The 144,179-nt window shown below is 45.1% G+C and overlaps 2 protein-coding genes and 2 non-coding genes across 5 annotated transcripts; all 4 read left to right on the top strand.

Annotated features, from left to right (window-relative positions):
- Nucleotides 1-52,319: 52,319 nt before the first annotated feature.
- Nucleotides 52,320-52,438, top strand: LOC119487736. Its single transcript, XR_005206788.1, has one exon. It is a non-coding gene; the product is annotated as a 5S ribosomal RNA (ribosomal RNA).
- A 6,904-nt stretch (nucleotides 52,439-59,342) lies between these two features.
- On the top strand, nucleotides 59,343-59,461 carry LOC119487725. Its single transcript, XR_005206777.1, has one exon. It is a non-coding gene; the product is annotated as a 5S ribosomal RNA (ribosomal RNA).
- A 26,137-nt stretch (nucleotides 59,462-85,598) lies between these two features.
- On the top strand, nucleotides 85,599-97,960 carry olfml1 (olfactomedin-like 1). 2 transcript variants are annotated; one of them, XM_037766184.1, is made up of 8 exons: nucleotides 85,599-86,053; nucleotides 89,397-89,500; nucleotides 89,607-89,797; nucleotides 91,867-91,970; nucleotides 92,312-92,503; nucleotides 95,831-96,011; nucleotides 96,108-96,267; nucleotides 97,519-97,960. In XM_037766184.1, the coding sequence occupies exons 1-8, from the start codon at nucleotides 85,925-85,927 to the stop codon at nucleotides 97,673-97,675; spliced, it is 1,218 nt and encodes a 405-aa protein (XP_037622112.1). In that variant the 5' UTR covers nucleotides 85,599-85,924; the 3' UTR covers nucleotides 97,676-97,960. The 2 variants fall into 2 exon arrangements, with proteins under 2 accessions (XP_037622112.1, XP_037622113.1); XM_037766185.1 differs by lacking the exon at nucleotides 85,599-86,053 and adding an exon at nucleotides 88,140-88,182.
- Nucleotides 97,961-99,691: 1,731 nt separating this feature from the next.
- si:ch211-266k8.4 (USP6 N-terminal-like protein) lies at nucleotides 99,692-143,204 on the top strand. The gene is made up of 12 exons (XM_037767049.1): nucleotides 99,692-99,917; nucleotides 101,217-101,304; nucleotides 102,578-102,685; nucleotides 105,316-105,508; nucleotides 105,903-106,028; nucleotides 109,140-109,263; nucleotides 109,663-109,732; nucleotides 118,094-118,208; nucleotides 118,586-118,703; nucleotides 140,391-140,503; nucleotides 141,301-141,372; nucleotides 143,191-143,204. The coding sequence occupies exons 1-12, from the start codon at nucleotides 99,775-99,777 to the stop codon at nucleotides 143,202-143,204; spliced, it is 1,284 nt and encodes a 427-aa protein (XP_037622977.1). The 5' UTR covers nucleotides 99,692-99,774.
- The last annotated feature ends 975 nt before the right edge of the window (nucleotides 143,205-144,179 follow it).

Genomic DNA, 144,179 nt, shown 5'->3' with positions numbered 1-144,179 from the left:
CATGTCTCTCCTCCATGTCACTCCTCCATCTCTACCATGTCACTCCTCTATGTCACTCCTCCATGTCGATCCACCTTGTCAATACTCCATGTCGATCCTCCATGTCACTGCTCCATGTCGATCCTCCATGTCGATCCTCCATGTTGCTCCTCCATTTCACTGTTCCATGTCTTCCATGTCACTCCCCTATGTACCTCCTCCATGTCTCTCCTCTGTGTCACTCCTCCATGTCACTCCTACTTATTGATCCTCCATATCGCTCCTCCATGTCGATCCTACAGGTGACTCCTCCATTTAGATCCTACATGTTACTCCTCCATGTCGTTCTTCCATGTCACTCCACCATGTCACTCCTCCATGTCACTCCTCCATGTCGCTCCAATTTGTCACTCCTCCATGTCACTGCTCAATGTCGATCCTCCATGAAACTCCTACATGTCTTCCATGTTGACACATGTCGATCCTCAATGTCGCTCCTCCTTAATCATCCATATCACTCCACCATGTCGCTCCTCCATCACTCCAGAATGTCGCTCCTCCATGTCAATCCAGATTTAACTCCAGAATGTCAGTCCTCCATGTCGATCCTCCATGTCAATCTTCCATGTCTATCCTCCATGTCACTCCTCCATCTCTACCATGTCACTCCTCCTTGTCACTCCTCCATGTCGATCAACCTTGACGCTCCACCATGTCGGTATTCTATGTCGCTCTTCCATGTCGATCCTCCATTTCACTCCTGAATGTAGATCCTACATATCACTCCAGAATTTCAATCCAGAATTTAAGGAGGACTGACAACTCCTCCATGTCAGTCCTCCTTGTCAATACTCCATGTCGATCTTCCATGTCTCTCCTCCACGTCACTCCTCCATGTCACTCCCCCTTGTTGATCCTCCATGTTGCTCCTCGATGTTGCTCCTCCTTGTTTATACTCGATTTCGCTCCTCCATCTCGATCCTCCATGTCACTCCTCCATGTCGATCCTCCATGTCTCTCCCACATATCTCTCCTCCATGTCACTCCTCCATGTCCCTCCAGAATGTCACTCCTCCATTTCACTCATCAATGTCACTCCTCCTTGTCACTCTTCCATGTCACTACTCAATGTCGATCCTCCATGTCACTAATCCATGTCTTTAATGTCACTCCTCCATGTCTCTCCTCCGTGTCACTCCTCCATATCACTCCTCCATGTCGATCCTCCATGTCGATCTTCCATGTCTCTCCTCCATGTCACTCCTCCATCTCTACCAAGTCACTCCTCCATGTTGATCCTCCATGTCTATCTTCCATGTCTCTCCTCCATGTCACTCCTTCATCTCTACCATGTCACTCCTCCATGTTGATCCTCCATGTCAATCTTCCATGTCGATCCTCTTTGTCACTCCTCCATGTCACTACTCAATGTCAAATCCTCCATGTCACTCATCCATTTCTTACATGTCACTCCTCTGTGTCGATCTTCAATGTCACTCCTCAATGTCACTCCTCCATGTCTCTCCTCTGTGTCACTCCTCCATATCACTCCTCCATGTCCCTCCAGAATGTCATTCCTCCATGTCAGTCCTCCAAGTCGCTCCGTGATGTTGCTCCTCATGTAGCTCCTCCATGTAACTCTTCTATGATTCTCCTCCTAGTCACTCCTCCATGTTTATCCTCCATGTCGCTCCTCCTTGCTCCTCTATTTCACTTCTCCATGTCGTTCTTCCATGTCACTCTAGAATGTTTCTCCTCCATGACACTCCAGAATGTCACTCCAGAATTTAACTCCAGAATGTTACTCCTCCATGTCCCTCCTCAATGTCGCTCCTCCATGGCACTCCAGAATGTCCCTCCAAATTGTCACTCAAGAATGTCACTCCTCCATGTCCCTCCTCCATGTCAGTCCTCCATGTCGATCCTCCATGTCGATCCTCTATTTCACTCCTCCATGTCACTCCTCCTTGTCACTCCTCCCTTTCTTCTACGTCACTCCTCTATGTAACTCCTCCATTTCAATACTACATGTCACTCCTCCTTGTCACTCCTCCATGTTGCTCCTCCATGTCACTCCTCCATGTTGATCCTCTATGTCAATCCTCCATATCTCTCATCAATGTCACTCCAAAATGTTACTCCAGAATGTCGCTCCTCCATGTTACTCCAGAATGTCCCTCCAAGATGGCCCTCCAAAATGTAACTCCTCCATGTCACTCCTAAATGTCTTCCATGTCGACACATCTCGATCCTCCATGTCGCTCCTCCTTGCTCATCCATATCAATCTACCATGTCACTCCTACATGTCACTCCAAAATGTCAATCCAGATTAAACTCCAGAATGTCACTCCTCCATGTCAATCCTCAATGTCGAACTTCCATGTCTCTCCTTCATGTCACTCCTCCATCTCTACCATGTCACTCCTCCATGTCGATCGTCCATGTCGATCTTCCATGTCTCTCCTCCATGTCGATCCATGTCGATCTTCCATGTCGGTCTTCCATGTCTCTCCTCCATGTCACCATGTCACTCCTCCATGTCGATCCACCTTGTCAATACTCCATGTCGATCCTCCATGTTGCTCCTCCATGTCACTCCTCCATGTCACTGCTCCATGTCGATCCTCCCTGTCTCTCCTCTGTGTCACTCCTCCATGTCACTCCCCCTTGTTGATCCTCCATGTCAGTCCTCCATATTGCTCCTCGATGTCGCTCCTCCTTATCGATCCTCCATATCGCTCCTCCATGTCGATCCTCCAGGTTACTCCTCCATTTAGATCCTACATGTTACTCCTCCATGTCGATCTTCCATGTCACTCCTCCATGTCGCTCCAATTTGTCGCTCCTCCAGGTCACTGCTCAATGTCGATCCTCCATGAAACTCCTCCATGTCTTCCATGTTGACACATGTCGATCCTCTATTTCGCTCCTCACACTGTTACACTTCCATGTCACTGCTCGATGTCGCTCTTCCATATCGATCCTCCATGTCGCTCTTCCATGTTACTCCTCCTTGTCGCTCCTCCTTGTCACTCCTCCATGATGGAGGATCGACATGGAGCAGTGGCTCCATGTCGATCCTCCATTTTTATCCTCCATGTTGCTCCACCATGTAACTCCTCCATGTCTTCCAATATCACTCCCCAATGTACCTCATCCGTGTCGGTCCTCCATGTGACTATTCCATGTCGATCCTCCATGTTGCTCGTCCCTGCTCATCCATATCACTCCTCCATGTCACTCCTCCATGTCAGCCCAGAATGTTGCTCCTCCATGTCACTCCAGAATGTCACTCCAGAATTTGACTCCAATATGTCACTCCTCCATGTCCCTCCTCCATGTCAATCCTCTATGTAGATCCTCCATATCACTCCTCCTTGTCACTCCTCCATGTCGATACCTCCATGTCACTCCAGAATGTCCCTCCAGAAAGTCACTCCAGAATGTCACTCCTACATAAACCTCTTCCATGTCACTCCTCCATGTCAATCCTCTATTTCACACCTCCATATCTCCCCTCCATGTCACTCCTTACTGTCTTCCATGTCACTCCTCCATATCAACCCTCCGTGTTGATCCTCCATTTCGCTCCTCCATGTTAACCCTCCTTGTCACTACTCCAAGTCACTACTCAATGTCGATCCTCCATGTCACACCTCCATGTCACACCTCCATGTCAATCCTCTATGTCGTTCATACATGTCGCTCCTCCATGTCACTCATCCATGTCTTCTTTGTCACCCCTCCATGTCAATCTTCCATGTCACTCCTCCATGTCACTCCGACATGTAACTGCTCAATGTCACTCCTCCATGTCGCTCCTCTATGTCACTCCAGAATGTCGCTCCTACATGTCACTTCAGAATGTCAACCCAGAATGTCGCTCCTCCATGTCCCTCCTTCCTGTGACTCCTCAATGTAACTCCTCCATGTCACTACTCCATGTCTTCCATGACACTCCTCCTTGTCACTCCTGTATGTCGATCCAACATGTCACTGCTCCATGTCGCTCCTCCATGTCAATCCTCCATGTCGATCCTGCATATCACTCCTCAACGTCACTACTCCATGTCGATGCTCCATGTCACTCCTCCATGTTGCTCCTCCATGTAGATCCTAGATGTTGCTCCTCCATGTCGCTTCTCCATGTCGATCCTCCATGTCACTCCTCCAAGTTGCTCCTCAATGTCGCTCCTCCATGTCCCTCCTTCCTGTGACTCCTCCATGTAACTCCTCCATGTAACTACTCCATGTCACTCCTCCATGTCTTCCATGACAATCCTCCATGTCACTCATCCATGTCACTCCTGCATGTCGATCCCACATGTCACTCCTCCATGTCGCTCGTCCATGTCAATCCTCCATGTCTATCCTCCATGTCGTTCCTCTATGTTACTCCTCCATGACACTCCTTCATATCACTGCTCTATTTCGATCCTCCATGTCACTCCTTCATGAAAGTCCTCAATGTCTTTCTTCCATGTCGCTCCGTTTTGCTCCTCGATGGCACTCCTCCATGTTGCTTCTCAATGTCACTCCAGAGTGATGCTCCTCCATGTCATTCCAGAATGTCATTCAGGAATGTCTCTCCCCCCTCTAACTCCACCATGTCGCTCCTCCATGTCACTCCACCATGTCACTCCTTCATGTCGCTCCTCCTTGTCACTCCAAAATGTCCCTCCTCCATGTCCCTCCTCCAAGTCACTCCTCCATGTCACTGCTTCATGTCACTCCTCCAAGTTTCTTCTGCATTTCGCTCCTCCAGGTCACTCGTCCATGTCGATCCCCCATGTCACTCATCCCTCTCACTACACCATGTTTCTCCTCCATGTCACTCCTCCATTTCTCTCCTCCATATTGCTCCTCCATGTAGGTCCTAAATGTCACTCCTCCATGTCGCTTCTCCATGTTGCCTCTTCATGTTACCTTTTCCATGTCACTCCTCCATATCAATCCTCCATGTCACTCCTCCATATCGATCCACCATGTCGCTCATCCTTGCTCCTCCATGTCACTCCTCCATGTCAATCAAGAATGTCAACCCAGAATGTCGCTCCTCCATGTCCCTCCTTCCTGTGACTCCTCCAAGTAATTCCTCCATGTCGCTTCTCCATGTCGCTCCTCCATTTCACTCCTCCATTTTACTCTTCCATGTAGAACATACATGTCGCTCCTCCATGTCGATCCTCCATGTTGCTCATCCTTTCTCCTCCATGTCACTCCTCCATGTCGCTACTCCATGTCAATCCAGAATATCCCTCCTCCATGTCCCTTCTCCATGTCAATACTTAATGTCACTCCTCCATGTCAATTCTCCATGTCGCTCCTCTATGTCGCTTCTCCATGTAGCTTTTCCATTTCAACCCTTCATGTCGATCAACAATGTCACTCCTCCATGTCACTCCTCCATGTCACTACTCCATGTCAATCCTCCATATCTATGCTCCATGTCGCTCCTCCATGTCACTTCTACTTGTCACTCCTCAATCTCACTCCACCATGTCACTCCTCCATGTCGATCCTCCATGTCAACCCTCCATGTCTATCCTCCATGTCGCTTCTCCATGTCACTCCTCCATGACACTCCTTCATATCACTGCTCCATGTCGCTCGTCCATGTCACTCCAGAATGTCGCTCCTCCATGTCACTTCAGAATGTCAACCCAGAATGTCGCTGCTCCATGTCCCTCCTTCCTGTGACTCCTCAATGTCACTCCTCCATGTCACTACTCCATGTCAATCCTCCATATCTATGCTCCATGTCGCTCCTCCGTGTAACTCCTCCATGTCACTCCTTCATATCACTGCTCCATGTCGATCCTCCATGTCACTTCTCCATGTCAGTCCTCAATGTCACTCCTCCATGTCACTCCTCCATGTCGATCGTCTTTGTCGCTCATCCTTACTCCTCCATGTTACTCTTCCATATCGCTCCTCCATGTCACACCATGATGTCACACCAGAATGTCATTCCTTCATGTCGCTTCTCCATGTCGCTCCTCCATGTCAGTACTCCATGTCGATCCTCCATGTCACTCCACCATTTCAGTCCTCAATATTGCTCTTCCATGTAGAACCTACTAGAAAACTAGATTTCCTGTGTTGTTTCTTTGATCAAAGAAATTCCTCCATGTCGATCCTCCATGTCACTCATCCTTGCTACTCCATGTCACTCCTCCATGTCACTCCAGAATGTCGCTCCTCCATGTCCCTCCTTCCTGTGACTCCTCAATGTAACTCCTCCATGTCACTCCTGCATGTCGATCCTACATGTCACTCCTCCATGTCGCTCCTCCATGTCAATCCTCCATGTCTATCCTCCATGTCGCTAATCCTTGCTCCTCCATTTCAATCATCCATGTCACTCCTCCATGTCACTTCTTCTTGTTATTCCTCAATGTCACTCCTCCAAGTCACTCCTCCATGTCACTTATTCTTGTCACTCCTCAATGTCACTCCTCCATGTGGATCCTCCATGTCGCTAATCCTTGCTCCTCCATTTCAATCATCCATGTCGCTCCTCCATGTCGATCATCCATGTCACTCCTCCTTGTCGCTCCCCCATGTCACTCATCCATGTCTTCCTTGTCACAAAAAAATATTCTGTTTTGGATTCCTTGGAAGCTGCTTTAAAACTAGATTTCCTGTGTTGTTTCTTTGATCAAAGAAAGTGCTCCATGTCGATCTTCCATGTCACTCCTCCATGTCACGCTGACATGTCACTGATCAAGGTCACTCCTCCATGTTGCTCCTCTATGTCACTCCAGAATGTCGCTCCTCCATGTCACTCCAGAATGTCACTCCAGAATGTCAACCCAGAATGTCGCTCCTCCATGTCCCTCCTTCCTGTGACTACTCAATGTAACTCCTCCACATCACTGATCCATGTATTCCATGACACTCCTCCATGTCACTCCTCCATGTCACTCCTGCATGTCGATCCTATATGTCACTCCTCCATGTCGCTCCTCCATGTCAATCCTCCATGTCTATGCTCCATGTCGCTTATCCTTGCTCCTCCATGTCAATCATCCAAGTTTCTCCTCCATGTCACTCCTCCATGTCACTCCGGAATGTCACTCCAGAATGTCAACCCAGAATAACGCTCCTCCATGTCCCTCCTTCCTGTGACTGCTCTATGTAACTCCTCCATGTAACTCCTCCATGTCACTCCTCCATGTCTTCCATGACAATTCTCCATGTCACTCATCCATGTCACTCCTGCATGTCGATCCCACATTTCACTCCTCCATGACGCTCGTCCATGTCAATCCTCCATGTCTATCCTCCATGTTGTTCCTCTATGTTACTCCTCCATGTCACTCCTTCATATCACTGCTCGATTTCGATCCTCCATGTCACTCCTTCATGACAGTCCTCAATGTCGATCTTCCATGTCGCTCCGCTTTGCTCCTCCATGGCACTCCTCCATGTTGCTTCTCAATGTCAGTCCAGAGTGATGCTCCTCCATGTCATTCCAGAATGTCACTCAGGAATGTCACTCCTCCATGTTGCTCCTCCATGTAGATCCTAGATGTCGCTCCTCCATGTAGCTTCTCCATGTCGATCCTCCATGTCACTCCTCCAAGTTGCTCCTCCATGTCACTCCTCCATGTCACTCCAGAATGTCAACCCAGAATGTAGCTCCTCCATGTCCCTCCTTCATGTCACTCCTCCAAGTTGCTCCTCCATATCTCTCCTCCATGTCGATCCACCATGTCGCTCATCCTTGCTCATCCTTGCTCCTCCATGTCACTCCTCCATGTCACTCCTTCATGTCACTCCAGAATGTCAACCCAGAATGTCACTCCTCCATGTCCCTCCTTCCTGTGACTCCTCCATTTAACTCCTCCATGTAACTCCTCCATGTCACTCCTCCATGTCTTCCATGACAATCCTCCATGTCACTCATCCATGTCACTCCTGCATGTCGATCCCACATGTCACTCCTCCATGTCGCTCGTCCATGTCAATCCTCCATGTCTATCCTCCATGTCATTCCTCTATGTTACTCCTCCATGTCACTCCTTCATATCACTGCTCTATTTCGATCCTCCATGTTACTCCTTCATGACAGTCCTCAATGTCGATCTTCCATGTCGCTCCGTTTTGCTCCTCCATGGCACTCCTCCATGTTGCTTCTCAATGTCAGTCCAGAGTGATGCTCCTCCATGTCATTCCAGAATGTCACTCAGGAATGTCACTCCCCCATCTAACTCCACCATGTCGCTCCTCCATGTCACTCCACCATGTCACTCCTTCATGTCGCTCCTCCTTGTCACTCCAAAATGTCCCTCCTCCATGTCCCTCCTCCATGTCACTGCTTCATGTCACTCCTCCAAGTTTCTTCTGCAGTTCGCTCCTCCAGGTCACTCGTCCATGTCAATCCCCCATGTCACTCATCCCTCTCACTACGCCATGTTTTTCCTCCATGTCACTCCTCCATTTCTCTCCTCCATATTGCTCCTCCATGTAGGTCCTAAATGTCACTCCTCCATGTCGCTCCTCCATGTTACCTCTTCATGTTACCTTTTCCATGTCACTCCTCCATATCAATCCTCCATGTCACACCTCCATATCGATCCACCATGTCGCTCATCCTTGCTCCTCCATGTCACTCCATGTCAATCCAGAATGTCAACCCAGAATGTCGCTCCTCCATGTCCCTCCTTCCTGTGACTCCTCCAAGTAATTCCTCCATGTCGCTTCTCCATGTCGCTCCTCCATGTCAGTCCTCCATGTCGATACTCCATGTCACTCCTCCATTTCACTACTCCATTTTACTCTTCCATGTAGAACATACATGTCGCTCCTCCATGTCGATCCTCCATGTTGCTCATCCTTGCTCCTCCATGTCACTCCTCCATGTCGCTACTCCATGTCAATCCAGAATCTCCCTCCTCCATGTCCCTTCTCCATGTCACTACTTAATGTCACTCCTCAATGTCACTCCTCCATGTCGATTCTCCATGTCGCTCCTCTATGTCGCTTCTCCATGTAGCTTTTCCATTTCAACCCTTCATGTCGATTAACAACGTCACTCCTCCATGTCACTCCTCCATGTCAGTCCTGCATGTCGATCCTACATGTCACTCCTCCATGTCGCTCTTCCATGTCAATCCTCCATGTCACTCCTCCATGTCACTTCTACTTGTCACTCCTCAATCTCACTCCACCATGTCACTCCTCCATGTCGATCCTCCATGTCAATCCTCCATGTCTATCCTCCATGTTGCTCCTCCATGTCACTCCTCCATGACACTCCTTCATATCACTGCTCCATGTCGCTCGTCCATGTCACTCCAGAATGTCGCTCCTCCATGTCACTTCAGAATGTCAACCCAGAATGTCGCTCCTCCATGTCCCTCCTTCCTGTGACTCCTCAATGTCACTCCTCCATGTCACTATTCCATGTCAATCCTCCATATCTATGCTCAATGTCGCTCCTCCGTGTAACTCCTCCATGTCACTCCTTCATATCAATGCTCCATGTCGATCCTCCATATCGATCCTCCATGTCACTCCTCCAACTTGCTACTCCATGTCACTCCTCCATATCAATCCTCCATGTCACTCCTCCATGTCGATCCACCATGTTGCACATCCTTGTGCCTCAATGTCACTCCTCCATGTCACTCAAGAATTTCGATCCTCCATGTCACTCCAGAATGTCAACCCAGAATGTCGCTCCTCCATGTCCCTCCTTCCTGTGACTTCTCCAAGTAATTCCTCCATGTCACTCCTCCATGTCATCATGACACCCCTCCATGTCACTCCTCCATGTCAATCCTGCATGTCGATCCAACATGTTACTCCTCCATGTCACTCTTCCATGTCACTCCTCCATGTCCCTCCTCCATGTCACTGCTCAATGTCGATCATCAATTGCGCTCCTCCATGTCATTCCTCCCTGTCTTCCACGTCACTCCTCCATGTAACTCCTCTATTTCAATCCTACATTTCACTCCTCCATGTCACTCCACCATGTCGCTCCTCCATGTCACTCCTCCATGTCGATCCTCCATGTCACTCCTCCATGTCACACTTCCATGTCACTCCTCAATGTCACTGCTCCATGTCAATCCTCCATTTTGATCCTCCATGTTGCTCCACCATGTCACTACTCCATGTCTTCCATGTCACTCCACCATGTCACTCCTCCATGTAGCTCCTCCATGCAGATCCTTCATGTTACACCTCTATGTCAAACCTCTATGTTGCTCCTCCATGTCACTCCTCCATGTTGCTCTTCCATGTCGCTCCTCCATGTCACTCCTCCATGTCACTCCTCCTTGTCGCTCCTCCATTTCACTCCTCCATGTCACTCCAGAATGTCGCTCCTCCATGTCACTCCTCCATGTAACTCCTCCATGTCAATCCTACATGTCACTCCTCCATGTCACTCCACCATGTCGCTCCTCCATGTCAATCATCCATGTCGATCCTCCATGTCACTCCTCCATGTCTTCCATGTCACTCCACCATGTCACTCCTCCATGTAGCTCCTCCATGCAGATACTTCATGTTACACCTCTCTGTCAATCCTCCATGTTGCTCCTCCATGTCACTCTTCTGTGTCGCTCCTTCTTGTCACTCCTCCATGTCATTACTCAATGTCGATACCTCCATGTCACTCCAGAATGTCCCTCCTGAAAGTCACTCGAGAATGTCAATCCTCCATATTCCTCCTCCATGTAATTCCTCCATGTCAACCCTCCATGTCACTCCTCCCTATCTTCAATATCACTCCTCCACATCACTCCTCCATGTCAGTCCTCCATGTCGCTCCGCGATGTCGCTCCTCCATGTAGCTCCTCCTAGTCGCTCTACCATGTTGCTCCTCCATGTCGATCCTCCATGTCGATCCTCGATGTTGCTCCTCCATTTCACTGCTCCATGTCTTCCATGTCACTCTACCGTGTCGCTCCTCCATGTCACTTATTCATATCGATCCTCCATGTTGCTCCTCCTTGCTCCTCCATATCACTCCTCCAAGTAACTCCTCCATGTCACTCCAGAATGTCGCTCCTCCTTTTCACTCCAGAATGTCATTCCAGAATTTAACTCCAGATTGTTAAACCTCCATGTCGCTCCTCCATGTCACTGCTCCATGTCGATCCTCTATTGCACTCCTCCATGTAATTCCTCCCTGTCTTCCACGTCATTCCTCCATTTAACTCCTCCATGTCAATCCTACATGTCACTCCTCCATGTCACTCCACCATGTCGCTCCTCCATGTCACTCCTCCATGTCGATCTTCCATGTCACTCCCCCATGTCACACTTCCATGTCAATCCTCCATGTCACTGCTCCATGTCGATCCTCCATTTCGATCCTCCATGTTGCTCCACCATGTCACTACTCCATGTCTTCCATGTCACTCCACCATGTCACTCCTCCATGTCTTCCATTTCATTCCCACATGTACCTCCTCCATGTAGCTCCTCCATGCAGATCCTTCATGTTACACCTCCGTATCGCTCCTTCTTGTCACTCCTCCATGTCACTACTCAATGTCGATACCTCATTGTCACTCCAGAATGTTCCTCCTGAAAATCACTCCTCCATGTCGATCCTCCATGTCACTCCTCCATGTAACACTTCCATGTCAATCCTCCATGTCAGTGCTCCATGTCGATCCTTCATTTCGATCGTCCATGTTGCTCCACCATGTCACTACTCCATGTCTTCCATTTCACTCCCCCATGTACCTCCTCCATGTAGCTCCTCCATGCAGATCCTTCATATTACACCTCTTTGTCAATCCTCCATGTTGCTCCTCCATGTCACTCCTCCGTGTCGCTCCTTCTTGTTACTCCTCCATGTCACTACTCAATGTCGATACCTCCATGTCACTCCAGAATGTCCCTCCTGAAAGTCACTACAGAATGTCACTCCTCCATATTCCTCCTCAATGTCACTCCTCCATGTCGACCCTCCATGTCACTCCTCCCTGTCTTCCATATCACTCCTCCATGTCGATCTTCCATGTCAATCCAGAATGTCGCTCCTCCATGTCACTCCAGAATGTCGTACCACCCTGTCTTTCCAGAATGTACCTCCTCGTTGTCAGACCTCCATGTCACTCCTCCACGTAGCTCCTCCATGTAGCTCCTCAATGTCGATCCTCATTGTCGATCCTCAATGTCGCTCCTCCATGTCGATCCTCCATGTCATTCCTCCATGTGGATCCAACATGTTACTCCTCCATTTCGATCTTTAATGTCACCCCTTTATGTCACTCCAGAATGTTGCTCCTCCATGTCACTCCAGAATGTCACTCCAGAATTTAACTCCAGAATGTTACTCCTCCATGTCCCTCCTCCATGTCGCTCCTCCATGTTGATCCTCCATGTCAGTCCTCCTCCCTGTCTTCCACGTCAATCCTCCATGTTCCATGTTACTCCTCCATGTCACTCCGCCATGTCGCTCCTCCATGTCACTGTGCCATGTCGCTCCTCCATGTAACTCCTCCATGTCGATCATCCATGTCACTCCTCCATGACACACTTCCATGTCACTCCTCCATGTCACTGTTTCATGTCGATCCTCCATTTCGATCCTCAATGTCGATCCTCAATGTCACTCCACCATGTGTTCCATGTCACTCCTCGTGTTGCTCCTCCATGTGACTATTCCATGTCCATCCTCTATGTCTCTCATCCGTGCTCCTCCATATCACTCCTCCATGTATCTCCTCCATGTCATCCCAGAATGCCGCTCCTCCATGTCACTCCAGAATGTCACTCCAGAATTTAACTCCAGAAAGTCACTCCTCCATGTCCCTCCTCCATGTCAATCCATGTCAGTCCTCCATGTAAATCCTCCATGTCGATCCTCCATGTCGATCCTCCATGTCAATCCTCCATGTCACTCCTCCATGTCTTCCATGTCGACACATGTCGATCCTCCCTGTGGCTCCTCCTTGCTCCTCCATATCACTCCACCATGTCGCTCCTCCATGTCACTCCAGAATGTCGCTCCTCCATGTCAATCCAAATTTAACTCCAGAATGTCACTCCTCCATGTCGATCCTCCATGTCGATCTTCCATATCTCTCCTCCATGTCACTCCTCCATGTCACTCCTCCATGTCGATCAAACTTGACACTCCTCCATGTCGATCCTCTATGTCGCTCCTCCATGTCACTCCTCCATGTAGATCCTACATGTCACTCCAGAATTTCACACCAGAATTTAACTGTAGAATGTCACTCCTCCATGTCAGTCCTCCTTGTCAATACTCCATGTCGACTCCTCCTTGTTGATCCTCCATATCGCTCCTCCATGTCGATCTTCATGTCACTCCTCCATTTAGATCGTACATGTTACTCCTCCATGTCGATCTTCGATGTCGCTCCTCCATGTCACTCCAGAATGGCGCTCCTCCATGTCACTCCAGAAAGTCGCTCCACCATGTCGATCCTCCATGTCGATCTTCCATGTCTCTCCTTCATCTCTACCAATTCAATTTTCCATGTCACTCCTCCATGTTGATCAACCTTGACACTCCTCCATGTCGATCCTCTATGTCGCTCCTACATGTCGATCCTCAATGTCACTCCTCCATGTAGATCCTACATGTCACTCCAGAATTTCACTCCAGAATTTAACTGGAGAATGTGACTCCTCCATGTCAGTTTTCCTTGTCAATACTCCATGTCGACTCCTCCTTGTTGATCCTCCATATCGCTCCTCCATGTCGATCCTTCATGTCACTCCTCCATTTAGATCCTACATGTAACTCCTCCATGTCGATCTTCCATGTCGCTCCTCCATGTCTCTCCAGAATGTCGCTCCACCATGTCCCTCCAGAATGTACCTCCTCGTTGTCAGTCTTCCATGTCGCTCCGCGATGTAGCTCCTCCATGTAGCTCCTCCATGTCGCTCTTCCATGTCGCTCGTCCATGTCACTCCTCCATGTCGATCCTTCATGTCGCTCCTCCATTTCACTCCTCCATGTCACTCTTCCAAGTCACTCCTCCATGTTTATCCTCCAGGTCGATACTCCATGTTGCTCCTCCATGTCATGTTGCTCCTCCATGTCACTCCTCTCAATCCTCCATGTCGCTCCTCCATGTAGATCCTTCATGTTATTCCTCCGTGTCGCTCCTCCTTGTCACTCCTCCATGTCACTACTCAATGTCAATCCTCCATGTCAATCCTCCATATCTTCCTTGTCACTCCACCGTGTCGCTCCTCCATGTCACTTATTCATGTCGATCCTCCATGTCGCACCTCCTTGTTCCTCCATATCACTCCTCCATGTCATTCCTCCATGTAACTCCAGTATGTCGCTCCTCCATGTCACTCCAGAATGTCACTCCAGATTTAACTCCAGAATGTCACTCCAGAATTTAACTCCAGATTGTAACTCCTCCATGTCCCTCCTCCATGTCGCTCCTCCATGTCACTCCTCCATGTCACTCCAGAATGTCAATCCAGATTTAACTCCAGAATGTCACTCCTCCATGTCGATCCTCCATGTTGATCTTCCATGTCTCTCCTCCATGTCACTCCTCCATCTTCACCATGTCTTTCCTCCATGTCACTCCTCCAGGTCGATCCACCTTGTTGCTCCTCCATGTCAATCCTCCATGTTGCTCCTCCATGTCACTCCTCCATGTCACTGCTTCATGTCGATCCTCCATGTCGATCCTCGATGTTGCTCCTCCATTTCACTTCTCCATGTCTTCCATGTCACTACCCTATGTCCCTCCTCCATGTAGATTCTTCATGTTACTCCTCTATGTCAATCCTCCATATCTGTCATCAATGTCACTCCAGAATGTCCCTCCAGAATGTCCCCCCAAAATGTCACTCCTCCATATGACTCCTCCATGTCGCTCCTCTTTGTCTCTCCTCCATGTCACTGCTCAATGTCGATCCTCCATGTCACTCCTCCATTTTTTCAATGTCGACACATGTCGATCCTCCATGTCGCTCCTTGTTGCTAATCCATATCACTCCACCATGTCGCTCAACCATGTCACTCCAAAATGTCTCCTCCTCCATATCAATCCAGATTTAACTCCAGAATGTCTTCAATGTTACTCCAGAATGTCACTCCTCCATGTCACTCCAGAATGTCACTCCACCATGTCCCTCCAGCATGTACTTCCTTGTTGTCAGTCCTCCATGTCGCTCCGCAATGTTGCTCCTCCATGTAGCTCCACCATGTCGATCCTCCATGTCACTCCTCCATGTCGATCCTCCATGTCGGTCCTCCATGTCACTCCTCCATTTCACTCTTCCATGTCACTCCAGAATGTCACTCCTCAAAGTCACTCCTTCATGTTGATCCTCCATGTCGATACTCCATGTTGCTCCTCCATGTCACTCCTCTGTCTTCCATGTCACTCCCCCATCTCACTCCTCCATGTCGCTCCTCCATGTAGATCCTTCATGTTACTCCTCCATGTCGCTCCTCCTTGTCACTCCTCCATGTCACTAATCAATTTCGATCCTCCATGTCTTCCATATCACTCCACCGTGTCGATCCTCCATGTCGATGCTCCATGTTGGTCCTCCATTTCACTCCTCCATGTCTTCCATGTCACTCCCCCATTTACCTCCTCCATGTCGTTCCTCCATTTAGGTCCTTCATGTTGCTCCTCGTTGTCACTCCAGAATTTACCTCCAGAATGTCTCTCCAGAATGTCACTCATCCCTGTCACTACTCCATGTCGCATTGACTAGTTACATGGAGGACTGACTAGTGTCAGTCCTCCATGTAGTCAATGTCAATCATCCTTGTCACTCCTCCGTGTCGCTCCTCCATGTCAGTCCTCAATGTCGATCCTCCGTGTTGCTCCTCTGTGCTCCTCAATATCACTCATCCATGTCGCTCCTCCATGTCACTCCAGAATGTCACTACTCCATGTCTCTACTCAATGTATCTCCTCCATGTCAATGCTCCATGTCGATCCTGCATGTCACTCCACCCATGTCGCTCCTCAAGGTCGCTCCTCAATGTTGAGCCTCCATGTTGTTCCTCTATGTCACTCCTCCATTTAGATCCTCCAAGTTACTCCTCCATGTCCCTCCTCCATATCGCTTCTCCATGTCACTCCAGAATTTCACTCCTCCATGTCCCTCCTCTATGTCACACCTCCATGTCGATCCTCTATTTCGCTCCTCCATGTCGCTCCTCCATGTCACTCCTCCCTTTCTTCCACGTCACACTTCCATGTCACTCCTCCATGTAACTCCATGTCTGTCCACAATGGCAATCTTCCATGTCTCTCTTCCATGTCACTCCTCCGAATCTACAATGTCACTCCTCCAGGTCACTCCTCCATGTTGATCTTTCATGTCAGTCCTCCATGTCTCTTCTCAATGTCGCTCCTCCATGTTGCTCCTACATGTCACTCCTCCCTGTCTTCAATGTCACTCCTTACTGTCACTCCTCTATTTCGATCCTCTGTGTCATTCCTCCATGTCAATCCTCCATGTCACTCCTCCATTTAGATCCTCCAAGTTACTCCTCCATGTCACTCCAGAATTTCACTCCTCCATGTCCCTCCTCTATGTCACTCCTCCATGTCAATCCTCTATTTCGCTCCTCCATGTCGCTCCTCCATGTCACTCCTCCCTTTCTTCCACGTCACACCTCTATGTAACTCCTCCATGTCAATCCTCCATGTCACTCCTCCATGTCATTCCACCATGTCGCTCCTACATGTCACTCCTCTATGTTGATCCTTAATGTCTCTCCTCCATGTCACACTTCCATGTCACTGCTCGATGTCGCACCTCCATGTCGATCCTCCTTTTCGATCCTCCATGCTGATGCACCATGTCACTGCTCCATGTCTTCCATGTCACTCCAGAATGTCGCTCCTCCATGTCACTCCAAAATGTCGCTCCTCCATGTCCCTCCAGAATGTCATTCCTCCATGTCTGTCCTCCAAATCGCTACGTGATGTTGCTCCTCATGTAGCTCCTCCATGTAACTCTACTATGTTTCTCCTCCATGTCACTCCTCCATCTCGATCCTCCATTTCACTCCTCCATGTCACTCCAGAATGTCGCTCCTCCTAGTCAGTCCCCCATGTTTATACTCCATGTCGCTCCTCCTTGCTCCTCCATATCACTCCTCTATGTAACTCCTCCATGTCAACGTTACATGTCACTCCTCCATGTCACTCCGCCATGTCACTCCAGAATGTCACTCCGAAATTTAACTCCAGAATGTCACTCCTCCATGTCCCTCCTCCATTCTATTCCAGAATGTCACTCCAGAATTTACCTCCAGAATGTCACTCCCCCATATCTTTTCTCCATGTCAATCCTCCACGTTGCTCCTCCATGTCGGTACTCCATGTTGCTCCTCCATGACACTCCTCTTGTTACTCCATGTTACTCCTCCATGACGATCCTCCATGTCGATCTTCCATGTCTCTCCACCATTTCACTCCTCCATGTCTCACTTCCATGTCATTCCTCCATGTCGCTCCTCCTTGCTCCTCAATGTCACTCCAGAATGACACTCCAGAATTTAACTTCAGAATAACACTCCTCCAAATCCTTCCTCAGTGTCAATCCTCCATGTCGATCCTCCTTGTCACGTCTCTATGTCGATCCTGCATGTCAGTCCTCAATGTCACTCCTCAATGTTACCCCACCATTACACTCCTCATTGTCACTCCTCCATGAAACTGATCCATGTCAATCTTCCATGTCGATACTCCATGTTGTTCCTCCATATCACTCCTCCATGTCTTCCATGTCACTCCCCCATGTACCTCCTCAATGTCGCTCCTCTGTGTCACTCCAGATTGTCCCTCCAGAATGTCACTCCTCCGTGTCGCTCCTTCATGTCACTACTCTATGTTGATCCTCCATGTTGCTCCTCCTTGCTCCTCCATATCACTCCTCCATCTCACTCCAGAATGTCCATCCAAAATTTAACTCCAGAATGTCACTCCTCCATGACCCTCATCCATGTCACTCCAGAATGTCACTCCAGAATTTAACTCCAGAATGTAACTCCTCCATGTCCTTTCTCCATGTCGATCATCAATGTCAGTCATCCATGTCTAATCTCCATGTCAGTCCTTCATGTTTGCTCCTCAATGTTGCTCCTCCATGACGCTCCTCTTGTCATTCCTCCATATTGCTACTCCATGTCACTCATCCATGTCTTCCATGTCACTCCCTCATACACCTCCTCCATGTCGCTCCTCCATGTAGATCCTTTATGTTTATCCTCCATGTCGATCTTCCATGTCGCTCCTCCATGTCACTCCAGAACATCCCTCCAGAATGTCACACTAGAATGTCACTCCTCCATGTCAGTCCCCCATGTCACTCCGCGATGTCGCTCCTCCATGTAGCTCTTCCATGTCGCTCTCCCATGTCACTCCCCCTTGTTACTCCTCCTTGTCACTCCATGTTATTCCTCCATGTCGATCCTCCACGTCTATCTTCCACGTCTGTCCTCCATGTCACTCCTCCATGTCACTCCTCCATGTTGATCCTACATGACACTCCACCATGTTGCTCCTACTTGTTACTCCTTCATGTCGCTCCTCCTTGTCACTCCTCCACATCACTCCCTCATGTACCTCCTCCATGTCGCTCCTCCATGTAGATCCTTCATGTTAATCCTCCATGTCGATCTTCCATGTCGCTCCAGAATGTCCCTCCAGAATGTCACTCCAGATTGTCACTCCTCCCGGTTACTCCTCCATGTCGCTCCTCAATGTCACTCCTCCATGTCCATCCTACATGTCAAACCTCTATTTCGATCCTCCATGTCACTACTCCATGTCTTCCATGTCACTCCTCCATGTTGCTCCTCCATGTCACTCCAGAATGTCACGCCAGAATTTAACTCCAGAAAGTCACTCCTCCATGTCCATCCTCCATGTCGATCCTCCATGACGATTCTCCATGTTGTTCCTCCATGTCACTCCTCCATGTCTTCCATGTCACTCCTCATTGTCGCTCCTCCATGTCACTACTCCATGTTGATCCTCCATGTCGCTCCTCCTTGCTCCTCCATATCACTCCAGAATGTCGCTCCTACATGTCAGTCCTTAATGTCACTCCAAAATTTAACTCCAGAATGTCACTCCTCCATGTCCCTCCTCCATGTCATTCAATAATGTCACTCCTCCATGTCCTTTCTCCATGTTAATACTCAATGTCAGCCATCCATGTCGATCCTCCATGTCAGTCCTCCATGTCGCTCCTCAATGTTGCTCCTCCATGTCGCTCCTTCATGTCGATCCTCCATGTTGCTCCTCCATGATGCTTCTCTTGTCACTCATCCATGTTACTTTTCCATGATGATCCTCCATGTCGATCTTCCATGTCTCTCCTCCATGTCACTCCTCCATCTCTACCATGTCACTCCTCTATGTCACTCCTCCATGTCGATCCACCTTGTCAATACTCCATGTCAATCCTCCATGTCGCTCCTCCATGTCACTTCTCCATGTCACTGCTCCATTTCGATCCTCCATGTCGATCCTCGATGTTGCTACTCCATTTCACTGCTCCATGTCTTCCATGTCACTCCCCTATGTACCTCCTCCCTGTCTCTCCTCTGTGTCACTCCTCCATGTCACTCCCCCTTGTTGATCCTCCATGTCAGTCCTTCATGTTTCTCCTCGATGTCGCTCCTCCTTATTGATCCTCCATATCGCTCCTCCATGTCGATCCTCCATGTCACTCCACCATGTTGATCCTCTATGTATCTCCTAATGTCACTCCTCCATGTCTCTCCTCTGTGTCACTCCTCCATATCACTCCTCCATGTCCCTCCAGAATGTCATTCCTCCATGTCAGTACTCCAAGTCGCTCCGTGATGTTGCTCCTCATGTAGCTCCTCCATGTAACTCTTCTATGATTCTCCTCCTAGTCACTCCTCCATGTTTATCCTCCATGTCACTCCTCCTTGCTCCTCTATTTCACTCTTCCATGTCGTTCTTCCATGTCACTCCAGAATGTTTCTCCTCCATGACACTCCAGAATGTCACTCCAGAATTTGACTCCAGAATGTGACTCCTCCATGTCCCTCCTCCTTGTCGCTCCTCCATGGAACTCCAGAATGTCCCTCCAGAATGTCACTCAAGAATGTCACTCCTCCATGTCCTTCTTCCATGTCAGTCCTCCATGTCGATCCTCCATGTCGATCCTCTATTTCGCTCCTCCATGTCACTCCTCCCTTTCTTCTACGTCACTCCTCTATGTAACTCCTCCATGTCAATACTACATGTCACTCCTCCTTGTCACTCCTCCATGTTGCTCCTCCATGTCACTCCTCCATGTTGATCCTCTATGTCAATCTTCCATATCTCTCATCAATGTCACTCCAAAATGTCACTCCAGAATGTAGCTCCTCCATGTTACTCCAGAATGTCCCTCCAAGATGGCCCTCCAAAATGTAACTCCTCCATGTCACTCCTAAATGTCTTCCATGTCAACACATCTCGATCTTCCATGTCGCTCCTCCTTGCTCATCCATATCAATCCACCATGTCACTCCTCCATGTCACTCCAAAATGTCAATTCAGATTGAACTCGAGAATGTCACTCCTCCATGTCAATCCTCAATGTTGAACTTCCATGTCTCTCCTCCATGTCACTCCTCCATCTCTACCATGTCACTCCTCCATGTCGATCTTCCATGTCTCTCCTCCATGTCGATCTTCCATGTCGATCTTCCATGTCTCTCCTCCATGTCACTCCTCCATCTCTACCATGTCACTCCTCCATGTCACTCCTCCATGTCGATCCACCTTGTCAATACTCCATGTCGATCCTCCATGTCGCTCCTCCATGTCACTCCTCCATGTCACTGCTCCATGTCGATCCTCCATGTCGATCCTCGATGTTGCTCCTCCATTTCACTGCTCCATGTCATACATGTCACTCCCTTAAGTACCTCCTCCATGTCTCTCCTCTGTGTCACTCCTCCATGTCACTCCCCCTTGTTGATCCTCCATGTCAGTCCTCCATGTTGCTCCTCGATGTCGCTCCTCCTTATCGATCCTCCATATCGCTCCTCCATGTCGATCCTCCAGGTCACTCCTCCATTTAGATCCTACATGTTACTCCTCCATGTCGATCTTCCATGTCACTCCTCCATGTCGCTCCAATTTGTCACTCCTCCATGTCACTGCTCAATGTCGATCCTCCATGAAACTCCTCCATGTCTTCCATGTTGAAACATGTCGATCCTCAATGTCGCTCCTCCTTAATCATCCATATCACTCCACCATGTCACTCCTCCATGTCACTCCAGAATGTCGCTCCTCCATGTCAATCCAGATTTAACTCAATAATGTCAGTCCTCCATGTCGATCCTCCATGTCAATCTTCCATGTCTATCCTCCATGTCACTCCTCCATCTCTACCATGTCACTCCTCCTTTGTCACTCCTCCATGTCACTCCTACATGTCGATCTTCCATGTCACTCCTCCATGTCACTCCAGAATGTTGCTCCTCCATGTCACTCCAGAATATCGCTCCTCCATGTCCCTCCAGAATGTCACTCCACCATGTCCCTCCAGCATGTACCTCCTTGTTTTCAGTTGTCATATCGCTTCGCAGTGTTGCCCAACCATGTAACTCCTCCATGTCGCTCTTCCATGTTGCTCCTCCATGTCACTCCTCCATGTCAATCCTCCATGTCACTCCTCCATGTCGATCCTCCATGTCGCTCCTCCATGTCGCTCCTCCATTTCACTCCTCCTTGTCACTCCAGAATGTCGCTCCTCCAAGTCACTCCTTCATGTTGATCCTCCATGTCGATACTCCATGTTGCTCGTCCATGTCACTCCTCTGTCTTCCATGTCACTCCCCCATCTCACTCCTCCATGTCGATCCTCAATGTCGATCTTCCATGTCTCTCCTCCATGTCACTCCTCCATCTCTACCATGTCACTCCTCCATGTCGATCCGCCATGTCGATCTTCCATGTCTCTCCTCCATGTCACTCCTCCATGTCACTGCTCAATGTCAACCGTCAATGTCGATCCTCGATGTTGCTTCTCCATTTCACTGCTCCATATCTTCCATGTCACTTCCCTATGTACCTCCTCCATGTCTCTCCTCCATGTCACTCATCCATGTCACTCCTCCTTGTTGATCCTTCATGTCGCTTATCCTTGCTCCTCCATGTCAATCATCCAAGTCGCTCCTCGATGTCGCTCCACCATGTCGATCCTCAATGTCGCTCCTCCATGTCGATCCTCCATGTCATTCCTCCATGTAGATCCTACATGTTACTCCTCCATGTCGATCTTCCATGTCGCTTCTCCATGTCACTCCAGACTTTCGCTCCTCAATGTCACTCCAGAATGTCGCTCAACCAAGTACCTCCAGAATGTAACCCCTTATTGTCAGTCCATCTTGTCGCTCCGCGATGTCGATCCTACATGTAGCCCCTCCATGTCAGTCCTCAATGTTGCTCCTCAATGTCGCTCCTCCTTGTTGATCCTCCATATAGCTCCTCCATATCGATCCTCCATGTCAGTCCTCCATTTAGATCCTACATGTTACTCCTCCATGTCGATGTTCCATGTCGCTCCTCCATGTCACTCCAAATTGTCTCTCCTCCGTGTCACTCCAGAATGTCGCTCCACCATGTCCCTCCAGAATGTACATCCTCGTTGTCAGACCACCATGACGATCCTCCATGTCATTCCTCCATGTAGATCCTTCATGTTACTCCTCCATGTCGATCTTCCATGTAGCTCCTCCATGTCGCTCTTCCATGTCGCTCCTCCATGTCACTCCTCCATGTCACTCCAGAATGTTCCTCCAGAATGTCCCTCCAAAATTTCACTCCTCCATGTAACTCCTCCATTACGCTCCTCTTTGTCACTCCTCCAAGTCACTACTCTATGTCGGTCTTCCATGTCGATCCTCCATGTCATTCTTCCATGTAGATCCTACATGTTACTCCTCCATGTTGCTCCTCCATGTCACTCCTCCATGTCACTCCAGAATGTCCATCCAGAATGTCCCTCCAAAATTTCACTCCTCCATGTAACTCCTCCATGTCGCTCCTCTTTGTCACTCCTCCAAGTCACTACTCTATGTCAGACCTCCATGTTGATCCTCCATGTCATTCCTCCATGTAGATCCTTCATGTTACTCCTCCATGTCGATCTTCCATGTAGCTCCTCCATGTCGCTCTTCCATGTCGCTCCTCCATGTCACTCCTCCATGTCACTCCAGAATGTCCCTCCAGAATGTCCCTCCAAAATTTCACTCCTCCATGTAACTCATCCATGTCGCTCCTCTTTGTCACTCCAAGTCACTACTCTATGTCAGTCCTCCATGATGCTCCTCAATGTCGCTCCTCCATGTCGATCCTCAATGTCGCTCCTCCATGTCGATCCTCCATGTCATTCCTCCATGTCACTCCAGAATGTCCCTCCAGAATGTCCCTCCAAAATTTCTCTCCTCCATGTAACTCCTTCATGTCGATCCTCCATGTCAATCCTCCTTGCTCCTCCATATCACTCCACCATGTCCCTCCAGAATGTCACTCCAGAATGTCACTTCTCCATGTCCCTCCTCCATGTCACTCCTCCATATCGATTCTCTATTTCGCTCCTCCATGTCACTCCTCCCTTTCTTCCACGTCAAACATCCATGTAACTCCTCCATGTCAATCCTACATGTCACTCCTCATGTCACGTCGCCATGTCACTCCTCCATGTTGATCGTCAATGTAACTCCTCCATGTCACACTTCCATGTCACTGCTCAATGTCGATCCTCCATTTTGATCCTCCATGTTGCTCCACCATGTCACTCCTCCATGTCTTCCATGTCACTCCCCCTTGCACCTCATCCGTGTCGGTCCTCCATGTGACTATTCCATGTCGATCCTCAATGTTGCTCGTCCCTGCTCGTCCATATAACTCCTCCATGTCACTCCTCCATGTCACCCCAGAATGTTGCTCCTCCATGTCACTCCAGAATGTCACTCCAGAATTTGTCTGCAGAATGTCACTCCTCCATATCCCTCCTCCATGTCAATCCTCTATGTAGATCCTCCATATCACTCCTCCTTGTCACTCCTCCATGTCGATACCTCCATGTCACTCCAGAATCTCCCTCCAGAAAGTCACTGCAGAATGTCACTCCTCCATAAACCTCCTCCATGTCACTCCTCCATGTCAATCCTCTATTTCACATCTCCATATCTCCCCTCCATGTCACTCCTCCCTGTCTTCCATGTCACTCCTCTACGTCAACCCTCCATGTCACTCCTCCATGTCAACCCTCTATGTAACTGCTCCATGATGATCCTCCATGTCGATCATCCAAGTTGCACATCCATTTCACTCCTCCATGTCTTCCATGTAACTCCCCTATGTACCTCCTACATGTAGCTCCTCCTTGTTACTCCTTCATATCGCTCCTCCATGTCGATCCTCCATGTCGCTCCTCCTTGTTAGTCCTCCACGTCGATCCTCCATTTCGATCCTCTATGTTGGTCCACCATGTCACTCATCCATGTCTTCCATGTCACTCCCCCATGTACCTACTCCATGTAGCTCCTCCATGTAGATCCTTCATGTTACTCCTCTATGTCAATCCTCCATATGTCTCATCAATGTCACTCCAGAATGTTACTCCAGAATGTCGCTCCTCCATGTCACTCCAGTGTCACTCCAGAATTTTACTCCAGAATGTCATTCCTCCATGTCCCTCCTCCATGTCAATCCTCTATGTAGATCCTCCATATCACTCCTCCTTGTCACTCCTCCAGGTCGATAACTCCATGTCACTCCAGAATGTCCCTCCAGAAAGTCACTCCAGAATGTCACTCCTACATAAACCTCCTCCATGTCACTCCTCCATGTCAATCCTCTATTTCATACCTCCATATCTCCCCTCCATGTCACTCCTTCCTGTCTTCCATGTCACTCCTCCATGTCAACCCTCCGTGTCAACCCTCCTCGTCACTACTCCAAGTCACTACTCAATGTCGATCCTCCATGTCACACCTCCATGTCTTCCATGTCACTCCTCCGGTTCGATCCTCCATGTCACTCCAGAATGTCACTCCTACATGACACTCCAGAATGTCACTCCAGAATTTCAACCCAGAATGTCGCTCCTCCATGTCCCTCCTTCCTGTCACTCCTCCATGTCGATAATCCATGTCGCTCCTCCATGTTGATCCTCCATGTCACTCCTCCATGTTGCTCATCCTTGCTCCTCCATGTCACTTCTCGATGCCGCTACTCCATGTCAATCCAGAATCTCCCTCCTCCATGTCGATCCTCCATGTAACTCCTCCATGTCGATCCTCCATGTCGCTCTTCCTTGTCATTCCAAAATGTCCCTCCTCCTTGCCTCCTTGTCACTCCTCCATATCACTTCTCCAAGTCACTCCTTAATGTCACTCCTCAATGTAACTCCTCTATGTCACTACTCCATGTCTTCCATGACACTCCTCCATGTCACTACTCCATGTCACTCCTGCATGTTGATCCTACATGTCACTCCTCCATGTCGCTCCTCCATGTCAATCCTCCATGTCACTCCTCCATGTCACTTCTTCTTATCACTCCTCATTGTCACTCCTCCATATCACTCCTCCATGTCGATCCTCCATGTAGCTTATCCTTGCTCCTCATCAATCATCCAAGTCGCACCTCCATGTCACTCCTCCATGTCGCTCCTCCATGTCGCTCCTCCATATCAATCCTCCCTGTCGCTCCTCCATATCGATCATCCATGTCACTCCTCAATGTCGCTCCTCCATGTTGATCCTCCATGTCGATCCTCCATGTCGCTTATCCTTTCTCCTCGTCAATCATCCAAGTCGCTCCTCCATGTCGATCCTACATGTCACTCCTCCATTTCACTCCTCCATGTTGCTCCTCTCTGTAGATCCCAGATGTCGCTCCTCCATGTTGCTTCTCCATGTCAATCCTCCATGTCGACCCACCATGTCACTCATCCTTGCTCCTCCATGTCACTCTTCCATGTCACTCCAGAATGTCACTCCTACATGTCACTCCAGAATGTCACCCAGTATGTAGCTCCTCCTTGTCCCTCCCTCATGTCACTACTCCAAGTTGCTTCTCCATGTCTCTCCTCCATGTCGATCCTCTATGTCACTCCTCCATCTCGATCCTGATGTTGATCCTTCATTTCACTCCTCCATGTCGTTCATACATGTCGATCCTCTATGTCGATCCTACATGTCGCTCCTCCATGTCGATCCACCATGTCGCTCTTCCTTGCTCATTCTTGCTCCTCCATGTCAATCCTCCATGTCACTCCAGAATGTCACTCCTGAATGTCAACCCAGAATGTCGCTCCTCCAATTCCCTACTTCCTGTCACTCCTCCATGTCGATCATCCATGTCACTCCTCCTTGTCGCTCCTCCATGTTGCTCCTCCTTCCTCCTCCATGTCACTCCTCCATGTCGATCCTCCATGTCACTAATCCAAGTTAATACTCCATGTCACTCCTCCATGTCGATCCACCATGTCCCTAATCCTTTCTCCTCAATGTCACTCCTCCATGTCACTCCAGAATGTCGCTCCTCTATGTCCCTCCTTCCTGTGACTCCTCAATGTAACTCCTCCATCTCAATACTCCATGTCTTCCATGACACTCCTCCATGTCACTCCTCCATGTCACTCCTGCATGTCGATCATACATGTCACTCCTCCATGTCGCTCCTCCATGTCAATCCTCCATGTCACTCCTCCATGTCACTTCTTCTTGTAACTCCTCAATGTCACTCCTCCATGTCACTCCTCCATGTCGATCCTCCATGTCGCTTATCCTTGCTCCTCCATGTCAATCATGCAAGTCACTCCTCCTTGTCGCTCCTCCATGTCACTCCTCCATGTCGATCATCCATGTCACTCCTCCTTGTCGCTCCTTCATGTCACTCCTCCATGTCGCTCCTCCATGTCGCTCATCCATCACAATCCTCCATGTCGCTCCTCCGTGTCGATCATCCATGTCACTTCTCCATGTCTATCATCCATTTCACTCCTCCTTGGCGCTCCTCCATGTCACTCCTCCATTTCGCTCCTCCAAGTCACTCTTCCATGTTGATCCTCCATGTCACTCCTCCATTTTGCTCCTCCTTCCTCCTCCATGTCACTCCTCCATGTCGATCCTCCATGTTGCTCCTCCATGTAGATCCTAGATGTCGCTCCTCCATATCGCTTCTCGATGTCGATCCTCCATGTCACTCCTCCAACTTGATACTCCATGTCACTCCTCCATGTCGATCACCATGTCCCTCATCCTTGCTCCTCCATGTCACTCCTCCATGTCACTACAGAATGTTGCTCCTCTATGTCCCTCCTTCCTGTGACTCCTCAATGTAACTCCTCCATGTCACTCCATGTCACTCCAGAATGTCAACCCAGGATGTCGCTTCTCTTTGTCCCTCCTTCCTGTAACTCCTCGATATAACTTCTCCATTTAACTCCTCCATGTCACTCCTCCATGTCTTCCATGACAATCCTCCATGTCACTCATCCATGCCACTCCTGCATGTCGATCATACATGTCACTCCTCCATGTCGCTCCTCCATGTCAGTCCTCCATGTCTATCCTCCATGTCGCTCCTCCATGTCACTCATCCATGTCACTCCTCCATGTGGATCCTCAATGTCGCTAATACTTGCTCCTCCATGTCAATCATCCCTGTCGCTCCTCCAAGTTTCTCCTCCATGTCACTCCTCCATGACACTTCTCAATGTCGCATCCATGTCACTCCTCCATGACAGTCCTCAATGTCGATCTTCCATGTTGCTCCGCCTTGCTCCTCCATGGCTCTCCTCCATGGTGATCCTCTATGTCACTCTTCCATGTCGATCCACCATGTCGCTCATCCTTGCTCCTCCATGTCACTCCTCCATGTCACTCCAGAATTTCGCTCCTCCATGTCCCTCTTTCCTGTGACTCCTCCATGTAATTCCTCAATGTCACACCTCCATGTCTTCCATAACACTCCTCCTTGTCACACCTCCATGTCACTCCTGCATGTCGATCCTACTTGTCACTCCTCCATGTCGCTCCTCCATGTCACTCCTCCATGTCACCCCTTCATATCACTGCTCCATATCGATCCTCCTTGCTCCTCCATGTCACTCCTCCATCTCGATCCTGATGTTGATCTTTCATTTCACTCCTCCATGTCGATCCTACATGTCGATCCTCTATGTCGATCCTACATGTCGCTCCTACATGTCGCTCATCCATGTCTTCCTTGTCACTCCTCCATGTCGATCTTCCATGTCACTCCTCCATGTCACGCCAACATGTCACTGCTCAATGACACTCCTCCATGTCACTACTCCTTGTCTTCCATGACACTCCTCCATGTCACTCCTCCATCTCGATACTGATGTTGATCTTTCATTTCACTCCTCCAAGTCGATCCTACATGTCGATCCTCTATGTCGATCCTACATGTCGCTCCTCCATGTCGCTCCTCCATGTCAATCCTCCATGTCTATCCTCCATGTCGCTCCTCCATGTAACTCCTCCATGTCAATCCTTCAATTAACTGCTCCATGACGATCCTCCATGTCACTTATCCATGTCTTTCATCAATGTCACTTCTCCATGTCACTCCTCCATGTCGATCGTCCTTGTCGCTCATCCTTACCCCTCTATTTTACTCATCCATATCGCTACTCCATGTCACACCAGAATGTCACTCTTAAATGTAACTGCTCCATTTCTATCCTACATGTAGAACCTACATGTCGCTCCTCCATGTCTTTCAACCTTGCTCCTGCATGTCACTCATCGATGTCGCTACTCCATGTCAATCCAGAATGTCCCACCTCCATGTCCCTCCTCCATGTCACTTCTCCATGTCACTCCTTAATGTCACTCCTCAATGTCACTCCTCCAAGTCGATTCTCAATGTCGCTCCTCCATGTCACTCCTCCAAGTCTCTCATCCATGTCGCTCCTCCATGTCACTCCTACATGTCACTCCTCTATGTCACTCCTCCATGTTGAGCCTCCATGTCGCCCTTCAATGTCACTCCTCAATATAACTCCTATATGTTGAGCCTCCGTGTTGCTTCTCCATGTCACTCCTCCATGACGATCCTTAAATTCACTCCTCCATGTCCGTCTTCCATGTCAATATTCCTTGTCACTCCTCCATGTCACTCCTACATGTCACTAATCCATAAAGCTCCTACATGTCACTCCTCCATATCACTCTTCCTTACTCCTCAATGTCACTCTTCCATGTCACTCCTCTATGTAACTTCTCCATGTCACTCCTCCATGTCACTCCTCCTTCTCACTCCTCCATATCACTACTCCATGTTGATCCCCCATGTCACTCCTAAATGTCACTCCTCCATTTCACTCCTCCATATCACTCCATATCTATCCTCTATGTCGATCCTCCATGTCACTTCTACATGTCACTCCTCCATGTCACTCCTCAATGAAGCTCCTACATGTCACTCCTCAATGTCACTCTTCCTTGCTCCTCAATGTCACTCCTCCATGTCACTCCTCTATGTCACTCCTCCATGTCACTCCTCCATGTCACTCCTCCTTCTCACTCCTCAATGTCGCTCATCAACATCAAACCTCTATATCACTCCTCAATGTTACTCCTCCATATCACTCCTCCATGTCACTTCTTCATGTCTTCCATGTCACTCCTCCATGTCTCTCATCCATGTCGCTCCTCCATGTCACTCCTACATGTCACTCCTCCATGTCACTCCATGTGGCTCCTCTATGTCACTCTTCCATATCACTCCATCTTGCTTTTCCGCGTCGCTCCTCCATGTAACTCCTCTATGTCACTCCTCCATGTTGAGCCTCCATGTCGCCCTTCAATGTTACTCCTCCATGTCACTCCTGCATGTCACTCCTCTATGTCACTCCTCCATGCTGAGCCTCCATGTCGCCCTTCAATGTCACTCCTCAATATCACTCCTACATGTTGAGCCTCCGTGTTGCTCCTCAATATCACTTCTCCATGTAATTTCTCCATGTCGCTCCTCCACGTCAATCCTCTATGTCACTACTCCATGTCACTCCTCTAGGTCACTCCTCTATGTCGATCCCCCATGTCACTCCTCCATGTCATTCCTACATGGCATTCCTCCATGTCACTCCTCCATGAAGCTCCTCCATGTCACTCCTCCATGTCACTCTTCCTTGCTCCTCAATATCACTCCTCCATGTCACTCCTCTATGTCACTCCTCCATGTCACATCTCCATATCACTCCAACTTCTCACTCCTCCATGTCACCCCTCCATGTCACTCCTCCATGTCGCTCCTCCTCGTCACTCCTCCATATCACTCCTCCATGTCTATCCTCTATGTCGATCCTCCATGTCACTTCTACATGTCACTCCTCCATGTCACTCCTCAATGAAGCTCCTACATGTCACTCCTCCATGTCACTCTTCCTTGCTCCTCAATGTCACTCCTCCATGTCACTCCTCTATGTCACTTCTCCATGTCACTCCTCCATGTAAATCCTCCTTCTCACTCCTCAATGTCGCTCATCAACATCACTCCTCTATATCAATCCTCAATGTTACTCATCCATATCACTCCTCCATGTCACTTTTTCATGTCTTCCATGTCACTCCTCCATGTCTCTCATTCATGTCGCTCCTCCATGTCACTCCTACATGTCACTCCTCCATGTCACTCCATGTCGCTCCTCTATGTTACTCCTACATGTCACTCCTCCATGTCACTCCTCCATGAAGCTCCAACATGTCACTCCTCCATGTCACTCTTCCTTGCTCCTCAATGTCACTCCTCTATGTCACTCCTCCATGTCACTCCTCCATGTCACTCCTCCATGTCACTCCTCCATGTCGCCCCTCCACATAACTCCTCTATGTCACTCCTCCATGTTGAGCCTCCATGTCGCCCTTCAATGTCACTCCTCAATATCACTCCTATATGTTGAGCCTCCGTGTTGTTTCTCCATGTCACTCCTTCATGACGATCCTTAAATTCACTCCTCCATGTCTGTCTTCCATGTCGCTACTCCTTGTCACTCCTCCATGTCACTCCTACATGTCACTCCTCCATGTCGATCCTCTATGTCACTCCTACAAGTCACTCCTCCATGTCACTACTCCATGTCACTCTTCCTTGCTCCTCAATGTCTCTCCTCCATGTCACTCCTCCATGTCACTCTTCCTTGCTCCTGAATGTCACTCCTCCATGTCTATACTCCATGTCGATCCTCCATGTCACTCCTACATGTCACTCCTCCATGTCACTCCTCCATGAAGCTCCTACATGTCACTCCTCCATGTCACTCTTCCTTGCTCCTCAATGTCTCTCCTCCATGTCACTCCTCCATGTCACTCCTCCATGTTGAGCCTCCATGTCGCCCTTCAATGATACTCCTCCATGTCGCCCTTCAATGTCACTCCTCAATATAACTCCTATATGTTGAGCCTCCGTGTTGCTTCTCCATGTCACTCCTCCATGACGATCCATAAATTCACTCCTCCATGTCCGTCTTCCATGTCGCTACTCCTTGTCACTCCTCCATGTCACTCCTCCATGTCACATCCTCCATGTCGATCCTCCATGTCACTCCTACATGGAACTCCTCCATGTCACTCCTCCATGAAGCTCCTCCTTCATGTCACTCCTCCATATCACTCCTCCATTTTGCTCCTCCATATCGCTCCTCCATGTTGCTCCTCTATGTCACTCCTCCATATCGCTCCTCCATGTTGCTCATCAACATCACTCCTCCATATCAATCCTCAATGTTACTCCTCCATATCACTCCTCCATGTCACTTCTTCATGTCTTCCATGTCACTCCTCCATATCTCTCATCCATGTCGCTCCTCCATGTCACTGCTACATGTCACTCCTCCATGTCACTCCATGTCGATCCTCTATGTCACTCCTCCATGTCACTCCATCTTGCTTTTCCACATCGCTCCTCCATGTCACTCCTCTATGTGACTCTTCCATGTTGAGCCTCCATGTCGCCCTTCAATATCACTCCTACATGTTGAGCCTCCGTGTTGCTCCTCAATATCATTTCTCCATGTAATTTCTCCATGTCGCTCTTCCACATCAATCCTCTATGTCACTCCTCCATGTCACTCCTCTAGATCACTCCTCTATGTCGATCCCCCATGTCACTCCTCCATGTCATTCCTACATGGCATTCCTCCATGTCAGTCCTCCATGAAGCTCCTCTATGTCACTCCTCCATGTCACATCTCCATATCACTCCAACGTCTCACTCCTCCATGTCACCCCTCCATGTCACTCGTCAATGAAACTCCTCCATGTCACTCCTCGATGTTGCTCCTCCTCGTCACTCCTTCATGTCGCTCCTCCATGTCATTCATCTATGTCACTCCTCCATATCACTCCTCCATGTCTATCCTCCATGTTGATCCTCCATGTCACTCCTCCATGTCACTCCTTCATGAAGCTCCTACATGTCACTCCTCCATGTCACTCTTCCTTGCTCCTCAATGTCACTCCTCCATGTCACTCCTCCTTGTCACTCCTCCATGTCACTTCTCCATGTCGCTCCTCCACATCACTCCTTTATGTCACTCCTACATGTCACTCACCCTTCATGTCACTCCTCCATGTCACTCCTCCATTTTGCTCCTCCATATCGCTCCTCCATGTCACTCCTCTATGTCGATCCTCCATGTCACTACTCCATGTCATTCCTACATGGCACTCCTCCATGTCACTCCTCCGTCATGTCACTCCTCCATGTCACTCCTCCATTTCGCTCCTCCATATCGCTCCTCCATGTCGCTCCTCCATGTCACTCCTCTTTGTCACTCCTCCTTGTCGCTCCTCCATGTCACTCCTCCATGTCGCTCCTCCACATCACTCCTCTATGTCACTCCTCCTTGTCACTCCTCCTTCATTTCACTCCTCCATGTCATTCCTCCATTTCGCTCCTCCATATCGCTCCTCCATGTCACTCCTCCATGTCGCTCCTCCACATCACTCCTCTATGTCACTCCTCCATGTCACTCCTCCTTCATGTCACTCCTACATGTCACTCCTCCATTTCGCTCCTCCATATCGCTCCTCCATGTTGCTCCTCCATGTCACTCCTCTATGTCAATCCTCCATGTCACTACTCCATGTCACTCCTCTATGTCACTCCTCCATGTCACTCCTCCTTCATGTCACTCCTCCATGTCACTCCTCCATTTCGCTCCTCAATATCGCTCCTCCATGTCGCTCCTCCATGTCACTCCTCTATGTCTATCCTCCATGTCACTACTCCATGTCATTCCTACATAGCACTCCTCCATGTCACTCCTCCATGAAGCTCCTCCATGTCACTCCTCCATGTCACTCTTCCTTGCTCCTCAATATCACTCCTCCATGTCACTCCTCTGTCACTCCTCCATGTCACATCTCCATATCACTCCTCCTTCTCACTCCTACATATCACTAGTCCATGTCACTCCTCCATGTCGATCCTCCATGTCACTCCTCCATGTCACTCCTCCATATCACTCCTCCATTAAGCTCCTCCATGTCACTCCTCTGTGTCACTCTTCCATGTCACTCCTCCTCGTCACTCTTCCATGTCGCTCCTCCACATCACTCCTCTATGTCACTCCTCCATGTCACACCTCCTTCATGTCACTCCTCCATGTCACTACTCTTTCATGTCACTCCTCCATGTCACTCCTCCATTTTGCTCCTCCATATCGCTCCTCCATGTCACTCCTCTATGTCAGTCCTCCATTTCACTCCTTCTTGCTTTTCCACGTCGCTCCTCCATGTCACTCCTCTATGTCATTCCTCCATGTTGAGTCGCTATGTCGCCCATTAATGTCACTCCTCAATGTCACTCCTACATGTTGAGCCTACTTGTTGCTCCTCAATATCACTTCTCCATGTCACATCTCCATATCACTCCAACTTCTCACTCCTCCATGTTACCCCTCCATGTCGCTCCTCCTCGTCACTCCTCTATGTCACTCCTCCATGTCAGTCTTCCTCGTCACTCCTCTATGTCACTCCTCCATGTCAGTCCTCCATGTCTCTCATCCATGTCACTCCTCAATGAAACTCCTCCATGTCACTCCTCCATGTCACTCCTCCTCGTCACTCTTCCATGTCGCTCCTCCACATCACTCCTCCATGTTAAGCCTCCATGTCGCTACTCCTCGTCACTCCTCAATGTCACGCCTCCATGTTACTCTTCCATGTCTCTCATCCATGTACCTCCTCCATGTCACTCCTTCTTGCTGCTCCACGTCGCTCCTCCATGTGACTCCTTCTTGCTGCTCCACTTCGCTCTTCCATGTAACTCCTATATATCACTCCTCTATTTCGCTCCTCCAACTCACTCCTCTATGTCACTCCTCCATTTCACTCCTCCATATCACGTCACTCGTCTATGTCACTCCTCCATTTCGATTTTACATTTCACTGCACCATGTCACTCCCCCATGTCGATCATCCATGTTGCTCCTCCATGTCACTCCTCATTGTCACTATTTCTTGCCCCTCCATTTCACTCCTCTATGTCATCCCTTCATGTCACTCCTCAATATCACTCCTACATGTTGAGCCTCCATGTCGCTACTCAATGTCACTCCTCCATGTCGCTCCTCCACATCACTCCTCTATGTCACTCCTCCATGTCGATCCTCCATGTAACTCCTCCATGTGAATCCTCCATGTCACTCCTACATATCAATCCAACATGTCACTCCTCCATGTCACTCCTCCATGTCACTCTTCCTTGCTCCTTAATGTCACTCCTACATGTCACTCCTCTATGTCACTCCTCCATGTCGCTCCTCCACATCACTCCTCTATGTCACTCCTCCATGTTGAGCCTCCATGTTGCCCTTCAATGATTCTCCTCCATGTCACTCCTCCATGTCACTCCTCTATGTCACTCCTCCATATCACTGCTCCATGTCTATCCTCCATGTCGATCCTCCATGTCACGCCTACATGTCACTCCTCCATGTCACTCCTCCATGAAGCTCCTACATGTCACTCCTCCATGTCACTCTTCCTTGCTCCTCAATGTCACTCCGCCATGTCACTCCTCTATGTCACTCCTCCATGTCACTCCTCATGTCACTCCTCCTTCTCACTACTCCATGTCACTCCTCCATGTCAATCCTCCATGTCACTCCTAAATGTCACTCCTCCATGTCACTCTTCCTTCATGTCACTCCTCCATGTCACTCCTCCATTTCGCTCCTCCATATCGCTCCTCCATGTCGCTCCTCCATGTCACTCCTCCATGTCAATCCTCTATGTCACTCCTCCTTGTCGCTCCTCCATGTCACTCCTCCATGTCGCTCCTCCATATCACTCCTCTATGTCAGTCCTCCATGTCACTCCTCCTTCATGTCACTCCTCCATGTCACTCTTCCTTTCTCCTCAATGTCACTCCTCCATTTCACTTCTCTATGTCACTCCTCCATGTCGCTCCTCCATGTCACTCCTCCATGTGGCCCCTCCACATCACTCCTCTATGTCACTCCTCCATGTTGAGCCTCCATGACGCCCTTCAATGATACTCCTCCATGTCACTCCTCTACGTCACTCCTCCATGTTGAGCCTCCATGTCGCCCTTAAATGTCACTCCTCAATATCACTCCTATATGTTTAGCCTCCGTGTTGTTTCTCCATGTCACTCCTCCATGACGATCCTTAAATTCACTCCTCCATGTCCGTCTTCCATGTTGTTACTCCTTGTCACTCCTCTATGTCACTCCTCCATGTCACTCTTCCATGTCTCTCATCCATGTCACTCCTCCATGTCACTCTTCCATGTCACTCCTTCTTGCTGCTCCACGTTGCTCCTCCATGTGACTCCTTCTTGCTGCTCCACTTAGCTTTTCCATGTAACTCCTGTATATCACTCCTCTATTTCACTCCTCCAACTCACTCCTCTATGTCACTCCTCCATTTCACTCCTCCATATCACGCTACTCCTCTATGTCACTCCTCCATTTCGATTTTCCATTTCACTCCACCATGTCACTCCCCCATGTCGATCATCCATGTTGCTCCTCCATGTCACTCCTCCTTGTCACTATTTCTTGCCCCTCCATTTCACTCCTCTGTCATCACTTCATGTCACTCCTCAATAATACTCCTACATGTGGAGCCTCCATGTCGCTCCTCAATGTCACTCCTCCATGTCTCTCCTCCATGTCACTCCTCCATGTCGCTCCTCCACATCACTCCTCTATGTCACTCCTCCATGTCGATCCTCCATGTAACTCATCCATGTCAATCCTCCATGTCACTCCTACATATACTCCAACATGTCACTCCTCCATGTCACTCCTCCATGTCACTCTTCCTTGCTCCTCAATGTCACTTCTCCATGTCACTCCTCCATGTCGCTCCTCCACATCACTCCTCTATGTCACTCCTCCATGTCACTCCTCCTTCATGTCACTCCTCCATGTCACTCTTCCTTGCTCCTCAATGTCACTCCTCCATTTCACTTCTCTATGTCACTCCTACATGTCGCTCCTCCATGTCACTCCTCCATGTCGCCCCTCCACATCACTCCTCTATGTCACTCCTCCATGTTGAGCCTCCATGTCGCCCTTCAATGATACTCCTCCATGTCACTCCTCTACGTCACTCCTCCATGTTGAGCCTCCATATCGCCCTTCAATGTCACTCCTCAATATCACTCCTATATGTTGAGGCTCCGTGTTGTTTCTCCATGTCACTCCTCCATGACGATCCTTAAATTCACTCCTCCATGTCCGTCTTCCATGTCGCTACTCCTTGTCACTCCTCCATGTCACTCCTCCATGTCGATCCTCTATGTGACTCTTACAAGTCACTCCTCCATGTCACTCCTCCATGAAGCTCCTCCATGTCACTCCCCCATGTCACTCTTCCTTGCTCCTCAATGTCACTCCTCCATGTCACTCCTCCATGTCACTCTTCCTTGCTCCTCAATGTCACTCCTCCATGTTTATACTCCATGTCGATCTTCCATGTCACTCCTTGTTACGTCCACAAAGTGGAACAATAACTTAACAACAACCAAATTAAACAGAGTCAAAGTGAAGTTCAAAAATTAACAGTTTATTAAAGGACAACTGAAGGTTCACAAATGTGGTGGAGGTAGGAACAATATAGTTCTGCCAAATAATCAAAATTAACAAACCAAAACTAGGCCTAACTAAATCTGTGTTCTTTAAACACAACAAACAAAAGGCTGACTAAGTTATCTACAAACAGCAGTTTACAAAACATACAGGGGTTGGCAACAACCACTAAACCTAGTGTTTCTAGACATGAAAAGAACCTATGTGCAAAAGTGTACAGGGTACCCCAGACTTGCCTATGCCCTCTACCTCCTTACCACAAACCTTATCTTTAATTTCCCACTGGAAACAAGTGTCTTCACAATTCAAATACTTCATCACAAATGAGTCAGAGAGAGAGAGAGACAGTCCAGAGTGTGCCTCTTTTATGTGCAGCCCACGACAGTGATTGGCTGGATAGAATGAGTGTGAGCCACTCAGCAGCTGGCAAACTCTGCACAGGTGGACTCCAATCACCTCCTTTAACTCTGGATCCTGGAAGCACCTGCAAGACAAGGAGGAGGGGCAGAACAACACAGGAGAAAAGCTCTGCAGGCCTGTCTGGCCCTGCAGGCACGTAACACTCCTAAATGTCACTCCTCCATGAAGCTCCTACATGTCACTCCTCCATGTCACTCCTCCATGTCACTCCTCCATGTCACTCCTCTATGTTACTCCTCCATGTCACTCCTCCATGTCACTCCTCCTTCTCACTCCTCCATATCACTACTCCATGTCACTCCTCCATGTCGATCCTCCATGTCACTCCTAAATGTCACTCCTCCATGTCACTCCTCCATGAAGCTCCTCCATGTCACTCCTCTATGTCACTCTTCCTTGCTCTTCAATGTCACTCCTCCATGTCATTCCTCTATGTCACTCCTCCATGTAGCTCCTCCACATCACTCCTCTATGTCACTCCTCCATGTTGAGCCTCCATGTCGCCTTTCAATGATACTCCTCCATGTCACTCCTCCATGTCACTCCTCAATATCACTCCTATATGTTGAGCCTCCGTGTTGCTTCTCCATGTCACTCCTCCATGATGATCCTTAAATTCACTCCTCCATGTCCATCTTCCATGTCGCTACTCCTTGTCACTCCTCCATATCACTCCTCCATGTCGATCCTCTGTCACTCCTACAAGTCACTCCTCCATGTCACTCCTCCATGAAGCTCCTCCATGTCACTCCTCCATGTCACTCTTCCTTGCTCCTCAATGTCACTCCTCCATGTCACTCCTCCATATCACTCTTCCTTGCTCCTCGATGTCACTCCTCCATGTCTATCCTTCATGTCAATCCTCCATGTCACTCCGACATGTCACTCCTCCATGTCACTCTTCCTTGCTTATCAATGTCACTCCTCCATGTCACTCCTCTATGTCACTCCTCCATGTCACTCCTCCATGTCACTCCTCCATGAAGCTCCTCCATGTCACTCCTCTATGTCACTCTTCTTTGCTCCTCAATGTCACTCCTTTATGTCACTCCTCCATGTCGCTCCTCCACATCACTCCTCCATGTCACTCCTCCATGAAGCTCCTCCATGTCACTCCTCTATGTCACTCTTCTTTGCTCCTCAATGTCACTCCTTTATGTCACTCCTCCATGTCGCTCCTCCACATCACTCCTCTATGTCACTCCTCCATGTCACTCCTCCTTCATGTCACTCCTCCATGTCACTCCTCCATTTTGCTCCTTCATATCGCTCCTCCATGTCGCTCCTCCATTTCACTCCTCCATGTCAATCCTCCATGTCACTCCTACATATCACTCCAACATGTCACTCCTCCATGTCACTCTTCCTTGCTCCTCAATGTCACTCCTCCATGTCACTCCTCTATGTCACTCCTCCATGTCGCTCCTCCATGTCACTCCTCCATGTCGCCCCTCCACATCACTCCTCTATGTCACTCCTCCATTTTGAGCCTCCATGTCGCCATTCAATGATACTCCTCCATGTCACTCCTCCATGTCACTCATCTATGTCACTCCTCCATGTTGAGCCTCCATGTCGCCCTTCAATGTCACTCCTCAATATCACTCCTATATGTTGAGCCTCCGTGTTGCTTCTCCATGTCACTCCTCCATGACGATCCTTAAATTCACTCCTCCATGTCCGTCTTCCATGTTGCTCCTCCATGTCACTCCGTGTCACTCCTCTATGTCACTCCTCCATGTTGAGCCTCCATGTCGCCCTTCAATGTCACTCCTCAATATCATTCCTATATGTTGAGCCTCCGTGTTGCTTCTCCATGTCACTCCTCCATGACGATCCTTAAATTCACTCCTCCATTTCCGTGTTCCATGTCGCTACTCCTTGTCACTCCTCCTTGTCACTCCTCCATGTCACTCCTCCATGTCAATCCTCTATGTCACTCCTCCATGTCAATCCTCCATGTAACTCCTCCATGTCAATCCTCCATGTCGCTCCTACATATCACTCCAACATGTCACTCCTCCATGTCACTCCTCCATGTCACTCTTCCTTGCTCCTCAATGTCACTCCTCCATGTCACTCCTCTATGTCACTCCTCCATGTCGCTCCTCCACATCACTCCTCTATGTAACTCCTCCATGTTGAGCCTCCATGTCGCCCTTCAATGAAACTGCTCCATGTCACTCCTCCATTTCACTCCTCTATGTCACTCCTCCATGTTGAGCCTCCATGTCGCCCTTCAATGTCACTCCTCAATATCACTCCTATATGTTGAGCCTCCGTGTTGCTTCTACATGTCACTCTTCCTTCTCACTCCTCCATATCACTACTCCATGTCACTCCTCCATGTCGATCCCCCATGTCACTTCACTCCTCTATGTCACTCCTCAATGTAACTCCTCCATATCACTCCTCCATGTCACTCCTCTATGTCACTCCTCCATGTCGCTCCTCCATGTCACTCCTCCATGTCGCCCCTCCACATCACTCCTCTATGTCACGCCTCCATGTTGAGCCTCCATGTCGCCCTTCAATGTCACTCCTCAATATCACTCCTATATTTTGAGCCTCCGTGTTGCTTCTCCATGTCACTCCTCCATGACGATCCTTAAATTCACTCCTCCATGTCCGTCTTCCATGTTGCTCCTCCATGTCACTCCGTGTCACTCCTCTATGTCACTCCTCCATGTCGCCCTTCAATGTCACTCCTCAATATCACTCCTATATATTGAGCCTCCGTGTTGCTTCTCCATGTCACTCCTCCATGACGATCCTTAAATTCACTCCTCCATGTCCGTGTTCCATGTCGCTACTTCTTGTCACTCCTCCTTGTCAATCCTCTATGTCACTCCTACAAGTCACTCCTCCATATCACTCCTCCTTGTCTCTCATCCATGTCACTCCTTCATGTCACTCCTTCTTGCTGCTCCACCTCGCACCTCCATATGACTCCTTCTTGCTGCTCCACTTAGCTCTTCCGTGTAACTCCTCTATATCACTCCTCTATTTCGCTCCTCTGACTCACTCCTCTATGTCACTCCTCCATTTCACTCCTCCATATCACATCACTCCTCTATGTCACTCCTCCATTTCAATTTTCCATTTCACTCCAACATGTCACTCCCCCATGTCGATCATTCATGTTGCTCCTCCATGTCACTCCTCCTTGTCACTATTTCTTGCCCCTCCATTTCACTCCTCTATGTCATCCCTTCATGTCACTCCTCAATAATACTCCTACATGTTGAGCCTCCATGTCGCTCCTAAATGTCACTCCTCCATGTCACTCCTACATGTCGCTCCTCCACATCACTCCTCTATGTAACTCCTCCATGTCAATCCTCCATGTCACTCCTACATATCACTCCAACATGTCACTCCTCCATCTCACTCTTCCTTGCTCCTCAATGTCTCTCCTCCATGTCACTCCTCTATGTCACTCCTATATGTTGAGCCTCCGTGTTGCTTCTCCATGTCACTCCTCCATGTCACTCCTCCTTCTCACTCCTCCATATGACTACTCCATGTCACTCCTCCATGTCGATCCCTCATGTCACTTCACTCCTCTATGTCACTCCTCAATGTAACTCCTTCATATCACTCCTCCATGTCACTTCTTCATGGCTTTCATGTCACTCCTCCATGTCTCTCATCCATGTCGTTCCTCCATGTCACTCCTACATGTCACTCCTACATGTTACTCCTCCATGTTGCTCCTCTATGTCACTCCTCCATGTCACTCCTCTATGTCACTCCTCCATGTTGAGCCTCCATGTCACCCTTCAATGTCACTCCTCAATATCACTCCTACATGTTGAGCCTCCGTGTTGCTCCTCAATATCACTCCTCCATGTAATTTTTCCATGTCACTTCTCCACTTCACTCCTCTATGTCACTCCTCCATGTCACTCCTCCAGGTCACTCCTCTATGGCGATCATCCATGTCACTCCTCCATGTCGATCCTCCATGTCACTCCTACATGTCACTCCCCCTTCATGTCACTCCTCCATGTCAATCCTCCATTTCGCTCCTCCATGTCGCTCCTCCATTTCACTCCTCCATGTCAATCCTCCATGTCACTCCTACATATCACTCCAACATGTTACTCCTCCATGTCACTCCTCCATGTCACTCTTCCTTGCTCCTCAATGTCACTCTTCAATGTCACTCCTCTATGTCACTCCTCCATGTCGCTCCTCCATGTCACTCCTCCATGTCGCCCCTCAACATCACTCCTCTATGTCACTCCTCCATGTTGATCCTCCATGTTTGCCCTTCAATGATACTCCTCCCTGTCACTCCTTCATGTCACTCCTCTATCTCACTCCTCCGTGTTGCTTCTCCATGTCACTCCTCCATGACGATCCTTAAATTCACTCCTCCATGTCCGTTTTCCATGTTGCTACTCCTTGTCACTCCTCCATGTCACTCCTCCATGTCACTCCTCCGTGTTGCTTCTCCATGTCACTCCTCCATGACGATCCTTAAATTCACTCCTCCATGTCGGTTTTCCATGTTGCTACTCCTTGTCACTCCTCCATGTCACTCCTCCATGTCGATCCTCTATGTCACTCCTAAAAGTCACTCCTGCATTCACTCCTCCATGAAGCTCCTCCATGTCACTCCTCTATGTCACTCTTCCTTGCTCCTCAATGTCACTCCTCCATGTCACTCCTCTATGTCACTCCTCCTTGTCGCTCTTCCATGTCACTCCTCCATGTTGCTCCTCCACATCACTCCTCTATGTCACTCCTCCATGTCACTCCTCCTTCATGTCACTCCTCCATGTCACTCCTCCATTTTGCTCCTCCATATTGCTCCTCCATGTCGCTCCTCCATGTCACTCCTCCTTCTTACTCCTCCATGTCACTCCGCCATTTCAATACTCCATGTCATTCCTCCATGTCACTCCTCCATGTCACTCCTCTATGTCGCTCATCCATTTCGCTACTCCATATCGCTCCTCCATGTCACTCCGCCATTTCAATCCTAAATGTCGCTCATCCACATCACTCCTCTATATCACTCCTCCATGTCACTCCTACATGTCACTCCTCCATGTCACTCCTCCATGTCACTCTTCCTTGCTCCTCAATGTCACTCCTCCATGTCACTCCTCTATGTCACTCCTCCATGTCGCTCCTCCATTTCACTCCTCGATGTCACTCCTCCATGTCACTCTTCCTTGCTCCTCAATGTCACTCCTCCATGTCACTCCTCCATGTTGATAATCCATGTCACTCCTAAATGTCACTCCTCCATGTCACTCCTCCATGAAGCTCCTCCATGTCACTCCTCTGTCACTCTTCCTTGCTCCTCAATGTCACTCCTCCATGTCACTCATCTATGTCACTCCTCCTTGTCGCTCCTCCATGACACTCCTCCATGTCGCTCCTCCACATCACTCCTCTATTGTCACTCCTCCATGTCACTCCTCCTTCATGTCACTCCTCCATGTCAATCCTCCATTTCGCTCATCCATGTCACTCCTCAATGTCACTCCTCCATGAAGCTCTTCCATGTCACTCCTCTATGTCACTCTTCCTTGCTCCTCAATGTCACTCCTCCATGTCACTCCTCTATGTCACTCCTCCATGTCGCTCCTCCACATCACTCCTCCATGTCACTCCTCCATGTCACTACTCCTTCATGTCACTCCTCCATGTCACTCCTCCATTTTGCTCCTCCATGTAACTCCTCCTTCATGTCACTCCTCCATTTCGCTCCTCCATATTGCTCCTCCATGTCACTCCTCCATGTCACTCCTCCATGTCAATCCTCCATGTCACTACTCCATGTCACTCCTCCATGTCGATCCTCCATGTCACTCCTAAATGTCAATCCTCCATGTCACTCCTCTATGTCACTCTTCCTTGCTCCTCAATGTCACTCCTCCATGTCACTCCTCTATGTCACTCCTTCTTGTCGCTCCTCCATGTCACTCCTCCATGTCGTTCCTCCACATCACTCCTGTATGTCACTCCTCCATGTCACTCCTTCTTCATGTCACTCCTCCATGTCACTCCTCCATTTCGCTCCTACATATCGCTCCTCCATGTCGCTCCTTCATTTCAATCCTCCATGTCACTCCTAGATATCACTACAACATGTCACTCCTCCATGTCACTCTTCCTTGCTCCTCAATGTCACTCCTCCATATTACTCCTCTATGTCACTCCTCCATGTCGTTCCTCTATGTCACTCCTCCATGTCTCTCCTCCAAATCACTCCTCCAGGTCTCTCCTCCATATCACTACTCAATGTCGATCCTCCATGTCACTCCTCCAGGTATCTCCTCCATATCACTACTCCATGTCGCTCTTCCATGTCGCTCCTCAATGTCATGCCTCCATGTCGATCCTCCATTTCTCTCCTCCATTTCACTTCTCCATGTCACTCCAGAATGTAGCTCATCCAAGTCACTCCTCCATGTTGATCCTCCATGTCGATCCTCCATGTCACTCCTCCATGTAAGTCCTCCATGTCACTCCTCCCTGTCTTCCATGTCAATCCTCCATGTCACTCCCCCATTTCACTCCTCCATGTTGCTCCTCCATGTAGATCCTTCATGTTACTCCTACACATCGCTCCTCCTTGTCACTCCTCCATGTAACTACTCAATGTCGATCCTCCATGTCACTCCTCCATTTCTTCCATGTAACTCGACCGTGTCGCTCCTCCATGTCACTTCTCTATGTCGATCCTCCATGTCGCTCCTCCTTGCTCCTCCATATCACTCCTCCATGTTGTTCTTCCATGTCACTCCAGAATATCGCTCCTCCATGTCATTCCAGAATGTCACTCCAGAATTTAACTCCAGAATGTTACTCCTCCATGTCCCTCCTCCATGTCGCTCCTCCATGTCACTCCAGAATGTCCCTCCAGAATGTCACTCCAGAATGTCACTCCTCCATATACCTCCTCCAAGTCACTCCTCCATGTCGATCCTCTATTTTGCTCCTCCATGTCGCTCCGCCATGTAATTCCTCCCTGTCTTCCACGTCACTCCTCCATGTAACTCCTCCATGTCAGTCCTCCATGTCGCTCCTTCATGTCACACTTCCATGTCACTGCTCCATGTCAATACTTCATTTCGATCCACCATGTTTCTCCTCCTTGTCACTCCACCTTGTCACTCCTCCATGTCACTGCTCCATGTCAATCTTCCATGTCGATCATCCATGCTGCTCTTCCATATTCCTCCTCCAAGTCACTCTAGAATGTCGCTCCTCCATTTCACTCCAGAATGTCCCTCCAGAATGTAACTCCAGAATGTCACTCCTCCAGGTCTCTCCTCCATATAACTACTCAATGTCGATCCTCCATGTCACTCCTCCAGGTCTCTCCTCCATATCACTACTTCATGTCGCTCTTCCATGTCGATCCTCCATGTCACTCCTCCATGTCGATCCTCCATGTCTCGCCTACATGTCACTCCTCCTTGTTGATCCTTCATTTCAGTTCTCCATGTCGCTACTACTTGTCGCTCCTCCTTGTCGATCCTCCATATCGCTCCTCCATGTAGATCCTTCATGTTACTCCTACATGTCGCTCCTCCTTGTCACTCCTCCATGTAACTACTCCATTTCGATCCTCCATGTCACTCCTCCATGTCTTCCATGTCACTTGACCGTGTCGCTCCTCCATGTCACTTCTCCATGTTGATCCTCCATGTCGCTCCAGAATGTCACTCCAGAATTTAACTCCAGAATGTTACTCCTCCATGTCCCTCCTCCATGTCGATCCTCCATGTCACTCTTCCATGTCATACTTCCATGTCACTGCTCGATGTCGCTCCTCCATATCGATCCTCCTTGTCGCTCCTTCTTGTCACTCCTCCATGTCACTGCTCCATGTCGATCCTCCATTTTGATCCTCCATCTTGCTCCACCATGTCACTCCTCCATATCGATCCTCTATTTCACTCCTCCATGTCAATCCTCCCTATCTTCCACGTCAAACCTCCATGTAACTCCTCCATGTCAATCCTACATGTCACTCCTCATGTCACACTTCGCCATGTCGCTCCTCCATGTCACTCCTCCATGTCGATCCTCCATGTCACTCCTCCATGTCACACTTCCATGTCACTGCTCGATGTCGCTCCTCCATATCGATCCTCCATGTCGCTCCTCCTTTTTACTCCTCCTTGTTACTCCTCCTTGTCACTCCTCCATGTTGCTCGACCATGTCACTCCTCCATGTCTTCCAATATCACTCCCCCATGTACCTCATCCGTGTCGGTCCTCCATGTGACTTCTCTATGTCGATCCTCCATGTCGCTCCTCCTTGCTCCTCCACATCACTCCTCCATGTCGTTCTTCCATGTCACTGCAGAATGTCGCTCCTCCATGTCACTCCAGAATGTCACTCCAGAATTTAACTCCAGAATGTTACTCTTCCATGTCCCTCCTCCATGTCGATACTCCAAGTCACTCTTCCATGTCACACTTCCATGTCACTGCTTGATGTCGCTCCTCCATATCGATCCTCCATGTTGCTCCACCATGTCACTCCTCCATGTCTTCCATATAAATCCCCCATGTACCTCATCCGTGTCGGTCCTCCATGTGAGTATTCCATGTCGATCCTCAATGATGCTCCTCCATGTCGATCCTCCATGTCACTCCTCCATGTAGATCCTACATGTTACTCCTCCCTGTCGATCTTCCATGTCGCTCCTCCATGTCACTCCAGAATGTCGCTACTCCATGTCCCTCCAGAATGTAACTCCTCCATGTAACTCCTCCATGTCGCTCCTCTTTGTCACTCCTCCAAGTCACTACTCAATGTCGGTCTTCCATATCGACACATGTCCATCCTCCATGTCACTCCTCCTTGCTCCTCCATATCACTCCACCATGCTGCTCCTCCATGTCACTCCAGAATTTCACTCCAGAATTTAACTCCAGAATGTTACTCCTCCATGTCCCTCCTAAATGTTGATCCTCTGTGTCACTCCACATTGTCCCTCCAGAATGTCACTCCAGAATGTCACTCCTCCATGTCACTCCTCCATATCAATCCTCTATTTCGCTCGTCCATGTCACTCCTCCCAGTCTTCCACGTCAAACCTCCATGTAACTCCTCCATGTCACTCCTGCATGTCAATCCTCCATGTCACTCCTCCATGTCACACTTCCATGTCACTGCTCGATGTCGCTTCTCCATATCGATCCTCCATGTCGCTCCTCCTTGTTACTCCTCCTTGTCGCTCCTCCTTGTCACTCCTCCATGTCACTGCTCCATGTCGATCCTCCATTTTGATCCTCCTTCTTACTCCTCCTTGTCGCTCCTACTTGTCACTCCACCATGTCACTCCTCCATGTCTTCCAATATCACTCCCCCATGTACCTCATCCGTGTCGGTCCTCCATGTGACTATTCCATGTCGATCCTCAATGATGCTCCTCCATGTCGATCCTCCATGTCGCTCCTCCATGTCACTCCTCCATGTCGATCCTCTATGTCGCTCCTCCATGTCGATCCTCCATGTCACTCCAGAATGTTGCTCCTCCATGTCAATCCAGAATGTAGCTCCTCCATGTCACTCCAGAATGTCGCTCCTCCATGTCCCTCCAGAATTTCATTCCTCCATGTCAGTCCTCCAAGTTGCTCCGTGATGTTGCTCCTCATGTAGCTCCTCCATGTAACTCTTCTATGTTTCTCCTCCATGTAACTCCTCCGTCTCGATCCTCCATTTCGCTCCTCCATGTCACTCCAGAATGTCGCTCCTCCTAGTCACTCCTCCATGTTTATCCTCCATGTCGCTCCTCCTTGTTCCTCCATATCACTCCTCCATGTCGTTCTTTCATGTCATTCCAGAATGTCGCTCTTCCATGATACTCCAGAATGTTACTCCAGAATTTAACTCTAGAATGTTACTCCTCCATGTCCCTCCTCCATATCGCTCCTCCATGTCACTCCAGAATGTCCCTCCAGATTGTCACTCCAGAATGTCACTCCTCCATGTCCCTCCTCCATGTCACTCCTCCATGTCGATCCTCTATTTCGCTCCTACATGTCGCTCCTCCATGTCACTCCTCCATCTCTACCATGTCACTCCTCCATGTCACTCCTCCATGTCGATCCACCTTGTTGCTCCTCCATGTCGATCCTCTATATAGCTCCTCCATGTCGATCCTCCATGTCGCTCCTCCATGTCACTCCTCCATGTCGATCCTCTATGTCGCTCCTCCATGTAGATCCTACATGTCACTCCAGAATTTAACTGTAGAATGTCACTCCTCCATGTTACTCCTCGTTGTTGATCCTCGATGTCAGTCCTACATTTTGCTCCTCAATGTCGCTCCTCCTTGTCGATCCTCCATATCGCTTCTCCATGTCGATCCTTCATGTCACTCCTCCATTTAGATCCTACATGTTACTCCTCCATGTCGATCTTCCTTGTCCATCCTCCATGTCACTGCTCCATTTCAGTCCGGAATGTCACTCTAGAATGTCACTCCTCCATGTCCCTCCTCCATATCACTCCTCCATATCGATCTTCAATGTAACACCTCCATTTCGCTCCTAAACGTCACTCCTCCGTCTCCCATGTCACTCCTCCATGTCGATCCTCCATGTCACTCCTCCATGTCACTCCTTCATGTCACTCCTCCATTTCAATCCTCCATGTCACTCCTCAATGTCACTCCAGAATGTTGCTCCTCCATGTCCCTCCTCCATGTCACTGCTCCATGTCGATCCTCGATGTTACTCCTCCTTTTCACTGCTCCATGTCTTCCTATGTACCTCATCCATGTCTCTCCTCCATGTCACTCCTCCATGTCACTTCTCCATGTCGATCCTCCATGTCAGTCCTCCATGTTGCTCCTCGATGTCGCTCCTCCTTATCGATCCTGCATATCGCTCCTCCATGTCACTCCCCCTTGTTGATCCTCCATGTCAGTCCTCCATGTTGCTCCTCGATGTCGCTCCTCCATATCACTCCTCCATATCGATCTTCAATGTAACACCTCCATTTCGCTCCTAAACGTCACTCCTCCGTCTCCCATGTCACTCCTCCATGTCGATCCTCCATGTCACTCCTCCATGTCACTCCTTCATGTTGCTCCTCCATGTCAATCCTCCATGTCACTCCTCAATGTCACTCCAGAATGTTGCTCCTCCATGTCCCTCCTCCATGTCACTCATCAATGTCGCTCCTCCTTGTCACTCCTCCATGTCACTCCTCCATGTCGCTCCTCTTTGTCACTCCTCCATGTCACTGTTCAATGTCAATCCTCCATGTCACTCCTCCATGTCTTCCATGTTGACACATGTCGCTCCTCCATGTCGCTCCTCCTTGCTCATCCATATCACTCCTCCATGTCACTCCAGAATGTCAATCCAGATTAAACACTAGAATGTCACTCCTCCATGTCACTCCTCCATGTCAATCCACCTTGATGCTCCTCCATGTCGATCCTCTGTGTAGCTCCTCCATGTAGATCCTCCATGTCACTCCTACATGTAGATCCTACATGTCACTCCAGAATTTTACTCCAGAATTTAACTGTAGAATGTTGTTACTCCTTGTCAATACTCCATGTCGACTCCTCCATGTCGATCCTCCATGTCACTCCTCCAAGTCACTCCTCCATGTCGATCCTCCATGTCGCTCCTCCATGTCACTCCTCCATGTCACTGCTCCATGTCGATCCTCGATGTTACTCCTCCTTTTCACTGCTCCATGTCTTCCTATGTACCTCATCCATGTCTCTCCTCCATGTCACTCCTCCATGTCACTCCCCCTTGTTTATCCTCCATGTCAGTCCTCCATGTTGCTCCTCGATGTCGCTCCTCCTTATCGATCCTGCATATCGCTCCTCCATGTCACTCCCCCTTGTTGATCCTCCATGTCAGTCCTCCATGTTGCTCCTCGATGTCGCTCCTTCTTGTCGATCCTGCATATCGCTCCTCCATGTCGCTCCTCCAGGTCACTCCTCCATTTAGATCCTACATGTCACTCCTCCATGCCGCTCCAATTTGTCACTCCTCCATGTCACTTCTCCATGTAGATGTTACTCCTCCATGTTGATCTCCATGTCGCTCCTCCATGTCACTCCAGAATGTTGCTCCTCCATGTTACTCCAGAATGTCGCTCCTCCATGTCCCTCCAGAATGTCATTCCTCCATGTCAGTGCTCCAAGTCGCTCCGTGATGTTGCTCCTCATGTAGCTCCTCCATGTAACTCTTTTATGTTTTTCCTCCATATCATTCCTCCATCTCGATCCTCCTTTTCGCTCCTCCATTTCACTCCTACATGTCACTCCAGAATGTCGCTTCTCCTAGTCACTCCTCCATGTCCCTCCTCCATGTCGCTCCTCCATGTCACTCCAGAATGTCTCTCCAGAATGTCACTCCTCCATGTCCCTTCTCCATGTCACTCCTCCATGTCGATCCTCTATTTCGCTCCTACATGTCGCTCCTCCATGTCACTCCTCCCTTTCTTCCAAGTCACTCCTCTATGTAACTCCTCCATGTCAAAATTACATTTCACTCCTCCATGTCACTCTGCCATGTCGCTCCTCCATGTACCTCCTACATGTTGATCCTCAATGTCACTCCTCCATGTCACACTTCCATGTCACTGCTCGATGTCGCTCATCCATGTCGATCATCCATGTCGCTCCTCCTTGTTACTCCTCCATGTCGCTCCTCCTTGTCAGTCCTCCATGTCACTGCTACATGTCGATCCTCCATTTCGATCCTCCATGTTGCTCCACCATGTCACTCCTCCATGTCTTCCATGTCACTCCCCCATGTACCTCCTCTATGTAGCTCCTCCATATAGATCCTTCATGTTACTCCTCTATGTCAAGCCTTCATATCTCTCATTAATGTCACTCAAGAATGTCCCTCCAGAATGTCCCTCCAAAATTTCTCTCCTACATGTCACTCCTCCATGTCGCTCCTCTTAGTCACACCTCCATGTCACTGCTCAATGTCAATCCTCCATGTCACTCCTCCATGTCGATCATCTATGTAGCTCCTCCATGTAGATCCTCCATGTCACTCCTACATGTCACTCCTCCATGTCGATCCTCCATGTCGCTCCTCCATGTCACTCCTCCATGTCACTGCTCCATGTCGATCCTCCATGTCGATCCTCGATGTTGCTCCTCCATTTCACTGCTCCATGTCTTCCATGTTAAATCCCCTGTCACTCCTCCATGTCACTCCCCCTTGTTAATCTTCCATGTCAATCCTCCATGCTGCTCCTCCATGTTCCTCCTCCAAATCATTCTAGAATGTCGCTTCTCCATGTCACTCCAGAATGTCACTCCAGAATGTCACTCCTAAATGTCCCTCCAGAATGTCACTCCAGAATGTCACTCCTCCAGGTCTCTCCTCCATATCACTACTCAATGTCGATCCTCCATGTCACTCCTCCAGGTCTCTCCTCCATATCACTACTCCATGTCGCTCTTCCATGTCGCTCCTCAATGTCATACCTCTATGTCGATCCTCCATTTCTCTCCTCCATTTCACTTCTCCATGTCACTCCAGAATGTAGCTCATCCAAGTCACTCCTCCATGTTGATCCTCCATGTCGATCCTCCATGTCACTCCTCCATGTAAGTCCTCCATGTCACTCCACCATGTCGCTCCTCCATGTCACTCCTCCCTGTCTTCCATGTCACTCCTCCATGTCACTCCCCCATTTCACTCCTCCATGTCGCTCCTCCATGTAGATCCTTCATGTTACTCCTACATGTCGCTCCTCCTTGTCACTCCTCCATGTAACTACTCAATGTCGATCCTCCATGTCTTCCATGTCACTCGACCGTGTCGCTCCTCCATGTCACTTCTCCATGTCGATCCTCCATGTCGCTCCTCCTTGCTCCTCCATATCACTCCTCCATGTCGTTCTTCCATGTCACTCCAGAATGTCGCTCCTCATGTCATTCCAGAATGTCACTCCAGAATTTAACTCCAGAATGTTACTCCTCCATGTCCCTCCTCCATGTCACTCTAGAATGTCCCTCCAGAATGTCACTCGAGAATGTCACTCCTCCATATACTTCCTCCATGTCACTCCTCCATGTCGATCCTATATTTTGCTCCTCCATGTCGCTCCCCCATGTAATTCCTCCCTGTCTTCCACGTCACTCCTCCATGTAACTCCTCCAGGGTCATTCCTTCACTCAGCCTAGCCCAGGAGGAGGAGGTGGACTCTCCTCGGCCCCAGAGGGCCCCCACATCGGGCTCTGGTAATATTTCCCCCGCACAATACCTGCCCCTGGTAGTCCGCCTCTGGCATCGTGCAGACAGTCCCGCGGTGGTCCTTTCACCCGGAGGAAAAGACTTGGTCTTTTTTTTTTTTTTGGAGTTTTTCAATTGATTTAGGGATCAAAAAACTAGTTTCTAAGAGACTCTCATCATACAGGCTATGTTATAAAAATATTATTGGATTATTATCACTGATGTATTGCTGTGTAAGCAGCATTTTCAAGTATCATACTGCGCCATATTTTATGAAACAATCACGTTTTAAATGTCAAATCTAAATCTACAAAGTCGCAATAACAATCACAAATGTAGTGGAGTAAAAACTCCAATCTATCCCTGTAAAATAAAGTATAAAGTAGCATAAAATTGCAAAAAGCACCTCAAACCTGCATTCAAGCAGCTCAGTTGCAATCTCACCTCTGTCATAGATAGTGTTTATCATTCATGTGGGGAAACTGTGTCACTGTAATCTGAGCTCCTTGCCCAGAACTTCTGGAAATATGCTAATGTCCATATGGACAGAAATGCACACAGGCGTTCACGGTGGCAGTGATTGACATCTATAAAGGGTCGTTTTGTCACCAGTGCTGTTGCTTACGGCCATACCACCCTGAACAAGCCCGATCTCGTCTGATCTCGGAAGCTAAGCAGGGTCGGGCCTGGTCAGTACTTGGATTGGAGACTGCCTGGGAATACCAGGTGCTGTAAGCTTTTTCACTTCTCTTTACAAGCAGCAGAGGGCGCCGCTGCTTCTCCGGTGGAGACTTTGAAAATCAGAGCAGCTTGTCTCTGGATGTTGAATTTCAGCATTTTTCTTTCTCCCACATTTTCAACGCTTTGTCCTGATGCTAGTGTGCTGTCACCAAAGAGTAATGGCCATTACTTCAGTTTGAATCACTTCTGCACGCTTTTGAAAAAAAGTTGAAAACTGACGTGTCGTTTCTGAGTGATGTATATCTTCACCATTCTTTGGTAAATGGACTTGGACTTGGACTTATATAGCGCTTTTCTAGTCTTCCGACCACTCAAAGCGCTTTACACTACATGTCAGTATTCACCCATTCACACACACATTCATACACTGATGGTAGAGGCTACTAAGGTGACAACTTTGCCCTTCAGGATTTAATCTAAATACTCATTCACACACCGATGGCTATGCCTCCGGGAGCAATTTGGGGTTAAGTGTCTTGCTCAAGGACACATCGACATGTGACCCGGAGCAGCCGGGGATCGAACCACCGACCTTCCGATTGGTGGACAACCTGCTCTACCCTCTGAGCCACAGCCGCCCCACTTTCCACTGTATGCTGTCCAATAAACTTCAATAAAGGTTTGTTTTTTTTTCCGAGTGAAATTGATCAGCTTCTAATTAGTTTATGATATAATGATATAACTATACTACTGTAACTCGTGATCTGCTCTTTAAAAAATATTTGAAAAGCATTGACATTGTGTGTACACCATTCTATTGATTTTCATCAGCGCCTGCCAGTGTCCAACGAAGAAGCAGCAGCGCCCTCCGCTGTTTGTAAAAGAGAAGCGAAAAAGCTTACAGCACCTGGTATTCCCAGGTGGTCTCCCATCCAAGTACTGACCAGGCCCGACCCTGCTTGGCTTCCGAGATCAGACGAGATCGGGCGTGTTCTTTTTTTTTTTATCTTTTTATTATAAATTATGACATTTTACAATCAAATGCATTCCCGGTTAACAATTAACCAAGAAAAAAAACACATAACAAATGAGGCATGTAAACTATCAGTTTATACAACAAAACTAAAAAACCCTCAACGGTATAACTATGTCAACTTAAAATGAAAACACAAATCCCCTTTTTTACCCATGCTAATCAAAGTGTTATCTCCAACAAAAAAATTCTCTGCCTCTACATCACCATACTTATAAATCAAATTGACATCCCTTTTTACAATCATTTCAAATATGGCTTTAATATTCACCTTTTTCTTTTCAAAATATGCATAATTTCTTCTTAGAACGACTGCACGCCGAGCGTGGCTCAAAATAAAATTCAGTAAAGCCCGATTTGCCCCATTCTTCTTATATGGGAAACCAAACAAAAAAACAGTCCTCCAGTCTTTCAAAATGTTTTTGTCAAGTTTACATCGTTCGGCTAGCAATTGCTTCAAATAAACAAAAAAACCTTGCAACTCCCTACAATCCAAAAAGTAATGCAAAAAAGTCTCATGGCCACAGTTACATACATCACATTCCCCACTTATCTCATTATTTATTTTATGCAAAACCACTTTTGTGTACACTCTGTTGTGTCGCAGCATAAAGTCATTATTTTCGCATTCTAAACTATTATATGTTACATTTAGACTAGCCCATATGTTTTTCTTTTCTAACTGGGGGAATACCTCACCCCATACTCCCTCAGCCGCTGGGGCCTTAAACTCCTCCTCTATCGAGATGGCATATATGTTTTTAACAGTCAGCTCTTTCAATCTCTTCTTCCAGCTCTCTCTCACTACATATAATCCTGGTATTTCATTTGTTTGCTTTTTTACAATTTTTGTGTTTATTATTATCCTCCATCTTTCTGGTATACTCACTTTAATTTTGTTATAAAAACAATTAATTTCTGCCCTGCTTACTTCTTCCTTCACCTCACACACACTGTCATAAATACATTCATTCCTCAAAAAACCTGGTATTACCTCATACATTACATCCTTAACCTGTCAAATACCAGCATCCCAAAACAACTTGTTATACAATACATTATTATCATACCTTATTTTATTGTTAAGAAATATAGGTTGATTTATTATATCTTCCAGATTCTCACATTCATAATTTAGGTTTTTGATGAAGTTTCCCCAAGCTTGCAATGCCTCTTTAAACACTTCTGACATCCCCTCAGTCATGGTTCTTTTGCTTTTCATCAAGAAGAAGCTGTTACCCATACCCCCAAACTTTTGCAACTGCTGTCGAAAAACTACCATCCAGCCATATTCAGCTTCCCCATATAGGTATTTAATGACAGTTTTTATCCTCACAGCATTGTGTTTAGCTCCCAGATCCACTAGCTTTAACCCACCTTGTTTTATTTTCCCAATCAGGGTTTTATACCCGATCCTCACCCCCTTCCCTTCCCACAGGAAATCCACAATGATTTTTTCAATATCTTTTTTAACCCATTCTGGCATATCCAATACTCTTAACACATACACACACACAGACATCACGAGAGAATTTATGACCACTACTTTACCTTTCAACTTCAACCTTCTTTCCCTCCATAACCCACACACACTCCTCATTTTATTCAAAACCCCTGTCCATGTTAAATCCCTTCCGACGGACTCCCTTACACCCAAATACACCCCTAACATCTTCATGCAATCCTCCCTAATCCTAAAATCTAACCCAGACCTCTCTACATCCCCTATATACATAACCTCTGACTTACCTACGTTTACCTTAGCCCCTGCTGCCTTCCCATACACCCCTATTAACTCCATAACCCTCTCTATACTCTCTCTGTCCCTCACTGTGATGGTTGTGTCATCTGCATAACTATTAATCTTAATAGTCTGCCCCTGCTCCAGCTCAATTCCCTTCACCCCCGCATCATTCCTGATCATACTGGCCATTGGCTCTACCGAAAGAGCATATAGCAGAGGACTCAGCGGGCACCCCTGCCTTACCGACCTCTCTATTCTAAAGCTGTCTGTTAACACCCCATTAACTTTCACACAACTCCTGGCCTCCCCATATATACATCTAATCCACCCAACTATCTTTTCCCCAAAACCAAATCTCTTTAATACCTCAAATAAATAGTCATGTTCCACCCTGTCAAATGCCTTACTCAAATCCAAACTAAGCACTATCCCTCCCTTCCCGTCATTCTTCATGTATCTGATCACCTCTCTTATGGTACTTATACTATCCGCTATATCCCTCCCTGGTATACTGTAGCTTTGTGAAGGCTCTATTATTCCCCCTACCACCTTCTTAATCCTGTTCGCCAAAACCCTAGTCAATATTTTATAATCATTATTCAACACACTAATCGGTCTATAGTTTTCTAAATCTAATTTGCTCCCTTTGTTCTTATATATTAATGTTACCACCCCCAATCCCATAGTCTTTGGCAGTCTCTTACTCCTCTCTACATATTTATATACTTTTAATAATATTGGCCCTAACAAGTCCCTATATACTTTGTAAAACCCGCCCCCTAACCCATCACTCCCTGGACTCTTCCTACCTTGCAGTCCCTCTATAGCCGTCTGTATTTCCCTCTCAGTTATGTCCCCCTCGCACATTTCCCTATCATCTTTACCTATCTGCTTATTAATATTACCAAACACCTCATTCATACTACCCTCATCCCTCTCCCCCCTCCTAAACAACTCTGTAAAATATTCTAACACTATCTCTAACACTTCCACATAATCATTAACTGTCTTACCTGCTCTATCCACTACCTCAGATATATATGACCTGCTTTGTTTTCTCTTCTCCTGCCCCAAAAAGAATGCAGTGCATCTCTCTCCCTCCAGTGTGTATCTTGCCTTACTCCTCAAAATTGCTCCCCTACACTTATCCCTCTCAAACTTTGCTAATTGTGCTCTGACCCTCAAAAACTCTTCTATATTGTACCCCGGCTCATCATCTGCTCTACTCAGTTCCCTATTTAGCTTCTCCCTAAGAACCCTCTCTTTCTCCCTCTCTTCCTTATTCCGCTTTCTTGCAAATGTTATACTTATCCTCTTCACCTCTTCTTTTACCCCTTCCCACCATTCCCCCACATCTATGCTATCTTCTAAAATATTGTTTATACAGTCAAGTTTCTCCACTAATAATTGTCTAATCTGCTTGCTGTATTGCTTATCCACCATAATATTAGCATTTAACATCCACTGTCCTCCACCTCTCTCCCCACCCCTACCTCTTATCTTAAACAGTAATGCTGCATGGTCACTAAGAGTGTTGAACTTATACTTTGTATCCTCTATGTAACTCAGAGTGTCCTCTTTAACCAACAATAAGTCAATCCTAGACTGCTTCAGTTCCCCCTCCTTTACCTGCCTTCTTGAGTACTCCCTCCTGTCCAAATTATAATATCTCCACACATCTACTAATTTCCCTTCCTCCATCATTTCAACTAATATTTTCCTAGACTTTTCCCACCTAAATACTACATCTTTCCCTACATCTAACCTAGTCAGTTTAATGTTGAAGTCCCCTGCCACTATGCAGTTCAGCACACACAGCGGCTTTAATTCAACCAGAACCCCCCTTTTTTCCCCTTCTATCACCGGCATATATACATTTACCAACCTAAACCTCATATCTATATAATCAAATTCTATACTTAATAACCTCCCTCTACTATCCTTATACACCTGCCTTATATTCTCCACTCTATCCGTTTTTACTAATATTGCCACTCCTCTTGCATTAACTGCCCCATTACTGTAATATATACTCCCCTTCCACCTCTCTCTCACCTTTCCTACAATTCCATCATCCCAGTTAGTTTCCTGGAAACACATAATGTCAGTTTTATGCAACTTTAATATGTTATCTAATTTCGCCATATCCCTCAAACCATTCACATTAAATGACAAGACTGTGACCATGAGATAAAAAAGAAAGAAAACAAACACAAAATAGCAATCTGCCAGCCTTACTTACACTTTCTTCTTTACTTCTTCACATTGTTCTCCATTCCTCAGAGTCTCGGCTTTCCTCTTCTCACCCCCCTGTCCTTCCAGCATCATTTCTTCCACTTTGTCCTGCTCAAAACCCCGGTCTCCTCGTCCTCTCTCCTCGTCTCCCAGCCTCTGTCCTCCTCCTTTCACCGATCCCTTTGCTCCATGCGCTACTCCAAACACCCGGCCAAGACCGGGCTTTCTGCTGTCCTTCTGCTTCGGCCCTTTTCTCTCCTTCGCAGTGCGCCCGGTGAAGCTCGCTGGCTGGCTCTCCTCGTCCGCGTCCGCCTCAGCCTCCTCCACCTCCACCTTCTCCTCCATCTCCTCCGCCACTTTCTCTCTTCCCTCATCTCCTCCTTCGTCCCTCGCCGTCTCTGCTCCCGTTTCCTCCGCCTCACCCTCCTCTTCCTCGTCCACACACTCCCATGCGTAATGCCCCTGCCCTCCGCATCTGAAGCACTTCAGCTCGGGGCACTCGCGGTAAATATGACCCGGTTTTATACACAACCGGCAAACTCTCTCCTGCCGATCATGTATTACTCTGAAGTGTTCCACTCCCTTTATGGTGGGAAAACGTGTTGAATAAGGTAGAGACCTCACCTCGTCCGTAAATCTTACTTTGAGGAAGCGTGTTCCGTCCACCACATCCGTTCCTGGCCACTTTCTCCTCCTGATCTCCGACGCCGCTCCAACTCCCCACTCCTGCAGCCGGCCTTGTATCTGCACGTCTGTGATATAGACGGGCAGATGCAGAAACGAGACAACCATCTCGTTACTGTTCATTTCCCGTCCCATTATTCTGGAATTCCTGAACTTTATTCCGTCCATGATTTTCCTCTTCCCCTCCGCCGACTCCATAGTGATCTCCAATTTGCCAGTTCCTCGTGCCCTGCATCCCAGCACTACTCCACAGTCTTCTTTTATGGATCTCAATATTTCCATTGTTGTGACTTCCTCCTCGCCTTCCACCACCACCATCACTGTCAAACTCCTGCTGTATTCCTTAATGCCTCTGCTCCCCTACTCTGCTTCTCCACGTCCACCGTTCTTTTCAGCAGCGCTCCTGCCGTTGGCAGCCATCATGGAGGAACAAACAATCAAACAAACAAAGCAACAAAGCAATCCTCCCCTACCACCAACAGGTGCTAGGGGGGAGGTGCAAACAAATGCCTCCACTAAAAAAAAGAACAGAAAAAGGACTCAAACTGAGCTAAAGTTTTCAACGTAAAAATGGAACTGTCAAGCACTCTGTCTCCTCTTCTCTCTTAGCCAAACTGCACACAACCCTGCTCACACGTGTTCAGGGTGGTATGGCCGTAAGCAACAGCACTGGTGACAAAACGGCCCTTTATAGATGTCAATCACTGCCACCGTGAACGCCTGTGTGCATTTCTGTCCATAGGGACATTAGCATATTTCCAGAAGTTCTGGGCAAGGAGCTCTGATTACAGTGACACAGTTTCCCCACATGAATGATAAACACTATCTATGACAGAGGTGAGATTGTAACTGAGCTGCTTGAATTCAGGTTTGAGGTGCTTTTTGCAATGTTATGCTACTTTATACTTTATTTTACAGGGATAGATTGGAGTTTTTACTCCACTACATTTGTGATTGTTATTGCGACTTTGTAGATTTAGATTTGACATTTAAAACGTGATTGTTTCATAAAATATAGCGCAGTATGATACTTGAAAATGCTGCTTACACAGCAATACATCAGTGATAATAATCCAATAATATTTTTATAACATAGCCTGTAACAATGTAACAACGACAGAGTTTGTAACAAAGTCCCTTTTTGTCATTATAGTGAGAATATTTGTTTGTGTTCCTGACAATCTGCAGCTGCTACCTGTATAGACAGAATATGAAAACTTTGTGTTACAGCATCTTTAAATGGCCTTTTTGTTGCTGCAAATGTTGCTTACGGCCATACCACCCTGAACACGCCCGATCTCGTCTGATCTCGGAAGCCAAGTGGGGTCGGACCTGGTCAGTACTTGGATGGGAGACCGCCTGGGAATACCAGGTGCTGTAAGCTTTTTCGCTTCTCTTTTACAAACAGCGGAGGGCGCTGCTGCTTCTTCGTTGGACACTGGCAGGCGCTGATGAAAATCAATAGAATGGTGTACACACAATGTCAATGCTTTTCAAATATTTTTTAAAGAGCAGATCACGAGTTACAAGTGTATATCATTATATCATAAACTAATTAGAAGCTGATCAATTTCACTCGGAAAAAAAACAACCTTTATTGAAGTTTATTGGACAGCATACAGTGGAAAGAATGGTGAAGATATACATCACTCTCTTTAAAAGCAGCAGAGGGCGCCGCTGCTTCTCCGGTGGAGACTTTGAAAATCAGAGCAGCTTGTCTCTGGATGTTGAATTTCAGCATTTTTCTTTCTCCCACATTTTCAACGCTTTGTCGGACAAAAGAAGTCTGGAAAAACTGTCCGAAAAAAAAGATCTGAAAATGTCTGAAAAAAAAGGTCTGAAAATAGTCTGAAAAAAAAGATCTAAAAAATGTCGGAAAAAAAAAATCTGAAAAAAAAGATCTGAAAATTGTCGGACAAAAAAAGTCTGAAAAATGTCTGAAAACAAAGTCTGAAAAAAGTCTGAAAAAAAAGATCTGAAAAAAAAGATCTGAAAATTGTCGGAAAAAAAGTCTGAAAAATGTCGGACAAAAGAAGTCTGAAAAAATGCCCGAAAAAAACCCCGAAAAAAAGTCTGAAAAAAAAGATCTGAAAAATGTCGGATAAAAAACGTCTGAAAAAAAAGTCTGAAAAAAAAAGATCTGAATAAAAGATCTGAAAAATGTCGGACAAAAAACGTCTGGAAAAAATATCTGAAAAATGTCGGACAAAAGAGGTCTGAAAAAAAAGATCTGAAAATGTCTGAAAACAAAGTCTGAAAACAGTCCGAAAAAAAATATCTGAAAAAAAGATCTGAAAAAGTCTGAAAAAAAAGATCTGAAAAAAAGATCTGAAATTTGTCGGACAAAAGAAGTCTGGAAAAACTGTCCGAAAAAAAAATATCTGAAAAAAATATCTGAAAACAATATCTGAAAAATGTCGGACAAAAAAAGTCTGAAAAAAAAGATCTGAAAATGTCAGAAAAAAACGTCGGAAAAAAAAGTCGGAAAAAAAAGATCTGATTAATGTCGGACAAAAAAAGTCTGAAAAATGTCGGACAAAAGAAGTCTGAAAAAAATGTCTGAAAAAAAAGATCTGAAAATGTCGGAAAAATGTCGGACAAAAAGCCCGAAAAAAAGTCTGAAAAAAAAGTCTGAAAAATGTCTGAAAAAAAGCCCGAAAAAAAATTCTGAAAAATGTCGGACAAAAGAAGTCTGAAAAAACTGTCCGAAAAAAAATATCTGAAAATGTCTGAAAAAAATATCTGAAAAATGTCTGACAAAGGAAGTCTGAAAAAACTGTCCAAAAAAAAATATCTGAAAATGTCTGAAAAAAAGCCCGAAAAAAAGTCTGAAAAAAAAAGATCTGAAAATGTCTGAAAAAAATATCTGAAAAATGTCTGAAAAAAAGCCCGAAAAAAAGTCTGAAAAAAAAGATATGAAAATGTCTGAAAAAAAAGTCTGAAAAAAAAAATCTGAAAAATGTCTGAAAAAAAGCCCGAAAAAAAGTCTGAATAAAAAGTCTGAAAATTGTCGTACAAAAAAAGTCTGAAAAAAAATATCTGTAAATTGTCGGACAAAAAAAGTCTGAAAAAAAAGTCTGAAAAAAAAGTCTGAAAAAAGTCTGAAAAAAAAGTCTGAAAAAAAAGTCTGAAAAATGTCTGAAAAAAAAGCCCGAAAAAAAAGATCTGAAAATGTCTGAAAAAAAAGTCTGAAAAATGTCGGACAAAAGAAGTCTGAAAAAACTGTCAGAAAAAAAAGATCTGAAAATGTCTGAAAAAAAGTCTGAAAAAAAAGTCTGAAAAATGTCGGACAAAAGAAGTCTGAAAAAACTGTCCGAAAAAAAAGATCTGAAAATGTCTGAAAAAAAGTCTGAAAAAAAAGATCTGAAAAATGTCTGACAAAAAGCCCGAAAAAAAGTCTGAAAAAAAAGTCTGAAAAATGTCGGACAAAAAATATCTGAAAAATGTCAGACAAAAGAAGTCTGAAAAAACATTCCGAAAAAAAAGATCTGAAAATGTCGGACAAAAGAAGTCTGAAAAAACATTCCGAAAAAAAAGATCTGAAAATGTCTGAAAAAACTGTCCGAAAAAAAAGATCTGAAAATGTCTGAAAAAAGTCGGACAAAAAGCCCGAAAAAAAGTCTGAAAAAAAAGTCTGAAAAATGTCTGAAAAAAAGTCTGAAAAAAAACTCTGAAAAAAAAGTTCTGAAAATGTCTGAAAAAAAAGATCTGAAAATGTCTGAAAAAAAGATCTGAAAAATGTCGGACAAAGGAAGTCTGAAAAAACTGTCCGAAAAAAAAGATCTGAAAAAGTCTGAAAAATGTCGGACAAAAGAAGTCTGAAAAAAATGTCCGTAAAAAAAGATCTGAAAAATGTCGGACAAAGGAAGTCTGAAAAAACTGTCCGAAAAAAAAGATCTGAAAAAGTCTGAAAAATGTCGGACAAAAGAAGTCTGAAAAAAATGTCCGTAAAAAAAGATCTGAAAATGTCTGAAAAATGTCGGACAAAAAGCCCGAAAAAAAGTCTGAAAAAAAAGTCTGAAAAATGTCTGAAAAAAAGCCCGAAAAAAAAGTTCTGAAAAAAAAGTCTGAAAAATGTCTGAAAAAAAGCCCGAAAAAAAAGTTCTGAAAATGTCTGAAAAAAAAGATCTGAAAATGTCTGAAAAAAAGATCTGAAAAAGTCTGAAAAATGTCGGACAAAAGAAGTCTGAAAAAAATGTCCGTAAAAAAAGATCTGAAAATGTCTGAAAAATGTCGGAAAAAAAGTCTGAAAAAAAAGTCTGAAAAATGTCTGAAAAAAAGCCCGAAAAAAAAGTTCTGAAAATGTCTGAAAAAAAAGATCTGAAAATGTCTGAAAAAAAGATCTGAAAAAGTCTGAAAAATGTCGGACAAAAGAAGTCTGAAAAAAGTGTCCGTAAAAAAAGATCTGAAAATGTCTGAAAAATGTCGGACAAAAAGCCCGAAAAAAAGTCTGAAAAAAAAGTCTGAAAAATGTCTGAAAAAAAGCCCGAAAAAAAAGTTCTGAAAATGTCTGAAAAAAAAGATCTGAAAATGTCTGAAAAAAAGATCTGAAAAAGTCTGAAAAATGTCGGACAAAAGAAGTCTGAAAAAAATGTCCGTAAAAAAAGATCTGAAAATGTCTGAAAAATGTCGGACAAAAAGCCCGAAAAAAAGTCTGAAAAAAAGTCTGAAAAATGTCTGAAAAAAAGCCCGAAAAAAAAGTTCTGAAAATGTCTGAAAAAAAAGATCTGAAAATGTCTGAAAAAAAGATCTGAAAAATGTCGGACAAAGGAAGTCTGAAAAAACTGTCCGAAAAAAAATATCTGAAATTGTCTGAAAAAAAAGTCTGAAAGAAAAGATCTGAAAAGAATATCTGAAAAATATCAGACAAAAGAAGTCTGAAAAAAAATATCTGAAAATTTTATTTTCGACATGCCGCGGCATGACTTTTTATTTGTTTTTGACATGACTTGTATTTTATGACTTTCGACATGTCGGGGCATGACTTTTTATTTGTTTTTGACATGACTTGTATTTTATGACTTTCGACATGCCGAGGCATGACTTTTTATTTGTTTTTGACATGACTATTGTTTTTTTTATTTTCGACATGCCGCGGCATGACTTTTTATTTGTTTTTGTCATGACTTGTATTTTATAATTTTCGACATGCCGGGGCATGACTTTTTATTTGTTTTTGACATGACTTGTATTTTATGATTTTCGACATGCCGGGGAATACACTTTTTATTTGTTGTTGAGATGACTTGTATTTTATGAATTTCGACATGACTTGTATTTTAAGACTTTCGACAGGCATGACTTTTTATTTGTTTTTGATATGACTATTTTTTTTTTTATTTTGAACATGTTGGGGCATTACTTTTTATTTGTTTTTGAGATAACTTGTATTTTATGATTTTCGACATGCCGGGGCATGACTTTTTATTTGTTTTTGATATGACTATTGTTTTATTTTCGACATGCCAGGGCATTACTTTTTATTTGTTTTTGAGATGACTTGTATTTTATGATTTTTGACATGCCGGGGAATGACTTTTCATTTGTTTTTGAGATGACTTGTATTTTATGAATTTCGACATGCCGAGGCATGACTTTTTATTTGTTTTTGACATGACTTGTATTTTATGATTTTTTTGACATGCTGCAGCATGACTTTTTATTTGTTTTTGACATGACTATTTTTTTTAATTTTTGACATGCCGGGGCATGACTTTTTATTTGTTTTTGAGATGACTTGTATTTTATGAATTTCGACATGCTAGGGCATGACTTTTTATATGTTTTTGACATGACTTGTATTTTTTTATTTTCGACATGCCGGGGCATTACTTTTTATATGACTATTGTTTTTTTTTATTTTGAACATGCCGGGGGCATGACTTTTTATTTGTTTTTGATATGACTTGTATTTTATGAATTTCGACATGCCGCAGCATTACTTTTTATATGACTATTGATTTTTTTTATTTTGAACATGCCGGGGGCATGACTTTTTATTTGTTTTTGATATGACTTGTATTTTATGATTTTCGACATGTCACAGAATGATTTTTTATTTGTTTTTGACATGACTTGTATTTTATGATTTTCTACATGCCGCGGCATGACTTTTAATTTGTTTTTGATATGACTTGTATTTTATGATTTTTGACATGCTGGGGCATGACTTTTTATTTGTTTTTGACATGACTTGTATTTTAAGATTTTTGACATGCCGCGGCATGACTTTTTATTTGTTTTTGATATGACTATTGTTTTTTTTATTTTGAACATGCCAGGGCATGACTTTATATTTGTTTTTGAGATGACTTGTATTTTATGATTTTTGACATGCCACGGCATGACTTTTTATTTGTTTTTGATATGACTATTGTTTTTTTTATTTTGAACATGCCAGGGCATTACTTTTTATTTGTTTTTGAGATGACTTGTATTTTATGATTTTTGACATGCTGGGGCATGACTTTTTATTTGTTTTTGACATGACTTGTATTTTATGATTTTCGACATGCCACGGCATGACTTTTTATTTGTATTTGACATGGCTTGTATTTTATGATTTTTGACATTCCGCGGCATGACTTTTTATTTGTATTTGACTTGACTTGTATTTTATGATTTTTGACATGCCACGGCATGACTTTTTATTTGTTTTTGATATGACTATTGTTTTTTTTATTTTGAACATGCCAGGGCATTACTTTTTATTTGTTTTTGAGATGACTGGTATTTTATGATTTTTGACATGCCGGGGCATGACTTTTTATTTGTTTTTGACATGACTTGCATTTTATGATTTTTGACATGCTGGGGCATGACTTTTTATTTGTTTTTGACATGACTTGTATTTTAAGATTTTCGACATGCATCGGCATGACTTTTTATTTTTTTTCACATGACTTTTTTTTATTTTCGACATGTTGCGGCATGACTTTTTATTTGTTTTTGACATGACTATTTTCTTTTTTTTTCGACCTGCCGCGGCATGACTTTTTATTTGTTTTTGACATGACTCGTATTTTATGATTTTCGACATGCCGTGGCATGACTTTTTATTTGTTTTTGACATGACTTGTGTTTTATGATTTTCGACATGCCGCATGACTTTTCATTTGTTTTTGACATGACTATTTTTTTTTTATTTTCAACATGCTGCGGCATGACTTTTTATTTGTTTTTGACATGACTTGTATTTTATGATTTTTCACATGACTTTTTTGGGGGGATTTTCAACATGCTGCGGCATGACTTTTTATTTGTTTTTGACATGACTTGTAATTTATGATCAATTTTTGTCGCTCCTCCATGTCACTCCTCCATGTCGCTCTTCTATTTCACTCCTCCATTTCACTCCCCCATATCTCTCCTCAATATTGCTCCTCCATGTCACTGCTTCATGTCACTCCTCCATGTCACTCCGCCTTTCTCCTCCATGTCACTCCTCCAAGTCGCTCCTCCATGTCTCCTCCATGTCACTCCTCCATGTCGCTCCTCTATGTTACTCCTCCATGTCGATCCTCCAATCACTCCTCCATGTCACTCCTAAATGTGAATCCTCCATGTCACTCCTCCTTGCTCCTCAGTGTCACTCCTTCATGTTGCTCCTCAATGTCACTCCTCCATGTCACTCCTCCTTCTCTCTCCTCCATGTCACTCCGCCATTTCAATCCTCCATGTCACTCCTCCGTGTCACTCTTCCTTGCTCCTCAATGTCACTCCTCCATGTCACTCCTCCATGTAACTCCTCCTTCTCACTCCTCCATGTCACCCCTCCATGTCACCCCTCAATTAAACCCCTCCAAGTTGAGCCACCATTTTGCTCCTCCATGTCACTCCTCATAATCACTCCTCCATGTCACTCCTCCATGTCGATCCTCCATGTCGCTCCTCCATGTCATTCCTCCTAGTTACTCTTTCTTTCTCCTCCATGTCACTCCTCAATATCACTCCTTCATGTTGAGCCTCCATGTCAATCCTCCATGTCACTCCCCCATGTCACTCCTACATGTCACTCCTCTATGTCACTCCTCCATGTCACTCCTCCTTCTCTCTCCTCCATGTCACTCCACCATGTCAATCCTCCATGTCACTCCCCCATGTCACTCCTACATGTCACTCCTCTATGTCACTCCTCAATGAAACTCCTCCAAGTCGAGACACCATGTTGCTCCTAAGTGTCACTCCTCCATGTCACTCCTCCATGTCACTCCTTCCTGTAACTCCTCCATGTTGCTCCTCTATGTCACTCCTCCATGTCACTACTCCATGTCTATCCTCCATGTCATTCCTCCATGTCACTCCTCCATGTCACTCCTCCATGTCACTCTTCCTTGCTCCTCAATGTCACTCCTCAATATCAGTCCTCCATGTCACTCCTCCTTCTCACTCCTCCATGTCACCCCTCCATGTCACTCCTCAATGAAACTCCTCCAAGTTGAGCCACCATGTTGCTCCTAAATGTCAATCCTCCATGTCACTCATCCATGTCGCTCTTCCACGTCATTCCTCCATGTCGCTCCTCCACATCACTCCTCTATGTCACTTCTCCATGTCACTCCTCCTTCTCACTCCTCCATGTCACTCCTCCATGTCACTACGCCATTTCAATCCTCCATTTCATTCGTCCATGTCACTCCTCCATGTCACTTCGCCATTTCAATCCTCCATGTAACTGGTCTACGTCGCTCCTCCATGTCACTTCTCCATGTCTCTCCTTCTTGCTGCTCCACGTCACTCCTCCATGTCGCTCTTCTATGTCACTCTTCCATATCGCTCCTCCACATCCCTCCTCCATGTCACTCCTCCATGTTGCTCTTCCTTGCTCCTCCATGTAACTCCTCCTTTCTCCTCCATGTCACTCTTCCATGTCACTCCTCCATTTCACTCCTCCCTGTCGATCCCCCACGTCACTGCTCTATGTCACTCCTCCATGTCACTCCTCAATATCAATCCAACATGTCACTCCTCATGTCAATTTTCCATGTCGCTCCTCCATATCACTCCTCCTTGTCAATCTTTCTTGCTCCTCCATGTCACTCCTCTATGTCACCCCTTCATGTCACTCCTCAATATCACTCCTACATGTTGAGCATCCATGTCGCTCCTCAATGTCACCTCTGCATGTCACTCCTCCATGTCGCACTTCCATGTCACTCCTATATGTCACTCCTCCATGTCAATCCTCCATGTCACTTCTCCTTTCCACTCCTCCATGTCACTCCTCCATGTCAAACCTCCATGTCACTCCTCCATGTCACTCCTCCATGTCATTCCTCCATGTTACTCCTCCATGTTGCTCCTCCAACTCACTCCTCCTTTTCGATCCTCCAATTCACTCCTCCATGTCAATTTTCCAGTTCACTCCACCATGGTACTCCCCCATGACGATCCTCCATATATCTCCTCAATGTCACTCCTCTATATCACCCCTCCATGTCACTCCTCAATATCACTCCTCCATGTCGAGCCTCCATGTCGCTCCTCAATATCACTCCTCCATGTCACTTCTCCATGTCGCTCCTCCACGTCACTCCTCCATTTAACTCCTCCATGTCACTCCTCCACGTCACTCCTCTATGTCACTCCTCCATGTCACTACTCCATATCACTCCTCCATGTCACTTCTCCATGTCTTCCATGTCACTCCTCCATGTCTCTCATCCATGTCGCTCCTCCATATCACTCCTTCATGTCACTCCTCCATGAAACTCCTCCATGTTGCTCCGCCATGTCCCTCCTCCATATCACTCCTTCTTGCTGCTCCACGTCGCTCCTCAATGTCACTCCTCTATGTCACTCCTCTATTTCGCACCTCAAAGTCACTCCTCTATGTCACTCCTCCATGTCAGTCCTCCTTGCTCCTCAATGTCACTCCTCCATGTCGCTACTCGATGTTACTCCTCCATGTCACTCCTCCATGTCACTCCTCCATGTCACTCCTCCATGTCACTCCTCAATGTCTTCCATGTCACTCCTCCGTGTCTCTCTTCCATGTCGCTCCTCCATGTCACTCTTCCATGTCAATCCTCCATATCACTTCTCCTTTCCACTCCTCCATGTTACTCCTCCATGTCAAACCTCCATGTCACTCCTCCATGTCACTCCTCCATGTCACTCCTCCATGTCATTCCTCCATGTTACTCCTCCATGTTGCTCCTCCAACTCACTCCTCCTTTTCGATCCTCCAATTCACTCCTCCATGTCCCTCTTCCATGTCGATCCTCCATTTCACTCCAACATGTCAATTTTCCATTTCACTCCACCATGTCACTCCCCCATGACGATCCTCCATATCGTTCCTCAATGTCACTTCTCTATATCACCCCTCCATGTCACTCCTCAATATCACTCCTCCATGTCGAGCCTCCAGGTCGCTCCTCAATATCACTCCTCCATGTCACTTCTCCATGTCGCTCTTCCACGTCAGTCCTCCATTTAACTCCTCCATGTCGCTCCTCCACGTCACTCCTCTATGTCACTCCTCCATGTTACTCCTCCATATCACTCCTCCATGTCACTTCTCCATGTCTTCCATGTCACTCCTCCATGTCTCTCATCCATGTCGCTCCTCCATGTCACTCCTTCATGTCACTCCTCCATGAAACTCCTCCATGTTGCTCCGCCATGTCACTCCTCTATTTCGCACCTCAAAGTCACTCCTCTATGTCACTCCTCCATGTCACTCCTCCTTGCTCCTCAATGTCACTCCTCCATGTCGCTACTCGAGGTTACTACTCCATGTCACTCCTCCATGTCACTCCTCAATGTCTTCCATGTCACTCCTCCGTGTCTCTCTTCCATGTCAATCCTCCATATCACTTCTCCTTTCCACTCCTCCATGTCACTCCTCCATGTCAAACCTCCATGTCACTCCTCCATGTCACTCCTCCATGTCATTCCTCCATGTTACTCCTCCATGTCGCTCCTCCAACTCACTCCTCCTTTTCGATCCTCCAATTCACTCCTCCATGTCCCTCTTCCATGTCGATCCTCCATTTCACTCCAACATGTCACTCCCCCATGTCGTTCCTTCATTTCACTCCTCAATGTCACTCCTCCATTTCGTTCCGCCATGTCATTCCTCCATGTCACTCTTCCTTGTAATTCCTCCATTTCGTTCCGCCATGTTGCTCCTCCATGTCACTTCTCCATGTCTCTCATCCATGTCGCTCATCCATGTCATTCCTCCATGTCGCTCCTCCATGTCACTCCTCTGTGTTGCTCCTCCATGTCACTCCTACCTGTCAATCCTACATGTCACTCCTCCATGTTAGTCCACTATGTCGATCCTCCATGTCACTCCTCCATGTTATTCCTCCCTGTCACTCCTCATTTCTCCACCAAGTTCCTCCTCCATGTCTCTCCTCCATATCTCTCCTCCATGTCTCTCCGTCATGTCGATCCTCCATGTCGATCCTCCATATCATTCCTCAATATCACTCCTACATGTTGAGCCTCCATGTCGCTCCTCAATGTCACTCCTCCATGTCGCTACTCCATGTCGCTCTTCCATGTCACTCTTCCATGACGATCCTTCAATTCACTCCTCCATGTCCGTCTTCTATGTCGTTCCTCCATGTCACTCCTACCTGACGATCCTACCTGTCAGTCCACCATGTCGCTCCGCCATGTAACTCCTTCATGTCGATCCTCCATTTCACTCGTCTATGTCGCTCTTCCATGTAACTCCTCCATGTCACTACTCCTTGTCTATCCTCTAATTCACTCCTCCATGTTCCTCCTCCATGTCACTCCTCCATGTCACTCATCCTTGCTCCTACATGTCACCCCTCCATGTCACTCCTCAATGAAACTCCACCATTTCGAACCTCCATGTTGCTCCTCAATGTCACCCCTCCATGTCACTCCTCCATGTCGCTCCTCAATGTCTCTCCTCCAAGTCGCTCCTCGACGTCACTCCTCTATGTCACTCCTCTATGTCACTCCTCCATGTCACTCCTCCCTTTCACTCCTCATTGCTTCTCCAATTCGCTCCTCCATCTCTCTACTCCATGTCTCTCCTTCATGTCGATCCTCAATGTCAATACTCCATATCATTTTTCCATGTCACTCCGTCATGTCGCACCTTCATATCGATCATCCATGCCGCTCCTCCGTGATCCTCCAATTCACTCCTCCATGTCACTCCTACCTGACGATCCTACCTGTCAGTCCACCATGTCGCTCCGCCATGTAACTCCTTCATGTCGATCCTCCATTTCACTCTTCTATGTCGCTCTTCCATGTAACTCCTCCATGTCACTACTCCTTGTCTATCCTCTAATTCACTCCTCCATGTTCCTCTTCCATGTCACTCCTCCATGTCACTCATCCTTGCTCCTCCATGTCACCCCTCCATGTCACTCCTCAATGAAACTCCACCATGTCGAACCTCCATGTTGCTCCTCAATGTCACTCCTCCATGTCACTCCTCCATGTCGCTCCTCAATGTCTCTCCTCCAAGTCGCTCCTCGACGTCACTCCTCTATGTCACTCCTCCATGTCACTCCTCCCTTTCACTCCTCATTGCTTCTCCAATTCGCTCCTCCATGTCTCTCCTCCATCTCTCTACTCCATGTCTCTCCTTCATGTCGATCCTCAATGTCAATACTCCATATCATTCCTCCATGTCACTCCGTCATGTAGCACCTTCATATCGATCATCCATGCCGCTCCTCCGTGATCCTCCAATTCACTCCTCCATGTCACTCCTCAATGTCACTCCTCCATATCGATCCTCCATGTCACTCCTCCATGTCTCTCTTCCATGTCACACTTCCATGTCAATTCTCCATGTCACTCCTCATTCCACTCCTCCATGTCACTCCTCCATGTCAATCCTCCATGTCACTCCTCATTCCACTCCTCCATGTCACTCCTCCATGTCATTCCTCCATGTTACTCCTCCCTGTCGCTACTCCATGTCACTCCTCCAATTCACTCCTCCATGTCCCTCTTCCATGTCACTCCTGCATGTCAGTCTTCCTTGCTCCTACATGTAACTCTTCCATGTCGTTCCTCCATGTCACTCCTCCATGTCACTCCTCCCTGTCACTCCTCATTGCTCCTGCATGTCGCTCCTCCATGTCTCTCCTCCTTCTCAGTCCTCCATGTCACTCCTCCATGTCAAACCTCCATGCTCCTCCATGTCACTATTCCATGTCGATCCTCCATTTCACTCCACCATGTCACTCCCCCATGTCGCTCCTTCATGTTACTCCTCCATGTCACTCCTCCTTGCTCCTACATGTAACTCTTCCATGTCACTCCTCCATGTCTCTCATCCATGTCGCTCATCCATGTCATTCCTCCATGTTGCTTCTCCATGTCACTCCTCCATTTCACTCCTCCATGTCACTCCTCCATGTCGCTGCTCCATGTCACTCTTCCATGTCACTCCTCAATGTTGCTCCTCAATGTTGCTCCTCGAACTCACTCCTCCATGTCGATCCTCCATGTCACTCCTCCTTGTTGCTCCTCCATGTCACTCCTCCATGTCGCTCCTCCATGTCACTCCTCCATTTCACTCCTCCATGTCACTCCTCCATGTCGCTGCTCCATGTCACTCTTCCATGTCACTCCTCAATGTTGCTCCTCAATGTTGCTCCTCGAACTCACTCCTCCATGTCGCTCATCCATGTCATTCCTCCATGTTGCTTCTCCATGTCACTCCTCCATTTCATTCCTCCATGTCACTCCTCCATGTCGCTGCTCCATGTCACTCTTCCATGTCACTCCTCAATGTTACTCCTCAATGTTGCTCCTCGAACTCACTCCTTCATGTCGATCCTCAATGTCACTCCTCCTTGTTGCTCCTCCATGTCACTCCTCCATGTCGCTCCTCCATGTCACTCCTCCATTTCACTCCTCCATGTCACTCCTCCATGTCGCTGCTCCATGTCACTCTTCCATGTCACTCCTCAATGTTGCTCCTCAATGTTGCTCCTCGAACTCACTCCTCCATGTCGCTCCTCTATGTCACTCCTCCATGTCCTCCATGTCACTCCTCCATGTCGATCCTCCATTTCATTCCACCATGTCACTCCCCCATGTCGCGCCTCTGTGTCACTCCTCCATGTCGCTCCTCTATGTCACTCCTCCATGTCGATCCTCCAATTCACTCCTCCGTGTCCCTCCTAAATGTCACTCCACTATGTCACTCCTCCTTTCGCCTCAATGTCACTCCTCCATGTCACTTCTCCATGTCGCTCCTCTATGTTACTCCTCCATGTCGATCCTCCAATTCACTCCTCCATGTCACTCCTCCTCGCTCCTCAATGTCACTCATCCATGTCGCTACTCCATGTTACTCCTCCATGTCACTCCTCCATGTCACTCCTTAATGTCTTCCATGTCACTCCTCCGTGTCTCTCCTCCATGTCGCTCCTCCATGTCACTCTTCCATGTTGTTCCTCCATGTCACTCCTCCATGTCACTCCTCCATGTCATTCCTCCATGTTACTCCTCCATGTCACTACTCCATATCACTCCTCCTTGTCGATCCTCCAATTCACTCCTCCATGTCATTCCTCCATGTCGCTTCTCCATGTCACTCATCCTTGTCGATCCTCCAATTCACTCCTCCATGTCATTCCTCCATGTCACTCCTCCGTGTTGCGCCTCCATATCAGTCCTCTATGTCGATCTTCCATGTCACTCCTCCATGTCACTCCTCCCTGTCACTCATCATTTCTCCACCAAGTCTCTCCTCCATATCCCTCCTCCATGTATCTCCGTCATGTCAAACCTCAATGTCACTCCTCCATGTTGAATCTCCATGTCACTCCTCCATGTCACTTCTCCATTCCACTCCCCTATGTCATTCCTCCATGTCCTCTGTGTCACTGCTTCATGTCACTCCTCCATGTCACTCCTCCTTTTTCCTCCATGTCGCTCCTCCAAGTCGCTCCTCCATGTCTCTCCTCCATGTCACTCCTCCATGTCGCTCCTCTATGTTACTCCTCCATGTCGCTCCTCCATGTCATTCCTCCATGTCACTCTTCCTTCTCACTCCTCCATGTCACTCCTCCATGTCAAACCTCCATGTCACTCCTCCATGTCACTCTTCCATGTCAAACCTCCATGCCCCTCCTCCATGTCACTTCTCCATGTCATTCCTCCATGTCACTCCTCCATGTCGCTACTCCATGTCGCTCCTCCAACTCACTCCTCCTTGTCGATCCTCCAATTCACTCCTCCATGTCCCTCTTTCATGTCCCTCTTTCATGTCGCCCCTCCATGTCACTGCTCCCTGTCGATCCTCCATTTCGCTCCTCCATGTCACTCCTCCATACTACTCCTCCATGTCTTCCATGTCACTCCTCCATGTCTCTCATCCATGTCGATCCTCCATGTCACTCCTCCATGTTGTTCCTCCAGGTCACTCCTCCATGTCGGTCCTCCATCTCGCTCCTCCATGTCAGTCCTCCATGTAACTCCTCCATATCACTCCTCCATGCCGCCCCTCCATGTCACTCCTCCATGTCGCTCCTCCATGTCTCTCCTCCATGTCACTCCTCCTTGTCGTTCCTCCATGTTCAATTCAATTCAATTCAATTTCTTTTTATTTAGCGTCAAATCACAACAGAAGTTATCTCAAGACGCTTTATATATAGAGCAGGTTTTAGACCGTACACCATAGTTTAGAGACTCAACAAGATCCACCAAGCGCGCTGTGGCCAGGAAAAACTCCCCGTTTAGTGGGAAGAAACCTGGAGCAGAACCGGGCTCTGGGTGGGCGGCCATCTGCCGAGACCGGCTGGGGGGAGAGAGAGAGCGAGAGAGAGAGAGAGAGAGAGAGCGGGAGCGAGAGAGATAGCGAGAGAGAGAGAGAGCGAGAGAGAGAGAGAAGCGACCACAATAATAGCACAGCAGCTGTAATAACTAATACAAGTAGGACTAATAACACAAAACCAATAGTAGTGGATGTAAAAGAGTGATAATACAACTTTCGGAATTGATATCATTGGGTCGTCCTCAGACGGGCTTTCAAGCGGAGCTTCCAGCTGTCTCAGTCCACCATACATCTGGCTAGCTCGCCAGTACATCCATGTATGTTGGTGTGGGACGTCCCTGTGATCAATAACCGTGCGTTGGTTCCCGCAGCATCAACATGCTTGCTGGGAGTTCTTGATGTCTTTGGCAGTGACCGAGAAGTGTCATTCTCCAGGCTGCCACTTTGTCACTAAGTGTTGGTAGTCCCTCGTTAGCATTGGTAGTCCCTCGTACAGACGTAGTTAATTAATGATGGTAGCAGTTGGTGTCAAGCAGGCACCGGACGCTGTAACAGATGCAGCCATAATGCCGGAGACATCTAGATCCAGGTGAAACCCGGCTCCAATTGTACCCCTGCTCCAGGTATAACCTCGCTCGAGGTGTGACCCCGCTCACTCCAGTTGTGACCCCGCTCCAGGTATAACCTCGCTCCAGGTGTGACCCTGCTCCACGGTTACCTGCGAGACAAGGAGGCACAAGGACTCCCGGGAAGGAATGAAGTTAGTAAAAATGAATGGGACATGAGTATATACAGAAGGAGAGAGGAGCTCAGTGTGTCATAGGAAGTCCCCCGGCAGTCTAGACCTATAGCAGCTTAACTATAAGCGTTATCAAAGAGGAAAGTCTTTAGCCTACTCTTAAATGTAGAGACGGTGTCTGCCTCCCGGACTGGAAGTGGGAGCTGGTTCCACAGAAGAGGAGCTTGATAGCTGAAGGCTCTGGCTCCCATTCTACTTTTGGAGACTCTAGGAACCTCAAGTAACCCTGCATTCTGGGAGCGCAGTACTCTAGTGGGGTAATAGGGTACTATGAGCTCTTTAAGATATGATTGGGCCTGACCGTTTAGCGCTTTGTAGGTGAGGGGGACAATTTTAAATTCTATTCTTGATTTTACAGGCAGCCAGTGCAGAGAAGCTAATACAGGAGTAATATGATCTCTTTTTCTAGTTCTTGTCAGTACACGTGCTGCAGCATTCTGGATCAACTGGAGAGTCTTAAGAGACTTATTGGATCAGCCTAATAATAAAGAGTTGCAGTAATCGAGTCTAGAGGTAACAAATGCATGGACTAATTTTCCTGCATCATTTTGAGACAGGATGTGCCTGATCTTCGCAATGTTACGTAGATGAAAGAAGGCAGTCCATGAGGTTTGTTTTATGTAGGAATTAAAGGACATATCCTGATCGAAGATAACTCCCAGATTCCTTACGGTGGTGCTGGAGGCCAGGGCAATGCCATCTAGAGTAACAATATCATTAGATAATTTGTTTCGGAGGCGCTCAGGGCCATGTACAATAACTTCAGTTTTGTCTGAGTTTAACATCAGGAAATTGCAGGTCATCCAGGTTTTTATGTCCTTAAGGCATGCTTGAAGTTTAGTTAACTGGTTTGTTTCGTCTGGCTTGATCGATAGATGTAATTGGGTGTCATCTGCATAACAATGAAAGTTTATGGAGTGTTTTCTAATAACATTGCCTAAGGGAAGCATGTATAAGGTGAATAGAATTGGTTTGGACCAATTCTATTCACCTTATATATGCTACAGAACCTTGTGGAACTCCATGACTAACTTTGGCGTGCATGGAGGACTCATCGTTAACATGTACAAACTGAGATCGATCTGATAAATAGGACTTAAACCAACTTAGTGCAGTTCCTTTAATGCCAATTAAATGTTCCAGTCTCTGTAATAGGATGTGATGGTCAATGGTGTCGAAAGCAGCACTAAGATCTAACAGGACAAGTACAGAGACAAGTCCTTTGTCCGATGCCATTAGAAGGTAATTTGTAATTTTCACTAGTGCTGTCTCTGTGCTATGGTGCACTCTAAATCCTGACTGATAATCCTCGAATAAATGGTTGTTCTGTAGAAAGTCACACAGCTGACTGGCAACTGCTTTCTCAAGGATTTTAGAGGCAAAGGGAAGGTTAGATATAGGTCTATAGTTGGCTAGGACCTCTGGATCAAGAGTGGGCTTTTTAAGAAAAGGTTTAATTACAGCTACTTTAAAGGACTGTGGTACATAGCCTGTTAGTAAAGACACATTGATCATATCCAGTAAAGAGGTGCTAACTAAGGGTAAAACTTCTTTAAGCAGTCTAGTTGGGATGGGGTCTAGGAGACAGGTAGATGATGTTATGTTCTGGATTAAACAACAGCATGGACTCAAATGCAGCACACAACGAGACGTTTTAAAGTATGAACAAAAGAATATTTATTTTAACAAAAAAAGGTTCCAGGTTGATCCAGGAGCAGAGAGCAGGAGTGAGCAGGCAGGTCTGGAAACAGCCACAACTGACAGGAGAACAGACCTAAGTACAGAGCAACAAAAACGAGGTTTTAGTCCAAACAAGTCCAAGAAAACACAAGAGCAACCGCAAAAGACAAGAGTACAAAAATCTAGGAGCCTGATTTAGTGAATGTACCACTGTGGGTGACGGAACGATCTGGCGATGAGTTGTAGGAAGACCGGGGTAGATATACTGCTGGTGATTGTGGTGATTGATTTCAGCTGCTCCTGCATGCCCGCCCAGAGGAGGAGTAGGAGGAGGAGACAGAAGGCCACACCTCTCAACACACAGACAGACTAGACAAACAGGGAAACATAAACAGGAGAGACAAGGGCAGGGAAACAAAGGAAACACAAGGAAACACTAAGCTGCCAATCAGATAACATGACAGTACCTCCCCCTTAACGATAGCCTCCAGGCTATCTTCCAGGTTTCTCAGGGTGAGCCTGATGAAACTCCCGAACCATAGCAGCATCCAGGATGCGGGAACGAGGTACCCAGGAGCGCTCCTCTGGGCCGTATCCCTCCCAGTCCACCAGATACTGAAACCCCCGGCCTCTGCGTCTAACATCCATCAGTCGCCTGACCGTATACGCTGGCTGGTTGTCAATGATCCGGGCGGGAGGAGGGGGATTGGTTGGAGGGACCAGAGGGCTGGTGAGGACCGGTTTCAGCTGAGAGACATGGAACGAAGGATGAATCCTTAGGGATTTAGGCAGGATGAGTCTGACTGTGGAAGGGTTAATAATTCTCTCAATCTCAAATGGTCCGATGAAACGAGGAGCCAGTTTTCTGGAGTCAGTCTTCAACGGAATGTCTCTGGAGGACAACCAAACTCTCTGACCTGGGATGTAGACAGGAGCCGGGGTCCTGTGACGATCCGCGATCCTCTTGTTTCTCTCCGCCGTACGAAGTAACGCAGCCATAGTGTCCTTCCAGACCTTGCGGCAGCGTCGAAGGTGGTGCTGCACAGATGGTACAGCCAACTCCTCCTCTTGTGCTGGAAACAGTGGAGGCTGGTACCCTAATGAGGCTTCAAAAGGAGAAACACCAGTGGCAGCAGAAGAGAGAGAATTATGCGCATATTCAATCCAACATAACTGTGAACTCCAAGAAGATGGATTAATAGCAGCAACACAACGTATGGCGGATTCTAAATCCTGATTAGCCCTCTCTGACTGTCCATTCGTCTGAGGGTGGAAACCAGAAGACAGACTGACAGTGGCTCCAAGGGCTTGACAAAAAGACTTCCAGACCTGAGAGATGAACTGAGGACCACGGTCTGAGACGATGTCCACAGGAATACCATGCAGACGAAAAACATGGTTAGTCAAGAGGTCAGCTGTCTCATGTGCTGACGGCAGCTTGGGAAGGCCAATGAAATGAACGGCCTTGGAGAACCGATCAACAATGGTAAGTATCACTGTCTTACCATTAGAAGGAGGAAGACCAGTAACAAAATCCAAGGCGATGTGGGACCAAGGGCGGCCAGGTATGGGTAATGGGCGGAGCAATCCCACAGGCGGCCGATGAGATGTTTTTCCCCGGGCACAGACTGTGCAGGCGAGGACGTATTCCTTGACGTCCTTCTCCATTGTGGCCCACCAGAAGTGTCGTCTGAGGAGTGACAAAGTCCTACTCATCCCAGGATGGCAAGCGAACCGGGAAACGTGTCCCCACTGCAGGACCTGGGAGCGAACTGACACAGGAACAAACAATCGATTAGCGGGGCCAGTACCTGGATCCGGTTCTTCACGTTGAGCCTCCCGAACCGCTGACTCAACCTCCCAGGTTAACGTCCCCACCACCAAGGCTGCCGGCAGAATAGTGTCTGAAACACTTGGTGACTCCTCTGATGAAAACTGCCGGGATAATGCGTCAGGCTTGATGTTCTTGGAACCAGGACGGTAAGTAATGGTGAAGTCGAATCGACCAAAGAATAAAGCCCACCGAGCCTGGCGGGAATTCAGTCGTTTGGCTGACTGAATGTAAGCAAGATTCTTGTGATCAGTCCATACAATAAACGGGATCTCCGAACCCTCCAACCAGTGTCTCCATTCCTCCAGGGCCAACTTCACTGCTAACAGCTCACGATTTCCCACATCGTAGTTGCTCTCAGCTGGAGAGAGGCGTCGAGAGAAAAAAGCACAGGGACGTAATTTCTTATCTGGTCCGGAGCGTTGGGAGAGAACAGCCCCCACACCAATGTCCGAGGCATCAACCTCCACAACAAACTGAAGAGAAGAGTCAGGTTGCACCAGGATAGGTGCGGACGTAAAGCGGTCCTTTAATAAGGCAAACGCCTGGTCCGCCTCAGGAGTCCAGCGAAAAGGAACAGCGAGGGATGTGAGCTTGGTCAGTGGTGCAGCAATTCTGCTGTAATCACGGATGAACCGACGGTAGAAGTTGGCGAATCCAAGGAAGCGTTGTAAGAGCTTTCTGGAGGATGGTTCCGGCCACTCTGCCACCGCCTTGATCTTGTCCGGATCCGTCTTCACCTGCCCACTCTCGATGATGTAACCAAGGAATCCAACAGAGCTTACGTGAAACTCGCACTTCTCAGCCTTCACAAACAACTTGTTCTCTAGTAGCCTCTGGAGCACTTGGCGCACATGAAGCTGATGTTCTGCGAGATCAGAAGAAAAAATCAAAATGTCATCCAGGTAGACAAACACAAACCGGTCCAAAAAATCTCTCAAAACATCATTAACCAGTGCTTGAAACACTGCAGGAGCGTTAGTCAGTCCAAAAGGCATCACTAAGTACTCGAAGTGACCCAGTGGTGTGTTGAATGCTGTCTTCCATTCATCTCCTTCCCGAATCCGTACCAGATGGTACGCGTTTCGCAGATCCAGCTTGCTGAAGACAGTAGCTCCCTGTAGTGGTTCAAAAGCAGAACTGATTAATGGCAGAGGGTACTTGTTCTTTACCGTGATATTGTTTAACCCTCGAAAATCAATACACGGGCGGAGAGTCTTGTCTTTCTTGCTAACAAAAAAGAATCCTGCCCCTAGAGGCGAAGAGGAAGGTCTGATGAGGCCTGCAGCCAGAGAGTCATTTATGTAGGTCTCCATAGCACCTCTCTCAGGACGTGACAGGTTGTACAGGCGGCTTGAAGGCAGAGTGATACCAGGTAGCAGCTCAATAGCACAATCATACGGACGATGAGGTGGCAAGGATAACGCTCTCTCCTTACTGAAAACCTCCCCGACATCATGATATTCAGGGGGCACAGTAGACAGGTCAGGAGGAACACAGGGCGGAGGAGCAACACTAATATCTACTGGTGGTAATGCAGACTGCAGGCACGAGGAATGACAAAAACTACTCCAGCCCATAATCTTACTAGTTGACCAGTCGATCTGGGGGTTGTGTAGCTTTAACCACGGGTGTCCGAGAACAAGAGGAGTCGTAGGAGCAGAGAAAACAAAAAACTGTATTAGCTCACGGTGGTTTCCAGACAGAATTAGAGACAGAGGTTCAGTGCGGTGAGTTACTAATGCTAAGGACTTGCCGTCTAAAGCACAGACTCTGACAGGAGTCTCAAGGGGTTCAATGCTGATGCCAGCCTGAGAGACTAACTCAGCATCTAGAAAACTCTGCTCTGCACCGGAGTCAATCAATGCTAACAGGGGCAAGGACATGTTACTCATACACAGTTTGGCAGGTATTTGAGTACGAGGTCTAGTGTTGGTGGGGACATCAGTTTTACTCACCAGTATCCCCACAGCTACTGGTGAGCCCGCTCTTTTGGGCGGAGAGGACAAGCAGCAAGGAAATGTCCGACTTGACCACAGTAGATGCATTCACCCGCTCGGATCCGTCTCTGACATTCAGCGGGAGTGAGATTAGCCCGACCCATCTGCATGGTTTCATCAGAGTGAGCAGAGGAGCTGGAACCGGAGCCGAGAGTCTCTGACGGGCTGGAGGCAACTCTCGCGAGAGTAGGGGTAGCGGCAAAGGAGTTCACGGGAGTGTGGGATTTGTAGTTCTTCTCCCGGCGTCTCTCCCGCATACGGTTGTCCAGTCTTATAGACAGATCAATAAGAGCATCAAGAGAGTTAGTATCATCACGGACAGCAAGTTCATCCTTTAACTGCTCACACAAACTGTGTAGAAAAACTCCTTTTAATGCCTCGTCATTCCATCCAGCCTCCGCAGCCAGAATCCGGAAGTCCACAGAATACTCCGCCACACTTCTTTGACTCTGTCGTATGTTAAGCAAACGTTTAGCAGCGTCTCCAATACATACAGGGTGGTCAAAAACTTTCTTCATTTCATTCATGAAACAATCATAGGGCAAAAAATGTATCCCTCCTCTTCCCAACATTGCTTCAGCCCAGTCCAGTGCTCTCCCTCTTAACAGTCCCGTAACATACGCTACCTTGGCTTGGTCTGTGGTGAAGGTGACTGGTTGTCGGGAAAAAAACAGCGAACATTGGAGCTGGAATCCTTTGCATCTCCCCAAATCACCGGCATATGGTTCAGGTGGAGGAACAGGTGATTCTCTGAGTGGCTGAGGCGGAGAAGGAGGAGGCAGAGCGGGGGATGGGGCTAATTTGCCTGAAATTGTCTCCAAACATTTTCCTATCTGAGACATTTGACTACCTAAGGCTTGTTGGGTCTCTAAAAACCCCTGAAGTAATTGGTGATGTTGTCCTAACAAAATATCATGGCTGGAAACAGCCTCCTGAAAAACATTTGTGTCTGCTGAGTCCATTGTAAGGCCAGATCGTTCTGTTATGTTCTGGATTAAACAACAGCATGGACTCAAATGCAGCACACAACGAGACGTTTTAAAGTATGAACAAAAGAATATTTATTTTAACAAAAAAAGGTTCCAGGTTGATCCAGGAGCAGAGAGCAGGAGTGAGCAGGCAGGTCTGGAAACAGCCACAACTGACAGGAGAACAGACCTGAGTACAGAGCAACAAAAACGAGGTTTTAGTCCAAACAAGTCCAAGAAAACACAAGAGCAACCGCAAAAGACAAGAGTACAAAAATCTAGGAGCCTGATTTAGTGAATGTACCACTGTGGGTGACGGAACGATCTGGCGATGAGTTGTAGGAAGACCGGGGTAGATATACTGCTGGTGATTGTGGTGATTGATTTCAGCTGCTCCTGCATGCCCGCCCAGAGGAGGAGTAGGAGGAGGAGACAGAAGGCCACACCTCTCAACACACAGACAGACTAGACAAACAGGGAAACATAAACAGGAGAGACAAGGGCAGGGAAACAAAGGAAACACAAGGAAACACTAAGCTGCCAATCAGATAACATGACAGATGATTTAGATGAAGAAATCAGTGAAGTCAGTTTGTGGAGGTTGATGGGAGAAAAGCAGTCTAAATATATATCAGGTTGTACAGCTGTTTCTAAGGTTCCTAAGTTTGAGGATAAATCGGTACCAGTTGACAGTAGGAGGTGATTCATTTTGTCTCTAATAGTTAGGATTTTATCATTAAAGAAACTCATGAAGTCACTACTACTGAGGGTACTACTGAGTACAAGTCACAGTGATTCAGAGTAACCCCAGGTGGTCTGTATCACAAAGGAAACAAATAGAGAAAAGTTGGATAAGAAAACTAGACACCGTACATCCCAAAATGAGAAGTAGGGGCTCCACAGTGTGTAACAGTTGATGGACAGTGCACAATCTTTCTCTCCCTAACCCCTTACCCTAACCCTAACCTAACACTATTGGACTCTGACTGACGGTGTCCACCCCAACAGGCTGGGTTTGCTGAATGCTAGTGGCTAGCCTGCAGCACGCTGTACAGTCATCTCTATGTGACTGACTGTTTACATCTCTCACACACACTCAGGAGTCTTCTTCTCCGACATCATCTCAGGCCACTGTTTCTAGTGCTAGCCCCCCCTACTGTCCTCCACGGGCATCCATCTCGCCCACTAGCTCCACTCACTAGTGTATAATGCCCTTCACAGCCTCTAACACTCCTGTTAGGATTACTCCTAGATTAAACATTAAATATCCCAAGCGTTCTGCACTAATATCTGATTCAGCATATGTCTCATGTCCCATATATCCTCAAAGGATCTCCACTATTACAAGACCAAGGTCCCTAAATTTAAAATCTGGTGGTATTAACCATCAGAACCTGCTATATTGCATGCTGCTTCCCACTGCAACTACATATCCTGAACCTGTTAAAGCTAATATTGCTTTGCTAAATGTGAGGTCAGTCTCCAACAAAACCTTTATTTTAAATTACTTTATTAGAACTGAGGACCTTGATTTCTTATTTTTAACTGGAACATGGTTAAGACCATGGTCACAGCCAGTTATATTGAACTCTGTCCCTCGAATCATGAATTCTTCAGCTCCCCTCGGAGCCGTGGAGGAGGCCTTGCTGTAATTTTTAAAAATAATTTTTAGTGCAGCCTTATCACTGTCAATAATTTCGCAAGTTTTTAGGGAATGATGTTTAAAATGAACTCTGTCCTTCCAGTTCTCTGTATAGTCATTTATCGACCCCCAACTCGTAACCCTGTTTCTAACTGAATTTTCTAAACTTTTAGCCTCAGTGATTCTCAACTATGATAAAATTATGATCGTTGGGGATTTTAACTTTCATGTTGATAATATCACAGATCAAGCTGCAACTGAGTTTTTAAATATTACTGAGTCCTACAATTTTGTCCAACATGTGCATGGTCCAACCCACAACTGTGGACACACACTAGATCTAGTGTTTACACTGGGCTTGAACCTTGACAGTCTCTCCATCAGAGATCTTGCTGTGTCTGACCATATGTGTATCCTGCTTAATACAGTCCTCCATGCTACTATAAAACCTCAAAAGCAGAAGGTACAGTTAAGTGTTCACAATAAAGACACAGCTCAGTTTTTCTCTTCACTTTTTAACACTGAGAGAGACAATCTGTCTATTTTTTCTGATACAAACAACCAGTTATTAGCTTTTAATCAGTTATGCCTACCTACCCTGGACATAGTGGCTCCTTTAATAACCAAACATAAAACCACCACCAAAATAGCCCCGTGGATGAATGAGGACATCCATAGCCTTAAAAGAACCTGTAGAAAAGCTGAACGCAGGTGGAAGTCCAGTACATTACAGGTTAATTACCGGCTGCTCAAAGACCTACTGACAGCATACAGGTGCTGGCGAGCTAGCCAGATGTATGGTGGACTGAGATAGCTGGAAGCTCCGCTTGAAAGCCTGTCTGAGGACGACCCCATGATATCAATTCCGATAGTTGTATTATCACTCTTTTACATCCACTACTATTGGTTTTGTGTTATTAGTCCTACTTGTATTAGTTATTACAGCTGCTGTGCTATTATTGTGGCTGCTTCCCTCTCTCTCTCTCTCTCTCTCTCTCTATCTCTCTCTCTCTCTCTATCTCTCTCTCTCTCTCTATCCCCCCAGCCGGTCTCGGCAGATGGCCTCCCACCCAGAGCCCGGTTCTGCTCCAGGTTTCTTCCCAGTAATCGGGGAGTGTTTCCTGGCCACAGCGCGCTTGGTGGATCTTGTTGGGTCTCTAAACTATGGTGTACGGTCTAAGACCTGCTCTATATATAAAGCGTCTTGAGATAACTTCTGTTGTGATTTGACGCTATACAAAAATAAATTGAATTGAATTGAATTGAAATAAAATGATTATTATTATGAACACTGAACAAAGGCCCGCTCCCAAGAGACTGTATGTTGTAGTATGTTGTAGTATGTTGTAGTGTGTTGTAGTATGTAGTAGTATTCTTGTTGAGATGTGGCGCCATCTCATGGAAGAAATCTGATAATGCAGAGGTCTGACAGAAATCGAAAATACTAAAGATCTCAACAGATGATGTTTATCAAGATGATGGGATACAATGTTGCTTTGTTAGCATGTTAATGTCTTATCCTCTACTATCCTTGTCTTGTTCACATACAGTTGCAAATACAGCAAAGCTCTGTATTTAAGATGCGCCAGATCAAGTCCAGGGTTAAAAGCTGACAACCAGATGTTGTCTGACGTAAAAAAAACAAAAAAACAGGAAACAGGTCCAGGTGGCTCTAAAAAGCACCAGATGGAGATTAAAGCCGTCCACCAACAACAGAGACAACTTTTGGACTTAAATCACTCAGAATATCATCTGGATCACCATGAATGGTAATAAGACGAGAAACCACAACACTGCCAAAAATGTTCAAACTTAGATTCTATTTGAATTTCTTAAAGCTGAAATAGGCATATTGGAGCAAATATGATTAAAATATATATAAAACTGTCACTATATCCTGACAGTAGTGCATGAGACAGGTAAACTGAAAATAATCATGTTCCTCTGTGTCCTCCTGTGTCCTCCGGTGTCCTCCGACAGCTGCCTCCGTTGAATGAACAGCCAATAGGAACGCTCTCTCTCTGAAATGACCTGTGATTGGTCAAAGTCTCCCACCACGGGCTAGATGTTCTAAAGCCTGAAAACAGAGCCATGAGGAGGAGCAGAAGTTTAGTTTTCTCTCAGAACACTTGAATTACAATATGCTGAAAGGTTATTATGGGATTTTGACCCAATGATGCCAGAAACAGTCTGCCTACTGAAGCTTTAAGATGTCTCTATTCTAACTTGTTAAGCCGTCAGTCCCCTCATTCAAAATAATCATTACTTTAGGAGGTTATGGTGATATTAGACAATAGCATGTCTTTTACATTATAGTCTAGAATTAGGAGCAAAGAAATTACAAGGCAGCTATGTAATATCTGCTTTGTGGCTATATAATTTACTGTCAAAATAAAACCTGTAATCCTGCCAGTGGAAATACCCTTTGTGTCTTGCTACATAAAAAAAAGAAATACTTGCGTAGTCTTGGTGTGTTTTGTATGTTAATGATGTTTTTTTTATTTAGATATTATTAACAGTATGTATTTTTCACACAAGATGATGTGGTGCTGATCCTCTTACTGTTTAACAGCCTTACTGACCAGCTTCTGCTCTGTGAGATCTGAGGACGTGTCAGTGGGCCATCTGGAGAGTATTACACTAGAAAAACTGCAGGATTGACCACAACTGTCTTGGTTGTTTCTGGTTCTTACTTTCTCGCTCTCTCCCCCTTCTCTTTTGGTTTTCTCTCTCATACCTCAAGTACACAAACTCCAGAGAGGGGAAAGGAGAGAGAGGGGGTCGGGGACGGAGGGTGGAGGGGGCAGGAGGGGGGGGGGGGGGGGGGGGGGGGGGGGGGGATTGGGAGGGACCGTTGGTGAAATTCACTTGGATCCAAATCCACTGGAGAAACAAGACAGAAAGTTCTGGAACTACAACTCTTACAGGACTAAATGCTTATTGAGCACAGCAGGAGGAAAAAAATAACATTCAGCCATTAAAGGACCCTTTCAACACGGTTTTAAACAGTGACTGAACTCGTATGGATTGATCTTTTTTTTCCTTTGGCTTATTTTCAGTGTGTGCTCTGCAGCATAAGAAACGGTCAGGAAACGGTCTCATTGTCCCTGACAAGGCTTTTCAGACGTTGTTACTGCAACAGCAGCAGCAGCAGCAGTTCTAGCTGTGACTCGTTGACAGAAGTGCTAGTAATGTCAGGCAGAGTGGTTCCTGTCCTTCTCCTATCCCTCTATCTGACTGTGGGTTCAGTCCAGAGCCAGGGTTCCTCCCAGGACGCCTTCATAATCCAGTACCTGGAGAGGAGACTGTCTCAGATGGAGGTAGGTGCCCGCTGCACTTCTATTTGACATCAGGTACCTGGATCCATTAGGAGACGTCAGATGACTACAACCTCAATCCTCGCTGCTTTTTTTCTTGCAATAATGTTAGAAACGTCAGACCTCAAAATGAGCAGAATAATCAAAATATAATATATAATATCACATGTATACCTACACCATACTCAGATCATCTGGCTGGCAAATGTTTTGCCATCCTCTCATTACCTCCGCCAAGGCTGAAGGCCTAGGAAGGAGGTTATGTTTTCACTGGCGTTGGTTTGTTGGTTGGTTTGTTGGTTTGTTGGTTTGTTGGTTTGATGGTTTGTTGGTTTGTTGGTTTGTTTGTTGGTTTGTTGGTTTGTTTGTTGGTTGGTTTGATGGTTTGTTGGTTTGTTTGTTGGTTTGTTGGTTTGTTGGTTTGTTTGTTGGTTTGATGGTTTGTTGGTTTGTTTGTTGGTTTGTTGGTTTGTTGGTTTGTTTGTTGGTTTGATGGTTTGTTGGATTGTTTGTTGGTTTGTTGGTTTGTTTGTTTGTTTGTTTGTTGGTTTGTTGGTTTGTTTGTTGGTTTGTTGGTTTGTTTGTTATGATCTCTTGAGAATATCTATGAATGTGTTAGTCAGATCTGTAGAGATACTCTATGTCTCAGGGAGGTACGGTAAGGTACTGTAGGCCTACTTAAATACACTTTTGATTTACTTGTACTTTACTTGAGTAAATTAGCTCCACCTTTACCAGCTGCAACATTAAAGTGATGTACTGCATTACTAATTATAATCCAATAATATAATACATTCTGAAGTTTACTTCTGGCACTTTGAGTATATTTTAAAGCTAATGCTCTTATACTTTTACTTAAAGGGACAGTGTGTAGGATTTCAATGGTAAATGGACTTTTATATAGCACTTTTCTAGTCTTCCGACCACTCAAAGCTCTTTACACTACCTGTTAGCATTCACCCTTTCACACACACATTCATACACTGATGGCAGAGGCTGTCATGCAAGGAGCCAACCTGCCCATCAGGATCTGATCTATATACTCAGTCACACACCGATGGCTATGCCTTCCGGAGCAATTTAGGGTCTTGCTCAAGGACACATCAACTTGTGACCCAGAGAAGCCGGGGATCGAACCATCGACCTTCCGAACGGTGGACGACCTGCTCTACTCTCTGAGTCACAGCCGTCCCATTTAGTGCCATCTAGCGGAAAAAATAGAGTCATATTTTTTTGACGGCGCCACAGCGCAAAGCACAGAGTGTCTCCTTCACTGGTTGAATGGATGCACCCAAAACCGGCTCCCCATCCCAACCATGTCGTTCACAAATGGACTTCTAACGGTATTAAATTTGTTTGTAAGCTACAGCACAACAAAGTAGGATACAACAACAATAAACACAATGAAAATGTGTATTAAAGTTAATGTCTAATGAAGGGCTCATTCTAAGCTAACAAAAATACAATGATTCTTAGTTTCAGGTGATTATACACTAATGAAAATATAGTTAGTTAGCATGGTTTTCCATTTCTGCTAGTGATGGGAATTCCAGCTCTTTTTAGTGAGCCATATCATTTGGCTCAGCTCACCAAGAAGAGCCGACTCTTTCGGCTCCCAAACGGCTCTTCATTTTACCACTTCTGCCTTTTATGATTCAGCCAAATTTAGCGAGGTTCTGACCTATGATTAGTATGTGTGCACATATATCACTTAAATTATTCAATATAATTATACTAAACCTTATAATTTCCAGAATACCATAATTTGACATGCTGCTTCGTTTCCGACTGTCACTCATCTTGTCTGCTATTCGCGCACCGCACTCCTCTCTCTTTCTCTCCTGCTCTGTACCTGTAGACCCCCGTCCCTCCCTGCTTGATGGTATGATCCTTGTCTGTCATCACCTGATTGGTCGCACAGATGTCATTAACCCAACATTCAGTCACAGTCAGTGCATGGAGTGCCCGTGGCGCGGAGAAGATCATCCTATCATTCTGCCTTGAATTAATAAAAAAAAAAAAAAAAAAAAATGGCTCCCATCGTTCACTTAAAAGAGCCGGCTCGTTCCCGACCGACACATCACTAATTTCTGCCAGTAGATTCCCCTAAATCCTACACACTGGACCTTTCAGTAAGTTTTGAATGTAGGACTTTTACTTGTAACAGAGTATTTTACACCGCGGTATTGCTACTTTTACATAGGTGCTAATTGTGTGACAATAGTAAATGCTAAAACATCAAAATGTCTATTGTAGTGAGAGATCAACTTAAAGTTAACATTAGCTAACAGTCTATTGAAATGAGCAAGGGTGTGTTTTATTACCTCCGCCAAGGCTGAAGGCCTAGGAAGGAGGTTATGTTTTCCCCGGCGTTGGTTTGTTTGTTTGTTTGTTTGTTTGTTTGTTTGTTTGTTGGTTTGTTGGTTTGTTGGTTGGTTTGTTTGTTTGTTGGTTTGTTGGTTTGTTTGTTGGTTTGTTGGTTTGTTTGTTGGTTTGTTGGTTGGTTGTTTGTTGGTTTGTTGGTTTGTTTGTTGGTTTGTTGGTTTGTTTGTTGGTTTGTTGGTTTGTTTATTGGTTTGTTGGTTTGTTGGTTTGTTTGTTGGTTTGTTGGTTTGTTGGTTTGTTGGTTGGTTGGTTTGATGGTTTGTTGGTTTGTTGGGTTGTTGGTTTGATGGTTTGTTGCTTTGTTGGTTTGATGGTTTGTTGGTTTGATGGTTTGTTGCTTTGTTGGTTTGATGGTTTGTTGGTTTGATGGTTTGTTGCTTTGTTGGTTTGATGGTTTGTTGGTTTGTCGGTTTGATGGTTTGTTGGTTTGTTGGTTTGTCCGTTTGGAGGATTACTCCAAAAGTCCGCGATGGATTTGTATGACATTTTTTTTGGAGGGATGGGGTGTGGCACAATGAACAATCAATTAGATTTTGGTGGTGATCCGGATCATGATCCAGCTTCGGGAATTTGTTTTAATAACTCCGGTCAGCCTGTGCATTAACACCACAGGTTGACCAAAGCACACTTGGTGATTGTTGGAAAGAGTAACGACTACGGTTTAGGTGAGTTTTACTTTGTTTCTGTCCAGTTTGAATGAAGTGTTTTACGATGCTCCATTACGTACAGCTGATCTCAATATAAACTAAAATACACGTGGATGATGGCGCAAGGTGCACAGAGAGGGGGGGCAATCATACTCGGGCAGCTTGACGGAGGTCTGCGCTCTCCGAGTGCCATTCTAGTGGCTTATGAATTCACTAGTTGTAAGAGAAAGAATGTTTTTTTTTCTTTCAAAAGGCACGCATTCTTCCTTTAATTCTGTGTTCATAACACTTTCTCTGTGTGTCAACAACATCAGGAGCGTCTGAATCAATGTGAGCAAAAGACAGTGAGCGTCACCCAGAAGACCTATGACCTCTCCTCTGAAATCAGGAGTTATCTGTCCACTCTCAGTGTCCTGAGGTAGGCCTAGCTGTAAAAAAAAACTACTTTGCAACTTAATGAAGGAACTACAGCAATTACCTAAAGTGCATGAAAACTGTGATAATTAAAGTGTTTTGCTCTGTAGATCAGAGGTGAGGAGCCAGGTGGACAGCGTGTCTGTGCGTCTTGACAGGGTGGAGAGAGAGTTGGAATATCTTGAAAACAAGATTCCCACCCAGACTGACATTGAGATGGAAGAGGCACTGCTGGAACAACAGATAAAGGCTGCTGAACTGGACCAGCTGAAAAAGAAAGCCACGATCAGAATGGAGAATGGTAGGAACGTGGGCTGGTAAACAGTGTGTGCGTGTACTTGTACATCTATCTTTGTGAGGACCAATTTGAGCAGTGTTCACCGACCATTTTCATACCACTCTCACTCACCACTAAGCTTCATTCCAGATGTGCATGTCTTTGTGAAAATATCCGTGTGTTGAAATGATCAGATGAGATGATGAAAAATGAGAAGAGCCTTCTGTGTGTGTCCTCTTGGCTTTACTCGTTGGCTTGTTTTGCTCACTTCAGTTTCTCTTCTTGTGCACTGATTTGTTTAAGCTGAACAGCCAATCAGAGTGATTTTTCTCACCGACAGGTTCCGCCACCGATTCAACATGCTGAATCGACCGAAAAACCTCCAACATGGGCAGACTAGAGCCGATAGTGAGGGACACACCGCAAAAACTACACTGACAAAACGATCACCAATGGCCCCAAACTGTCCAACGACTGACCGTCTGCTTGGTGTGTCAGGGCCTTTAGACTTTCAGAATGAGGACATTTTTGGAAAGTGAGGACATTTTGGCCTATTTGAGAGTTCAGACTTGGTATAAGGTTCAGGTTAGAATAAGGTTTAGGTTATGGTAAGGGTCACAGGCGCAGTTTGCGTTGGTTCAGGGGGCTCACTGAACCCCCTAAAAATGCATCTATATTTTTTATTATAATGCAGAACTAATAATTTATTCTTATGATGACTATTATCTTGTTGTGTCTTCTTATTGACAGAATAACAAACCAACAAGATAGGAAGATAGATTTGTGGTATTTCTATATACATATAGCCTAATAACACCAGACATTCTCTGTCCACACACAGTGAAGCATGCACTTTCTGTTAAACCATGTAAATAAACCACGTACCTATCAGCTGTGTGCTGAAGATCAAACTGGAGACGTAACCACTTAAAGGTGCTGCTTGTAACTTCTTACACATATAAATCGGGTCAGAGTCTCATGCGTGCTCGTGCGTGGCTACGCTGTTCCAACACAAACTACGCAGAAGCACCAAAACCGCAAAATTAGTGAAGCCCGTCTTGCAAAACAGTGTCAACTCTTCCTTCTCCAGCCTCCTGACTGCGGCCAGAAGACACAGGGGAGCTTTGGTCTCCAGGGCCAGAGTCTCTGCTCCTCTGCCTGCCTGCTTGCCTTCACTCACACACCGCGCTCGTTATCACTCGCTCCACCTCTCACATGCATGCGTGCACACTACACACTGCAGTAGACGGGAGTCTGAAGCAGGAAACACAGTATCTGCATTGATTCATGGAGAGACCTTCGTCATTACTGCCAAGCAGCTGAAATATAGAGTGACATTGTGGTTTTAGCTGACATGTGTCGCCTAACTGTTTTGAGTGATGCTCATTCATGTCTATGTAGAGCGAGCACAAGCGCGAGCAACAGGACGTTGACTTTCGTTGACTTAACGGACACAGGTGTCGCTGTTAACAACCAATTTCTGATTCTTACAAACAGTCCCTTCAAAAGATGGGTGAGTAGAAGGCTACTTGCTCTTTTCTGACGTTTGTGTTATTTTTAAACAGAAAACAGGTTTTATACTGCGATATTTACTAAAAATGACAACCAATACAGCCAACAGTAGCCTCAGTAAACTAACAGGTGATCTCTTGGTGATCCTTCTTCAGACTTGGTTTTAAGGTTCAGGTTAGAATTAGGTTTAGGTTAGGGTTAGGGTAAGGGTTAGGGTCATTCATTTAGTTGTGATAGTTAAGGTTAAGGCCCTGACACACCAAGCCGACTGTGGGCCGTCAGACAGTTTGGGGCCATCGGTGAGCATCTGTCTGCCTAATTTTTGCGGTTTGTCCTGCACCGTCGACTGTAGTCTGCCCGTCTTGGATTTTTTTTCGGCCGATTCCGCATGTTTAATTGGTGTTGGCGCCCGTCGGTGAGAGAAACACTGATAATGATTACAGCATTTATCTGTCTAATGGTCAGTGCTTGTGTATGACAGGAGGAGAATGAAAGAGCAAAACCAAAGAAACAGATACAGAATGTACTGTACAGGACATTGTGCTACAGTTCATTCATCGTCTTATCTCTAACATCCTCAGACTGCAAAACAGCCCTGAGTCAAATCAAGTCTCTCAAGATTGTCAAGAAGGCAGGAGACACCTATGGTTCCTGGTTCAAGGACCCCTCTGAAGGATCAGCTAAGGTCTGTTCTTTTTAAAGATGACGTGATTACAGTAATAATGGAGTGTTTACAGTGGAGAGACAGACGTTTTTCTTTCTGGGGAGCAGACTGTGCTTATCTTTCTCTCAGTGTGGAGCTGCTGGTGGACAGATCTAAATTAATTGTATTTTTTGGGATAATTCACCCAAAGACATTCATCAGCAAGGGAGATATCTAATGTAAAAAAATAAGCAAAGTTGCCAATTGCATGAATACCACAGATTAATAATGTTATATTTATACCCAGAATGGAATGTCAAAGCTGAGCTGCACAATACAATTTCCACTCACTTCTCAACTGGTCACATCTGTAAATCTTTCAGGTCTACCTGCTCAGTGGGATTAATAACAACACTCTGCTGGAGTACATATCTCTGTCCAGTTTCACAGAGAGCACCAGCACACCACCAGTTAAGGTGGTGCAGCTGCCTTTCCACTGGAAGGGGACAGGTCAAGTGGTCTACAATGGATTCCTCTACTACCACAAGGCAGACACTCCCAACCAGATACTGAAGGTGTGTGAATCAAAGCCTAATAACGTATGTTTCACATCAAGGCGTTTCTTTGTTGATTTGCACTGTTTTTAACTGAATAAAACTGTTTGTTCATTCAGTGGTCAGGCTGAAGATAGCATTGCTTGGCAAACTGCTGCGCAGCTTTTGGCTGGAGACTGAGTTCAGATCATTTCAAAGGAGCTTAGTCATTGGGAGTTGATTTTGCCATATTTCCTGTTAGCTGAGGTCAGTGAGCTAACAATGCCAAAATAAACAATTTTGTTCCAGTGAACTGAGCTGACTTTCAGTAAAAAGTCCTTTTAACAGGATTGTATCAGGATTGTCTGTAATATCTCTTCAACTATTGGATGAATTGCCATTCAATTTTGTACAGACATTTATAGTTATCAAAGGATGAATCCTACTGACTTTAGCGATCCTGGCCTTTTCTATAGTGCCACCATAAGGTTGAAATTTGTGTTTCTGAGTGAAACGTCTCGACAACTATTGGATGGATTGTCATGAAACTTCTTGCTATGATCAGGTTAAAATTTTAATTTGTAGAAATAGTTTGGCTTATGACCAAATACCTGATAACATTCCCATCAGCCTCAGCTGTATTTTGGTTTAGTGCTAATTAGCAAATGATAGTATGCTAACACCATTAACTAACATGATAAACATTACCTGATAAATATGCAATTATATCTATGTTTCCAAGATCCTATGTTCTCAGAGTCCTATGTTCCCAGTGTCCTATGTTCCCAGGGTCCTATGTCCCCAGTGTCCTATGTTCCCAGGGTCCTATGTTTCCAAGGTCCTATATTCCCCAGTTCAATATTCTGTTAACACACATTAAGTCAACTTTTCAAAAGGTTTTATGTTGTCAGGGACTCATTTTCCCAGTGGCATATGTTCAACTCCTTGCTATATTCAATTTGACGAGTTCCCACAATAGCTCATGTGATACAGTATTAAGCGAATTGAGGCTGGGAACACCTTTTTCAGGTTCCCATTATGTGCTTATGTAGAGCTGGAAAACCAGCCTGTTCTCATTCCCAGGTTGTCAGAAGCATACATATTTTAACACAAACCATGATCCTATTCCTAAACCTAACTAAGTAGTTTTGTTGCCTAAACCAAAGTGATGCCAAGGGGTACCCAGGGCATTAAAAAGTGACGCCAAGGGGCCATGACAAAGCATCGGTATTTGACGCCCTGGTAATGAGATTGTGCTAGTTTCCAAGGTCCTATATTCCCCAGTTTTATATTTTGTTTACACACATGAAGTAAAGTTTTCAAAAGGTTTTATGTTGTCAGGGACTAATTTACCCAGAGCGCTATGTTCAACTCCATGCTATGTTTCGACGAGTTCCCATGTCATATTAAAAGGGACTGTTTATAACTTATAATACACGTATAAATCAATCCGGGACGGTGTCCCATGAGCGCTCGCGTGTGGCTACGCTGTTCAGACTCAGACTCCAACACAAACTACACAGAAGCACCAAAACCTCAAAGTTGTATCTAGTGAAGCCCGTCTGTTAAGCAGTGTTGGCCGCGGTCGGAGGACGCGGGGGAGACCGTAGCTTTGGTCTCCAGGGCCAGAGTTTCTGCTATACTCTGCTCCTCTGCTCCGCTGCCTGCCTGCTTGCCTTCACTCACACCTCGCTTGACCTCACGTGGATGCGCGCACACTACAGAAGAGTTAGTTTAGCTCTGAGAATATCTAGTGAATGTATGATGGGGCTCCGCAGCGGGAAACGTTATCGTCTTCAACCGGGGCTCCGGTGTCGCCCCTGTTCTCTCCGGCCGTGGTCGGGAGGCTGAGGCAGGAAAAGCCAACACTAGGATCAGCAGTGATTCATGGAAAGACCTTCGTCTGGTCAGCTAACATTACTGCCAAGCAGCTGAAATATAGAGTGATATTGTGCTTTTAGCTGACGTGTGTCGCCTCACTGTTTTGAGCGATGCTCGTTCACGTCAGTAGAGCGAGCACAAGCGTGAGCCAGATGCTGACTTTCGTTGACTTAATGGCCACAGGTGTTGCTGTTAACAAGCAATTTCTGACTCTTACAAACAGTCCCTTTAAATAATTAAAATAAATTAATCTCATTAAAAATAAATACATCATTAGCCCAAAATGTATTATCATTATTATATCATGCATAATTAATTATGTGAAAAAGATGTATTTTAATTCACTGAGTCTTCCTGAGCAGAGACAAGCATGATGGGTAACTCTTTATATTAATAGTTCTCTGCTTCCACCAAGTGTTCACATTATGTACTGCAGATACCTTCATTAAATTACTGAAGCAGTGTGTGAAAAAGACATGGTGGGCCTTTCTCAAACCAAACCCTACCCACTTCGTGACGGAGTGAACTACATTTGTAGTAACACTCAGCTGAATGAAGCACCCTCTTTTAGGTATAATATGTAAGAATTAACTAAAAAACAAAGTATAGACTGATACAAAAATAATTCCTCTCAATCATCACTTCATCACTTGTCTTCCCTGTTCCCTCCGGCCGCGGTCGGGAGGCTGAAGCAGGAAAAGCCAACACTAGGATCAGCAGTGATTCATGGAGAGACCTTCGTCTGGTCAGCTAACATTACTGCCAAGCAGCTGAAATATAGAGTGATATTGTTGTTTTAGCTGATGTGTGTCGCCTCACGTAGCGCGTGCACACGGGCGAGCGCGAGCAACAGGACACTGACTTTCGTTGACTTAACGGCCACAGCTGTCGCTGTTACAAACAATTTCTGATTCTTACAAACAGTCCCTTTAAGCGAATGGAGCTGGGTAACATTTTTTTTCAGGATCCCATTATGTACTATATAGAGCTGTGGAACCAGCCCGTTCTCATTCCCAGGTTGTCAAAAATGTACATATTTTAACCCAATCCACGATCTTTTCCTAAACCTAATCAAGTAGTTTTGTTGCCTAAACCTAAGTGATGCCAAGGGGTACCCAGTGCGTTAAAAAGTGACGCCAAGGGGTCCTGACCAAGCAACGAGTTGGGAATGAGAACGGGTTGGGGGAACATAGGACGCTGGGTACATAGGACCCTGGGAGAGCACATTTTCAGAACCAGGGAACATAGGAATGACCCCCTAAATATCCGCATGTTAAGTTCATGTTATGCTGATGTACACTACTGATGTATGTAGCTAGAAGCAACGGTGTGCACATGTACAGCCTCACAGAGTCACTTGCATGGCTTTAGACTGTCTTGTTTGTAGACATCCAATTATGTGGTTAGAAACTGACAAAACTGAAAAGAAATCAGAACTATAATGATAGCATTTCTGAATTTGTCTATTTCCATCTGTTTCACATAAAGGTAGACCTATTGAATGGTACAGTGGTGGACAGTACACTGGTTCCAGGAGCAGGTCGTCTACCGGTCTACAATCTGAACCCCAACACCTACCTGGACCTGGCTGTGGATGAACTTGGTCTCTGGGTCATCCATGCTGACCCTGAGTATGGAGGAAACCTGGTCATCACCAAACTGGATAAAGGTAGAGAGTACCACATCTATGCATGTCCATACATATATATATATGTAACGTAACTTGGTCTATAATAACGCTTTATGTGTTTGTTTCTCACCTCAGGAAGTTTGGCAGTAGAGTATACCTGGGATACACAATGTAGAAGCCGTGATGCTGAAGGAGCCTTCCTAATATGTGGGACTCTCTATGTGGTCTACAACACACGCTATGGAGGTCGCTCCACCATACAGTGTCTCTATGACATCCATGACACCATCCACAGGTTGGATTACACACAGACAGACCTCTGTTTTTAGAGGGGGTAGGGGTGGGGGACCGGGGATGTCCCGGGATGGATAAATAATCAACAATGGATGTCACATAGAAGTGGTGTACATCATCTGAAAGCTGGAAACCTGAAGATTAATTTGAGCACAGCTCAGCACTGTGTGTCAAGTTCTTCTAGTCACTAACAAGAAATACAAAATAATTAATAAATTAATTATTTAATTAATTACAATAAATAGTGAAAGTGTATAAGGGCTTAGAACATGATGATAGAAGTATCTGATGGTCATCCCCATGCTCTATTATGTCTCATAAATTGTTGCCGCAATCTTTAGGTTGATACCATTTGTTACACAGATTTGGTGATAAATTTAACCATTTTCTTTACCACTGGAGAATTGATAAAAATTATCAATAATCCCTCCAAAATACCACATTAAGACACCAAGACCTTGAAAAACACCATAGAAAAAGCCATGCTGTGATTTGATACCAAAAACTTTTGACATTTGGAGATTTCTGCAGGAATTGCATTTTTTGGCGATTGGATGGCGAGCTCTGGCTGTGATTATGCTAGAGGTCACCGCAGGTCATTTTATACAGTGAGGTAAAGTTTCAAAAAATGGTCTCACTACAATGAAATGGCTCCTATGGGGACTAACATCATCACACATGGATACAGTTGGGCTCATTGGATCCACAAGAGTCTCAGCTTTCTCAGTGATACCAATTTATGGAATTCAAGACTGTTTAGGGACCCCAGTATGCAGAAACATTCAGATACACCATTTTTAGAATAGGAGACAATAACAAAATGATTCTGCATTCAAAAAACTGCATGTGATTATCATAAAGTGGGCATGTCTGTAAAGGGGAGACTCGTGGGTACCCAGAGAACCCATTTTTCTTCACATATCTTGAGGTCAGAGGTCAAGGGACCCCTTTGAAAATGGATATGACAGTTTTTCCTCGCCAAAATTTTGCTTAACTTTGGAGCATTATGGATGGATTATGGATTCCTTGGTTTCATATGATATTTGTCCCTTCACCCTAGCTCTAAAACTGAACCTGCTACAGTCTCTGAAAGACAGTAAAGTAGCCCACGATCCCACAGGTCTCAGGGGGTTAAACAAACTTTTTTATTCAGATTCATACACTTTGCATTCACATCATCATGGTTTCACAATAGAAGCAAATATCTTAATTTGATTCTACAATTTCCCTTTTCTGTCCCATCCAACTGCAGTGATGAGAGTCCTGTAATGTTCTTCCCAAAGCGCTACACCAGCCACAGCAGCATCCACTACCACCCCGGAGACAAACAGCTGTACGCCTGGGACGACGGCTACCAGACAATATACAAAGTGGAAACACGCAGAAATGATCAAGTCACTGCAGAATGAAGAGGATCTATGGTGTTACTCTTTCTAAACTTGTGTTATCACTTCCAAGAATCCTAAAGGATGCAATAAACGTTACGTGTAAAAGCATCAATTGAGGAAACGTATCAATGACTGGCTTATAATCAACTGTTGTTCAGTATAGTGATCATTTGCTGGCAATGGATGCTACCCTTATCACTTTTAATCATTATAGACATAAAGATCTTGTCAAACCAAAGGCATTTTATACATCATGAAGGCTTTATATTTTGTATCACCACAATAAAGAACGTTAAGTGTCATGTGTTTTGATTTGCCCTCAATGAATGGTTTAAAACATATTTACAAGATAGACTGTGGTATGCTGGTTCAGATGTGGCGCAGTTGAGCATTTTTGTCATCAGATAATCTGTTATTACATTTTTAACATACCCGTTGAGGTAGCTTACTAAAACACCGTCTGGATGCCTATCACACTGAGTCACCACTGTAGAGGTATGTATGTGCATTATATGTCATACATACCTCTACAGTTGCCCAGCTGCACCCACATACACACACAGCACAGCATAGCACAGCACAGCATTTAACATTTTGCAGTATGTATGCTGTTGTTTTAACTAAAGTTTTCTTCCTTTCCATTTGAAGGATTGAGTTCAAGCCAACATACTGTAAGATAAATCTTTATGAAGTAAATTAACTGGAGCACTATCTGGTAGGTATGAAGGATGGAACCTGCCAAAATAAAAAATAAATGAATAAATAAATGAATAAATATGTTATTATATAATATAAAAAAATAATTTAGCCATTAATTAATTGATAAATTGTGACATAAATTAATATTTCTTTTTTAATGTGTTAATTGTATTTATTGACTCTTCTGATTAATTTTTCCTTTTATTTATTTATGTATTTATTTTGTATTATACTGTATATATGTATATGGATTTAACCATAGACATACTGTATATACAGTATGTCTATGGTTAAATCCATAGACACATACAGTATATTCAATTCAATTCAATTCAGTTTATTTTTATATAGCGTCAAATCATAACAGAAGTTATCTCGAGACGCTTTTTATATAGAGCAGGTCTAGACCGTACTCTATAAAACCATAAACATACTGTATATACAGTATATCTATGGTTAAATGTCTATGGTAAATCCATAGACATATATACTGTATATACAGTATGTCCATGGTTAAAGCTGAAGTAGGCGAGATTGGAGCACATATGATTAAAAAAAGTTATTTTTATAAAACGGTCGCTATATCGTGACAGTAGTACATGAAACAGGTAACCTGAAAAAAATCTTGTTCCTCTGTGTCCTCCGGTGTCCTACGGTGTCCTCCGGTGCTCCTAACGGCATCTGCAAGATTTCACAGACCAGAGGAAAACAAGCAGTCAGAGCTGATCTGAGGTCTGCTGTCCAGCTGCCGTCTATGAGAGCCGGCTGTCAATCACTTGCGAACTCCGACCAAACGGTCAAACTAGGCAGCGCTGATCAAATATGAATCAATATTCTGTTACGTTAATGCCTATTCCTCTCCTCACGTTTTCAGAATCATCTTGCAGTGCACAGTTTAGCTGTAAAATGAGAAAGTTTGTGATGCTGCCTCCATTGTAGTAGGTCATATGACCGGAGCACAGCCAATAGAAAAGGTCTCTCAATGAAATGACCTGTGATTGGTCAAAGACTCCCGGGCTAGATGTTCTAAAGCCTGAAAACAGAGCCATTAGGAGGAGCAGAAGTCTAGTTTTCTCTCAGAACACTTGTATTACAGTATACTGAAAGGTTCTTATGGAATTGTTGCCCAATTATGCCAAAAAATGTACTGCCTACTGCAGGTTTAAATGTCTATGGTGAAATGTCTGTGGTTAAATGTCTGTGGTTAAATCAGCCTTAAACGTCTCTGATTCATCCCGCCCATTTTCAGTTGATGATGACGTAGAAAAGGGGCGGGTCAGACGGGACCGTTGAGGCTGACAGCAGTGAGCCCAATACACATACATCCAGGAGGAAGCCTCTCACTCACCAACAGGGCATTGTTGGCTGCTGGGATCTTTGAAACCGACCAAATTGTGTCCAAGCAACTGTGTTTTATAAGTATGAGGAGGAGAAACAGCAGTAACGCCAGCAGGAGAAGCTCAACAAGTAGAAGACGCAGTGAGAATTTGCGTTTTGATGAATTCGGCTTCGCTCTTACTAAACGAAAGGAGCAGAAAGTTCATCATCGATGTCATGATTCCAGGTGGGGAGGAAACGTTCACGTTACCGCTATCTCCTGAACACGAGCTAGTTAAACTAACAGCTAGTTCAACTAGCAGCTAGTTAGCTCTAGCTGCTAGTTGAACTAGCTAGTTAAACTGTTTGTTTGCGTTATCTAGAATGAACCAGAGCATTTCAAGTTGTTGAGGACAGTTCCATCAACGCTTGTATTCACCACTATAGTGTTCACTTCTTATTCTGGCACAGTTCCACCCATATTCTATTCTATTGAACAGTATTATTTTCATTGTGTTAATGAACATTGTGCTAGTGGGTTAGGGTTCATGTTAGTGATATAATGAATATTGTGCTAGAGGGTTAGGGTTCATGTTAGTGATATAATGAATATTGTGCTAGAGGGTTAGGGTTCATGTTAGTGATATAATGAATATTGTGCTAGAGGGTTAGGGTTCATGTTAGTGATATAATGAATATTGTGCTAGAGGGTTAGGGTTCATGTTAGTGATATAATGAATATTGTGCTAGTGGGTTAGGGTTCATGTTAGTGATATAATGAACATTGTGCTAGTGGGTTAAGGTTCATGTTAGTGATATAATGAATATTGTGCAAGTGGGTTAGGGTTCATGTTAGTGATATAATGAACATTGTGCTAGTGGGTTAAGGTTCATGTTAGTGATATAATGAATATTGTGCTAGTGGGTTAGGGTTCATGTTAGTGATATAATGAATATTGTGCTAGAGGGTTAGGGTTCATGTTAGTGATATAATTAACATTGTGCTAGTGGGTTAAGGTTCATGTTACGTTGCTAATAATACTAGTGTTACATGAAGTTCAACCATTTGGTGGCCAATAAATGAACTAGCAGTAAGAATAAATAATTAAAAAGGATGCTGAATTGGTGCTTTCTTGACACTATGTACAAACCTTTGAGACAGCTCAGGTGGGGTAATATAAATGTCTCCATGGCGTCACAAATGAATTATTTTAGTTGGATAAGTTACTTTCAGTACGTCTAACTGTAGGTTGTATGTACTGTTAACCCTGAAGCTGTGGAGCAAAGTCCCCCACATCACACTGGAATGATTTCAGCAATGAAAAGCAAAAGTAAAATTCTATTCATGAACACTTAAAAGGAATCAATACTGAATGATGTCAGCGTAGACGCATCAACTCAGACTGTAAGCATTGACGATCATCCTTCTTTGAATCAGATGACGAACACTCCATGGCAGAAAATGCCAATATATCTGCCTGAACCCAAAGAAAAAAAAGAAAAGCTGAATCAGTCCATGCTCACCATGTTGTGTTGTGTTTGTCAGCTACCCCCAGCTGAACTCAGTGAGGGTGAAAGAGCTGTGTGAGTTGCTCAGCTACTGGAATGGAGCCAGCTTTATCTGCAAGAGCCAGGTGAGACTACAAACTACTTAACAAAAAGTTAAAATGTTTATAATTAGGGATGTCAATGGATTCAAATATTTAATCGCATATGTATATGAATCGCATGATTGTCCGTAGTTAATCGCGATTAATCACAATTTTTTTATCTTTTTAAAATGTACCTTAAGGCCCAGACATACCAACCTGACATCAGAGAACTAGCGGCGATGAAGACGACTTGTTGCGACTCTCACGTTGCCTTTGTTTTGGCCGACAAGTTGCACTCAAACTTACTGCAAAGACTACAGGCGACGGCCAGTTAGCACGTACGTTCTGCGCCTGCGTAAGAGGAATTAACTCTCCACACCAGAAGGTGGCGGTAGTCTGTGTTCATCATTCAAAAAGGGAAACAGGAAGAGCGACGACGGCGAATATACAAGCCGTTGTTATGATACGTACATGAAACAAAGCAGCGTTTGCCGACCATTTTCACACCACTCTCACTCACCACTTAGCTTCATTCCAGAAGTTCATGTCGCTGTGAAAATATCCGTGTGTTGGAATGATCAGATGAGATGATGATGAATAATGAGAAGAGCCTTTTGTGTGTCCTCTTGACTTTACTTGTTGGCTTGTTTTCCTCACTTCTGTTTCTCTTCTCGTGGACTGATTAGTTTAAACTGAACCGCCAATCAAAGTGATTTCTCTCAGCGACGGGCGCTGCCTGATTCAACATGCTGAATCGGCTGAAAAAACTCCAACACAGCAGACTAGAGCCGAAGGTGCGGGACACACCGGAAAAACTAGACTGACAGACGCTTAATCATCGGACGTCGGATTAACCGCCATTAATGGCAAAATAATCTCAAATTTTTTCTCTGTTCTAAATTAACCTGAAAGGGAGATATGTCAAATATTTAATACTCTTCATGTACTGTTAATTTCATGTGATTATCATAAATGTCATGTCTGTAAAGGGGAGACTCGTGGGTACCCATAGAACCCATTTACATCCACATATCTGGAGGTCAGAGGTCAAGGGACCCCTTTGAAAATGGCTATGCCAGTTTTTCCTCGCCAATTTTTAGCGAAATTTTGGAGCGTTATTTAGCTTCCTGAAGCTAGTAAAATCGCAAGTTGCGTTAATGCGTTAAAGAAATCAGTGGTGTTTAAATGAATTTGAGTTAACGCGTTAACTTTGACAGCCCTATTAATAATCTACCTTAATTTTGCGGTGCCATTACCATACAGTAATTGTTTCATCAGACAGCTTGTTTTCTTCACACATTTTCTTTGTTTCCAGATTGAGCGATTTATCAGGATGGGTATTCCTCCAAGTCTGCGAGGTAGAGTGTGGAAGTGTCTTCTCACCATTGACAGTCTGAGAGAAACCAGTGACTTCAACTACCAGGTATGAGACATGCACTGGAAAGGACAACTTGTTATCCTTATGCGATTAATGTTGCTTACTATAGTACTCACTTGCAAAAAGATTTCTTCTATTCTACTTTTTCTAATGTTATATTTTACTCACTTACTTTTATTGAGGCAGTGATTTCCAGAATGAAGTTAATGTGTTAGCAAAAAGAAATACATAGAACATCGTAAGTATTAAACAGCCATCGCTGCATCATTTCAAAGTATTTTTTACCATGTTAATGTCAACTATTAATGTGTGCAAGTTGGCATTCATTCTGCAGTAATGGTCATTAGTCGATTGTTAGAAAAATAATTAGCAAATATTTTGATGATCGATTAATTGCTTCAGCCATTTGTCAAGCAAAAATAGAGAAAAAATAAGAAGTATTCACTTGTTTCAGCTTCTCGGATGTGGGGATTTGCTGCTTTTGTTCATAGTATTTTTGTAAACTATATATTTCTTTTTAGTTTTAGACTGTTGGTCGGACAAAACAAGACATTTGAAAATGTCACCTTGGGTTCTGGGAAGTTGTGATGGACATTTCACTATTTTTGACATTTCATAGACAAAATCGATTATTCAGAAAAATAACTCAAAAATAACTCAAAAATCTTGATGATTTCGAAATCAAAGCGGAGGTCTGGGGGTCCTCCTCCAGAAAAATGTGAGTTTCAGAGACTTTGTTCCTGCATTCTGGTGACTTTTAAAGAATGAAAATAGCAAAAATAATAAGTACACTGCAACAGCATTTTTAATCTTAAATACTTATTACTTACTTACTTATATATACTTATAATTTTACTGTTAATTCTCAGGAATGAATACAGAATAATCACCCCTCTGGCGTGAACTTCTGTGAATCTCTGTCATAAACTCATATTCATCAGTTTTAATTCATTCATGTTTTGCTCCTGCTTGAGTATTTATATCTCTTAGTTCTCTCCATATCGCTCTCCTTCTCTCACTCACTGAAGGCTCTTTCAGACACAACCCGATAACTACACCACGGCACCCATCTTTTATTTTTTTTTCCGCTGCGTTGAGCAAAGCCCAACTTGGGGCGCTGTGTATTGTGATGTGCGGCGCACACAGCTCAAACCGAGTTGTGTGGCGAGCAGCTCTCTTCTGCCAGTAAACAACATTTGGTGTAGCTGTATAGTGTATATACAGCTCTGGAAAAAATTAAGAGACCACTTCAAAATTATCAGTTTCTCTGGTTTTACTATTTATTGGTATGTGTTTGAGTAAAATTAAAAATGTTGTTATATTTTATAAACTACTGACAACATTTCTCCCAAATTTCAAATAAAAATATTGTCATTTAGAGCATTTATTTGCAGAAAATGACAACTGGCCAAAATAACAAAAAAGATGCAGTGTTTTCAGATCTCGAATAATGCAAAGAAAACAAGTTCATATTAATTTTTAAACAACACAATACAAATGTTTTAACTTAGGAAGAGTTCAGAAATCAATATTTGGTGGAATAACCTCGATTTACAATCATAGCTTTCATGCGTCTTTGCATGCTCTCCACCAGTCTTTCACATTGCTGTTGGGTGACTTTATGCCACTCCTGGCGCAAAAGTTCAAGCAGCTGGGCTTTGTTTGAGGGCTTGTGACCATCCATCTTCCTCTTGATCACATTCCAGAGGTTTTCAATGGGATTCAGGTCTGGAGATTGGGCTGACCATGACAGGGTCCTGATCTGGGGGTCCTTCATCCACACCTTCATTGACCTGGCTGTGTGGCATGGAGCATTGTCCTGCTGGAAAAAACACTCCTCAGAGTTGGGGAACATTGTCAGAGCACCAAAGAAGCAAAGAAGAGCTGTAACTCATTATTTGAGATCTGAAAACACTGCATCTTTTTTTGTTATTTTAACCAGTTGTCATTTTCTGCAAATAAATGCTCTAAATGACAATATTTTTATTTGAAATTTGGGAGAAATGTTGTCAGTAGTTTATAGAATATAACAACATTTTTAATTTTACTCAAACACATACCAATAAATAGTAAAACCAGAGAAACTGATAATTTTGAAGTGGTCTCTTAATTTTTTCTAGAGCTGTATGTATAGTATATATATTGTCTGGGTGGAAACAGTAGAGCTTATACACGCTATACAGTGCCAGAAACAGGTTGAGATAATGATAAGGAGAAAAAAGGTGTGAACATTTGTCATAAATTGGGAGAAATATGGGAGAATTGTGACCCAGGGAAGAAATATGTGAGTCTCCCAGGAAAATCTGGAGGGTTGGCGAGTATGGTTTAAAAGCAGAACTGTAGACTACGTTTAAAAGTGGTCACTTTGTATAATATGACTTTTATTGAACAAAATATCAATAAAGACAGCAGTGAGATGCATTTGTATTCTGGCTAACCAATTTTATCATGCATCTTGGATTTCCTTCATATAAATGCAGCACCAAGGGTTGGCAAGCAGATGTTGCCATTTTGGCTCAGTGCTTCCTTTCCACCATCATGATTTTTGTTTAGTTTGACTAATCCAGGCTGGCTGTACATTTACTTGCTGCTAGACCAAACCTGGTTATTCATTCACAGAAGAGATGTTATTGATTGATTTCTAATAATGGGATGTGTTGGGCTGTCTCCTACAGAAGTGTTTGTTAGAGGTGCGAGGGCCCCTGGTGGACTTGGGAGTCAGTGAGTACGGCATCCTGTCGGCAATCACCACACTGAGCGACACCCAAAACGATCTGGGTTTAAACCATCAGCAACCCTCCAGCTGCCCCGAGCCCAGATACTCCGTAGACGACATCACACTCTTCAGACAAATCGCCCTGGACCTACGTGAGCTCAAATAGGGGAATGAAGTTGTAGGCTTAGTGTGTGTATGTCGTTTTGTTGAGAAACATGGTCTCAATTTTTTAAAGGGAGGATATTTTGGCTAAATTTAAAACAGATTACTCAGTCCTTAAAATGTTGTAAAATGGGTAAATGTTGACTTTTAGTATTACAGTACACTCTTTTTGTTGTGCATCGCACAATGCACTTCTTTTCTGGCAATGCACCGTGTCAAGGGTTACAGTTGAAGTTAAGTAGTGACCAGAGCACAGCTTAAGAAATAAATGTAAATGAAAAAGAGACAGAGAATCTCTGGGAACACCAGGTACAAGCAGACTTCAGGTCTATTGTTGGAGGAAAAGTAGAAGCATACGTCAGATTAATTTGACCTGTTCCATAGAGCGCTCCTTCCCGACCCACCGCTCCCTGATGGGGGAGAGCCCAGAAGCCATTGAGGGTCAGGCTAAACTCTTCAGGGTCCTCATCGCTTACGCCAAATACAGCCCGCAGGTTGGATACAGCCAAGGTAATGGATCATATTCTAATAATACTATCTTAAAACAGTATGAAGTTCCTCTTTCTTTGTCTTTATTTGCTTCCCAGCTGTAAATACTGAAGTGATTATCATCAGGTTGTTGGTCCTGTTCTAATTGCCTATAGGGAGGACATTTATTGTCTTTTCAGCTTAATTATGTTCCCTCACTCATTGGGCCTCTCTCAAACCGCCCTCTACACCCTCTCCCTACCCACTTCCACTCTGTTTGCACATTTGCGTGGAGGGTCCGCCATTTTTAGTGCCACCCCAAATCAATGGTCGTGTCTAGAAGGGAACCAGCAAATTGGGGAAACTCTTGCGAGATGGGTAAGGTTAGGCATCGACCTTGAATAGTTAAGGTTAGGATAGGTCGTCGGGCAGTGAGTCTCAAGAGTTTGCAAGTTTTTGTAGCTCTAAGATCAGATTTTGCAATTTGCGGGTTACCTTCGAGACACGACCCAAATCAAGTAGCGGGGAGTGGAAGTGGGTTATATAACCCTCCAACAGCAAGTCTGCATCTATGCTGACTTACTGGCTACGTCCAACAGAGAGAGGAGCAGGGGGATCACTGGAACACATGCACATAAGACAAGCTTATAGGGGACTTGTGAGTTCTATCAGAAGCTGAGGAGCGTGAGAAAGTGGCATACTTCACCACATGAACGGGTTGCACACCCTGTGCGCTGTTATTGGCTGGGGGTTACGCCCCCACGTGGAGCCTAAAGGCTGTTTGCAGACGCCCAGAAGCGTCCAGAGTAAAGCAGAATAAGAAGAAAAGAGAAAATCCAGGCAGAGGGCTGCATGGTCTCTGCAGAAACAGACACCACCACACATTTCTAGTGGGGAATAAGTGATGGTTGAAAGGGATTATTTTTGTATCAGTCCATACTTTGTTTTTTAGTTAATTCTTACACATTATACCTAAAAGAGGGTGCTTCATTCAGCTGAGTGTTACTTCACTCCGTCACGAAGTGGGGAGGGTCCGGTTTGAGAAAGGCCCACCATGTGTTTTTCACACACTGCTTCAGTAATTTAATGAAGGTATCTGCAGTACATAATGTGAACACTTGGTGGAAGCAGAGAACTATTAATATAAAGAGTTACCCATCATGCTCTTCTCTGCTCAGGAAGTCTCAGTGAATTAAAATACATCTTTTTCACATAATTAATTATGCGTGATAGAATAATAATAATACATTTTGGGCTAATGATGTATTTATTTTTAATGAGATTAATTTATTTTAATTATTTAAAGGGACTGTTTGTAAGAGTCAGAAATTGCTTGTTAACAGCGAAACCTGCGGCCATTAAGTCAACGAAAGTCAGCGTCGGACTCGCGCTTGTGCTCGCTCTACATAGACGTGAACGAGCATCGCTCAAAACAGTGAGGCGACACACGTCAGCTAAAAGCACAATATCACTCTATATTTCAGCTGCTTGGCAGTAATGTTAGCTGACCAGACGAAGGTCTCTCCATGAATCAATGCTGATCCTAGTGTTGGCTTTTCCTGCCTCAGCCTCCCGACCGCGGCCGGAGAGAACAGGGGCGACACTGGAGGCCCGGTTGAAGACGATAACATTTCTCTCTGCCGAGCCCCGTCACTTCACAAGACACGGGAAACCTCTGTTGGTCTGGAGGAGCTGCAGCAGTTATTTCTGCACAAACGTCCACTAGATATTCTCAGAGCTACTAACTCTTCTGCAGTGTGGAGTGTGCGCGCATGTACGTGAGGTGGAGTGAGAACGAGCGCGGTGTGTGAGTGAAGGCAAGCAGGCAGAGGAACAGAGTACAGCAGAGACTCCGGCCCTGGAGATCAAAGCTACGGTCTCCCGTCCTCTGACCGCAGCGAACACTGTTTAACAGACGGGCTTCACTAGATATAATTTTTCAGTTTTGGTGCTTCCGTGTAGTTTATGTTGGAGTCTTGAGTCTGAACAGCGTAGCAACACGCGCATGGGACACCGACCCGGATTGGGTTATACGTGTAAGAAGTTACAAACAGTCCCTTTTAATAAAGGTGGGAATTGGATTACTAAAATCACTAAAATCTGGGTGAAAATCATGTTGTGAAATTATCATTAGGAGCATGAACATTTATTACTACTTCTTTTTTCTTTTTTTTTACTGGATTATCAGCAGGTATTTTAAAATATAAGGTTCAGATCAGAAACATGTACTAAGCTGTTCTCACCATGGAAGAATCCTGTTTACTGTCAAATACAGTGAACCGTTGTCACATACAGGGTTGGAAATTAGCACCAGCAACCAACCAAATGCGGTTCTGCTCCAGGTTTCTTCCCAGTAATGGGGAGTTTTTCCTGGCCACAGCGCGCTTGGTGGATCCTGTTGGGTCTCTAAACTATGGTGTACGGTCATAGACCTGCTCTATATATAAAGCGTCTTGAGATAACTTCTGTTGTGATTTGACGCTATACAAAAATAAATTGAATTGAATTGAATTGAATTGAAATGCTGGTAAAATATGCAAGTGGTTGCTAGATTTGCTTCACTCATTAGCCAAAGAAACGTGGTAATATATTGAGTGGCTGGTAGATTTTGGAATCCACCAGCCACAGTGGAAGGTGCACTAAAAAGTTAATTTCCAACTTTGGTCCCATAGGAAATTTAATTTGAGAGGATGATGAATCTGGATGAAAATCATCTTAAACCTGAAGTCCTGAATACACTCAATATTTGACATGTTTGCCTTCTTTGCTTTACTTTTTGTTTCTAGAAAATATTGTTTCAGTCGTGATAGCGTGGCATACCAGTAGGTGGAAAAATCAAATGAAACTTCCATTCTCGTCTTGATTAATATCCCATTGGTTTACAGTTTACACTTTCCAGTGTCCTGCCCTGTATGTTTGCTGCCTCCATAGGAACTTTATCGTATTTTAGAGGAAGGATGGAGTAGTTATGATGAGGGCAGATAGTTGGCTGTACTAAGCATACTGAGGCTATGCTCTGCTATCCTGCTCAGTAGTGTACCCTACTGCTCCTACTAAATAACTATTTTCATTGTCTCAGCTGTTTGATAAAACATGTTCGGTCCTGTATCTTAAATTTTTTTAAGTGTGCGTGTGCGTGTGCGTGTGTCACAGGGATGTCCTACATAGCTGCGGTGCTGCTGATGCAGTTGGGAGAGGAGGAGGCGTTTTGGGCTCTGACCGCCTTGTTGGATAAACCCAAATATCTGGCCGAACTGTTTGACCTCAGCCTCACCAAGTAAGAATGGGCTTAAAGTGGCCGCTGTGGCTCAGAGGGTAGAGCAGGTCGTCCACCAATCGGAATGTCGGTGGTTCGATCCCCGGCTGCTCTGGGTCACGTGTCGATGTGTCCTTGAGCAAGACACTTCACCCCAAATTGCTCCCGAAGGCATAGCCATGAATGAGTATTTAGATTAGATCCTGATGGGCAAAGTTGGCACCTTAGCAGCCTCTGCCATCAGTGTATGAATGTGAATGCTGACATGTAGTGTAAACGCTTTGAGTGGTCGGAAGACTAGAAAAGCGCTATATAAATGAATGTATAAATGTAATTCCCAAATTCTGTTGCTGTTTTCTTGGAATGCGTACTCTCTGACATAGCTAGACTAAAATAAACTGTTATGTTTGTTCTAATCAGGGTCCAGCATCAGGTGAAGGTGTTTGACCAATTCCTGAAACACAGGAAACCACAGCTCTCTCAACACATGGTGAGTGCTTTTGGACTTTTCACCAACTGGCTTTATTTCTCTGTAAAATGCCACGCTGACTAAGAAACATGCAAGTATGAATCTTATCATGTATTGATCATGAGGAGACACTGAAAACTGGGAGGAAAGTAGGGTGCTTCTGTGTACTGGACATTTTTGAGTTGACTTAGAGGGAAAATGTTCCTAAAAAACACGATGACAGGAAAGATCTTGAAAATGTGTGTGTATTTGTGTTTCAGGCCAGATATGGCCAAGTGATGAGTAGTTCATCTGCGAGCGAGAGGCCACTGTAATGTATCCATCAGCAACTGGGCCTCCTCTGTCATTCACTGTATTAGGCTCTAGGCTCTCACAGGGGGAGGCACAAGCCTACAGCTGTGTAATTTCCTCCCTCCGTCCCCACTGTTATTTAACTATTTTTACTAAGTGCATTTAGTGAACCTCGCAGCAGACATGCAACACCTCTTTCACAGCTGCACATGGATGGAAATTTTATGTCATTTTATGGATAAGGAGATTTTATCACTTTCAACTAGATTTTTTGCCAAAAGAAATACAGAAAACAGAGGTGCTGAGTTGAGATGCCATGTCTGGGCTAAATGCATACAAACATGGGCAGAAATAATGTGGAAAAAGACCAAATTGAGGACTTGTTTATTTAAGAAAGATTGTAAAAGTGCAAATATGTTGAGTGTTATTTGCCTTAAAGTAAGTGATCACTGTCTACAGATAGATGTGGTGTCATGTTGCCATTACATATTGAAACTGGAAGACACAGAGGTGTGGTTGAAGATTATTGTGAACTGAACAAGGTGGATGAAATAAATGTTATTCTCTACTCTCCTTTATATAATGATTAGTGACAAACATTGTTTGAAAAAGCAGCAAAGCTAATTTTCCAGAATTAGATTGGATCAGAATTGAAGAAGAGCTTTAATTGAATACATTTTGATGTTGCGTTTGTGTTTTTTGAATTTAAATCTAAAGCATGGGATGGGAGAGAAATAACTTTATTTGATATGGATTACATGACTATTTATTTATGATCTGAATCAGATATACAATGCTTTAACTGACATGAACTGATGCATAAATGCCGATTTAGTTTTGTTTTGTTTGTTTAAAGGTCACCTATTATGCAAAATGCACTTTTCCATGTATTTTAAACATCAATATCTGTCCCCAGTGTGTCTACAGGCCACCATAGTATCATAAAAGACCATCCTCTCTTTTTCTCCTGCGGATGTGGATATAGAAGCACCTATTCCTACTCTGGTGACGTCATTAGCGAATTGCAAGCCGTATAAGGGTTTCCTGGTGGAACCAGAGAGAACGTCCAGCTAGCTGACCCCGCCCCACACAGCGTCACTCTCTCTCCTCCGCAACCTAACTATGACCAAAGTATCTCCTACTGTTAGTCTGCAAGAACCAGCAGAACAGGCTTCATGTACTCCCATCATCTAAATATAACATGCTCTTTCACAAAGGCTTTATGTAATTAACGGAACGGTTTCCTAAACCGGACTGTTTTCTGCTAACATTCTGCTAAAATCCCACTTTAATTACTAATATAAATGATCATGTGATGTTTTCAGTTAATTTAATGGTGTAAAACTAAAGTCTACCTTCTTACCTTTCTATCCGCATATCGTTTTAATCATTTACTTTAGCTGTGTCTCTACTAGAGTCTGCAAAAGGATGCTAACGCCGGTGAATTAGCCATGCGCCACTGTTGTCCTAAAACGGACAACCTTATTTTCTTACTGTAAACACTGGGCGCTGCTGGCTTTTCCGTTGTATGACGCTGTTCTTTTGTCTCCCAATGTAACATCAATGCTGTCAACACATCTGGTACCGTATTTTTGTTCCTTCACAATAAGATATCACGCTTCAACACCTCCAAATCATGCAACAAAAGCTCCTTAATTTCCATTTTGAGTGTATACCACCACCTGCTGGATGTTTTGTTAAACTCTATTCTCATTTCAATCACTTGCAAAATACCAACTGATGCATGAAATTTAGCAATTATGTGCAAATAAGTGTAAAGAACAATTATTATCATTACACACAGTGCAGAGTAAGAGTTATAGTAGAACTACAAACATAAGTATTCATGATTGAAATGGTGCATTGTTTTTAATCAAAAGACACATGACTAGAGCAAATGATTGAAAAGAGGATGACAAATATTTATTTAAAAGCAACAAAAATAAGATAAAACATGAAAAAATTAAAATACATAAATTCAAAATTAATTAAATTAAATATCTGGACACAAATTACACTTAAAATAATCATCATCATCGTCATCCAGCTCCTCGTCCCAGCCCACACACATGGTGTGAAACCATGTGTGGCAGTTGTCGCACTGGACCCACGACACCAATCCCTCCGAACTCTCCGGAGGGTCAGGTTCCCTGCACTGGCCACACCACCAAACCGTCTCCTCCATCTCTTCAGTGGTGTGACCTACTCACAGAAAAAAAATATATAAACTGGAAAAACAAAGTTCGGAAACTTGTGTTTGGTGGATTATTTCTCTGTTGTTACAATGCTAATGGTCATTGTATTTTACATTGTTGGAAAGCCTGTTTATTTACCTCTGCAATGATGTCCAACTTGTAAGGATCATGCATTTGTGGGATGAGCAGCACAGCTGATTATGTGGGGAGCACCCAAGACAAATTTGCCAAAATGCTCCATCAATGGTAAACAATGTATTCTCATGTTGGTGTTGACTCTTGTTGTGAGTTGTTTGGTGGATTGGATGATTGAACTCTATCAGTAACAAGGAACAAACAAGACATATTGATTCATTTAATACACCGTCAGGAGCCTCAGTAGCGGTGGAAGATCCATACGCAGCCACAACAGCCTGGCACCTCCTCCTCATGCTGGTCACCAACCTGGTCACACGTTGCTGTGGGATGGCGTTCCATTCCTCAACCAGGATTGGTTGCAGGTCAGCCAGCATGGTTGTGTTGGTCACTCTAACACGTACAGCACGCCCAAGCTGATCCTACAAGTGTTGAATTGGGTTGAGGTGTGGACTCTTGGCAGGCCGTTCCATTCTCTCTACTCCCACATTGTGGAGGTAGTCTGTGATAACCCTGGCTCTGTGGGGGCGAGCGTTGTCATCTTGGAGGATGAAGTTAGGTGCCAGATTGTGGAGATATGGGATCACCACTGGCTGCAGAATCTCATCCTGATATCTCACTGCATTGAGATGGCCTTCAATGATGACGAGTCTTGTTTTGCCAGTGAGGGAGATGCCCCCCCCCACACCATGACACTGCCCCCACCAAAAGCTGTTACTCCATCGGTTCAACAATCAGCATAGCGTTCTCCACGTCGTCTCCATACTTTGACCGTCTTTTGACTCATCACTGAACATGACATTCCCACACATGTTCAGGTTCCATTGTCTGTGTTATCGACACCAGCGCCAACCGGGCCTGATGGTGAAGGGCAGTCATTGCAGGCTTCCTGGTAGCCTTATGAGAATACACTGTTTACCATCAGCAGAGCATTTTGGCAAATTTTTCTTGGGCGCTACCCACATAATCAGCTGTGCTGCTCATCCCACAAATGCATGATCCTTACAAGTTGGACATCATTGCGAAGGTAAATAAACAGGCTTTCCAACCATGTACAATACAATGACCATTAGCATTGATACAACAGAGAAATAATCCACCAAACACAAGTTTCCGAACTTTGTTTTTCCAGTATATATGTAAGAAAATTGTCTGATCTTATGGGCTGGCATGCAAAGACTGTTAACAATAAGTAAACTACCGGTGGATGTCGTGGGTCCAGCAGGCGAGGACGAGGAGCTGGATGACAGTGTTGTTGTCCGGTCTTGAGAGTCTGTATAAATAAGAGACAAAGCCTTACATGTTTTGCTTACTCTTCATCATGGCTCATGTCACCAACATGTTAAAATGTTGCTTTCTGTTTTACAGTTTATATAAAGCATTTACAGTGGAAGGGAGAGGAAGGTGCTTGGGACCCTCGGTGGCCTGCTGCGGTTGATGTTGAAGGCACTAAAAGAATAATCAGATTTTATTATTACAACATTAAAATGCATACTCCTAATAATGTCTATACATCACAATAGTAAATCAATTTTGATATTTACATTAATTCAAATGTAAAATAGGTATGCTTTACCAGAGACTTGCTGACCAGGAGATGGGGGAAGGTGGAAATGTCCCTCAGCAGGCAGGCTCGCTGGTGTGTTGGTGGTGGCAGGCAGCCGGGGACCGTGGGAGGCACAAGAGGGGGCAGAGGGGGCAGAGGGGGCTGAGGGACCGGCGGTGGAAAGGCTGGAGTTGGTGGCTGGAGCAGCCCCGAGGGGCACTGTTCTTCTGCGGCTGGGGCGGGAGCCGCCAGGCAGGGTAGAGGAAGTGGCTGCCGGACTGGTGGCTTCGGCCCGCTGCTGCTGTCTTCTGGCCAGAGCTTGGGCCCCCGCCTTGCAGCACGGTCCTCCGCCTCCTCGATGACGTCGGACGTCATTTTTTTATTTTAATTTGATTTATGTCTGCTGTCATGTTTCAGAGCTAAACACAAACAAAACAGCTGCCTGCCTTCACTAACGCTACGTGATCCTTTCTTCGTCTTTTCCTGCGGCCACAACTTTTTTTTCAGACATCCAACATTTCTGCCACTCTTCACTTGACAACAGATTATGTCATACATGATCCTCTATCTTCATTGGCTAGACAAAGCAGGGTAAAGCTAGCTACAAATTGCGCTCATAAGCTAACTCATATTAGCAGTACAGTGAAAACACAGACACACTTTTCAGGGGGAAAGATCGTCGCCAGAGCGCAACTAAAGTGTTCTTACTGCTTTATCTCATCAAAGTCACTTTCCTGTAGTAATTCAACATGTAAATGTCCATACATATAGATGAAATTTGACACATAGATACTTGGATATGTATAAATTGATTCTACTTACATTTCATTTGGGATCTCCGAAGGAAATGACCGCGAAAAGACCGGAAAATGCGTCATACCGGATAAGTCCGGTTTAAGACAATAGCAGCGAGCAACGTCCGGTTTAGGAAACGGTGATGCTACACTGTTTCAACAGGTGATATTTATATAATATATATTTGATGTCATGCATGTAGAAGAGTACAGGTAGTAAATAGTGACTGTAAGCAACACAACACATTTCTGTTTCACAGTCAAACTTTATTTGAGTAGACAGATGACAATATTAATTATTCACAGCATTTTTAATCCCACCTGCAGTTATGATGACATGGTACATGATAAAGTCTTCAGCTCCAGTGAGCTCCGGTGAGTGTAACGTTAACCGGCCTGTAGTCATGGTAACACAGAGACAGCTCCTACAGTAACTAATATACCATTACTCTGTTTACTTCCATACATTTATCAGGTGTCTTTTACCAGAAATAATGAACTGACTACTGTTTCACATCTTCTATTTTCCAGCCTGATGGTCACTGACGGCCACACCGTCTCATAGCGGTAGCATGTAGCTAACCCGTTAGCATGTAGCTACATGCTAACGGGTTAGCTCTGCATCTCCATGTAAACAGAGCTATCTGCTCACAGCTGTCTGCTCTCAGCTATCTGCTCTCCTCTGGGATGATTCTGTCGGTCATTTCTCACAGATGGATCTGTAAAGACAGACGTAAAACAGAGTGTATGTTTACGGTTTACAGAGTTGATGCATAAGGTAAACACTGAGCTAACTAACAGAGATATAAATAGTATTATTTACCTGAGAGAAACCGTCAGGAAAACCTGGAATCTGGACCGCAGATGATGATCATATGTCGCCGATTTCTGATCAGATTCCTCCGGTAACGTGCGCTGGGTGAAGTTTCTGGTTTATAAACTTTAAAGTAGTTTATAAACTCTTCCTAGCTGCTTCTTTCTCCCTGCAGTCAGAGCTACAGTCAGAGCTACAGGTAGCTCTCTCTCTCAGTGAGCGCTGAGCTCCGGGGGAGGGGGAGAGAGTGAAGCTGTGTTTCATTTTCAATATAAACGGTAGATCAATAATACAGAGATCAACCGCTGATAGTGATCAACAGCTGATAGTGATCCAACAGCTGATAGTGATCCAACAGCTGATAGTGATCAACAGCTGATAGTGATCAAACAGCTGATAGTGATCAAACAGCTGATAGTGATCAAACAGCTTGGGACAGAATCATTCCTCTACAAACGCTGGTTAATAATCTGCTGATAGTAATCCAGTAGTCCACCTACAGGGTTCATTTGGGCTCTTTTCATACATGAAAACATCTGGACATCTGGACATGTTAAAACTATGTCAGACTAACGTTAGTTGAGTTTCTGTTTTGTTTTTTACTTTACTCCTGTTGTGATAATTTGCCTCGCAGACCGTCTGCTCTCCGTCTGGATACGTGAGGCTGATGCTGCGTGCACGTAGATATCATGATGGGGAAAGGAAAGACATTTTCTCTGAATGAAAAAACGACAACGCAAGGGGAAAGTGCCTGTCGGTGAAGCCGCCCTCGTCAAGTGATTGATAGCGCCTGCTCACGTAATGCCCCCATAATGAAACTCTGCCAACCGGCTGCTCTGCACCGCAGCGCCAGCAGCTCATGCAGACCCTCTCCCTCCACGCCGTTACCGGGTGAGAGAGCGAGGAGTCCAGTGCTCCGTTCGTCTGCATGCACGCCATAGATGCGTGCTCGCGCTGCAGAGGGCAGAGCTGGCAAGCTGCCACATGTCTGGAGAGTGAACCAGAGTAACGTTTAACATTTCTTTACTAATACAAGTGCTAAAAAACACTTTCATATAACGTTTGTCGTCCTTAAATACAAGGTGCAAATCCTTAGTATCCATACACTCGATATTTGCGTTGTAAATCGATTTTATATAGATTTACGTCTCCCGTGAAGGACAACTTGCCGAGTACCTTTTGATGTAGTTGGATTGTAGGAATATAAATCGATACATTGATGTAGTAGATGAATCGTTACACACCAAGGTATAGGTCTCGGTACAACTCTAACTGAAAGTGGTATTTTTTCAGCCACATAAGTGGTGTGGCTCTATGGATGGCAATGTCAGTTTGTTGGTCTATCCGTTGGTTGGTCGGTCCACTACGTTGATCCTGACTGAAATATCTTGACTGCTATGGGATGAATTGCATTGGAATTTTGTACAGACCTTCATGGTTTCCACAGGATGAATCCTACCAACTTTGGTGATCCCCAGATTTTTCCTCTAGCACACCATGAGATTCACATTTGTAGTTTTCAGTAAAACGTTTCAACAACTATTGGAGGCATTGCCATGTAATTAGGTACACATATTCATGTCCACCACAGCATGACCTGTAATAACTTTGGTGATCTCTTAACTTTTTACATTGTAATTTGTCTAAAAGTTTGATATATGACCAAATGCCTGCAGAACTAATGACATTACCATCAACTTCAGCTGTACTTTGTGTCTAATGCTAATTGCCAAATGCCAGCATGCTTACATGCTTACCTATGGTGAACATTGTAAATATTAAACCTGCTTTGTCATTGTGAGCATGTTAATGTTAGCATTTAACTCAAAGCACTGCTGTGCCAAAGTACAGCCTCACAGAGCCGCTAGCATGGCTGTAGTTCAGACCCTTAAAGGCGGTAGTTCATCAGAAGTGTTTGTCGGATGGTCAAACAGCTTCGGGAACCGCCCTTAGTCCTGTCAAAGTATGATTTTCTCAATTCGAGTTTTGAAAATAGTGAGCCTTTTTCCGAGCATTCTTCTTAGCCATGTTGCAGTTGTACTGTTCAAAATCTTAAATCTTAGTGCGTTTGCACACTCTGATGCATTCACTGCTACCATTTGTGTCTTCGAAGAGATTATTATACTTCACGTCGACTCAGCAGGTCTGGGAGGAAAGCAACACACACACACACACACACACACACACACACACACACACACACACACACACACATACACATACACACTAGTTACCCGCCCTTACAGAAAAAGCCTATTACAGATCAGTGGTCAGCATTTCCTTTGTAATTGAGCTGTAAACAGATTTTTGTACTTGGGCTAAACCTACCAGATCTGAGCAAACAGACTGAATACATTTTCAATGCCAAACACGAAGGACCCAAACTACTTCTTCACTATTACAAGCTGTTAACATTACACACCAGAATTTGTCATTAAAACATTAACAGATCAAAGTTTCAACAATACTAACTAAAGTTTATACGTCTTGGATGGATCTTTCAGTTAGGAGGTCAGTCATTTGACAGAAATTGGCAGAGAAACAAGTCTTGAATACATGTTTGGTTATGCCAAATCAACCCTCCCTGTTTTCCCAACCTCCCTGCAGGAGTCAGTGGGGGTCTTGTCAGTCCACTTTGTGATGCCATGGTTCCTCACTCTCTTCACTTCCCTGCCCTGCTGGGACTCTGTCCTGGCTGTCTGGGATCTCATCATTCTGCACGGTATGTATACACACACATGCACAAATGTACAAGCAAGCTGATGAAATGCACTGACATTATTGTAGATTTATCATTTGCTCACATTCACTCCATGTGGAAGGGGGCAATAAAATTGTTTTAATACAAAATATTCAATGTCCAAGACAATAGTTGTTTCTTTACTGTGACTTTTTTTTATCAATGTGAGCATCATTCAGTTTGGTCCACTGCCAGGAAAAAGATTAGCGGACTAATCGAACTGGTTTCATGGGTCCTCACCTTACATCGTTCATTATTTTTCATCCACTCTATCTTATCTCTTTTACACCTACTTTGTATTATCAAAGCATTGTGTATGTACAGCAATCATTTTTGGAAATTCTGCTGTCTCTCCTCAGGCCTGTCGGCTGTGTTCCGTACTGCTCTGACCATCATTGAGCTCCTGGAGCCTCGTCTGATGGACCTGAATGATGAGGGAGCAGTGTTACCCCTGCTGTTGAGAGTCCCTGTTGATGTGTAAGTAAAGTGAGGTTGAACATGAAACAGCTTTATCAATGAACACTTTGTGGTCTGTAGACATAGTGTTGGCTCTGTGCTTACAAACGGAAAATGTGAAAATATATAACTCTATCTATCTATCTATCTATCTATCTATCTATCTATCTATCTATCTATCTATCTATCTATCTATCTATCTATCTATCTATCTATCTATCTATCTATCTATCTATCTATACACACACATATATGATAGATACATAGATAGATAGATAGTAACATTATTGATCCTGAGGGAAATTCAAGTTTCCAGCATCACAGTTCCATAGTGCAAAACATGTTAGTAAAAAGGCAGTTAAAGTAAAAGTTAGTAGTACAAAGTACAAAAAAATATACCAGATATAAAAATACAAGGAGATGAAGAAAACTGTTAAAACTGAATATAATGCAGGGTCACAGAGTCAAACCGGTTGAAGAATTTGTTCAGACTGTTCGCCCTCTCTATGGTCCCCTCCGCTGCACTGCTGTTTCTTTGTTTGCAGCCTGTGATGGTTTTCACACCATCCAAGACCGCCCTCATGTTGTTGTCCTGCAGCCTCTGCTCCACCTTCCTCCTGTAGGACTCCTGGTCCTCCCTCAGACACACCTTCAGCTCCCTCTGTGCTGCCCTCAACTCCTCCTTGTCCTTGTTCTTGAAGGCCCTCTTCTTCCTGTTGAGGACAGCCTTCATTCGCTGGTCACCCAGGGTTTGTTGTTAGGGAAACAACACACAGTTCTTACAGGAACGACCACATCCATGCAGAAGTTCAGGTAGTCCGTCAGGCAGTGTGTACGTTATGTGCTCCCTCGATGTCCTCAGTGTGTGATCCCTGCAGTACACTCCAGTCCGAGGATTCAAAGCAGTCTCTGAGGGCCTCCTCAGCTTCAGGAGTCCATCTCATGAAAGAGCGTGTTGAGACAGACTGCCTTTGCACCATGGGGGTGTACTGCAGCTGCCAGCAAACCAGGTTGTGGTCTGATTTCCCCAGCGGGGGGAGGGGGGTGGCTCTGTATGCATACCCATCATTAGCATACAGCAGATCTATTGTCCTGTTGTGTCTTGTTGGGCAGTCGACAAACTGGTGAACGGCAGTGAGAGTGGAGTCCAGGGTGACATGGTTAAAGTCACCTGAAATGACGATGAATGCATCTGGATGTTGTGTTTGAAGCCTTGCTGTTGTTGTGTGAATAACTTCACATGCGGTTGCTGCGTCGGCCCTCGGCTGAATGTAAACACAGATGGCTATGACGTGGCTAAACTCCCTCGGCAGAGAGTATGGCCTGAGGCTAACGGCTAGCAGCTCTAAGTCCCGGCAGCATAACACTTCCTTCACAGTTACATGGCCTGGGTTACACCATCGGTTGTTGATACATATTATATTTTTCCGCATGCTTTTATGGCTTTGTTGGCTCTCACGGTGGTGAACCCCGGCAGGTCCACGTTAGCATCCGGTGTGTAGCAGGTTAGCCACGTTTCTGTGAAGAAAAGCAGGCTGCTCTCCCGATAAATCCGCTGTTTGATTAGAGCCGCTAGCTCGTCCATCTTGTTCGCCAGTGCGTTCACATTCCCCATCAGTACGGAGGGAATTGATGGTTTAAAACGCCTCCGTATCTCCTTTAGCCTAGCCTTCAGCTTAGCGCCGGCTCTGCAGCCCCGGTACTTCCGGCGCAGCTCCGCCGGGATGAGGTGTCGCATGCCGGCTTGTCCCGCTGTCTTGAGAGCCAGTAGTTCATCTCTCGAATCAACAAGATAACTACTTCTTTGTTGTGTGGAAGGGTAAACATATCCATAGGATATAACTATACAAACACGCTAGACCTGCCCTGGTGAGGCAGGAAGAGCACAAAATAAGAAAAAAGCACGAAAAACACTTGAAAAACATCGGAGCAGCTGGAAAGGCTGCCGTTTGCATCCGGCGCCTAGCATGTTTGCATCCCTATGTAAGGGATAATGTACAGCGGGTCATTGTTGTGAAAGAATCCCCGACAGGGCGATGCTGCACGGGTCACTCATTGCCCTGAAGGGGATAATTCACAACAATGACCCGCTAGCTGTACATTATCCCGCTTATTACACAGCTACTTACTGAAGAAATCAATATTTTGACACAAAAACGGTCCTCCAGAGTCTGACATCAGAGCTGCGCCCTTAGCAACGGTCTGTTATACCTAGCAACTGTCTGTTATACCAAGCAACGGTCTGTTATACATAGCAACGGTCTTTTTTACCTATCAACAGTCTGTTATACATAGCAACAGTCTGCTATACCTAGCAACGGTCTGTTATACATAGCAACGGTCTGCTATACATAGCAACGGTCTGTTATACATAGCAACGGCCTTTTTTACCTAGCAACGGTCTGTTATACATAGCAATGGTCTGCTATACATAACAATGGTCTGTTATACAGAAATTACAGAACGCCGTGATAATAAATAGTATATATATATATTATCGTTATATCCTCCATGAATTTGCGATGTTGCGATTGCAACAATTTATGCAAATTCAACCCATCCTCGCAACGTTTTTGCAAATTTGACGGATCATAGCAGTTTCATGCGCCCACATCACTAAACTCCCTTCACCCTTCTTTCTGGTTGTGAAGATCGGTCATAATCTGTGCTCACGTTCACTTCTCCCATTGGACTGAATAGACTCAGGACTTGCTGCTAGTCTTATGCTGTTTGTGAGCTTTGTGGAATGCTGCCAGGTGCACTTCTTCATTTAAATAAAGCATATTCTGTTAGACTTTGTTAGAATTACCTTTTTGGTAATGTTACTTTGAACACTCAAAACAGTGTGGTGTGATTCTCACTGGAACAAGTTGCCTTTTGATTTTTAATGAATTATATATTATAGGCATTTTAGGCCGCAACAATCCCAAAAAAGCTTGTGAAATCCTGGAGGGACTGATATACTGTATAAATACTGTGTGTATATATATACATATACAGTATACATACAGTATATATTAGGGATGGAACGGTTCAGGTAAAAAATCTGAATCGTTCGGTTCGCTAGTCACGGTTCGGGACGTGTATGAATTGTTCGATTCATTTGAAATAAGTTATGAGGCCGACTGTGTATTTTTTCATGTAGAGTTAGGCTCCCGTTTATTGTCACACTAGAAATCAAGGCCTATTGAATGAGGCTGGGACACGGATGGACATGGGTTTTGAGGTATGGGGTTTAACACATGCGCAGTGTAACTGAAGCTGCGGTCGTTCGTTGTTATTTTCAATTTCCGCGAATGCAGACCAGATTTTACTGTGCATGTGTTGAACCCCAAATATATGAAGCGTTACCCAGCCCCTTCTCAGTTGGCACAGATGAAGTGCAGAGTGCGGCTGTCAGTCAGATAAGGAAATGGCGAGTAGACACGATAAAGTCCAGTTAGAGGATCCACCAGCATCGTTTGGCTTTGCTGTATGGGAGTATTACTGATTAAGTGTTACCATGAAAATGACGGAAAAAAGTGGTGGATAAAACAGCGACTGTGTGAGCACTGTGCAACACGTCTGGTTTATGCTAGCGGCAACACTCCGTTGTGTCCGTCGATAGCACAAGGAGTAGAGACTCTGGAAGGAAAGAGCAACTCCTTCTCCCCGCAGCATTTAAACAGCCTCTACATGCAGACTCAGACAGGGTAAAGACACAACTACAGCATCGGGGAGGTTTATAGTGAAAGATATGCAGCCTTATGCAGTCGTGGAGGACGCTGGATTTCAGCATATGATTAACGTAACGTTACTTGAGCCGCGCTATAATATTCCCTCTTGCAGACACTTAAGCAACACAGTAATTCCAGCAGCACAATCCCTGTAATGTGTTTTATATTTATTAATTATTTTTAAATAACACAGTGGTACAGAAATCCAACTGTCTTCCTCCAAATACTGCATGTTCTGAGTGGACAAACTAATCTTTCAATTAAAAGTTGATAATCAGGGAATTAAGACATATGTTATACAGTTCTTTTTTTTTTTTTTTAGCATAGTTCTGGTTGAGCTTATACTTCAATTTATGTTGATGGCCTTAGTCTATAATTACATCATATTTATATGAAAATAACAAAGCTGCATTTTTGTTTGCACTAATTACTGTAGAAGACCTTTTCTTTCAATTAACATTTGACAATGAAGAAGTGTTTATGTTCCTTATATAAACCATACTTTTGTTAAGGCAAACATTTGTTAACTTATTTTTGCCAAATAAATGAAAAGCATGTTGAAATCAGAACATGACCTCCTCGCTGTAACATAAATGAACCGAACCGAAAACCGTGACCCCAAAACCGTGATATGAACCCAACTGTGAATTTTGTGAACCGTTCTAGCCCTAGTATACAGACGTAGGCAAAATTGTTGGTACTCTTCCGTTAAAGAAAGAAAAACCCACAAAGGTCACTGAAATAACTTGAAACTGAGAAAAGTAATAATAAATAAAAATTTATTGAAAATTAACTAATGAAAATGAGACATTGCTTTTGAATTATGGTTCAACAGAATCATTTTAAAAAACAAACTAATGAAACTGGCCTGGACAAAAATGATGGTACTCTTAACGTAATATTTAGTTGCACAACCTTTTGAGGCAATCACTGCAAACAAGTGATTTCTGTAACTCTCAATGAGACTTCTGCACCTGTCGACAGGTATTTTGGCCCACTCCTCGTGAGCAAACTGCTCCAGCTGTCTCAGGTTTGAAGGGTGCCTTCTCCAGACTGCATGTTTCAGCTCCTTCCACAGATGTTCAATAGGATTTAGATCAGGGCTCATAGAAGGCCACTTCATAACAGTCCAATGTTTAGTTCTTAGCCATTCTTGGGTGTTTTTAGCTGTGTTTTGGGTCATTATCCTGTTTGAGGACCCATGACCTGCAACTGAGACCAAGCTTTCTGACACTGGGCAGCACATTTCGCTCCAGAATGCCTTGATAGTCTTCAGATTTCATTGTACCCGGCACAGATTCAAGACACCCTGTGCCAGATGCAGCAAAGCAGCCCCATAACATAACCGAGCCTCCTCCATGTTTCACATTAGGTACAGTGTTCTTTTCTTTGGATGCTTCATCTCTTCGTCTGTGAACATAGAGCTGATGTGACTTGCCAAAAAGCTCCAGTTTTGTCTCATCTGTCCAAAGGACATTCTCCCAGAAGCTTTGAGGCTTGTCAATATGCATTTTGGCAAATTCCAGTCTCGCTTTTTTATGATTTGGTGTCCTCCTGGGTCGTCTTCCATTAAGTCCACTTTGGCTCAAACAGTGACGGATGGTGCGATCGGACACTGATGTACCTTGACCTTGGAGTTCACCTCTAATCTCTTTGGAAGTTGTTCTGGGCTCTTTGGTTACCATTCGTATTATCCGTCTCTTCGATTTGTCATCAATTTTCCTCTTGCGGCCACGTCCAGGGAGGTTGGCTACAGTCCCATGGACCTTAAACTTCTGAATAATATGAGCAGCTGTAGTCACAGGAACATCAGGCTGCTTGGAGATGGTCTTATAGCCTTTACCTTTAACATGAAGGTCTATAATGTTCTTTCTAATCTCCTGAGACAACTCTCTCCTTAGCTTTCTGTGGTCCATGTTCAGTGTGGTACACACCATGATACCAAACAGCACAGTGACTACTTTTCACCCTTTAAATAGGCAGACTGACTGATTACAAGTTTGAAGATACCTGTGATGCTATTTACAGGACACACCTTAGTTTAATATGTCCCTATGGTCAAATTATTTTCAATATTTTCTAGGGCTACCATCATTTTTGTCTAGGCCAGTTTCATCAGTTTGTTTTTTAAAATGATTCTGTTGAACCACAATTCAAAAGCAACAGCTGATTTTCATTAGTTAATTTTCAGTAAATTTTTATTTATTATTACTTTTGTCAGTTTCAAGTTATTTCAGTGACCATTGTGGGGTTTTCTTTCTTTAACGGAAGAGTACCAACAATTTTGCCTACGTCTGTATAAGCTGGGGAAAAAAAAGTTCGTAAACTTGTGTTTGGTCGATTATTTCTCTGTTGTTACAATGCTAATTAGGGCCCGAGCACCGACAACGTCGGCGGAGGACCTATTGTTCTTCTAAGGATTATTATTATTATTCTATTATGTCTTTTTATGATTTTTAATTAACCTCTTCTAAATCCGACGGCCTGCCGGCGGACCCAGACACTATTCTGTCTTTCAGGGGTTGTAGCGGGTCAGTTTTAAAGCTAGAGTGAAGGTCCTGGCATCATATGAAACTAGAAAGGAATCCATTGGTACCAACAATGTCACACTTCCATGTCGCGAAGGAGGCTAAATAATGCTAAAACGTTACGCTAACCTCCAGATATGTGAATGTAAATGGGTTCTATGGGTACCCACGAGTCTCCCCTTTATAGACATGCCCACTTTATGATAATCACATGCAGTTTGGGGCAGATATCATGCGGTTTTATGAATGCTGTATCTGAATATTTCTGCATACTGGGGTCCCTAAACAGTGTTGAATTCCATAAATTGGGTATCACTGTAAAGCTGAGACTCTTGTGGATCCAATGAGCCCAACTGTATTCATGTGTGATGATGTTAGTCAGTTAGTTAGACTTTTTTTACTCAGACTATGACGATGATATATTTAAAAAATGTACAATACATGGACTTACTTACAGTATCGTAATATATAGAATCGTATCATGATGCATATTGTATCGCCAGATTCTTACAATACACAGCCCTAGTATAAATATACAACTGAGAGGCTTTTGACATTTTTCAGTTTTATTCTCCAATATTTCTGTGGCTGTCCATAATCCACATTTTATTTTGAACATCAAGATATGTTGTCATGAATATTGTCCCAGACCACCCTCATGAATGTGTTGAAAGCGATGGGGCCTTCTGAAGAATGTGCAGAACAGTTCTCAGAGCGGAGAGCTCAGCTTTTAGACTTGGTCCTAAATAAAAAAAAAACGGCAGTTCATGAATATCAATCAGCTCATCAGGACTCGACATATTTTGACACCAAGCATTCTAGGAAAAATAGTGTCATTGTTTGCTGTGCTTGTCTTTGTACATGTGTTGGATTAAACATCTTTTATGCTAAATTAGTTTCTTCAATGGCAGCCCATGCTGCTTTCAGTGGGACCCCTCTGTCTGCGTTGAATATGAACGTCACATGCCGACAGACATGTTTTGTTGACATGGAGCTGTAGCTATGGCAACTCAGCAGGGTCACCGGGTTTGTGTATACAGCCAGTGTGTGTGTGACGGACTGGTGCACAGTTTATCCAGTTTTTCATATTTGTTTTTAAATAGATAAGCTCCCTTCAACTACTTAAATTTCACACTCATATGTGCTTCTCATTGTAGAAAAGGTCCCACTGTTTGGACCAAAGTTTGCTTACCTTGGACAAAGATCTGTGCAGTAGACTCTGGATAAATGAAGGCTATACAGCCAAGTAGTTTCCATAAACGTAGCTGTGTCACAGGCAGTGATAAGGCACTTTATCATGAGCCAGAGGGGAGGAAGGCGTGCTAGGTACGCACCAATGACTTGCAAAGTGGATTATGAAGGACAAATCTTGAGGATTATTGTAGAAAACAGCTAAACAACTGTTTAACCGACCATTTTTTAATGCTTTATTTGCAACATTTTATAGCTAGCTTTCATAACCACTTAATAGCAGAGACGGGTTCCTACAGTAGCCTATGTTTTCTGTCCTACAAGGAAAGAAACAGCACATTTTGATCCATGTGTGAACCCCTTCTTCTGTTTGTATATGCATGCATCAAGGGCAGCACTGACAGTCCCTTTTTGTTCTAGCTCTGCTGTTCAGTGGGCAGCCTGCCACCACGTCACATTGAGAAGTCCTTGTTGCCTGCTTGGCATCATTATGAAACCCTGGTCAGAAGTCAACACTAAGTGGTCCGACTGTCTCCCAAGGCAGGATCCCCTTACACTGGGAAGATACTGTTGGAAGAAATATGGGAAGGGAGCAAGTGTGGTAAAAGAGGGAAGGGAAGATGAATGCTGGGTCAGAGAGAGAAGTGGCTAGAGAAACAACATGCACTAATACCTCTTTCACACCAATGACCAGGGTTGGACCAGGGTTATCTGACCCTGGTCAGAATCGACCCTGGTTTAACCCAGGTCTAACCCACCTCCTGACCTGGGTCGCGATGCCGAGTCAGTCAACGCGGGTTAACCCTTTCAGACACACAATCAACCCTGGTTGAGTCCTCGGTGTGAAAGGGGTAAAAAAAACGGCATTTTAAAACAAAAATGATCTCCGTCCTGACGAGAGTTTTAGGCCTGTATCAAAATTAATCTCCGTCTATACTACCACACCTGAAAACGCACATCACATGCCCATTCACGTACACTGGGCATGCGCGTGCCGGTGTAAACAGGAAACGGCGCTGGACACGGGAATTGATGCAAAGCGCTCAAATAATACTGTAGCTTGCCTCCTGCGCATGTAGGCAGTAGCATCATTATAAAATGCAAAATTTAACAGCACAACAGCTGCTAGCAGAGACAACAAGGTCAGCAACGCTTGGAACTGGTTATCCATGTTGAAATTAATTGTTTTCTTCCCGAAAAGGTTCACGTGATGGGGCGTGACGAATCAGGGAAGGTCACGTCATGACCGATGAGACCCAATCAAGAGGCGAACGTGGGTGTCTGCGTCATTGTTATCAAAGGTCTCCGTTTCTGTCCGTCCAGACTAAAACGTGACTCCCGGAGGTTTAAAACTAAAACGGGGTCAGCAGTGTTTTCGTACGTCTTTGTTTTAGGGGCTCAAAAACGCTGCAGTAGTGTGGACGCTAGGCATAAACGGAGCAAAAGTTATGCGTTTTCAAACGAAAATGTATTAGTGTGGATGTAGCCATAGAAATTACAGGGCGAGAGGGCAAGACAAGATCTTCAACCTCTCTTAATTTTCCTTAAGGATCTCTGCTCTTTTACTCTCTGTGAATGGTATAAAAATAAGTTGTCAAGCACCCATATAGCCCATTCTGATTAATGATTGGCTGAGAGGCTCATCCATCTCATGTGTGTGTTTGTCTACACTGGGCTGTCAGTCAGCTGTCACCTCAGGCATAGGCTGCAACAATGACTCCAGCACACCCTAGTATGTCGCAGCTTCACACTCTATAGGTGGATTTTTCCTTTTTTGGGTTTTTTTTCCAACACTTAACTGGTATTTCTTTCTCTTGTTCCTCGTTTAAACTTTTGGTTTTAGATCCGTTGAGCAATGCTTTTTAGTCATTTAGTTAACATTTATTACCCCCCCCATTTATTCAGTATTATTACACGGCTTTGTTGAATATTTGATTCTGAGCGTCATCGCCCTGTCGGGGTTTCTTTCACAACAATGACCGGCTCGCTGTACATTATCCCTTACATAGAACCCGCTCTGTCTCCCCCTGCCTGTTTTAGCCATCCTATTGGTGTGGCTCTGGATGGCAATGTCTGTGGGTCGGTCCAGCACTATTGGATTCATTGTAGGGCTGTCAAAGTTAACGTGATAATAACGGCTTAACGCATTAACACGACTTGCGACTTATAGGTTGTAGCGGGTTCAGTTTTAAAGCTGGAGTGAACATACTAGTATCATATAAAACTAATCTATTGGTACCTACCATGTCATACTAGCTCATCATGAAGGAGGTTAAATAACGCTCCAATGTTACACTAAATTTTGGAGAGGAAAAACTGCCATGTCCATTTTCAAAGGGGTTCTGTACAATATCTGTCATTGTTTTGTGTTGTTAAAGTGCCAGTAGTCAGTATATGTTTGGCATCATTGGGCAAAAATTCCATAATAATCTTTCAGCATATTGTAATTCAAGTGTTCTGAGAGAAAACTAGACTTCTGCTCCTCCTCATGGCTCTGTTTACAGGCTTTCAAACATCTAGCCTGTGACAGGAGACTTTGACCAATCACAGGTAATTTCATTGAGAGAGCGTTCCTATTGGCTGTGCTCCGGTCATGTGACTGGAACTTGGCGTTCCTTCACCAGATTTCACAATGGCGTCAAACTTTCTCATTTTACAGCGAAACCGTGCACTACAAGATGATTCTGAGAACATCTGAGGAGAGAAATAGGCACTACAGTAACAGAATATTGATTCATATTTGATCAGCGCTGCCTAGTTTGACCGTTTGGTCGGAGTTCGCGAGTGATTGACAGCCGGCTCTCATAGACGACAGCTTGACAGCAGACTCCAGATCAGCTCTGATTGGTTGTTTCTCTCCGGTCTGTGAAATCTTGTAGATGCCGTTAGGAGCACCGGAGGACACCGGAGGACACCGGAGAACATGATTTTTTTCAGGTTACCTGTTTCATGTACTATTGTCACGATATAGCGTCCGGTTTTTAAAAATAACTTTTTTTAATCATATTTGCTCCAATCTCGCCTACTTCAGCTTATAAATATATACATACATTTGCATAAAGCAAGTATATTTGTCCACTCCACCATGTGGATAAGAGTATTAAATACATACATTTTGAACACATAAAAACTGTGATTAATTTGCGATTAATCGTGATTAACTATGGACAATCATGCGATTATTCGTGATTAAATATTTTAATCGAGTGAAAGCCTTAATTTATTGCCATTACATTTGGTACGGATATTCACAGTGCCCAGAGGAAAAATCGTAATGACTTTGGTGATCTCCTGACTATTCATGTAGTGCCACCAGTAGAATGAAATTTGTGGTTTTGAGTGACATGTCTTGACAACCATTGAATGGATTGCCATTAAAATGTGGTGCACACATTCATGTCCCCCTCAGAATGAATTGTAATCACTTTGGTGACCTCTTAACTTTTATTCTATGCCATCATTAGGAATATCACCAGGAACAACATTGGAAAAAATTACATTCCTCATAATTCTGCACTAGGTATTAATGAGACACAAATGAATGTTTGTCAGTTTGCCCTGCCATCTGGCTTGAACAAAATGTTTGTGGTGATGTCATTGAGTCTAGTGTGTTTGTTTTATCTTGAAGGCTAAGTAATCACCTAACTCAGTCATAAAAAACAAATTAAAACCTATAATAGGATCTCTTTTGTTTTCAAATATATGATCAAATATGAATCAATATTCTGTTACTGTAGTGCCTATTTCTCTCCTCAGATGTTCTCAGAATCATCTTATAGTGCACGGTTTAGCTGTAAAATGAGAAGGTGTGGTCCGGCTGGTGGGCGGTGCTTGGTATTTCTTCAACTGGTCTCAACATGGCGGCCGGGTCACGAACTTTATCATTTTACAGCTAAACAGTACACTACAAGATGTTTCTGAGAACATGTAAGGAGAGAAATAGGCATTACAGTTTGGTCAGAGTTGGTGAGTGATTGACAGCTGGCTCTCATAGACGGCAGACTCCAGATCAGCTCTGATTGGTTGTTTTCCTCCGGTCTGTGAAATCTTGCAGATACCATTATGAGCGCCGGAGGACACAGAGGGACATGATTTGTTTCAGATTACCTGTCTCATGTACTACTGTCAGGATATAGCGACCGTTTTCTAAAAATAACTTTTTTTAATCATGCAGTATTTGCTCCAACCTGCCGACTGCAGCTTTAAAATTGTGGTGATAAACCTTGAAAATTACTCATCATATATTTTAAAGGTCATAAATAGGGATGCACCAATACCGGGCCGATACTGACTCAAATAGCTGGATCAGATATCGGTGACAATTGAGTAGATCTATTCAACTCGATTCTATGTTTATATGCTATATACCGTATATACTGGAATTTTAATTCCTGTTTACGTTTTGACCAATTTGTCGCTGCATTAATAAAAGTTTGCAATTGAACTATAATTCCTGTTAATTTAGAAGATTTTTTACCAAGTTGCTGGTGTATGATTTATTATTTTAATAATGAAGAACAATCCACAAAATTTATATCTATGTATTTATTGGTCACATTTTGTTTTACAAAGTGATGTTTAAGTCCAGCCTGATGTTTCCTTACACATAACAGAATGATTCAGTCTTTTTTAATTATGTATTACGGTAAATTTGAACACTTTAATCATGAGTTTCCATAAAACCTACAACATCCACTGCCCCACTACTGACTGACTCAGTGTCCATATCTCCTTTGGCCAGTCCTGTCTCTCTTTGTCTCCCCCTCTATACCCTCATCCCACTCACTCCCTATACCCACTGTTTTTCTTACTGCCCTCCACCAGTCCTATCTCTCTCTCTCTTTTGTTTACCCCCTCCTTCGCAGTAGTCATTTCCCATAAACCTCCCTGGGCTGTCCCTCCTCCCCCCCGTGTCCTCGCCCTCTCCTCCTATATGCTTCTTTTCATTCATTCATTTATCCTCATTGACACACTGACACCCTTGTTCAGCTAGAGGCATCCACACATCATTTGTTTACTTCACACTGACAATGCTGTTTTTTCCCCTTCTCTTTCTCTCTCTTCCTAAATGCATTGAGACTCACTCAGCTGGTCCCTCTTGCTTCTGTTCTTTCTGCTTTTGACATGATTTGACACAGATTTTTTAAATACAAGTCCATGTCTTTTTTGGCAGAGCCTTTCCCTAAGCAACTTGATACAGAAAATTGGTCAGATGAGATGGTCAGAGATGAAACCTTATTTGTTTTTACATATTGTAATGTAAACCTACCTCTAAGATGTACAAAGCACATACATCCAGTCTAGAAACGTACTGTGAATTTCCCTGAAAGACACACATGTATACATCATATTATGTCTCGTTCTCCTCTGACCTGTGTAGATATTTACAGAACCGATTCAAAGAGAATTCAGGTTTGGCAAGGTTTACATACGCTGTGTGCTAAAGAAGGGATAAGAAATGTTAAGTATAGTCTGACCGATGATGAATTTATGAGACCAATACCGATATTGATTGACGCCCGATTTTGGAGTTAAAAAGAATCTGATAACGATAGAGTAATTGATAATTTTTTTAAACATAAACACTTAACATAAAAAAAGAATCTTGATATGAACCCTCGAGATGACTGGAAATTAATCAGAAATCTAGTAAAAAAAAAAATGAACACAATTGGAAAAACTACATTCGTTTTAATTCCACATCATTCTGAGAAGCAACAAGTGATACTTGTTAAAACAACTTTAGCTGCAAACCAAGTATTCGGCTGTAAATGGCATACGAAAGAAAATATAATTGTTAGTAAACCAGAATAGCCTATGAAGCAATTTACTTTCCTCAAGTTAAGCTGCTTAAATACTCAACTCAATTTCTGGAGACATTTAAATGTCCACCAACACATTCTTACTCCCTGCTCGTCAAATACCGCCACTAGGTCAGTGTCCCTCGGCATAAGAGTCTGATGCACTGGGTACCCATTACTTTAGGATGGACCAGGGACGACCTGTCAATATACACGGGACACAAACATCGTTCTCCTGGTTGAAAGTCTTGTATTTGTTTGACCTATCCATTATTGCAATTTCACAGATTCCAAGGTGACCTTTCGTCTTCAGATAGAATAATTTGTCCAACTAACAGTCCAAAATCTAAAGATGTCTATTTTGTGCTGATGTAAAATATACAAAAGCAGTAAATCCTCACATTTAAGAAGCTAGAAGCAAAACATTTGACTGCCATTTTCTGTTTGATAAATTATCAAAATAGTTAACGAGTACTGTTCTGTCGACCAACCAATGAATTATTCATCTAATTCTTCAGCACTAGTTGCATGTATCATTGTCTGTAATAATGGGCAGCATTTGTTTGGTTTCCTTCCAGCATCATAGCTCTCTACATGCATAGCTGCAATAGCAAGTTAGTTCTACCAAATCAATAATAAAATAGAGAGGCTTCTTACCAAAGTAAAATATAAATGAAATAAAATGGCAGTTAAAAGCCAGTCTCTGATAGATTCCTCTTTCAATGAAAGGTTAAGGTAGATAAGAGTAACAGATGGTTGCAACGTAGCTAGCGTCGCCACACTCTGTTTTCAGCTTTCAAAGCTATGACATGCACACCGTGCGAATTATCCACGTTGCCGTTTTCCATTTTCGGAATGAGTTTCCTCCTAAATAATGCTGTGTCCACTCCACACAACAAAAACCTATCCAGACAGAGAATGTCTAAGGGGCAAACGTTCACTACTCGATACATAAGTTAATCGGACCCCAAATGTGATGCTAACAAGCCCCCAGTAAGAGCGCTGATCGTTGATCCAAACTTTCGTCATGGCAAAACGGTGGTACTGCAACTTCCGTGTCCGTCACGTGATGCCATTGGGCCAAAAGACTTTTCCCCATAGACTTTCATTGGGAAAGAGACGTTTGTAACTCAGAGGATCATTTCTAGGTGAATCAACTCCCCAGTATGACCACTCTAATAGTCCTTATTTAAATCATTAGGTCTTAAAAGTTGTAAAATGCACTAATACGGAGAATCCAGAGTTATTCCCTTCCTCCGTTCATGTGAATGAGACCCAGACAGAGGCTGGAGCACAAGCTGTGATGACGGCGTCAAGTTGGGACCCGTGACCGAGTCATGTGACCGAGCAGACGATACTGTGCATGTTCCATGTGCCCAAGATCCGGGTACTTTTCCAGGCAGAAGTCGAGCCATTTTGTCTTCATGCTCCACTGAGCAACTTCCATAGGAATGAACGGGGCCCCGCCTCAAACGCTGTATCCAGTTCTCTTTATACATCCATGGATGCTAACACTAACGTTAACTGTTGTTAGCCTCGTTCCGTAAGCAGCACATAAAATTAGCAATTGCATATCAAGTACATTACCATCTTCATCCTATCCCAGCTGCTGGGCAATCTCAAGCCATATATTGTCTTTTATTACACGGCTGTGTTGAATACTCGATTCTGATTAGTCAATCACGGCGTTCTCTGGTCTGTTATTTCTTTATAACAGACCGTTGCTATGTTTAACAGACCGTTGCTATGTATAACAGACCGTTGCTATGTATAGCAGACCGTTGCTATGTATAGCAGACCGTTGCTATGTATAGCAGACCGTTGCTACGTATAGCAGACGGTTGCTACGTATAACAGACGGTTGCTATTTATAACAGACGGTTGCTATATATAGCAGGCCGTTGCTATGTATAACAGACGGTTGCTATTCATAACAGACCGTTGCTATGTATAACAGACCGTTGCTATGTATAACAGACCGTTGCTATGGGTGCAGCTCTGATGTCAGACTGGAGGACCGTTTTTATGTCAAATTATTGATTTCTTCAGTAAGTAGTCGTGTAATAAGTGGGATAATGTAGAGCTAGCGGGTCATTGTTGTGTATGAATCCCCTTCAGGGTGATGAGAGACTGCAGCATCACCCTGTCGAGGATTCTTTCACAACAACGATCGACTCGCTGTACATTATCCCTTACTTATTTGGTTGTTGAGGTAGTAGTGTTTGTGGTACATTATTGGGTTTTGAGAAGGGGACGGCCCATTACTCCAAAAGTCCGAAAAAATATCCCATATAACAGAAAAAAGTCCATTTGTCCAACAGTCAGTTGTTACCCCGACAACAAACGCCTATTGTTCAAAGGCCCCGAAAATACACACTTTCCGTTCAACAAATAGAAGCACATAGCAACTTATTTTGCATAATGTCGGCAATCAAAGGAGTTCTACCCTTTTCAGATGGACCTACCTTATTTCCTCCTTATATACCTGCTATCAGGAAAAAAGGCCAGATGTGTCTTTTAGGGTGATCTTCACCTTCAACAACTTGTGCAAAGAGGTCAGAGGTCAGGGTTAGCTACAGAGAAGCAGTGGTGGAGCTCATAGCAATGCAGGGCTTAAAGCAGCAGTGGGTAAAAATGGAGCAGATATGATTTTAAAAAAAGTTATTTTTATAAAACGGTCACTATGTCCTGACAGTAGTGCATGAGACAGGTAATCTGAAAAAAATCATGTTCCTCCGGTGTCCTCCGGTTCCTCCTGTGTCCTCCGGTGTCCTCCGGTGTTCTCCGGTGCTCCTAATGGAATCTGCAAGATTTCACAGACCGGAGGAAAACAACCAATCAGAACTGATCTGGAGTCTGTCGTCTCTGAGCAGCTGTCAATCACTCTCCAACTCTGATCAAACGGTCAAACTAGGCAGCGCTGATCAAATATGAATCAATATTCCGTATTTTTGTAATGCCTATGTCTCTCCTCATATTTTCTCAGAATCATCTTGTAGTGTACTGTTTGGCTGTAAAATGAGAAAGTTTGTGACCCGGCAGCCATGTTCAGATCAGTCGAGAAAATGCCAAGCACCGCCCACCAGCTGGAGCACAGCCAATAGGAACGCTCTCTCTCTCTGAAATGACCTGTGATTGGTCAAAGTCTCCCGTCACGAACTAGATGTTCTAAAGCCTGGAAACAGAGCCATGAGGAGGAGCAGAAGTCTAGTTTTCTCTCAGAACACTTGAATTACAATATGCTGAAAGGTTATTATGGGATTTTTGCCCAATGATGCCAAAACTATTCTGCCTACTGAAGCTTTAAGGGCTCAGCTAAACAGGGGTAGATGGATTTGCTGTCACATAACTTAAAACCAGGTAATTCAATTGAACACCCTTCAACCAACTTGCTAACTAGAGTTGATCAAGCTGATGTCAGCTATATAAGTAATATCAAGTATTAAGTTTTGTTTAGTTTTAGCTTGTGTTTGAGTATTAAGGTGTAAAGAGTGTGATTCATATCCAAGCCCATCATTGGCACAAGTTTGTACAACAGCCATAAGAGCCATTGAGAATCAATCCGCTGTAAATACATTGTTGTGCAAAAATGAAAGAGAAGTGGGACTACATCTAGAGTTGTCTAACTGTTCCTTTTGCCCAGTAGCACGCCATCATCTGTGAAATGCATGCTGGGATCTTTTTAAACAAGCTCACAAGAAACTTCACATCAGTCATTCTTCTTCTTCTTCTCTCATTATAACTCTGTTTTCATTCTCTCTCTGAGCACTCTATCTATTGCTGTCTACAACTATTTATCATTATTTACTGGGATGGATAGCGCAACCATGTGATCCATCCTGATTACATATCACTGTTTTATTACCTTTATTACCTTCTGTCCCTTCCTACATTGTCCTCACCTTGCATTATATGCACATGCATATCCACAGAAACAGTGTTAAAGGATAGGTTATAGGATAGGTAGGATAGGATAGGATAGGTATCAGTTCCCCATTTAAACATTGAACCAGTTATTTCTTGTTGTAACAGTTCCTCCTGTTCAGATTGGTCGCTTCCTAATGCTATTCCGATGTAAGTGAGGGGAGGAACATGCTACCACCCTCTTGTTGTTGTAACTAGGGATGCACCGATTCTGGGTCGATACTGATGTTTAAAATAACATTTTGGCCGATAGCCGATACCAATGTTTTTGCTGGTGCAGCCTCGGGCCTCGCTGCCTCAGCTGTCCGGGCTGGACGAACCCATGGTGGAGCTGCGGAACTACGATGCGACGGCCCCGACGGCCCCAATGGCCCCAACGGCCCCGAATTGCTGTTGTTCCCACGGTAACGTACCGGGGGAGGATGTTCCCACTGTAACGTACCGGGAGAGGGTGTTCCCATCGTAACGTACCGGGAGAGGATGTTCCCACCGTAACGTACCGGGAGAGGGTGTTCCCACTGTAATGTACCGGGAGAGGGTGTTCCCACTGCAACGTACCGGGGGAGGTTGTTCCCATACTCCAAACTTACACACACGAGGTTCGTTCATCCAGACAGCAGTGATTGTTTTTAATAAATAATAATAATAATAATATATTAGATTTATATAGCGCTTTTTAGTGATCTCAAAGACGCTTAACATAGTCGGGGGGAAAACGGTGTGAGACAGACAGGAGACGAACGACAAAAAGCGGCATACACAGGAACAATCACATACATACACACGGACTGATGGGTAGGGGGAGGGAGGGGGGCTACGGGTAAGCAGATGAGAAAAGATGTGTTTTGAGGCGGGACTGGAATGTGGTGAGGGAATCGGAGTCTCTGATGAGATTGGGGAGTGAGTTCCAGAGCTTGGGAGCTGCCCTGGAGAATGCTCTGTCCCCAAAGCTGCGGAGTTTGGACTTGGGGGTGGAGAGTAAACCAGCTGAGGTGGATCTGAGGGACCGTTGAGGTTGGTAGGGGGAGAGGAGGTCAGAGAGATAGGGGGGGGCAAGTTGGTGGAGGGCTTTGTAGGTGAGGGTCAGGATTTTGTAGGAGATCCGGTGGGAGACGGGGAGCCAGTGAAGGTCTTTCAGGACTGGGGTGATATGATGCCATGATTTGGTGTGGGTGAGGAGTCGGGCAGCTGCATTCTGGACCAGTTGTAGTTTATTTATGGAGGTGTTGCTGATGCCATAGAGGAGTGAATTGCAATAGTCAAGGCGGGAGGAGATGAAGGCGTGGATGAGTTTCTCTGCTGTAGGGGGTGTGAGGGAGGGACGGATTTTTGCGATATTGCGAAGGTGGAAGAAGGATATTTTGACCAGTTGGCGGATGTGGGGCTCGAGGGAGAGGGTGGAGTCAAAGATCACGCCAAGGTTACGTGCCTGGGGGGAGGGGGAAACAGAAGTGCCATCGATGTTGAGTGTGAGGTTGTTGGTTTTGGTGAGGGTGGATTTGGAGCCGATGAGGAGGAGTTGTGTTTTGTCGCTGTTTAGTTTTAGAAAATTCTGTTGCATCCAGGCTTTAATTGCAGAGAGGCAGGAGTTGATGTGGGAGAGCGGTGGGTTGTGGGGGGGTGTTGGTGCTGAGGTAGATCTGAGTGTCGTCAGCATAGCAGTGGAAGTCCAGGTTGAAGTGGCGTAGGATCTGACCGAGGGGGAATAAGTAGATTATGAACAGGAGTGGACCGAGTACAGAGCCTGGGGGGACACCTTGTGTGACTGTGGATGTGGCAGAGGAGTTGTTGTGAAGGGAGATGAAATGAGATCTGTTGGTGAGGTATGACCGGAGCCAGCTGAGTGCAGTACCTTCGATACCGATGTCTTGGAGTCTGGTGAGAAGAATGTTGTGACATACGGTATCGAAGGCTGCACTCAGGTCCAGGAGGATGAGGATGTTGAGGGCTCCGGTGTCAGCAGAGGTGAGGAGGTTATTGAGGACTTGGAGGAGTGCAGTTTCTGTGCTGTGGAGGGGGCGAAAGCCAGATTGGAGGGGTTCAAGCAGGTTGTTGGAATGCAGGTGGGATTGGAGCTGGGTGGAGACGAGGCGTTCGAGGGTTTTGGAGAGGAAGGGGAGATTGGAGATAGGGCGGTAGTCATTGAGACAGGAGGGGTCCAGACCAGGTTTCTTGAGTGTGGGGGTGACAGCAGCAGTTTTGAAGGCTGAGGGGACAGTTCCATGGGACAGTGAGGAGCTGAAGAGGTCGGTGAGGTAGGGGCATAGGACAGGGAGGCAGGACTTCAGCAGGGGAGTGGGGAGGGGGTCGAGGGAGCAGGTGGTGGGTTTGGATGTGCTGATGAGTTTGGCAATGGCTGCTGAGTCAACAGGGTCGAACCGGGAGAGGCGGTGCTGGGAGGGAGGGGTTCAGAGGGATGGAGAGAATAGGGGTCGGTGTGGTTGCTGCTGGGTCAGACACGGGGAGCAGTGAGTTGTTGATGGTGGTGATTTTGTCGCTGAAGAACTGAAGGAATGAGTTACATAGATCGGGTGAGGGGTCAGAGAGGGTGTTGGCACGAGGCTTGAGGAGAGTGTTGACAGTGGGGAAGAGGGTTCGGGGGTTACGGGTGGGGTCATTGATGATGGTGGAGAAGTAATCAGATTTGGCAGCAGTGATGGCGTCTTTGTAGGTGATGAGGTGAGATTTATAGAGTTCGAGGTGAACAGTGAGTGATGTTTTTCTCCAGAGGCGTTCTAGTTGGCGGCCGGTCTGTTTGAGTTTTCTGAGGTGGGGTGTGAACCAGGGGGAGGAGGTGTTGAATGAAACAGTTTTGGTTCTCAGGGGGGCCAGTGAGTTGAGGGAGGCAGACAGGGTGGCATTGAGGTGGTTGGTGAGATCATCAGGTGAGGTGGGGGGTGGGTCCAGGTGGAGGGCAGCAGATAGCAGGTCGGAGAGATGGAGGGGATCAATGGACTTGATGTTGCGGAATGAGATGACTCTGGGGAGTTTCAGACGGGGTGATGGGGAAGGGATTGTGAATTGGATGAGTTTGTGATCAGATAGGGGAAAGGGGGATGGTTGGATGTTCAGAACCGGGACGTTGGCAGAGCAGACGAGATCCAAAATATGGCCTTTATTGTGTGTGGGGAAGGTGATGTGCTGGGTGAGGTTGAAGTTGTCCAGTAGAGTGGAGAAATCAGAGGCAAGTTTACAGGTGGGGGAGTCCATGTGGATGTTAAAGTCGCCCAGTAGCAGTAGGGGTAAGGGGAGGGATGATGCTAGGATGAGGAGTTCAGACAGATCGGAGAGGAAGGATGAATTTGGTTTAGGTGGGCGGTAAATGAGAATGACTGTGTTGGAGCAGGTTTTGAAGGCGAGGGATTCGAATGATGTGACTGTAGGGAAAGTGAGTTCGGTGGTCCTGAGGTTCCGGTTGAAAAATACTGCGAGGCCCCCTCCACGCCGGGAGGGGCGGGGTTTACAGAGGTAGCCGAAGTTGGGGGGGGATGCTTGGTTGAGGGAGAAGAAGTCATTGGGTTGTTGCCAGGTTTCAGTGAGCAGGAGGAAGTCCAGTGAATTGTCCAGGATGAGTTCATGGAGGATGGGGGCTTTGTTGTTAAGTGAACGGGTGTTGAGGAGGGCAAAGTTGGATGAGTGGGAGGGTGGTGTGATGGGGGCACGCTGGAGAGGTTTGAGGTTGGCCAGGTTCACAGTGCGGCGGGGGTGAATGGTTTGGATGTTGTAAGTCTGGGTGGTGGGGGTAATGGATGACTGGAGATGACGGTTGCGTTTGGGGCCACGGTGAAGGTAGCGTTTACAGATGAGGATTCCAGCAGATTGAGCAGAGGAGAGAGCAGTGGAGGATAACCGGTAGTTTCTCCTGAGGCGGAGGAGTTGACAGCGAGAGTAGGGAGGGGAGGGGAGGAGGTAATTCCAGTGGTGGAGTGTCCGAGAGGAGTTGAGGGGGACAGAGAAACATGCAGGGCAGCTCCGCTAGCGAGTTAGCAGCTAACCGGCTAGCTGGCGAGGAGAGTGCAGCGAACGGGAGCAGAGGGAAAACAAAAAACAAAAAAACAAAAGACGGAGAACAAGAGTGGGAACGAGACGGAACACAACAAAACTCAGGAGAACAGTGAAGAAACAGCAACAAAACGAGAGGAAAGACAGCTGACAGAGGGAGAAGCGGCAGTCAGGAGACGCCAGCAGTGCTCACCCACCGGCACAAACATAAACAAACACACACGCATACGGAGGCAGCGAAGGGACAAAAGCCGTTGTTTTTACTGCTTAATTTTTCATCCTTGTCGCAGATCTTTCTCAGAGACAGTGTAAATCTCCCACACGGCCGACATTTACTTTCACTTTTATTTATAAACAAACCACACGTGCACACGGCGCCCGCTGTCATGCCAGAGTCGTGTAGTCTCCAGCCAGTGGCTTCTTCTCTGAATCAGCAGCTGGTTACTGTTGTCAGATGTTCGGCCAATAAATCGGTGCATCTCTGTAACCTAAATCTAGTTCCAGATAGCATTAACAACTTCACCCCCCCTCCTCTTCCATCTGTAGAGCCCAGTATACAGTGTTGGTCCCTGCCCTGTGGAATACTGAGGTCCAAGACTGGGAGCTTAAATGTATGAACAGTCTGGTGTTGGACGAGAGCCACCATGGACCCAACGCAGGTATCTCTCACACACACACACACACAAACACGCACGCACGCACGCACGCACGCACACACACACACACACACACACACACACACACACACACACACACACACACACACACACACACACACACACACACACACACACACATATTACACACACAAAGCAGTTGTTCTTAAGCAAAGGCTAATAATGCAAAGGGACACGGGGGACCACTCGGCACACACAGTCGCTCAAACTCCGGTAACTCATTCAGGGTACATCACTTAACCTCGGCACACATGCTGATCCTGTTACACACATACACACACAGTTTTGTTCTCCGGTCTTAATGTCAGTGTGTATGGTGGTTGGACCTTGGGGAAGACATCTCCAGCCTGTTCCTGAGAACATTGTCACAAAAGGAGGACAGTGTTTCCCACAGAATTAGATTCTATTAATGGCGGTAGCTGAATTATTTGCTTATCAGTAGATATTTGAAGGAACTGGACATTTTAAAGCTGATACTTTACCATAGACTGTCCTCTAAACCACTGGTTCCCAACCTGGGGGTCTCGACCCCCGCTAGGGGTTCGCCAAAGCATTATGGGGGGTCGCAAGGCCTCCTGGATTTTAAGGGGTATAAGACAACTTGTTTTAGAAAATATACAGCTGGCCTATAGCTCAGCATTTCATTCATTTCTTTGAAGAAAATAAAATGAAATTATTTTTAAAGTTTGGATTATTATTTAAGATACAAACTTAAAAAGTGTTGGGGATATATTTAGACAGCAAGTGAACATTTTGAATTTTGAACTTTGTGTTGGAAGCAGAAGAAATGGGCCAGTGTAAGGATGTGAGGGACTTTGATGAGGGCCAGATAGAGCTGTCTAGACGACCGGGTCAGAGCATTTCCAGAACTGCAGCTCTTGTGGGATGTTCCCGGTCTGCAGTGGTCAGGATCTACCAAAAGTGGTCCAAGGAAGGAGAACCGGTGAACCGGCGACAGGGTCAGACCCGAGCGAAGGCTGGCCCGTGTTGTCTGATCCAATAGAAGAGCTACTGGAGCTCAAACTGCTGAAAAAGTTAATGCTGGTTCTGATAGAAAGGTGTCAGAAAACACAGTGCATCAGTTTGTTGCGTATGGGGCTGCGTAGCTGCAGACTGGTCAGGGTTCCCGTGCTGACCTAATGTTATGGCTGATCGGTGTGTGTAGCGCGCTTACTCTGATCTTTACCGTCGGGTGGTGGTGTGTCTGGTCTCTCTGGTGGAGCTTTCGCTGCTGGGCTGCAGGTTTCCACCTGGCGCTGCTCCGCAGTGGACATTTGCTGTGACTGCTTCGTTCCTCCTCACAGCGACGGCCTCATTAACGTCATGGTTCCCTTATAGCATTGGGTTTAAATCTGAAATACTGCCAAATTGGTGCTTTTGCTTTTCGCTTTGCATCGTCTTGTCTGTCAACTCTCTCTCGCCCCGTGCGTGAAATCTGACAACCTGCTGCTCTGAGCTGAGACTCTGTATGGAAGCATTCACTGTCAGTTTGTAGAGTCCGTCATCCGACTATCTATTGATAACACACTGCTGATATGCCAAAATGAACTAAATGGGTTTTATTTCTGTAAAAAAAGCAAAATGACGATGGGTACGTAATGTAATCGGTGAGTGCCCGACCACCGTGTACCACCGGTAACACCAACTACCGCGTCAAGCCTATTAAGTATGTATACCTGTTAAAGATCTAAAAAATAGATAATATAGACAGAGAACTGTATTAAAAGTTCTTAAAAATATCAAGAGAACTCATCTCTGTTGCAATATTCACAGGAAATCTGCTCAAATTGCTCGTTTTACACAAAATTCCTGCAGTCATTGTGCAGTTTATCAGTTGTTCTGTGCTGTTATTGTTTTGCATTGAATGTAATATGAAATATCCACAAAATATCTCACTTAGTCAGGGTTTATCAGTTTACTCAATGATAGAAAAGAGGTCCCTTAAGGAAAGAGGTTGGGAACCAGTGCTCTGAACAAGCCAAACCATTAGCACAAAGTTGGAAATAGTTGTGTGATTTTGTTCAGACATCTCAGGACCTAAACAGTGTCTTATCTTATTCTGGCTCAACAACAATATATCGGCCTTAAAGAAACTGCCTTCACTTTGTCTGCGGCATCAGTTGACAATCTCCAAAAGACTGTCAACTTCCCTGATGACAAAGTGCATGTAACAGGCTGCTTGTGTGTGTGCATGTGTCCGCGCCTACTATAACGTGACGGATCAAAGGAGCTTTTGTCTTTTGAAGGTTGTTCAGATATCACCTCCTCACGATCTGGAAACCCCTCACCACTGAAGTCTCATCTTCACAAAGGATTGGAATGCAAACCGTGTGTGAGTGTGCGCATGCGCGTGTGCATCTTGACAGACAGACAGACAAAAAGGCAACGAGGATGAGTCACAGGTTGGTGGCTGCAGGGCTGTGTGTGTGTGTGTGGCTGTGTGGCTGTGTGTGAGTCAGGATGAGTCATCCTTATGTGCTGCTCTGTCAGACTGTCTAGCCCTCAGGGCAGCAGGGAAACGAGCTGATTCACTCGCTGCCTGCTTCTACGAAACAATCCAACGTTCCTGTATTTTGTCTATCTCACACACTTTCACTCACTCTCTCTGCCGCTGACACCCAGCACCGTCATGGTGTTGTTACAAATCTTGTGACATGTGTTGCACACAGTTCAGGACCTCTAGTCCTGAAACCAAATGCATGTTGTTGGCAGCTAATTGGAACACTGTTTACTGTAAGAAATCAACGTTTGTTTATGTGGCATTTAGAAATGCTCATAGATGACTGGTTCTAAAGATAGAGGGGGTTGTACGTCATAGACATGGAGGCTAATTTGTGATTTTTGGCTACCAGAATAAAATTGACTTGACTTGGACAAAACCACTGTAGGGAGATTTGAACAATGAACCAATTCCTTTCACTTTTTCATTATTTGTCAAAGAACTCACGCACAAAATGACATCTATTTATTAGGGCTGTCAATCGATTCAAATATTTAATAATAATAATAATAGTTAATCGTGATTAATCACATGATTGTCCATAGTTAATCATGATTAATCGCAAATGAATCGCACCTTTTTTATCTGTTCTAAATGAACCTTGAAGGGAGATTTGTCAAATATTTAATCCTTTTATCAACATGGAAATCGACAAATATGCTGCTTTATGCAAATGTATGTATATATTTATTATTAGAAATCAATTAACAACACAAAACAATGACAGATATTGTCCAGAAACCCTCACAGGTACTGCATTTAGCATAAAACAATATGCTCCAATCATAACATGGTAAACTGCAGCCCAACAGGCAACAACAGCTGTCAGTGTGTCAGTGTGCTGACTTGACTATGACTTGCCCCAAACTGCATGTAATTATTATAAAGTGGGCATGTCTGTAAAGGGGAGACTCGTGGGTACCCATAGAACCCATTTACATTCACTGATCTGGAGGTCAGAGGTCAAGGGACCCCTTTGGAAATGGCCATGCCAGTTTTTCCTCTCCAAAATTTAATGTAAGTTTGGAGCGTTATTTAACCTCCTTCATGACAGGCTAGTATGACATGGTTGGTACCGATGGATTCATCAGGTTTTATACTTTCATATGATACCAGGATCTTCACTCTAGCTTTAAAACTGAGCAGCTATGACCTAAA

Source organism: Sebastes umbrosus, chromosome 4 (genome assembly GCF_015220745.1).
Source record: "Sebastes umbrosus isolate fSebUmb1 chromosome 4, fSebUmb1.pri, whole genome shotgun sequence".
Lineage (NCBI taxonomy): Eukaryota > Metazoa > Chordata > Actinopteri > Perciformes > Sebastidae > Sebastes > Sebastes umbrosus.
This window is presented reverse-complemented; position numbering and strand designations above follow the sequence as displayed.

What these genes read in the sequence shown, in the direction of transcription:
- olfml1 (XM_037766184.1), top strand. Translation starts at nt 85,925, where the DNA reads ATGTCAGGCAGAGTGGTTCCTGTCCTTCTCCTATCCCTCTATCTGACT. An exon ending in CACGATCAGAATGGAGAATG is followed by an intron (nt 89,798 to 91,866) that starts GTAGGAACGTGG and finishes TAACATCCTCAG; the next exon opens with ACTGCAAAACAGCCCTGAGT. An exon ending in CATCACCAAACTGGATAAAG is followed by an intron (nt 96,012 to 96,107) that starts GTAGAGAGTACC and finishes TTCTCACCTCAG; the next exon opens with GAAGTTTGGCAGTAGAGTAT.
- si:ch211-266k8.4 (XM_037767049.1), top strand. Translation starts at nt 99,775, where the DNA reads ATGAGGAGGAGAAACAGCAGTAACGCCAGCAGGAGAAGCTCAACAAGT. An exon ending in CATCGATGTCATGATTCCAG is followed by an intron (nt 99,918 to 101,216) that starts GTGGGGAGGAAA and finishes TGTGTTTGTCAG; the next exon opens with CTACCCCCAGCTGAACTCAG. An exon ending in CCACCATGGACCCAACGCAG is followed by an intron (nt 140,504 to 141,300) that starts GTATCTCTCACA and finishes TTGTGTTGGAAG; the next exon opens with CAGAAGAAATGGGCCAGTGT.